Genomic DNA, 144,179 nt, shown 5'->3' with positions numbered 1-144,179 from the left:
ATTTTTCTAGCGAGAGGCTGAGTGCTTACATCCTCATGTGAAGCTGAACCACTAGCCATGAACATAGGCCAGGGCCTCAGCCGTTAATTGCCACTCCGTGTGGTAAATGGCATATTGGCAAGTTTACGCTTCTCCTCCGACAATTTTATTTTAGGTTTTGGAGTCCTTTTTTTACTGATATTTGGTGTTTTGGATTTGACATGCTCTGTACTATGACATTGGGCATCGGCCTTGGCAGACGACGTTGCTGGCATTTATAGTCTCGGCCATGACTAGTGGCAGCAGCTTCAGCACGAGGTGGAAGTGGATCTTGATCTTTCCCTAATTTTGGAACCTCAACATTTTTGTTCTCCATATTTTAATAGGCACAACTAAAAGGCACCTCAGGTAAACAATGGAGATGGATGGATACTAGTATACAATTATGGACGGACTGCCGAGTGCCGACACAGAGGTAGCTACAGCCGTGGACTACCGTACTGTACTGTGTCTGCTGCTAATATAGACTGGATGATAATGAGATGTAGTATGTATAAAGAAGAAAGAAAAAAAAAAACACGGGTAGGTGGTATACAATTATGGACGGACTGCCGAGTGCCGACACAGAGGTAGCTACAGCCGTGGACTACCGTACTGTACTGTGTCTGCTGCCAATATAGACTGGTTGATAATGAGATGTAGTATGTATAAAGAAGAAAGAAAAAAAAACCACGGGTAGGTGGTATACAATTATGGATGGACTGCCGAGTGCCGACACAGAGGTAGCTACAGCCGTGGACTACCGTACTGTACTGTGTCTGCTGCTAATATAGACTGGATGATAATGAGATGTAGTATGTATAAAGAAGAAAAAAAAAACCACGGGTAGGTGGTATACAATTATGGACGGACTGCCGAGTGCCGACACAGAGGTAGCTACAGCCGTGGACTACCGTACTGTACTGTGTCTGCTGCTAATATAGACTGGATGATAATGAGATGTAGTATGTATAAAGAAGAAAAAAAAAACCACGGGTAGGTGGTATACAATTATGGATGGACTGCCGAGTGCCGACACAGAGGTAGCTACAGCCGTGGACTACCGTACTGTACTGTGTCTGCTGCTAATATAGACTGGATGATAATGAGATGTAGTATGTATAAAGAAGAAAAAAAAAACACGGGTAGGTGGTATACAATTATGGACGGACTGCCGAGTGCCGACACAGAGGTAGCTACAGCCGTGGACTACCGTACTGTACTGTGTCTGCTGCTAATATAGACTGGATGATAATGAGATGTAGTATGTATAAAGAAGAAAGAAGAAAAAACCACGGGTAGGTGGTATACAATTATGGATGGACTGCCGAGTGCCGACACAGAGGTAGCTACAGCCGTGGACTACCGTACTGTACTGTGTCTGCTGCTAATATAGACTGGATGATAATGAGATGTAGTATGTATAAAGAAGAAAAAAAAAACCACGGGTAGGTGGTATACAATTATGGATGGACTGCCGAGTGCCGACACAGAGGTAGCTACAGCCGTGGACTACCGTACTGTACTGTGTCTGCTGCTAATATAGACTGGATGATAATGAGATGTAGTATGTATAAAGAAGAAAGAAAAAAAAACCACGGGTAGGTGGTATACAATTATGGATGGACTGCCGAGTGCCGACACAGAGGTAGCTACAGCCGTGAACTACCGTACTGTGTCTGCTGCGACTGGATGATAAATAATGATATAAAAAAAATATATATATCACTACTGCAGCCGGACAGGTATATATTATATAATGACGGACCTGCTGGACACTGTCAGCAGAATGAGTTTTTTATAGAATAAAAAAACACCACACAAGTCACACGACGAGTGTTTAACTTTTTCAGGCAATCACAATATAGTATACTATACTGGTGGTCAGTGTGGTCAGGTCACTGGTCAGTCACACTGGCAGTGGCACTCCTGCAGCAAAAGTGTGCACTGTTTAATTTTAATAATATGTACTCCTGGCTCCTGCTATAACCTATAACTGCTCCCCAGTCTCCCCCACAATTAAGCTGTGTGAGCACAGTCAGATATTATACATAGATGATGCAGCACACTGGGCAGAGCACAGATATGGTATGTGACTGAGTCACTGTGTATCGTTTTTTTCAGGCAGAGAACGGATTATATTAAATAAAACTGCACTGGTGGTCACTGGTCAGTGGTCAGTCACTAGTAAACTCTGCACTCTCTAGTACTCCTAAGCTCCAGTAAATCAAGTGTCTCTGTCTCAATCTCACTCTCTCTCTTCTAATCTAAATGGAGAGGACGCCAGCCACGTCCTCTCCCTATCAATCTCAATGCACGTGTGAAAATGGCGGCGACGCGCGGCTCCTTATATAGAATCCGAGTCTCGCGATAGAATCCGAGCCTCGCGAGAATCCGACAGCGTCATGATGACGTTCGGGCGCGCTCGGGTTAACCGAGCAAAGCGGGAAGATCCGAGTCGCTCGGATCCGTGTAAAAAAAGCTGAAGTTCGGGCGGGTTCGGATTCCGAGGAACCGAACCCGCTCATCTCTACTTTTAATCAGCCACAGAACCTGTGTAATCCATGAGCGTGCCGGTATTAAGGGATAGTATGGTAAACCTATATATATATATATATATACACAACACCATAATCACCCCTACATGTGCATCTCCTGGGCCTCCAGCTGGAGCTGTGGGAAGCACTTCAGTAATGTTACCCCGTTTCCACAGCCACTGCTGCAGCCAGCGGATTGCGCCTGGGTGACATGGAAATGGGGTGACGTCACTGGAGTGTGTCCCGTAGCGTCAGCTGAAGGCCTGTGATAATGGAGTTGTCCTGTTATAAAAGTGAGGTAAGTTAAAGTATACATGTTGTTTGTGTCGCATTTACTATGCAGAGATACATTCTGAAAACGGTGCATGCTTGCACCGAAATGTTGATATGATGTCCTGTTATTTGACTACTTGAATGCATCAGTTTTTGCAAAATTCCTCTGAGTGCCATCCCATCTATCGCCTATATTGGTGGGTTCACCGTGTTGGACGTGGACACCGGGGTATATTAACAGATTAACTCACTTTCATTTTGGCATTAAGAACCAAGTAAATCTGAACCCACAAATCTCTAAGATATATATATATATATATATACATATACATATATATATATATATATATATATAGAGAGAGAGAGAGAGAAAGAGAGAGAGATAGAGTTGTGCTCATAAGTTTACATACCCTAGCAGAATTTGTGATTTTCTGGCCATTTGTCAGAGAATATGAATAAAAACTCACAAACTTTTCTTTCACTCATGGTTAGTGGTTGGGTGAAGCCATTTATTGTCAAACAATTGTGTTTACTCTTTTTAACTCATAATGACAACAGAAACTACCCAAATGACCCTGATCAAAAGTTTACATACCCTGGAGATTTTGGCCTGATAACATGCACACAAGTTGACACAAATGGGTTTGAATGGCTACTAAAGGTAACCATCCTCACCTGTGATCTGTTTGCTTGTAATCAGTGTGTGTGTATAAAAGGTCAGTGCATTTCTGGACACCTAAAAGACCCTTGCATCTTTCATCCAGTGCTGCACTGATGTGTCTGAATTCTGAGTCATGGGGAAAGCAAAAGAATTGTCAAAGGATCTACGGGAAAAGGTAATTGAAATATCCAAGCAACTGAGAATGCCAATCAGCAGTGTTCAAACTCTAATCAAGGCATATTGCCTTGAAAAAAGCGTCCTGCGTGGCGCTGGAACGTTGGCCATGATATGCCTTTTGTTTGACTCACTTGTTTAATACATCAGCCTGTTCACGAGTCCTCGGAGTGCCGCCTGTTCTTTCACCATTGGGAGTGGGTTAAGGAACACCCCTCTCTAGAAGGACACTGTGTATATAGACCTTTTGAAGGAAGGCACCGGGGCAGCTGTACTAGTATTTTGAAAGTGCCGACCACACCAGCTTTGTATATATATATATATATATATATATACTGTAAGTATAGCCCGGCATTCCTATGTATGATACCCCACCCCGGTGCTCTCAGTAAGATAGATGGAGATAATTGAAAGAAGACTGCGGCACTCAGACACTTTCAGCAATGGTGATTGCATTCAAAAGATCATGACAGGATAACCAGCACTTCAGGTTTATCAACCCCGAAACATTGGTTATCCTGTCATGATCTTTTGAATACAATCACAGATGCTGAAAGTCTCCAAGTGCCGCAGTCTTCTTTCAATTATATATATATATATATATATATATATATATATATACAGATGGGGGAAAAGCTTATCGGCGCTTAACCGCGATACCAAATTAAACTAGAATGTAGTCCAGGATATTTATAACTGAACAAAAAAGTCTCCTTTTTCTAGACACTCCCTTTATATTAATCGGGCGTCAGCTCCACCTTAAAGAAAGAAGCATTGGTAAGGTGCTTCATGTACAGTGTAAACAGAAAGAAAGGATAAGGTGGTTTTTAAAGTGACCAGTGGTGTCTAATATCAAGAGGAGACTCACTATTTAAAAAAATATTTTTTAATAAATCTAATATGCACCAATAAAAACAAATAAAATGGTAGCCCTATTACAAGGAGCCAGAGACGTTACTAAAACTGTATATAAGATATAAGTTAGTGTAAAATTAATAATACAAACTTAAATAAGACAAGGCGAAAAAACGTCCTAAAAATGCAAAATTGGACATAAGATCAGCATAAAAGGTATATAAATAAGGTTCTTAGCTTTTTTAGAGAGGGTATGTATCACAGCACCCTGTATCTTATATACAGTTTTAGTAACGTCTCTGGCTCCTTGTAATAGGGCTACCATTTTATTTGTTTTTATTGGTGCATATTAGATTTATTAAAAAATATTTTTTTAAATAGTGAGTCTCCTCTTGATATTAGACACCACTGGTCACTTTAAAAACCACCTTATCCTTTCTTTCTATATATATATACATACATACATACTTCCTGATTGCAGGGTGAGGAGACCCTGAAATATTGAAGTAAAATTACTTTCATGTGAGAAATCTTCAGTGCTATGCATCGTATTCCTGCTGTTGCAACATACAGTACATATGGGATTTATACCATTCTAGCAAGGCATGCAAGCTCCTGATCTTTAATTTGTGGAATACCAAAACAATTGTCTGTGTATCTACTGGACTCCTTGCCAGGAGTTCTAAGGGTTAAGGCACCTATTATTAATATATATGGGAACTCACCATTTCAGGATTCTCTATCCTTAACAAGGATTTGTTTTTTTTAACTGCAACTTTTTGATATAGAGCCTGAGGTACCGGGCACCTCTCTCAGCACCTTTTTAAATTTTGGCAGGCTTAATTTGCCCAAGGGAGAAATCCTTAGCGTCACTGATGCACAATCTACTAACATTTTTTTTTACTGATGATCCTGCCCAGGAGGAAACTGGAAGAGAGTTAAAAGTGTTCCAGACTACAATTGATACCACTAAGGTTGCCTATTCGGCCAAACATTTGGTTTCCAATTAGGATAAATGGTGGTCTACACCCATGGGTAATGAACCTATGAGTAGATCTCACCTCTTTGCCGGCCGACCCAATTTGCATAATAATAGGAGACAAAAGATCTAGACGTGGTGGCCAAAATGAAAGACAGTTTAAAAGCCATTGCCAAAAATAAAAATGAGTGTTTCATTAATCTTCACACCCATTATCTAACAAAGAGGAACAAGATTTAAATAAAGCACTTTTATTCATAACCACTCTGAATGGCAAATTGACCTACAGTACATGAAATGTATTATTCATAAATTCTGTGACAAAGGTTATACAACCAAGGAGGTATATAACTAAGAAGAAAGAATGTTGCTAGAAAGTGCTAGTTAAATTATAAGTAGAATCTGATTTGTTGCTATGGGCAACATATCCACTTCTAAAAACACATACCTTAGTAAACATATCCCAAGGAGTTACTTGCCACAAAGCATATGGTTTTGTCAGTGGATTGAGATCTTCTAAAGCCCGAATCACAGGGAATGGACAATTTTCCTGGATTACTACATATGACAACTACAGTGCCGTGATTCCTAGGGCAAGTAAGGAAATTTTGCCCATAGTCTCTGATGATATAGATTTACCTATCTTTCATAACCTAAGACCCATGGCTTGCTACAAAACAGGTCGTAATCTAAGGGAGTACTTAGTTGATATTGATAAAATGGATTATATTTTAACCTGGCTACTGACAAAGAAAGTGGGTTGCTATACATGTCCCTCCTATGTCACTTGTAGTTATTTATTCACTGGCTATTTGTTTCACCATCCTCATTCCAGAAAGTAGTATACCATATGACATGTACTTCTGTGCAATGTATAGGTTGTTAAATACTTTATTATATGTCTTTGCAGCCTCTACTACATAGGGATGACATCAAGGGTATTCAAAGAACGCATGGCTCTCCATTGTTCCGCTATTAAAGCGGAAAATGATGGTAAGTCTATAGCTCATTTCATGGAAAAGTGTAATCAATAGGTGTCCCTCAATATAAAATAATTGACTACATCCTGCACCCAGGTAGTGCCCATTTGGCATTCCTTATCAGACTTGAAGCATCATGTATATTTAAGCTAAAATTCTTTAATTCCCCTAACTACAGTGTGTTTAGTATGGCACTGATCCATCTATATTTAACTGCTACTGTCTCTCTGCTGCCTATATCTAAATAGCTACAGTATTTATAGTCTAAATATTTATGCATCATATATACAGGTTGAGTATCCCTTATCCAAAATGCTTGGGACCATAGGTATTTTGGATATTGGATTTTTCCGTATTTTGGAATAATTAGATACCATAATGAGATATCATGGTGATGGGACCTAAATCTAAGCACAGAATGCATTTATGTTTCATATACACCTTATACACACAGCCTGAAGGTTATTTTAGCCAATATTTTTTATAACTTTGTACATTAAACAAAGTGTGCCTACATTCACACAATTCATTTATGTTTCACATACACCTTATACACACAGCCTGAAGGTCATTTAATACAATATTTTTAATAACTTTGTGTGTTAAACAAAGTTTGTGTACATTGAGTCATCAAAAAACAAAGTTTTCACTATCTCACTCAAAAAAGTCCGTATTTCTGAATATTTGGATATGGGATACTCAACCTGTAGTACTTTATTAACTGTATATTACTGGCAACTTTGCTGTCAGTATTCCTAATATTTGTTGCTTCATACCGATCGTATTATTTTTTTAAGTATAAGCCATCTCTTATGGCTTAGTTATCTCATTCATTGTTTCTGAATTTTTATTTTTTTTGTGTTGTGATACTGTACATTTGCCCCTCACCATAGCTCTGTTACACCGCTATGTTCATTTCACTTTGTTTTTATTTTGTTTATACTTATGACCAGGGCTGCCATTAAAAATTGTGGGATCTGGGACAGACAAAATAGCCCCCCATCCCACTCCCCACCTCCCTAACACACACACACACACACAAAAAAAAAAAAAAAAAACAATGGGGGTCATTCTGAGTTGATCGTAGCCCTGCAAAATTTTGCAGGGCTACGATCATGACAATAGACATGCGGGAGGATGTCCAGCACAGGGTTAAACTGCCCCGCATGTCAGTGCCGCCCCCCCCACAGAAGTGCAAAAGCATCACACAGTGGCGATGCTTTTGCACTTTAGGAGTAGCTCCGGCCAGCGCAGCTTTAGCGTACTGGCCAGGAGCTACTTGTCGCTCCCCGGCCTGCAGCGGCTGTGTGTGACGTCATGCAGCCGCTGTGGCCTGCCCCTGCATGGTCCGGCCATGCCTAAGTTGGCCGAACCGTGCCTACGAAACGGCGGCCAAACGCCGCTGTTCCGCCCCCCCACCCAGTAATCGCCTCTGAATGTCAATCAGGCAGAGGCGATCGTAGCTCAGCGACGGCCTTCGGCCATCTGGCATGCGCCGGCACACTGCAGCGCCGGCGCATGTGCAGTTCTGACCCGATCGCTGCGCTGTGATAAACTGCAGCGTGCGATCGGGTCAGAATGACCCCCAATATGCGTGCACCAATTTCTGGGGTAGGAAAAACTTACATGAGTCTTTGCTGTTTGGACTTGACAAACAGTGCTGCCAGGTGTTTTAACACTACCATTCTCGGCGACAGCTACAATGCTTAATTCAAGTTAAAATAGAAAAAAGCAGTTGGGAGCAGTAACGTTAATTAACCAATCAGAAAAATAAAGTTGATAAATGGGGCCCATATTCTGACACTGCGCTGATAGAGCCTGAATGGTGCTTATGAATGTTAATTATGGGTTTTATTTATACATACTGTATGAGGATTAAAAGGTCACTTCAGGATAGCTCTCTTTAGACTCAATGGAAGAGAGGGGGCTGTTTGAGCTTCTTACTCTGTGATAATCTGCATCGGCTCTGGTAAAATTCCATACCTGCTCACAGTTCTACATACTACAGTAGCTGATTAATCTAATCCTTTCAAGGTGCCACTGACCAGCCGGTCAACCACAGCCTCTTTATGTTCAGCTGGTGCTGGTTTTTAGAAAGGAGCCGTAACTACCTACCACTGAAGAGTTGCTGCTCCCAGTGGTCTTTTACTGGGCTGGTAGGGGCTCCAATGCCTCTCCCCTCCATGCTGGCTCTACTGGTCATGGCCATGCTATGATCAGAAGTCTGGTCATGGCCACGCTATGATCAGAAGTCATTTCCCCTGATAAACTGGCTGTCAGCAATGCCCTGTATCAGACTGGAGCATGAAGGGCCCACTGGGGAAATGCAGTGGTAGGGGCCCATACTTAGAGGCTCCTTGATAAATATATGTATAGTAAATACTGCTAGTGTATGCATGATAATGTACTAGACTAATAATGTAAGAGGGTGGTGGTGCGGTGCAGTGCCTGCTGCCATGCAGGTGTAGATTCACTACTTACCAGGCGCCACACTCTCTCACCTTCAGGTCACAGAATCTTCAATGGACCTGGAACCTTCAGTTGTACCCGGACACGACGATCCCCTTCCAGAAGCAGATGACAGCCGAATTGGGGAGGAAAGGAGATAAATGAAGGAGTATCAAATCTTTTCCCAAGGGAAAGAGGATACTCCAAGGGTGGCAGCGACTTTCACCGGTTAGGTGAAAATCATCATCGGCACAAAGCCTCAGCCACCCAATTCTCACACACTCGCACTCTTGTGCGTAGTGTGATATAGGCTGTTCTCACGTCCGTGAGCAAACCCCTAATCTGGAGCTCAGGGGGATAGACAGACACAGATGTTACTCACCGTTGCCAATCTTGCACTGCGATCTTCCTCTCCACTTACAGGTCCCTGTAAAGAGGCAACCAAACAACAGCTATGCAGGGCCTACTCTATCCTGATGTAACACCACTACACTAACTACAACAGCAGAGCCCTCAAACTAACTCTGTGTGTGTGGTGCAACAAAACTAAACAAACTATAAGCAAACTTGGTCCTGCACGGGAACAACAACTCGATAACACAGTACAGTAAAAGTATCTACAACGCTGCTGTCCCTTTCGGTTCCTATCTCCCTTAGATTACTGGGAGGGGTGGGCGCTGTACGGCCTACCCACCTACCATAAACTTACTTGGGCCTACTGCCCCCTCCCCTAAATGCACACAGGTCAGAGGCCTGACTTTATCCTCGGGCCTAGTGCCCGCCTCACATGGGGCCCATTGGGTGACCTGGGCCTAATGCCCAGGGTCACCTTATATCCCTAGCGGCCGCAACTGAACTCTAATGTGATGCAGAAGTAAATTGCTTTCCCACCATTTGGTCTAAGGTTTTAACATATTTTGGAGGTGAATATTAGTCACGCTGAATTGCTGTTATTAATAGCAGTGAGAAAGCACATAATATTGATGACACAAGCATTGAGATGCTAATAAATAATGACTATTCATACAACCACTGCCTGACCAGATCACCTGCTGATGTCATCAATATATCACTAAACACAAAGGGGGTTATTCAGAGGGGTGTAGTATGAGTGGCCAGTGGCCGGGATCCCGGGGGCCAGCATACCGGCGCCGAGATCCCAACTGCCGGCATACTGACAGCTGGACGATCGCTAATGAGCCCCTTGCGGGCTCGCTACACTCACCACACTGCAGGCACGGTTGCTATTTATTCTCCCTCCAGGGGGGTCGTGGACCTCCAAGATGGAGAATATGTGTCAGCATGCCAGCAGTCGGATTCCCGGTGCCGGTATGGTGGTCGCTGGGATCCCGGCCGGCGGCATACTGAAGACCACCCATTTAGAGTTGTTAGCAAACCAAAAAACGAAGCAATTGGGCAAAACCATGTTGCACTGCAGGTGGTGCAGATGTAACGTGCATAGAGATATAGATTTGGATGAGTTATATTGTTTCTGTGCAGAGTAAATACTGGCCGCTTTATTTTTACACTTCAATTTAGATTTCAGTTTGGACACACCCCACCCAAATCTAACTCTATGTGCACATGTTAGATTTTCCCCAGCTGCAGTGCAACATGGTTTTGCCCATTAGTGTGCTTTTTTGGCTTGCTAACGGTCCTGAAGAACCCTCTAAGTGACTAGCAAAAAGGCAGACAAATCAGGCAGATGTTTAAGTTCTATGTTGTATATAGTATCAAAGAAAGTACAGAATATATAGAGCATCACACAGTGGCGTAACTAGAAATTTTTCTCCCCCAAGCCAAAAAATCCTTTGGCGCCCCCCTCCCCCCATACCCCCCATAATTGGCACTAGGTAAAGGGACAAATATGCGTGCGCCGCCAAAAAAGGGGGTGTGGTTTTGTTGAAATGGGTGTGGCTTTGCGTAAAGGGGCGTGGTATTGCAGGAAAAGACTACCTTATACCCCAGTTTTGCAACCTGCACGCCCAGACATTGGCCACCACAGGAAAGAAAAATAATCCTGATTCATGCCCCTTACATTATTTCTAATTTTTCCTCCTTATAGTAATGCCCAGTATACATTATGCCACATACTGCAATGGCCTTAGCCATTATGCCACACACAATAATGCACATGACACAATATGCACACACTGTAATGCCCCCAACACATTATGCCACACACCGTAATGTCTGTGACACATTATGCCACACACCGTAATGCCTGTGACACATTATGACAGGAATCGCAATGCCCGTTATACATTATGCTACACACTGCAATGCCCCTGATACATTATAGCACATACAATGTCTGTGACACAGTATGACACACACCACAATGATCCTGAGACATTATACCACATACCACAATGCCCGTGATATAGTATACAACACACCGTAATGCCTGACACATTATGACACACACCGCAATGTCCGTGATACATTATGCCAAACACTGCAGTGACCCTGAGACATTATACCACATACCACACAATGCCCGTGATATAGTATACCACACACCGTAATGCCCATTACACATTAAGTTCTACAGTAAGGCTTCCAATTACTTTTAAATTACCTGCTCATTGCCAGGGGTTTCATGCTCTTGGTTCCATGCACGGTGCTAGGGGTTTTCATGCTCAGGGTGTCATGCTCGTTGCCAGGGGTTTCATGCACTGGGTGTCATGCTCGTTGCTAGGGGGTAGTGCTTGTTGCTAGGGCCGTGCTCCCAGTGCCACATATGCCCCCAGTGCCAGATATTCCCCCTCAGTGCCAGGTATATGCACCCAGTGCCAGATATTCCCCCACAGTGCCACATATGCCCCCTCAGTGCCTGCTCCCCCCAGTGCCAAATATTCCCCCACAGTGCCAGGTATATGCCCCCAGTGCCAGATATTCCCCCACAGTGCCAGGTATATGCCCCCAGTGCCAGATATTCCCCCCCAGTGCCAGATCTTCCCCCACAGTGCCAGATATTCCCCCCAGTGCCAGGTACATGCTCCCAGTGCCAGATATTACCCCCCAGTGCCAGGTATATGCCTCCAGTGCCAGATCTTCCCCAACAGTGCCAGGTATATGCCCCCAGTGCCAGGTATATGCCCCCAGTGCCAGATCTTCCCCCACAGTGCCAGGTATATGCCCCCAGTGCCAGGTATATCCCCCCCCCCCAGTGCCAGATATTCCCCCATAGTGCCTGCTTTCCCCCCCCCCAGTGCCAGGTATATGCCCCCAGTGCCAGGTATATGCCCCCCAGTGCAAGGTATATGCCCCCTCAGTGCCAGGTATATATCCCCCCAGTGCCTGCTTTCCCCCCTCCCTTGTGTTGGAGGGACACGGAGCGCACATCACGCGCGCCCCTGTGTCCGTCCTGGCTCTCCCCCGGCCGGTCTAATAAAGGAAGTGCCGGTTCGTGAGCCAATCAGAGCTCACGAACGGCACTTCCTTTATTAGACCGGCCGGGGGAGAGCCAGGACGGACACAGGGGGGCGCGTGATGTGCGCTCCGTGTCCCTCCTTACAGGGCAGCTCAGCGGCGGAGGGAAGAGACCACAGATTGACATGCGGACGCTCGTCCGCATGTCAATCTGTGCAAAGTCAGTGGCGCCGCCGCAGCCCCTCGCCCCCAAGCCACCGCGAGGACTGCGGGGGCAGTAGTTACGCCACTGGTCACAGTGCAGTACAGAATGTTACTTCTTATAGCCATAGCAGAACATGGTTTGGCCCTAAATGCACCTTTCCTTTTGTTCCAAGTACCTCATGCGTTGCATCACTGTTTGCCTTCCTTCACAAGCATTCCCAGCATACAATAGAATATATTTTAATAGATGTGCGCACAAATAGTTGATTTTTGCATTGTTGCTCTAGGATCTGATGATTTATCTTTTAATTCCTAATAATTATCAACTACACAGTAATTGCATTCTTAAAGCAATAATCCATCACTTTCATATTTTTCTACTATACTAACAAGTAGGAATATATTCTTCAGTGTTTATGTTTGAGATACTTTGACATGAAGCTACATTATTTGTGAAGATTTGTAATATTACAATTTTATTAATGGGATTAGAAGTTAATATTAAAGTGCTTACATCAAACAGTGATGAAAATAAAGACATAAAAAAAGCATAAAAGAGCGCTTTTGTTTTAACAGTCTGTCTTAGAGCAATGTTTGTGCGTTAGAACGATATGAAACAATGAAAAGAACACACAAAGTTTCTTGCTTGGAGCCAAAGAATTTATGTGCCGTGATCTCTGTGACATTTAGAATTTAGAGCACAACACAGCAAAGAAAACCTTGCCATGAAATAATTAGTCTCATTGATTCAGTACAGTATGATCATATATACTTCAAGGATAAAGCAAAGCTTGCAATAGTGTTATTTTTCCCATTAACAGAAATCGAGATGTAACAGAAGGACAGATATATTTTTCATGTGTAATTGTAAGAAATAGTAAGATTAATCATTTAAACTGTAACCAGCTCCATTAGTGGTAACATAGCAAAGGAAAACAAATGTATTCAGAAGAATTATGTGCATACACTGTATATGGGGAACAGATATGAACAACAGAGAAAATAGTCATATTTATGGACGCTGCTTGCCAGACAGAATAATAGTATTCTGAACATTTCTGACCTGTCTAGGTCAAAAGGTGAAATGTTGGTTAAACATAGGTTGGGGCAGAGATAATGGGTGATGGTGTCAGCAATCTTCTGTCAGTCATCATCCATATTAAGGATTGAGCAAGTTATCTTATTTTGTGCTAGCTAGATGTCAACTTAGCAAATATAAAAGGGAAAGAATAGATAGGGCAAAGGAAGGTCACAAATGTTTGTAATCTGCAATTTGAAAAATATACGAAAGCCAGGGCAGACAACTGCGGTTGAATCACTTATCTATTTTCTCTAAAGGCATCAACAATTTATATACCAGCAAAATATGTGTGAATTCTGAAATCATGTTTTATCACAGTGGGATTTTGGAACAAGACTCTAGGGGTTTATTTACTAAGAGTTGTGTTGTTAAACCTGACACTTCTGAGTGTGTTTATGCTGGAATTTTAATAGGGCAATGCAGCGGTAGTAAAAGCATCCTCCTTTTAAATATCAGGCATAAGCACACTCAGAAGTGTCAGGTTTAACAACCCAACCTTGTTGTAAATAAGTCCCGAATAATCAAAGAGGCTAAAGTCTGGGCCACTTGCTCATTTACTGTATTATCTTATTATATTGTAACTTGTTTCTTTCTAACATGCCACCAATTGCACACTGCTGTATGGAATATACTTGTCATTCACATTAGACCCTCAACCATAGGGACCTACTGATTAAAGGGGTCTATTTAATAAGCCTTGGATGGACATAAAGTGGGCGGAGATAAAGTACCAGCCAATCAGCTCCTTACTGTCATTTTTCAAACCCAGCCTGTGGTATGTCAGTTAGGAGCCGAGTGCCTGGTACTTTATCTCCGTCGACTTTATCTCCATCCAAGGCTTAATAAATACACCCCTGAATTGACAAACATGTAAGCACTCACACATACTAGAGTACAGTTAATGCTGCAGCAAAATAACCTACCTGCATGTGTTTGACGTGTGGGAGGAAACAGAGGTACCTGAAGGAATCCCACACAAGCTAGAAGGGAACATAGCAAATTCCACACATTTAATGCTTTGGTTGGGAATCAAACTCATAGCCTCAATGCTGTGAGATAGCAATGCTAACCACTGCGCAACTGAGCTGCCCAATTATTTCATTTTATCGGTAAACTAAACACTCTGTTGACATTACTAATTTCCTTTATAGGGATACTAAAGGCTCTTTTGACTTCTACTAAAACCCTTTATTGAAAAGAGGAGGAGTAATGGTTGGAGAAGAATACTCTTATTACCGTCACACTTCCTGCATTCAGGATAATTCACAGTCTCTAGAATTGGTGGATCTCCAAATTGACATGTGCTTAGGGGAGCCATTTGCTGAGGGAAGAGGGGGGAGGGGGGGCAGCAGGCTCTCCTGCATTAGAGCCCTGCCAGATGACACCAGGTGATTCTTTTTTTTATAGTTACAAGTTTTCTATTTTATTTGGCTACTGGCAGGGAACTGGTGGCTGTGGGTAGTAAAATGTGGTTCAGAAGGTGGGTGCAGGGTGATTGAGCTGCTTGGGAGGTCTACTGGCCCCTACAAGAAGTGGACAGTGATTGGGGGACCAATAATGTTGTGCTTAGGGGCGTTCTGACCCCTAAATTCACCCCTGGTTTCTAGCATATAGTATCGAACTCACCCAGATATCAGATAAAAGTAGGAAACATTTGGGACAAAATACAGATGTGTCCTTCTTTGCTGTGGTTTCAGTCGCACCAGAGAACCCCTGTTGATGCACAATGTCTAGTGCAACTTGACCAAACAGATCATCATTATTTGCATAAACAAATCAACTGGAATTGACAAAGCTGCATTGAAGTGTGCATTAATGTAAATAATAGACAGGGGCATAGGAACCGTGGGGGTGGGGGGGGGGGGCACAGTGATGATTTCTGTTGGGTGGGCAAAAAACTGTGTTTTGTCCCCCAATCAACCTCTACACAACTGCAAATAGGGATGAATAAAAGCTTTATTAGAACTTGCCAACTGTTGTCATTTCTGTTTACCAAATATTAAGTTATCTTCATGTTTGTTCTGCATACATTTTCTTCTTGCATTAACTTTTTTTTGTTGCTGTTTCGTAGATGGATGCAGATCTTGCTGCAGGTGCAACAAGCTGCGTCCATCTCTGAATGTGGTCCAAAATACTTTAATTAGAGTTGCACAATTGCATTTGCCTGCAATTGATTATATTGCACTGTGCAAAATTAATGCACTGTGCAAATGCCCGATTTGCATTTGTATTTAGTGTTGCATGTGTCTTGCATATGCATCCCTTCGCTCCTTAAAGGCAGATGAGGGGCAGTAAATATAAATTACAATATAGTATGGGCATGCAGTTGTAAGGTAAATGTACCCCTTTGAAATATATGTTATCTTGAGTTACAGTGATCTGAATATAAGTTAGCTAGGAGATGTAAATTTTGCACCTACATCAATAAAATACTCTATACTGTAAATAAATGTGCAAGTTCATTTACAAGGTGGACCACCTTAAACCAAGCAATAATACATTTATGTATTATTACTAACTTGTGGGACAACTACCAATAATATTGTTAAAATTACATATTAGGAATATTATTTAAAAATATAATTTGTCACTCAGCATGCATTTGATTCTGCTGATATCACAGTCCCAGAGGATTAGTATGGAGATATGGAAAATGTGCATGCTACAGCATCCCTCACCCCACACACAGGTGTAGATCATTAGAGGTCTACAGTCAATTGGTCGACCCCAAATGGTTGACATGCAAAAGGTCAATAGGGTCAAAAGATCAAAATGAAATAGGTAGACAGAAGAAAAGGTTGACAGGGTCAAAAGATCAACATGGAAATGGTCGGCACAAAAAAAGGTTGCCCCAATTTTTTAGTTTTTTGGGTGTTTTGTCACTTTTGTGCCACAAAAAAAGCCCAAGTAGTGTACCACATCCCCTTGCCTGGCTTGCTTCACTAGCCCTGTTTCGGACAAGGTGTCACGCACCACTATTGCTGTGCATGGCACAGCTTACTATTCCCAATTGTTGTCCATGTGGATGGTAAATTGAAAAAGTTGAAAAAAAATTGAAACAAACTTGTGTTGAGCATATGTGTCAGGTTTTACATGTCGTCCTTTTGACCATGTTGACCTTTGGACCGTGTCAACCGGGATTGGTATGTTTTACCGTCAAATGGGATGCAGGCTGTCAGTATACCGACAGCGGCATCCCATCTGTCAGAATTCTGGCAGCAAGGCAGCGAGTCCACTCACCATGCTTTGGGCACGGAGTTACATTCCCACTCGGTTAGTGGCGTGGACCCACCAACCAAGTGGAAATAACCAGCAGTGGTTGGGATTACATACGGCGGTATTTCACGGGCTGATGTTTGTCTTCTATAACGTGTATCCTGTTATATTTGGTAAAACCCTTGTTGGAATCAACATGTGGACCCACCTCTTTGCTCACATACACTACGCCCCTAACAAGTCCTATGCATCTGCCTATAATATAGGGCTGAGAAAGTAAAAACAGGGACATGTGAGGAAATGGAGGAGAGAGAGACACACACGGGGGAAGGGGGAGAGGGAGGAGGAACACGCAGAGAGAAGGAGGCAGACAGAAAGATGAGGGCAAGAAAGGGGAGAAAGGGCAGAGAGAGGGAGAGAAAGAGATGGGATTAGACAGTGATAGAGACAGGGAAAAAGGGGGAAAAGATGGAAAGGTGAGGGAAAAAATAAGAAAATAAAAGTCTGCAATGCTGGGCACAACAACTACCACTAGACTGACTGGCAAAAAATACCATATAAACACATATAAAAACAAGTTAGCATGGCACTTTCTGCATTTATACATAAATGTGTTTTCTATTCAATCAAAAGTGTATATATATATATTTACATATACACAGTATAATTAAGTCTGATTACATTAGGTCTGCTCTTTAAAAAAAAATCTGTGGTGCTTTGGGTGTTATTCAGAGATGGACGCAGATTGCTGCATACACAGCAAGATCTGCATCCATCTCCGCACAGGCCGGCTGCTGCCCAGGAAAAGGCCGCCCAGCATGTGTAGTGCTGCCTCACAATGCATCTGCAATTTATTTGCAGATGCATTAAACAAAGGTTGACCCCTAGCAGCGCAGCCTGGCAGCGCTGTCATGGGGTCCGCCACTATTTTTTTAATCAGAGCGGCTGCATGTGATATCACACAGCCACCACAAAAACGCTCTCGGCAGGCCCTCGTTTGGCCCACCACACACCCCCAACACCGCATCACCGACCCGCGAATGCCTGCCACCCTGTGAACACCTGTCAATGTCAATCACAATGCAGCCGCAATGTTTGAGGCCACGCAGCCGCAATGTGGCCATTGCGTGAGCACAGTTTGCCAATATAGGCAAACAGGGCTGCAGGACACAACAGCAGCTGCCTCTGAATGAGACTCTATACCCCTAAAACTTTGAAACAGTACGGGCAGTAACAGGGGACAATTTTAATTGTATATAGAGATAACTGAGGGGTGGAATGGCCTTTTACAATATGTTAATCCCACACATCCAGTACTGTAGGCAGAAATTTTCATGAAAATTACAAAGAAAAAAATGCATTTTTATAGACAATAATGTTACCCATTCCATTATGAGCCATACTGTAAATTCATAAAATGATTGTGTAGTGATTGGGCAAACTGTCAGTGAGTCCACCAAGCAGCTAGTATATGCCAATGTAATCTCCAGTATACAATCATTTGAGGAGATTTTCTTTTGGGACATCCGATTATATTTAGTACACTCTATAAGTAGCTATCTAGACTCACACTGCCTTATGATGCACACTAGTGGTGGAGGCTGAAGAGTGAGATACACTGGAATGCAGATTTGCACAAGGAGAATTATGAAGCAGTAGAAAGGACCAGTACCTACCTTCTACAGCAAGAGCACAAATGCCATTGATGTGAGAGGTGAACGTCGGCTATGAGGGTGTATGAGGGCCGACCGACATGCTACGGAGCAGCTCACCATCAAAATTAACCTGGGGGCTACTAGATGTGTGTCTAAAATGACAGTTCAGCTAACCCTGCTGCGTATGGGGCTCCAAAGCAAATAGATGGTCACTGTGGCTATAAAACAACCTGAATTAGTTAAACAGTTAAATCTCAATAATATGGCAATAGTTATAAGAATGGCATCACAAAGAATGGCCTTGTACAGAACAGTGTACAAATCACCAATCTTTTGCTATTTGAAATTGATCTGCTCCTATTTCATAGTTATGCCCTATTCAACTATTTAAAATGAGCTGATTTAATCATTCTTCCTTAAATTGCCTTTTTCTAAATAAAACTTATCAAACACAGTTTTAAGGTTATGTGTCTATATTTTACTTATTTTAGGTGACAAGTTCATATACATTGACTCACTTAGGTATAATATAAAATGGTAATTTCAAAAGTCTTTCTTTGAGACATGGAAGCAGATGGGAAAGGGTGATCAGATCCAGGCTTGGACTGGCCCACAGGGGAAACCGCCGGTAGGCCCCATTGCCTGTGGGCCCACCTCCTCTTGGGATTAGGGGGGTCATTCCGAGTTGATCGCTCGCTAGCAGTTTTTAGCAGCCGTGCAAACGCTAAGCCGCCGCCCTCTGGGAGTATATTTTAGCTTAGCAGAAGTACGAATGATTGCATCACAGAACGGCTACAAAAAAATATTGTGCAGTTTGTGAGTAGCTTCAGATCTACTCAGCGCTTGCGATCACTTCAGACCTTTCAGTTCCGGATTTGACGTCACAAACACGCCCTGCGTTCGCCCAGCCATGCCTGTGTTTTTCCTGGCACGCCTGCGTTTATTCGAGCACTCCCTGAAAACGGTCAGTTGACACCCAGAAACTCCCACTTCATGTCAATCACTCTGCGGCGGCCATTGCGACTGAAAAGCTTTGCTAGACCTTGTGTGAAAATACATCGGCCATTGTGAAAGTACGTCGCGCGTGCGCACTGCGCCGCATACGCATAAGTGCCATTTTTTTACTTAATCGCAGCGCAGCGAACATTTTTAGCTAACGATCAACTCGGAATGACCCCCTAGGTTCCTAGTTTTTAAAACTGCCCTCCTGTCTGCCACTGCAGTGCCACTCCTAGATGGGTCAGGTGTTTGTGCCGCACACTTGTGTCGCTTCGCTTAGTCATCCAGTTACCTCGGTGCAACCTTTTGGTCTAAAAACAATATTGTGAGGAGTGAGCTGTTCAGAATAGACTGGAAATGAGTGGAAATTAATGTTATTGAGGTTAATAATACTGTAGGATAAAAAATAATAATAATTCTGTGATTTTAGCTGTTTTTATGTTTTAAAAAGAAAAAATCCAGATCCAAAACCAAACCCCAAAAGGGTGGTTTTGGCAAAACCAATCCAGATCCAAAACATGAGCGGAGATCCAGATCCAAAACCAAAACACAAAACCCGAAAAGTGTCCGGTGCACATCTCTACTTTAAACGTATACAAAGTCACAGAGGATGCACAAAGGAAACTGGCATCATAAAAAGCACCAGCCGCTGAACTGTAGCACTTTGTATACAGATTTAGACTCATTTTCACAGAAATGTTGCACATCAAATTGATCAGTGTAATCTAGCAAAGTATTTTTGTCCCTTCCAGTTGTTTTACTTTGCAAATAAGACACATAATTTGAGTGAGACAGATGCTCAGTTTGGTTGAGTTTTCCGGGACCTGGCATGCTGAGAGAGGCAGGTTTTGGCTCAACTGAAGCCACAGTGTATGAGGACACATTTGTAGGTGATTCAAAGACAAATTATTTGCTGAAAAGGCAACTGTGAGCCTCAGATTCAATTACTTCTGCACCACACTATATAGTGGCAGAACTTTTTGTACACTTGCAGACTGTTTGAAAAGTCCCAGAGGGCACAACCATGTCTGAAGTATGGGTGTGTGCAAGATACTATAATCTCATCATCAAGGTTCTGTTCCCTGATGCTAAAAGCCCCAACTCACTGCATTTTACAGCATCAAATTCAGTACAAATCAGGTCATCCCACCTCCTGGCCATTCACTACTCAATTATAAGAACCAACACGCCTTTCACTAATTTACAAGCTAATCAGTAAATTAGTGAAAGGAGGGTTGGCTCTTACCATGCCAGAATAATGGACCTTACACCCTCCAAATGCCCTTACCAATGCAGAGCAATGGTGAATGGGACTTACCTCCCATCTACCTTCACAGTCATAGCAGCGAGACAGAGCCTTCAAATCACGACTACTTATTAAAAGCATGGTGATTGGGAGGTACGATAAAAGAATAGTCACAGCTCCTTTGTGATGTTTAGCTGTCAAACCTCTTGTAATGCATAGTTCACAATTGTACATATAACAGAGTAATTGTATGTACACCAGGGGGCAGTTTTATAGAGGACCTGGAATAGAAAAATGGACCCACCCTGTTTCAACCATCCCCCTTTTCGCTATACTTACTGGTCCTCTCTTTGTGATCTGTCTGATCTTCGTTGCTGTAGTTGGAGCCATTCGTTGACAAATGCCCCTCTCTAATTGTGTATGATGTAGATGGGACAGACCACCAATAATTATATACATCAGATTTTCTTCCTCTTATAGCACATCAAATAAATATTATACACTCAAAATACAATTTTAACACGTCAGTCCTCTAATCAGTATGTTTTATTGATTGTTAAGTACAGCATAATAATCACTGTGAGTTTTTGCCCTAACTTTAGAACAATAATAAATAATCTGTTATCTTTCTGCAACTCCCTCGTTTTGTCTCCTCCATTGGAGACATGAATGACAGCTGGAGAAAAGCCTTACCCCAGAATCAACAATAACAGTGTTTGTGCAGTGGGAATCATTTCAGTATTTGTCACAAATGTCTTGTATGAGAATAAGTCATATTTAATGTATGATGATAACTAACCTAGTTCCTTACCTCATATGTCTTCTGTGGAACCTCACCAGGTTTAACACTCACTTTGCTCTAGTATTAGCTTTTCTTTTAATTATTTTTAAAGCCATACAGAATGGAAGTTGCCCAAACAATTCACAAATTCTTAGCAGCGAGGGATAATCTAAAAGGGAAATACACATATACACAAACCCGTAAAAAGCCCGCTATTTTATTTGTTAATATAATAGGTCCTGTGTTTTGATTTTGGATCTGTTTCCTTTCGTGTTTTGGATCTGTATTGCTTTTTGATCTGTATTTTTTATTTTTTTTAGAAAATCATAAAAACAGCTAAAATCACATAATTTAGACCCGTTTTTGTTCCTACTGTGTTATTAACCTCAATAACATTAATGTCCACTAATTTCCAGTCAATTCACAGCTCACAATATTATTTTCATTCACTTTAGGCCTAAGCTAAGCGACAACAGTGGGCAGCACAAACATGTGACGCTTAAACTTTCAACAGGGCATATCTAGTAGTGGCACTGCAGTGACAGACAGGATGGCAGTTTAATAAACTATGCAACAAAAAAAAACAGCCAGCAGTGCTCCAAACAGCGCAGAATTCAAACAGAGGTACAGGATGGAATTGTCCTTGTGCCCTCCCACATACTAGGAATAGCTGTTTAAATTCACCAACACTGCTGTTTAATTTCACCAATAGCATTGCACAATACATGTATGAGTCAGAAATGGTAGGCAAACACAGCGGATGACCTTCACTAACAGCGTTGCACAATATGTATATGAGTACGAAATAATAATATACTGCGGTCTGACCAGCAGTGTCACAATACTTAAAACTACTTAAATAAAAATTTTATAGTACGCTAGGGTACACCACAAACAAAAATATATATATACTTTTATAATTATATTTTTCTGCTTTTTGTTTTTAGTGTTTATTATTTTCATTTTACACTGGGACAAGCCCTTGGATGGACAGAGAGAGCATCCCCTAGACTAGGGGTGGGCAACATACTGATCCTGATCCTGCCTGGCCAGCTGTCCCCCACCAGTGCGCAATGACAAGTGGCCCAACTGGCTGAGCCGCTTGTTATTGCGCTACAGCAGCTCCGAGAGACGCGGCGCTGCTGAGGAAATCCCAGTCACTTCACAGGGGCTGCTGACTGTGATTTCCTTTCCGACGTCTCAGGCGCTGGGCGGTGCGGGGGGTGGAGCCACATCAAGAAGAGTGTGGATCTGTGCAGCGGCCAGCGGATCTCTCATCTAGGCAGTGGGCAGCGTGCAGTGGGATCTGATCTCTCCAGCGGGCAGCGGATCATCTGTGCAGCGGCAGCTGCTCTGTCCTTGTTAAAATAAAGAAAACATCCAAGGTTAGTAAAGGGAAAGCTGGCGCTGCCTGTTGAGGGGGGCTGGGGTGCCAAGTAGGGGGAGGAAGCAGCAACCTGTGTCCAGGGAGGGAGGGAGTCTGGTGTTTAAAAGTACTATATGGGTCCAGGGGAGGGGGGGTAGAGACTGCTATATGAGTTCAGGGGAGGGGGGAATAGCGAATGCCCAATCCCACCCTCTCTGCCGCCAGGGCCCAGACACCACCCCCTCAAGTTACACTGAGCATCCCAACAACAGGCGCGCAGTTTACAGTGCACCACCCCCTCCCCCTGATGGAGCATGAGCGCAGGCAATACTGCCCGATCCCCCTGCTGCCGCAGCTGCCGGAGTTTATGGTGAACCGCGGGCTGTAATGCCCAACCCCCCTTCCCATCTCCATGCCGCTTCTGCAGTTTAACGCCGTCATCCCAATCTTGAGCTTGTGACCCGCAGGCTGTAACGCCCGATCCCCCCGCAGCCGCAGGAGTTTACTGTGAGGCTGAGCTGTAATGCCCAGGACCACTCCCCCTCTCACTGCCAGCGCAGCATCTTAAAGTCCAGCCCACCCAAATCTTATAATGACCAGCGGGCTGTAATGCCCGCCCCCTGCCCCCACTACTCCCTGCCACTGCCATAACTTAAATTCCACCCCCACCAAAGCTGACAGAGAGCCGTGTCTGTAACGCCTGATTCCCCCCTCCCTCAAAATTGGGTGTAAAAGGGAGACTCTGCCTGCCGTAATGTGTAAAAGGGGGCTTTGTCTGCCGTCATGTGTAAAAGCGGGACTCTGCCGTAATGTGAAAAAGGGGACTCTGTTTGCCATAATGTGTAAAAGGGGGACTCTGCCTGCCGTAGTGTGTAAAAGAGGGCTCTACCTACCGTACTGTGTAAAAGAGGGCTCAACCTGGTTAAATGTGTGACAGGGCTCCACCTGGAGTAATGTGTGTAATTGGCGCTACTGTGCGGCATAATTTGAATAATAGAGACTATTGTGCAGCCTAATATGAATCTGTATTATTTTGTCACCACGCCCCTTTCCCATGAAGCCACACCCCTATGTTTTTGGTGCGTGCCTATGGCGGCCCTCGCATACTCATTGGAACGTGTTAAATGGCCCATCAGCTGAAATAATTGTCCACCCTTGCCCTAGAAAGAGCACCCCTGGACTAATACAGCAGAGCTCATGGAGCACCACTGGACTGATAAAGCAGAGCTAAAATAGCACCCCTGGACTGATACAGCAGAGTTGAAAGAGCTCTGCTTTATCAGCAGAGCTCGCAGATCACCCCTGGACTGATACAGCAGAGCTCACAGATCACCCCTGGACTGATACAACAGAGCTCGCAGATCACCCCTGGACTGATACAGCAGAGCTCACAGATCACCCCTGGACTGATAAAGCAAAGCTCACAGAGCACCCTTGGACTGAAACAGCAGAGCTGAAAGAGCACCCTTGGACTGATACAGCAGAGCCCACAGAGCACACCTGGACTGATACAGCAGAGCTGAAAGAGCACCCCTGGACTGATACAGCAGAGCTGACAGGATGTAGTCAATATCCCGGGATTCAGGATGCTGACGCCGGGATCCCGACCGCCGAGAATGCCAGCAGCGGCACCAGGGCTTTTACCACTCGTGGGTGTCCACGCCACGCATAAAGTGGGAATAGAACTTGTGGCAAGCACAGCAAGCCACTGAGCAAATAAGGGGCTTTCTAGCGATCAACCCTCTGCTGGCATTCTGGTGGCTGGGATACTGGTGTTGGTATTCCATCCCCAACCCAAGATGACAGAGCACCCCTGGACTGAAACATGTCAGACAGTGTATCACTCTGGGATCTGTCTCCATTCCCAGCACTAGAGGCAGCTTCCCTGCTCTAGTGTTTTCCCTCCTAGTGTCAGCTCAGTGCAGGAGGAGGTGCTTAGTGCACAGTCTGAGAGCGTTCTTCCTGGGAGAGACAACTGCACTAACGTGCAGCTTCTGTCCTCCTCAGTGTGTGACCTTGTCTACCCCGCAGCCGCACCCTGTGTGTATACAGCCGCATCCTGTGTGTACTTGGACTCTTTGTTACCGCTGTACTGCTTCACATGTATACTGGGAGTTCCTGCTGCTGCAGAACATCTTCTATATGCTACAAGCTGTTATCGCTGTTATCTGAATAAACCAATCATCCTGGTTAAGTGCCGTTTTGTGGACTAACATCCCTATCCGACATCGCAACACTCTGACAACAAAACACCCCATGCCAAACATACACAGTACTAACAGACACTTCCGTCCAGTGCAATCTCCACAGCCAGAGTGAAGATGGCATCGATCATCACGGGGACCATTATGGAATCCCAAACTCGTGAGAATACGATAGCGGGAAGATGATGTTCGGCCTCTCTTTGGGATCCAAGTCTGGCGGGAAAACCCGAGCCGGATTTGGATCCCGCCTCGGGCATCAATGTTCGAGTGGGTCTGGTTCTCGGAGAACATCTCTAGTCCTTACTTACAAATTTCTCTTTCTCCTAATAGGATAGCCCATAGCATCCAATCATTTCTATCATTTCAAACTTAGTATATAATAGAGAGATGATAGCTAGAATCAACTTGGCTGCTATGGGCAACACCACCAGTTACACATTTGCCAGTATATGATAAGCCACCTGACATTGCAAGGTGGCAATAGAGTGGCACTAAACAATGAGAGATCATGTTTTGATTTTCATGTTTTGATGCCCTATATATAGGGCATCAAATATAATTAGATGAAAAATTGCTTCCATAAGGGAGTGAAAAGCTGGGTTCACATTTATTCAATCAGGCAACTGCTGTGTATTCAGCTGTGACCTCCTGTGAGGTGGGGGCAACAGTGGGCAAGGAGGTGCTCCTCTATGAGGATTGGAAGGTTGGCTGTGCAGCACATGTGATGCAACATCCCAGTCACGACCATTGCTGGAGTGTTATAAGCCATTTATTGGATAAAGCTCCTGCATTGGCACTGCTCACAAACCTGTACAATCAACGGCTGTTCACCCGATATTGGGAGAACAGGCCAATGATTGTGTAGGTGTGTACCCAGCTTAAGTCACCATTCCTCTAGAGCACTAAAGTCTCATGCAATCTGCCTCCCTCAGTATTGCTGCAATAATACTGAAACATTGATGCTATAATACTGAACAAGTTGGACAAGTTTCTCGTGTAAATAATATGTGGAAAAAATCATAAATTATGGCAGTATTATTATAGAAACATTGGGTGAGACACATCTAGAGATGAGTGGGATCAGATCCGAGACCGGCTCAGGACTACCCGCTTTTCTCAGATCACAAATCGAGGCCAAACATCATCATCCCGCTGTCGGATTCTTACGGATTTTGGATTCTATAAAGGTTCCCTGTGATCAGCCCTGGCTGTGGAGAGTGTACTGGACAGACATGTCCGTCTCAGTACTTTGTTGTCTGGTGTGGGGCAGGAGCTCTATCTGCTGTATCTGAAAGGGGTGCTCTGTCTGCTGTATCTGAAAGAGTGCTCTGCTGTATCAGTCCAGGTGGGGTGCTCTGTCTGCTGTATCAGAAAAAGGGGTGCTATGTCTGCTGTATCTGAAAAAGGGGTGCTCTGTCTGCTGTATTTGAAAAATAGATGCTCTGTCTGCTCTAACTAAAAGGGGTGCTCTGTTGTATCAGTCCAGGCAGAGTGCTCTGTCTGCTGCATCTGAAAAAGGGGTGCTCTGTCTGCTGTATTTGAAAAAGAGTTCTCTGTCTACTGTATCTGAAAAAGGGGTGTTCTGTCTGCTGTATCTAAAAGGGGTGCTCTGATGTATCAGTCCAGGCGGGGGTGCTCTGTCTGCTGTATCTGAAAGAGGTGCTCTGTCTGCTGTATCTGAAAGGGGTGATCTGTGCGTCCATCCAGGTGCTCCGCCCCAGTGTAAAATTAAAATAATAAAAGCTAAAGACAAAAAGCCTAAAAATATAATTATTAAAAAAAGTTTTTTTTTATGTTTGTGCTGCACCCCAGTGTACTATACAATTTTTATTTTATTTTCATGAGTACTGTGACAATGCCAGTCAGACCGCATTATATTATTTCCTACTCATACACGTATTGTGCGTCACTGTTGGTGAAATTAAACCACAGTGTTTGATTACTATTTCTGACTCATACTTGTATTGTGCGACATTGAAGGTGGTAAATTTTGGGTAGAAATTGTGGTGTGTGCTGTACCCCACTTCATTCATGTTTGTGGATAGATATGGAGGACAAACAATTGAGAGGATAGCAGTAAGCACATACTACTAGTGGTGCAGGTGCTGCCACCAGTCATGACAGTACAAGTCCGTCAGCGTCACCTACTAAGGCAAACGCCCAGGGTCATAGAGGGCTTAAGGCAGGGCATGTAAAATCATTGAATTTAATTTTACAGTGGTAAAGAAAAAAAATCAAAAGGAAAGTTAGCTGCAGAGGCAGTAAGAAAAACTGTGCATTCAGAATCAGAACCATAAAACATTCTTGAAGAACGTTTAGTGGTGTCCACATTAGCTGTGTGTGAGTCTGACATTTCTCACACTGTCCTCATTTCACCTCCTTCCACCATTTCTGAACCATTTGCACATGTGGGGAGCAATACAAGTAAAGATGGTGATGATGAGGAGGACATAATACAAATTGAGGATTCATGTGTGGAAGTGAAACAGGATGAAGGGGATATGTGTGTACTAATACTATCTGACATTGAGGATGTTATTGATGATGTTGTTTGTGTAAGTCAGCCACCGGTGGCTGCAGTTGTTGACCGTGATAGAAAAAAAAAGCCATTGAGATGCCTGGGCATAAAACCAAAAAATCCACCTCTTAGGTGTGGGATTATTTTTACCCCAATCCTGACAATGTTTATGAAAGCATCTGCTTCATTTGTGAAGCCAAAGTTAGTAGAGGTAGGAACGTTAGACATCTAAGCACCTCCTCCATGTTATGTAATTTGCGGCGAAGACATGAAATATATTGTACAAGATTATAATGTAATTAACACCTCATCATCAGCATCCTCAGAGTCTTTACTTATCGGAGGTAGTCCTTCTAAAAAAATTGTTCTGTGGGGGCCCAAACAAACTAATCATTTCAGCTACAAGTGACAGTCCCTGTTGTTTAAATAATTGGTTTGTTTAACTGTGCGTGTCCTGTTTAATATATACAAAATAATGGTGGGTGGGAGGGCCCAAGGACAATTCCATCTTGCACCTCAGTGGGGTGGAGAGAATGGAAGCCAGACTGAAATGGTCAAGCAAGAAGTAGGAAGAGAGAAAGGCGGTAAGGCGGTTGTAGACAATATACTCAAGGAGTTTGGAGGCAAAAGGGAGGATAGAAATGGGTCAGTAGTTGGAGAGTGTTCGGATCAAGGGTAGGTGTTTAAAGAAATGGAAGATAAGGGCATGCTTGAAGGCAGAGGGCAAGGTCCTGATGAGAGGGAGAGATTGAGTAGGTGTGCAAGATTGGAACAGGCAGAAGGAGAGAGGTAGTTGAAGAGGCGGAAAAGGATAGGGTCTAGTTGGGAGGTGAAGGGGAAGTCAAGGGCAGAGAGTGAAGAAGGGGGTCAAGGTCGGAGTGGGCAGAGAAGGGAGTTGACAGTCGCAAAGAGTACCCGTGGTTTGACGATTGGGAGGAGATGAGGTTCTTGAAGTATGATTGTTTAGAGACAGTAAGGACCGTATTATAGGATGAGAACTTAAATTTAAAATGGATGAAGTCTGCTTTAGAGCATGATTTTCTTCAGTGATTTTCTCAACTGATTTTACAAAGGAAAGGGGGGATGGGAAAACTACTGCACTAGTACCGTATTCTAAATTGAACAATGCAGAAACCCCAACTTACAATTCATAACAATTCCTTGTCTTATGTATCAATTGGGGGTGCTGACACACATATATTGTTGCCAATATATATAGATAGGTTTTGGAACAAGGAAGAAAAGATTGGTCTTAGGTGGCGCACTTTCTCAACTGATGCTGAGCAGTAAGTGACCATTTTTGCAGATATGTGGTGATTTTGAAATGCCAAGGTTGAAGTGTTGATCTGACCATGTGTACAGTGGTTGCTGGAGCAACAGAGTCAAGAACAGAAGTAAGGGAGACATTGCATATTGAAGTGGCTTGAAGGGAAGGAAAGGAGAAAAAGAATAGGAGAGAGAAGTGAGTCAAGCAGGGAGGATAAGGAAACAGTGTTAATGGCCTCAATGTTACGCTAAGTGATGGTAGCCTTAGGAGGTAGAGATTGAGAAGCAGAGATGGATAAGTTAAAAGAGAGCAGGTGATGGTCAGAGAAGGGGAATGGGGAGTTGGAGAAGTCAGAAATGTCTCAATGATGAGTGAAGACCATAACAACTGAATTCACACATTCATAATGTCGACATTATCATTTTGAAAGTTATGATGTAGACATTATTGAAATGTCAATACTGAACTTGTTGGAAGGTTCTGAATCTCAGCCATTCACATTTGAAATGTTGACATTCTGCATGGACTGGTAGCAGAGGGTCACGGGAGGGTTACGGTTAGGCTATGGGAGGGGAGGTTAGGTTAGGCACTAGGGGGAAAGTTATGGTCAGAGTTAGGGTTAAAATTAGTCATCAAAGCCACGCAGAATACACCATAAGTCATGCTGTCATCACCGCCGGACATAATAGTTTACGCTGGAGCCACTGGACCCGCAATACTAGGTAAGTCACCACTAGACAAGGGGACATATTGTCAACATTCTAATCATGTTGATACTTCATCATTGTCAGCATGATGAATGTTGATGTGGCTAAGCAAGTTGACATCACAACCATTATGAATGTCAACAAAATATAGCACGCAAGTTGAAACGATGCATTATAGGTAATGCCAAGGCATGAAAAACAAGCTTTAGTAATTACAGATACAGTAGAAGGTATTAGCTCCAACATATTTTGTGATATCCAGCAGATCTACAACCTCTTTTTACGGTATGAGGCAGAAAATAGTGAAAAGAATGAAACTAGGGAACTACTGTACATAGGGATTTTTACAATGTGTGTGGTGAGTGTAGGTTGCATGCTGAAGAGTGGTGAAAGGCTAGTACTGCTGCAGCAACAAAGTGGCCACTGAGTACAGGTAATATATTATTATTGATAGTTACAATTTCAATATCATATATATTTTTGAACGGAAAGAGTTTCTATTAATATTACCAAAAATGTATTTTATGACACAGAGAAACTTGATGGGGCAGTTGGAGACAAAATAGTGTTCAGAAAAGGCTGGGTTTCGTTTCCTGAAATAGTTTATTTTTCTGAACAATTTCTGAACAATAGTTTTCTGAACAATTTCCTTGTCATGCGTACTGTGTATTAGTTTGCTGCCTTTCAGATCTCATGTTATTAGAGCTGCCTTACTGTATGTCTGATGTAAACTAACAAACACTTTCAAGCTTTTCAGCAAGCAATTTTGGTACCCTATTTGACATTTCAGCAATTTGACATTTTGTTGATGGTGCAAACTTGACTACAATAGACTAGTTTAGAATGAGCCATTCTGTTAAATTCAACTTTTTAACTTTTGCTTTTAAAATATTGTTTGCATTTAGCCCCATTTATAGCTTAGTCATGAAAGAAAGAAAACTGTCTTTATTATATTAAGCTTGTGTGTGAAGGATATTAATACAAACGTGCACTGCTGGCGCGGCTAGGCGATCCAGCACCTAGCCACACTGGGTCAGCAGCACACAAATACGCTCCCATTTATGTAAATAGTGCGTCTGCTACTGCTTACCATTAGAAGTATAGTCAAGACACAAAAACCACCTGCTTTGAGTTGGTGCAAAATTCAAGACCTTTTATACAAATGTTCATAGGCTCCTCCATTCACTAAGTAATGCCCCCCAAAATGCACCTGCTCATCTATATTTTGTTTCAGTAATCTTGTTCCAAAATGTAATTTGTTTATCTGTACAGTTCCACAAAAGAATGCGTATCACACCTGCACTGTACTTCAGAAGGCATGGCCTCACTCCATTCTCCTTCCTTCTCCCATAGGGAGATATGTTTTAAAGCTTGGAAAGAGTTAAAGTGGAAAGAGATAAAGTACCAACCAATCAGCGCCTGACATCATTTAGCTCCTAGCATTAATCTCACAGGCGCTAGTATGTTGCCAGTTCAACTTCTCTCCTTAGAGGTCTTAGCACTACAGTAAGTTCTATTGTATGGCATTGGTCATCCTGATATTCTGCTGGACAATCATGATAAACCTGCCCTGTGCAAACCTGATATTCTGATGGGCAATCCTGTTAAACCCACATCATAAAATCCTGATAACCTGCTTTTCTGAATTGTGCAATTTTCCTACCTTCATAATGTAATCCTGCAACCCTGCATAGTGCAAAACAGTAATCCTGCTACAAGTATCCTGTACTCTGTATTGTGCATCCTTCATCCCTGCACCTTGCATATCAGCAAACTTTTGCTATGTACACCTGCGCAACAAAACACTGCTTCTGCCATATCCAGTCATCCGTGATATCCTAGCTCCTGATACTGGTCTGCATGAAGAAGAGTGCTATTATTCCATCTAGCTTCACCATCGTTCCAGTCATCACAGCTAGCCCAAGGAGTCCTGACCCAAATCCCAATCTACCTAGTGCCGTGATATGGTGGAGATAAAGGTATACTTCTGCAAAATAATGTACCGGCTCCTCAAAATGAACTTTTGCATATCATCTTGTTTTGTGCTTCGTATATAGGCCCTCATTCCGAGTTGATTACTCGCTAGCTACTATTAGCAGCCGTGCAAGCGCATTGTCGCTGGCCACGGGGGTGTGTATTTTTGCTTTGCAAATGTGCAAACGCTTTTGCAGCCGAGCTGTGCAAAAACATTTTGTGCAGTTTCAGAGTAGGTCTGGACTTACTCAGCCCTTGCAATCACTTCAGCCTGTTCGTGCCCGGAATTGACGTCAGACACCCGCCCTGCAAACGCTTGTACACGCCTCCGTTTTTCCAAACACTCCCAGAAAATGGTCAGTTGACACCCATAAACGCCTTCTTTCTGTCAATCTCCTTGCTATCGGCTGTGCGAATGGATTCTTTGTTAAATCCATCACTCAGCAATGATCCACTTTGTACCCGTAAGATGCGCCTGCGATTGAGGTGCATACGCATGCGCAGTTTTGCCTTTTTTTTACCTGATCGCTGTGCTGCGAAAATCGGCAGCGAGCGATCAACTCGGAATGACCCCCATAATTCCCACTGAAAGGAAAAATTGTTAAGACGGTGTACAGAAACACAGAAATAATTTTTTAATGCCATTTTAATATATTTTAGACATGGTACTCCTGAATTATAGACAAGATCCTTATTCAGAAAATAAAGTTCAATTGTTGGACACACATATATTGTAATTTCAAAATGCTAAAATGTTTCACTGTAATAATGACTTCTTAAGACCTAAGCCTGCACGTCATGTGTATAGTATATTATTAAGCTTACTGTGGAGTCAGGAAAAGCCGATCTTGAAATGCATAGCAGGAGATCAAATATGCCCTTTAAATTATAGATAAAAACAGAAAAGGTTTTACATTCCTCCATGGATCCATCTGTATGAAGCTTTTATTTCCATGCTCCTACAGTATTTACATTTCACATGAATGGCAAGGCACAGCTTGCACAAATGACAAGGAATAGAAGTTGCAGGAGACTGTTACCAGCTTCCTCCTATTACAATTTCTTTTTACACAAGAGTTAAAGACAGAACAGGAAGAATGGACATATTTACTGAACAGCTTTGCAAATATGGACTAAGCTGAATAAAAATGGTGAAAAAGTAGTGAACGTATGTGACCACTATAGGCTCTGAGATCCCGTCACATAAACAGGGACTTTAAAGAGATCTACTGTATATATTTTAATTCATATGCTCATCATTTTCTTATTTCTTATTCCCATAGCAGACTGTATAAATTGTTTTTGTGAGTCCTCTTTTTGAATTATGGATCAGATTTTCCCTCTGAGATGCATAATTCAGTTCTGGTGCCTTTGCTAGCAGTACATAAAGTGCTCCACATGGTAATTCTGCCTCACTATGCAAAAAAATATGCTTTAGAAGTTAGTAAGTCAATCTAAAGTGCATATTCCCTTTTTTAAAGCTTATATATGCATTCAAAAACTTGTACAGTATCAATGTTCTCACTTAAAGCAAGGTCCCTATATCACATGGATTTGGAGAAAAAATATATATTTGTATCTGCAAAAAACAAAAACAAAACATCTATATGTAAAATCTTACATTAGATATAATCAGCCTATGGCAACATTGCCGGAAATGTATTCTATTTATTTTCCGATTAAACTTATTATATTGTAATGCTTATTTTTGGATGAAAAATTATGTACATTTTTATAAACTATGAGTTCATCACAGACAGGAATACACAAACTGCGTCTAGATCTCTTCTTTCCATTTGTCTCAGTCTACTTACTTGCTTAAAATTGAAATAGAAATTACATGCTCTACTGTCTGCTTTTATGTGTGTGCATAGTTTGTGTAATGCATAACTAGCTCTATGAACAGGGAGCTACGCACGAAAAGGATTACTGTGTCTTCTGACAAACAAGATTCTATACCAAAAAAAAAACTCATAAAGCATGAACTACCTGCCACTTGTATTGCTTATTTTATTAAAGACAGAAAGAATATCACCAGATATAAATTCTAACTGTGCCATGGTGAACTGATTATTCTGCTGTTCTATCCTTTCCCCATGCAACGAAAATTAATAAAATAGAAAGACTAAAAGCAGAATATTTCTGTGTACATGTATTCAGTAGCAGTTGCTACTCAGATGCGATTGCATCTACCTGCTCAACCCCGCAGTGCGCACGCACAGAATCACCTCTGTGCTTGCGCGGGGAGGGAAATGCGATCGCATCTCAGTTATGAGTGACAGGCAGAGGCATTCATGTGTGGGGTGGTATGGGGCGGTAGAGCAGCATTAGATGGGCATGGCGACGGAAATGGGTGTGGGTTTGGGGCTGCAGCGACCTGGAAAATGCCCACCCTGCGCCTGCCTTCCCAAATCAGTGATGTGATCGCAACTGAATTGTGATGGCATCACTGCAAGGTATTTGCATGCTGGGTGGCCTTACCCTGTGCTGGGCAACCTCCAGCATGCGATCGCAAAACTAAAAAATAGCAAAACTGCAACTGACGCTGAATGGGGGCTATTGTTACATTCAGGACTGCTATCAGAAATTCTGGGGCCCAGGACTCACAAAATAGGCAGCTCCTCCCCCCCTCCCCCCCAAAAAAAAAATGAATAAAAAAAAATCTTAAAAGAATAATATATATATATATATATATATATATATATATATATATATATATGGTCAAAAAGAAGAGGCGGCACTCGGAGGCTTAAAGGTGTTGAATTGTATTGTCACAAACGAGTTCTCGTTTGTGACAATACAATTCAACACCTTTAAGCCTCCGAGTGCCGCCTCTTCTTTTTGACTTTGAACTTTTCCTGGAGGGCACCGGAGCATTTATGCAAGCATCAGTAGGAGTGCCGGTCCTTTTTGGAATGTATATATATATATATCTGTCTCCCCTGCAGTGCACATGGTTTTGCCCAACTGCTAACAAAATTCCTGCTGCGATCAACTCAGAATTATCCCCTAAATGCAGACTGGACAAGTGTGTACCCATCTTTATGGTGTGTACCCATCTGAGGGTGTGGAGAAAGGTGAATGTGGTAGGGTTGCATTTCATTTCCCAGCATGGAAGCCAGATGATGGGCCAAATGTAATAGACTGAGCGTTTCAAAAAGTGAGAGATTTGGTAAGGTTTTGCAGTTTTTTTTAGTGCCAATCATTTACACAGCAAGATCAACCTGGTTTTGCAGTGTAAATGATTGCCACTTTAAAAAAAAACCTGAAAAAACAAATCTCTCACTTTCTGAAACTCTCACTCTATTACATTTGGCCCAATGGGGGTAATTCTGAGTTGATCGCAGCAGCAAGTTTGTTAGCAGTTGGGCAAAACCATGTGCACTGCAGAGGGGGGCAGGTATAACATTTGCAGAGAGAGTTAGATTTGGGTGGGTTATTTTGTTTCTGTGCAGGGTAAATACTGGCTGCTTTATTTTTACACTGCAATTTAGATTTCAGTTTGAACACACCCCACCCAAATCTAACTCTCTCTGCACATGTTACATCTGCCCCACCTGCAGTGAAAATGGTTTTGCCTAACTGCTATCAAATTTGCTGCTGCGATCAACTCGGAATTACCCCCAATGTCGCTTCATTATGATGAGTAGTGGTTTTATAGACCTGATGGGGTTCAGGAAAGGGTTTGATTTTGTTCATTCGGCAACTGTTTTCATGTCAGTGATTGTCAGTGTTGAGTTCACTTTAGGGTATCAGACTATAGTTCTGTGGTACTGGCTCATGATGAAAAAGCAGTGTTGTTCAGCAGCCACAAAGGACACAATCCTGGGCACCTTGATTAGGCATGTTTTGTCACTACCTTAAGGGTGCGTTGGGTCATCTTCTTCTAGAGGTAACCAGTGCTATGCCAATTAAATGTGTGTAGGAGGGAGTTGGATTTCCTTAATCCAGGTTGCACCATGGGATAGGGTTCTGTATCCATTATTTAACTGGCTGCTGCTGAAGGGAAGCACTGCTGGTCACACATCAGATATTTTCAATGAATAAAGGTTTGACCTCCATAGCATCAATCACTGTACATACCTTATTGAGCCTAAAGAGAAAGTGTGTGTGAGAGAGAGAGAGAGAGAGAGAGAGAGAGAGAGAGAGATCAGGTGTCTGCAGGGGTGTTTAATTTGCAGAACCATAAACCAATAGGTAACTTAAGAAGTCATCTATCTTTTAAAACTCAGTGACAAAGTACTTAAAAAATGTGGATTTAAAGAACAAATAAAACCAGTATTTTACAATTTTTTTAGGATGTGTATTACTGAGCTAAATGAAATGCATTTAAGTAATACTGTAGGAGTGTTTATATTCAATTAAATGTGTCTATTGTGCTCTTATATCTACTGTAGATACCAAATGTGTGGGAGAAGATTCTGTTGTTTATATTTGATTTTAACACTTAACAATGTATTTTGTGATTCAAAGCTACATTTTGCAGTTTTGAAGCTTAGTTGGGTTCTATGCCCTTCCTGGCAATATTGAGCATTAATAAAGACACAAATATTATCTATGGTAGCATCTAACAGCTTTGTCAATGTGTGTTGCATACATTTTATTATTATAATATTTTTAGAGGGATTTCCAGTTCTCCAAAATTTCTAAAAGGAACAGTACATTCAGTCACAGTTACATAGAGTAGTAACAGTTGTGAATTAGTTGATATACAATGGTAATACCCAGGCTTCTAGAATGGGGCTGTATATCAATATCATGTCAACACTCTTTGCCAGGATTTATGGCCAGTGTGTGCTTAAAAAAGACATCACTCTTAAAAATACCTAAGGGAACAGTGTACTCTACAAAAACTAGAACAATTCTGGATTCTGGTATGAACCTGGACATTTCTATTCCTCTGGCCCTCATAGAACATTCAAATTAGACATGGAAACCATTGGTAACTATGGCAGCTTATACATGCCGAGATCTGAAAATACCAGATTCTCCTCTAGAATTAATAATTACATTGCCAGTCTTCTTTAGTTACTTTGGAGTTTTTAATTATAGACTGGCAACTGTTTCACCAAGACTGTCAGCTTTCTGTGTAAGTTTGGCAACAACTCTGTGAAACCTGCAACCCTAAATGTGGGAATTGCTGATCTAAAGGATACATAGCTATTCTCATCTCCTACAGTCTCTCTATGCTGTGCGTGCCATGTGTCTTTGTTGTGATCTGCGGCACTTGCCCACACTGTGTTGATTTCATGTGCAGCCCCAGTGTTTTTGTTGGTACCATGTCCTGTCTCCAATCAACTCTTCCACCTGGGCCATGGTCTCACACCTCCTCTATGGCCACACTCTCACACTTCTACTACTTCTATATTCTCATTTAAACAAAGCTCTTCATATTGGGCAGACTCAGAATCTGGGAGATGTACAGCAGTTCCAGTACCAGATAACAACATAATAGATATAACACAATGATGTGTGTAGCAGATTTTAGATTTTTGTATAATATCAACCATCAATCTCACTGATGTTCTGGTTGTATCCAGGAATCATATGAACATGGTCCTGCATTGATAGCTCTGAAGCCTTCTGTATAAACTGCACTGTACCGCTAATATCGACTGTAGAGAATGTTGTATTTGCAGCTCAGTTTAATAGTTATAAGCATGTTTCTAGAATGAATAGATATAGGTCCATGCTAATAGCATTATTTTTCCATCCCAAAAATTATTTATTTATATACTTAGTAATTTATCAGCCAGTGTCAGGTGACTAGTGTACCTTTAAAAGCCATAAGATGTTTGGCAGGTACACATTAAACCTAGTGGGCATATTTGCAGTTATATTATGTGTGATACAGTTGCCAGGTTTTAATTTTTGAGACTCTGTGATAGTGTAGGACCTGCAAGAAGGTGGGGTACCTTGGCGAGCGGTTTGCAGGCTTCCGTGCATTGGCCAATTCACTAACTAAACCCCCATCATTTATTTATTGATGTTGTGAGGATAAGTGAGCTTGCTACGGTGACTGCTGAACTTTCTGTTTGTTTGTTTGTATATATATATATATATATATATATATATATATACTAGCTGTTCTACCCGTTCTTTGCATGGGAGTTTCTTATTTTCATGGATCGTAAATATAAATGTGTGTTAACAATTTGGTAAATCTATAGAGATGTAAATTAGAGATGTCTTAATGTAATTAAATATTAATTACTTCTGTATGACCCTCCATACTAAGATAAGCTATTTTTATCTAAATATTTTAATTAAATTTTACTCTTTCTATATTTCTAAAATACAGTGTTCTAGACACTTTTTTACATATATATATTTTTTGAATGGTCCTTTATTTCTGGTATATAGCATCATATATGTCACTCCACCCCACATCTTTTATGATATATGTGTTGATGTTTTTTCTTAAAAAAAGGTACTTTTATATGTCTCTTGAAAATAAAATTGTGAAAAAATGTTTTTTACAAAAAAAGTCTTACTCCATCCCTATTTATAATTATATCTAGTCTTCCAAATACACTTTTCAACACCGTTGATCGCCAGAACCCCTATTCTCCCATAACTTATCTTAATTTGAAACAGCATCTTACCAATGCTGAAACTTTAGGGGATGGCTAACGCCCTATAACATATAAGGGAGTGTTTTATGGTCAAATTTAGACTGTTAATTTGGGTTTCTCACCCTCACAAGTGGCGCTATACTTTTATTACACACACACGTATATATATATCATACCTACAAAGGGTTGCTATCCATGTTCAAGGTGTATTTGCTGCAAATTTATGGAACGAAATCCATTAATGTTAAAATGGAAACAGGAAAATGGTATAAATTGGGACACCTTGTAAATTGTAACACAGATTATGTCATCTACAGGATCACCTGCAGCTGTGGCCTATCATACATAGGCAAGACTAAGAGAATGATAAAAATCAGAGTACAGGAACATATGAGGAACGTGAAAAACAAACTGACTTCTCATAGTCTCCCCAGACATTTTATTGATAAACACAATTCAGCTGTGACCAAGGAGAATTTCTCTTTTACCAATCTCGAACATATTCCACTAGACCCTAGAGGAAAGAGTATAGATCTAACCTTATCCAAGCAGGAGACCTTTTGGATCTATACTTTGGACACCCTTACCCCTAGTGGCCTTAATGAAGATATTGATATCGTGTCATTTCTGTAGTGGTTTAAGTTCTATTGAAGCTCGAAAATAATATAGATAGGACCCCATCATCATTATCTCTTTTGCAAGATCAATTCTTGTAAGTAATTTTACTATATTAAGTCAGTAAAAGAAATATATAGGGCCCTATCATCACCATTATTATTCTTGCAAGATCAGGGATCCAACTTTTGTAGTAGTTTTGCTATATTTAGTTAGTAAAAGAAATATATATATTTTTGGGATGATCTAATCACTATGCAGTGTGTAACGTTAGAAGAGTCCCATATCATTGATCTGTTTTAATCACTATGGAGTGTATAAGGTTGTTTATATATTCATGTAGGATAATATATGGCCATCATGAAGTGTAATATGGGGTGATTATATTGACTGATTTGTAAATGGGAAACCATGTCGATGTTATTTTAAATACACAAATTTGTGGTTTGTAGTCGTTGATTTTTATATGACTTTTGAGAATACAATTTGGAGGTTTTTAACGACACCCATTTGATTATTATTCAGTTATTTAAATGACGCCGTAATTTATGCCTTACATTTTGTTAGCTAATTACATGATTTCTAATAGGATGCTCGTTGAGTTAGTACGACCTTAATAAAACTTAAAAATATGTGACACTAAATAAATATAGTCACTTTAAGTTGAAAACAATATGTATGAGATTTTTTCCATTAAAAATCCAATATAAATATATAATTAATAAATGGCAACACTAATACGACTTTAATAAAACTTTAAAATATGTCACTTAATAAAAATAGTCACTCTATGTTGAAAATGATATGTATGAGAGTTTTTCCACTAACGTATATAAAAAATCCAATATAAACACTTAATTAATAAATAGTAACACTAATATCAGTTTATTTAATGATCATTGATTAATTAAATAATTGATAGCACTTATTTTATTTTATTTTATTCTCTAAATATAAACTAACTGTTTTAACAACGATTAACTTTAATTCTAGTATGTATTTTTAAATACATTTTTTGGGATCTAAGATTAATGTTAGACCCACTGAGTAATTGGTATCAGATCCAGTGTTTGCGTTTTTGTATTATCACATAATGCACAATTACAGGGTAAAGGAGCGGTTCGCGGCAAAAAGCACCCGCTGACACACTTCCGCCGGAACCGGAAGTGCGGGGCCGTGACACGCACGCTGACACACTTCCGCCGGAACCGGAAGTGCGGGGCCGTGACACGCACGCGATGCCGGCAATGGAACGCACAGTGCGTTCCACTTGTTTCTTTTTACCTATAAAGGAGATAGTTAATAGAGCCAAAGTAATAATCGATGGGGTAGAACTAGATATAAGGTTTTCTATGTAAGGTTGGATGTTTAAATCCATGATTAATAGTATTTAATCAATAATCATTTCTAATTTACTAACAGGAAGTGATGTAAGGTTAGGGGAGGTATATAAGGATGCCCAGCATTGCCCCTCATTTGTAGTTGTGATCCTGTGAGATTGTACCTGTCCCTATGAAAAAGTAAGTCTAAAACTTGATTTTTTACCATTCTAAATATAGATATGGAAGACCTCCTGATCTTCCTGACTAATGAATGAATTTTTTTATGGGGAGTAACAGCTTAATTGTTTATACAAATATAATTAATATAATTACTATATGAACATTTTAAATTAAATATATCAATATCATAGAATGCAATCTTGAATCACTGATTCCTTAATTATATGGAGTTGTGCTGCTCACGATTTGAAATTTCTTAAGACCCAATTTTGGTGATACTTATTGAAGCAGATGTGGATTGTAGGATTCTACTATCCTTGAAGAGATTAGGTAAGAACCAGACCAATTAAGCTCTATTTTAGACCTATATATAAAGTGTCACATGATGTTAATATTATGGTCTTAAATTCTGATTGATAAGGGTTGTTGTAATAGAGATGAACCACAGCTATATAAGTAAAAGGGTCACGTGGACCTATGTTTAAATTCGGCCCTATAATGATAGATCGTCAATTACTCCCATTTTTTGCAGTATTAAGGTCAGTAATGATCAATTAGCAATTTCCTTCTGATAATTAGTATGTAGTAAAACGTCTAGTGTAAAGAGTCCCTTACAGAAGTAATATTAACAAGGAGATTTATGAACTGTGTATAAAAACTGACATCAGCATGGTCTCCTATATTTAAGTGAGTAAGATGTATTTATTGACCCTTAATTTCATCTGTAAATTATGTTGTCGGTGTCTCTTTTGTTATATAAGTGGCATATAGATGGCCACGACAGCATTTCTTATATACAATTTTTGATATACCGTACTGGAGTGATAAAAAATTGTTTTATCCTTATCCCTTTTAGGGAATATTACACCATCTAACTTCAACTTAATTGTTATTTTTTGTTACGATGAAGCCTATTTAGGTATGTATTGCCTAATGAATTATATTGTATTTATATGTTTGGCTATGGCAAATTAGTATTTATTCCCTAAATTATGTGGACCTTAAATGGGTGCTACTATTGTAGGATATTTTATATATTTTTTGGTTGCTTTTTTACCTCTAGATCCCCTGTATGTATTATCCCCATCAATTGATTAGAAGTAAGGATGAAGATGATTTATTTATTTATTTATCTATATATTGTATATCTTACATATTATTGATAGGAATATAAATGTTGACGAATTTGGTGAATTCTGTTATAATGTCTATATCACTCGACCCTCCCCCCTCTTCCTTGAATTATGTATATAGGCATAATGTTTTGATTAATGTAACGGTAATGTTTCAGATACCATATCAATTGAACCGAATGTGTGATTGGATGTAACATTGAGAATTTTAACCAGTGGTAATCCATTCTGTTATAAAAACTGGTACAGGTTGAGTATGTATGTCCATCCATACTTGGTTTCAACAAAGAACTCATTATGACAATTTAGTGTTAATTTTAAATTCGTTATGAAGATTATGCAATTCACATATCTCCCTTTGTAACTATTCAGATTACAAACCCCTGATGAAGTCCTTTAGGACGAAACGCGTTGGGTTTCGCGATATTGGGTTAATTAAGCCTTTGCCACAAGCATCTGGTAGGAGATACATCTCTTTCAAGTTCTAACTGTGATCACCTGACTGTAAATTCCTCACATCAACTGAAAAATGTTTATGTATGAGATTGTTATATTGTTTTATTGAACTTTTATAAACTTGTGTCAATGACGAATGTTTAGGTTACAAATATCGTTCATTTCTGTATGAATAAAAACTTTTAAATATTGTCATACTAAAGGCGTATTGGCTCCCGCGAGAATCTTTTACTATTCTATATCTACTCCTAATACCTCATCTGACAGAGGGTATTTCTTAGTGGTTAGAGACTAGTTGTATAGCGCAAAAAAGGGTTATCTTTTGTTTTGCATATATATATATATATATATATATATATATATATATACATATAAATTTGATTGGCTGATTGAATATTGGTCCTTTCAACTGATAACTACATCATTAGCACCAATATTATTTAACATCACACTCTTTTGTTTTGCATTGCTTATTTAGCATTTCCATATGGACTAGTGCTGGCAATGCATTTTTTATTGGAAATGTGTTGTTTGTATACAACAACTGCTTTACATTAGGTTTTGTTGTTGTGTTTTAAAACTAGAGACAAGCGGGTTCAGTTCCCTGAGAACCGAACCCTACCGAAATTCACTACCTGAGTACGGCTCGGGTTTTCCTGCCTGACTGACGGGGTTTGGATTCCATATAAGGAGCCGTGCATCGCCGCCATTTCCCCTCTGGCATTGAAGAGTGTAGAGAGAGAACGTGTCTCCATCCTCAGTGTCCTGCATCAGTTCAGTGGTAGTGTCTTGTGATGCATCAGTCCAGTCACAGTGGTGGTGACCTCTGCTGCCATATGTCCAGTGCTGCTGTATAAGTCCAGTCCAGTGGTGCTGTGTTGTGCTGCATCAGTCCAGTCACAGTGGTGGTGTCCTCTGCTGCCATATGTCCAGTGCTGCTGTATAAGACTACACTGATCATACAGAATGAGAGAAGTGATACTGTGCAGGTGTCACATATAGATAGTAGGAACATGTATCTGCAGTGTAATTACACTGACCATACAGAATAAGAGAAGTGATACTGTACAAGGTCACATGCATATAGGAACATATATATGCAGCATAATTACATTGATCATACATAATAATAGAAGTGATACTGTGCATGTGTCACATACAGATAGTAGGAACATGTAGCTGCAGTATAATTACACTGATCATACAGAATGAGAGAAGTGATACTGTGCAGCTGTCACATATAGATAGTAGGAATGTGTATCTGCAGTATAATTACACTGCTCATACAGAATGAGAGAAGCAATACTGTGCAGTGTCACATACAGATATTAGGAACATGTATCTGCAGTATAATTACACTGATCATACAGAATGAGAGAACTGATACTGTGAAGGTGTCACGTACAGTTAGTAGGAATGTGTATCTGCAATATAATTACACTGATCATACAGAATGAGATAAGTGATACTGTGCAGGTGTCACATACAGACAGTAGTAACATGTAGCTGCAGTATAATTACACTGATCATACAGAATGAGAGAAGTGATACTGTGCAGGTGTCACATACAGATAGTAGGAACATGTATCTGCAGTATAATTACACTGATCGTTCAGAATGAGAGAAGTGATACTGTGCAGGTGTCACATACAGATAGTAGGAACATGTATCTGCAGTATAATTACATTGATCATACAGAATGAGAGAAGTGATACTGTGCAGTTGTCACAGACAGATAGTAGGAACGCGTATCTGCAGTACCTCATTGCACCTCTTTTTCTTCTTTGCATGATGTGCTGTTTGGGTACTAGTTTTTTTTCAGAGCCATCCTGTCTGCTATTGCAGTGCCACTCCTAGATGGGTCAGGTGTTTGTGCTGCACACTTGTGTCACTTAGCTTAGTCATCCAGCTACCTCATTGCACCTCTTTTTCTTCTTTGCATCATGTGCTGTTTAGGGCCTAGTTTTTAAATCTGCCATCCTGTCTGCCACTGCAGTGCCGCTCCTAGATGGGCCAGGTGTTTGTGCCGCCCACTTGTGTCGCTTGGCTTAGTCATACAGCCACCTCGGTGCAACCTTTTGACCTAAAAACAATATTGTGAGGTATGAGCTGTTCATAATAGACTGGAAATGAGTGTAAATGAATGTTATTGACGATAATAATACCATAGGATCGAAATTACCCCCAAATTCTGTAATTTTAGCTGTTTTTATGTTTTTTTCAAAAATCATCCAGATCCAAAACCAAAACCCGAAAGGGTGGTTTTGGCAAAACCAATCCAGATCCAAAACACGAGCATGGAACCAGAACCAAAACCAAAACACAAAACACAAAAAAGTGCCTGCTACACATCTCTATTTAAAACGTAAAGTATTCTAGCTACTTCCCTATTTCCATTAATCTCATAAATGACATGAGCTTGCAAGTTATTATGATAAGTTGATAGTCACTTGACATGGTTTCAAAGATGCGATCTTTGGAAAACTGATTTCAATAAAATACAAAGTAGTTATGTCTGCCCTACAGTGTGCAATGTCGCTATCTTTTCTATTCTTCAGTGCATCCATTAGCTTATTGTAATGCACCACAGAATAAAAGGCAGGGGTCATGTCAGCTGATCTACAAAAGTGATAGAATGACTGCTCTGGGTACTGTATAATCACAGCTGCTCTGCTTTACATTCATATTTTCAAAAGAGGAAAGTAATTTATTCTGAAAGGTACTGTATGCGCGCTTTTATTTACTTGATTGTAAGTTCCCTGCAGGAATCCGTTGTTCATTGGAGAGTTGTATTTCCTTCACTGCTGTGCACAGATTTTACCATACTGTCATGAACTTTTACTGGCTCAAAGGAAAGAAATACACAACACATTAATGCGGATATATTGTAGCTCTAGCATACATCATTGGTTTGAAATGAGAGTTTGGTTGTTTCTATTTATTAGCATTTAAGAGGAGAGATAATGTATTACTTTGAAGCACAGCACCAAATCACACACAGCATCAAAGCTTTTGCTTTTCAAATATGATGCAACATTTATATACAGGTGTGGCCATGAGTGATCATCCTGTCTAAAGTCATAGGACCATGCATAACAGTGCTTCTCCTTGGTGCGCTTGTTTGAGATCTTATGTGTCGATGCTGCTTATGGCATGCTTTGTAATCATAGGGTATGTATTAAACTATGTACATTATGGGTGGTATTCAAATGATATATCACACCCATTGCCAGATTAAGGTCCACTTGGGCCTGGAGCTGAAATTTAAGAAGGGCCTGTTATATGCCATTGCAGGAAGTGTGATCAGCGTCATAGAGAAGTTCTTCCAAGAGAGTATGGGGGTGTGGTGACTTACTATATCACTGCACTACCTCCCCACACTACATTTCCGAACTATATCCTTGCACTACCTCCCCACACTACACCACTACATTACTTCCCCACATGGCATTTCCACACTACATCTATCTCCCCAAACTACTTCCCCACAGTACATCACTATGCTACTTACTCACACTACATGACATAGCTATACCGGGATATGACATAGCTATACCGGAATATACTTTATTTATGAAGGACAGAATGGGAAAAATCAGAGCAGGGGTAGCAATGTATGTTAAAAAAAGCATAAATACTACCTTAATACAATGTATTGAAGAAAAACTGAGGCCCTTTGGGTGACCATAGAAACAGAGGAGAAGCCGATTATTTGTATTGGCGTGATATACAGGCCACCAGGACAGGAAGAACTGGACAAGAACCTATTGCAGGACATAACTAAAATGGCATTAAAAGGAGAGGTAATAATCATGGGAGACTTTAATGTTCCTGATGTAAACTGGGAGGTGTCTGACGCTAGTTCCACTAGAAGTAGAGACATTTTAAATTCCCTTCAGGGAGCATCCCTCCACCAATTGGTGAGGGAGTCCACTCAGAAAGATGCAATATTAGACTTAATACTTACAAATGGAGACAGAATGTCGGACGTAAAAGTGGGTGAAAACCTGGGATCCAGTGGTCATCAAGCAGTATGGTTCAGCATAAAGACAGAGACTGACTCATCCCATACAAAAACAAAGGTATTGGATTTTAGGAAGGCTGATTTTGTAGGGATGGGAAAATGTGTAAGCAATTCTTTGGCAGAGTGGAGAAAGTTGGAAGCAGTGCAGGAGAGATGGGAAACATTAAAAAGTGCAATATTAAAGGTAACAGACCTTTGTATCAAAAGTGTTAAGAAAAACACAAGGAAAAGGAAGACAGTGTGGTTTGCGAAAGAAGTAGCAAATATTGTGAAAGAAAAAAAGATAGCTTTTAGGAAATATAAGCAGACACAAAATAATGAAGAGAAAGAGATATATCTTGTTAGACAGAAGGAGACTAAGAAGGTAATCAGATGTGCAAAGGCACAAGCTGAGGAGAAAATGGTCCAGTCAGTGGGTAAAGGAGGCAAGACTTTTTTTTAGGTATATAAGCAAAAGGAGAAAAACAAAAGGCGGAATTATAAAACTAAAGACAGAGACTGAGAGTCTTGTTGAGGGAGACAATGTAATAGCAGATCATCTTAATAATTATTTTTGCTCAGTATTCACTACTGAAAGAGAGGGGAAGGGGCCACAGTTAAGTTGCAGGGATATTAAGGAAAATGAAACAAGTACCTTTACAGAGGAGAAGTTCCTAAAAGAACTCTCAAAGCTGAAAGTGGACAAATCTATGGGGCCAGATGGGATACATCCAAGGATACTAAAAAGAACTTAAAGAGGTGCTGGTAGCACCATTGACAGCATTATTCAACCAGTCATTAGCTACAGGAGTAATTCCAGAGGACTGGAAAAGAGTGAACGTAGTCCTACTGCACAAAAGTGGAAGCAAGGAAGAGGCAAATAACTACAGACCAGTGAGTCTTACATCAGTAGTAGGGAAATTGATGGAAACACTCTTAAAAGAAGGCTGTAGATTATCTCAAATCCAGCAATTTACAGGATCCCAAACAGCATGGATTCACTGAGGGAGATCATGTCAAACAAATCTTATTGACTTTTTTGACTGTGTGACTAAAGTGATGGATAAAGGTGAAGCCGTGGATATAGCTTAGCTAGACTTTAGTAAGGCTTTTGACACTGTTCCACATTGCAGACTGCTAAATAAACTTGGAGGCTTGGGATTGGATACTAGGATCATTGAATGGATAAGATCTTGGTTGCAGGATAGAAAACAGAGTTGTGGTAAATGGAGTGCATTCACAGGAGGGAAATGTTACCAGTGGAATACCCCAGGGATCTGTACCTAGACAAGTGCTTTTTAATATCTTTATTGGTGACTTTACAAATGGCATTAAAGGGAAGGTCTGCCTTTTTGCAGATGACACAAAGGTATGCAACAGGGTAGACACACCAGATGGGGTAAAACAAATGACTGAGGATCTAGGTAGACTATAGGAATGGTCAAGAGAGTGGCAATTACAGTTTAATGCCAAAAAAGCAAGATCATGCACTTGGGTCCAAAGGCTAAATATAGAATTAATGGCACTATACTGGAAACTACTGAGGAGGAAAGGGATCTAGGAGTCACTATTTCAGGTGACTTAAAGACAGGTAAGCAATGTAACAAAGCAATGAGGAAGGCTAGTCAGATGCTTGGCTGCATTGGGAGAGTTATCAGCAGCAGAAAGAAAGAAGTAATATTGCCATTGTATAGGTCATTGGTACAGCCTCATCTAGAACACTGTGTTCAATTCTGGAGGCCATATCTTCAAAAGGATATTAATACATTAGAGACTGTAAAAAGAAGGGCAACTAAAATAGTGCATGGCCTAGATCACAAAACATACCCAGAAAGACTAGAAAATCTCAATATGTATAGTTTGGAGCAGAGAAGGGAAAGGGGAGACATGATAGAAACATTCAAATATATCAAGGGTTTTAACAAAGTCCAAGAGGGAAACATTCTCCAAATGAAGAGAAGCAATAGGACACGAGGACATGCACAGAGACTGGAGGGGGGGGGGGAGGTTCAGGGGAAATTTGAGGAAAAATTACTTCACAGAAAGGGTAGTGGACAAGTGGAATAGCCTCCTATCAGAGGTGGTAGAGGCTAAGACAGTAGAGCAATTTAAACATGCATGGGATAGATGTTAGGCTATCCTTATAAAGACATAAGGATCATATAAGTTTTGAGATAAAAATATGGTTAAAAAAATGGGCCAAGTGGTTTTTATCTGCCGTCAAATTCTGTGTTTCTATGTTACATCTCCACACTATACCTCCCACACTACATGACTACGCTACTTCCCCACACTACATCAGTGCAGTATATCACTAAGCTACCCACACTATTTCACTGCACTACCTCCTCTGTGGGGACCTTATCAATGTAAGAAGAGGGGGAGGATGCGAGGATGCAATGCTTGTCTCCAGTGCAGGGTTAGCCGGGATCAAGGTGGAGTGCCAGCATCATCGTTCTGGCAGGGGACGGCTCCAACAGGGTGTGTCAGGGTCGAGGGAGCAACTGATATCCTCCTTCTGATGGGGGCGGCCCAGACCATTAAGCTGCACTGTAAAGTGGTCACTGCTAACTATAGTTTCGCAGAAGTCAATGCTGGGAGCAGTCAGTGGGGAGTAAGCCAGGTATCTCAGGACTCTGCGGGAGCGTCGCTGCCACAATGTAGTTGGTCATTGGTCACTACTGGGAGCCGCCTGAGTTCACGGCACCGGTGCCAGTGACCTTCTCTGAGTTAAGGTAATTTCACTGCAGCAGCGAGCACAACATCTGGCTAGATGTCATTATTTCATGAGAGCAGGGCAGTGATCAACCCTGATTACAGTGATCTAATCCAACTCTGGCTACCTTCTCACATTCTCGCACTACCGCCCCACACCATATTACTGTGTTGTCTCTCCACACCACATTACTGCGCTACCTCCCTACACATTATTGAACTATGTGCCTAATTCAGCATGAGATGCATCTGCGATGTTGAAGCCCCCGTGCAGGAGCCGCGCTGCTCGTGCACACAAAGTGGCCCAGACAACCGGGATGAGCGGGGGAGAGTGGTCTGGGCAATGGAGGTGTGCCCGGACAGTTTGCGGGTAGGGCTGCGGAGGCTGTGTTATGTCACACGCAGCTGTTGCAAACCAAAACATGGCGGCCTGGTGACTGCCTTCACAGCTAGACTGCGGAGGCAGGGGGCTACCCTTATCATGCGAAGCACTCGCATGCTGAATTAGGCCGAATGTCTCCACACAATATCACTACACTACCTCCACATACTTCTCTGCACTACCTCTGCACACTACACAACAGCACTATACTACCTTTACACTTTGCACCACTATACTACCTCCACACACTACAACACTGCACTACCTACCAATATTACATCACTACACTGACACCCCACACACATCACTGCACTACCTACCCAAACTACATCACTGCACTACCTACCATACTACAAAACGGCACTATACTACCTCCACACTCTGCACCACTACACTACCTCACTACACTACACAACTGCACTACCTCCCCATACTACATCACTGCCTGACTCCCAATGTTTCATCACTGCACTACCCACCTAAGTTGCACTCCTTCAGAACCTAGAAACACTTAATTTAATTTACGTAAATATATGTGTAATTTATATGATGATTTGTTACTCCTGTATCAGTTTCCCTGCTGGAACTGTGATCTGTAGCCTTGGTGCTGCAGCAGTGACATGGTTAATGGTCACTTTGCAGCTGCAGGCACTACTCATGGTATTAACTGAAATTATACTACATTGGTGACAGCGGGGTGCAAAGCTGGCGCATGGACGCTGTGCCGGCTGAGGAGCAGCACACGACCCCAGAGGAGGCTATAAAAAGGGAAACTCACCGACCGTGGCATTGAGGAGTCCTGAGAGAAGATCTGTGCTGCCCTGGGCTCCTGTCAGCATGGTGAACGCCGAGGCAGACTTGTAAGGAGAGGTTGGGCCAGCAGAGGACAGCCCACCCTGGAGGTGGCGCCCAAGAAGTGGCACAGTGCGGGTTCCTGCCAGAGAGTGCGGCAGTCGGCACCCCTGACCTGGCCTGTTGAAGAGGATGGAGCAGGAAGTGCCGGGCTGCGGCGGGGACATACGGAAGAGGCGGCGCGGCAGTGAGATGCATCAGGCTGCAGTAGAAGGAATATTTTTTCCTATCTACTGCACACAGAGATCTGTAAGATGCTGTAGGCCTATTTTAGAGAGTGGGCCTGGAGCTGCAGCTCCATCAGCCCCATTGTTAATCTGGCCCTGATCACGCCTAATCTCCTTTCTAAAGTGATCCACGTTATTATGCAGATCACGCATAAGCAGGTTTAGTTGCGTAAAGGGTTGGGCGCCCTCGCTACCCTGGGGTTAGTGAGCTGAAATGATTATACAACGCCCGTCATCAAAAACAGAACTGGTGTGGAAGGGGGAGAAAATAATTGAATACAGCCCAATGTATTTTGGTTTTTGTCTGTAAATTCACTGTGCAATTTAATTTATATGTGTTAATATACCATGAAATATTATTTTTGGCTCACAGAGATCATGGGCCCAATTCTGAGTCAGACGCAGCAGTGATCATGTGTGTGGGCTAGATGCGTCATCACTTGGAGAGTGATAAAATGGAGTGAGAAAAAGTACCAGCCAACCAGCTCCTAACTGTCATTTTCTAAACCCAGTCTGTGACATGGCAGTTAGGAGCTGATTGGCTGGTACTTTTTCTCTCACCATTGTATCAATCTTCAAGCGATCACGCATGTAGCCCTTTATCTTTTGCCACAGTTGCATCTGTGATTTTATTCTAATACCACTACAAGCCCTTTTCTGGTGTAGATTTGTGAGCCAAATGTGCAAGGACTAAGGGCCTAACTCAGGTCTGATCGCAGCAGCAAATGTGTTAGCTAATGGGCAAAACCATGGGGGTCATTCTGAGTTGATCGTAGCTGTGCTAAATTTAGCACAGCTATGATCAGGCACTCAGACATGCAGCGGTATGCCCACCACATGGATAGTCCGCCCCGCATGTCAGTGCTGCCCCCCCCCCCCCCCCCCGCAGAAATGCAAAAGCATGTTTTTGCATTTGAGGAGTAACTCCCGGACAGCGCAGCTCCTGCGGCTGGCCGGTGGAACCTCTTCACTGCCCGGGTCGCAGCAGCTGTGTGTGACGTCACGCAGCCGCCGCTGCCTGCCCCCCCCAACGGTCCAGCTACGCCTGCATTGGCCGGACCGTGCACCCTAAACGGCAGCTTAACGCCGCCGTCCAGCCCCCTCCCACCCAGCGACCGCCTCTGCCTGACCATTATGTGCATTGTGGGGGGGCAGATATAACATTTGCAGAGAGAGTTAGATGTGGGTGGGTTATTTTGTTTCTGTGCAGGGTAAATACTGGCTGCTTTATTTCTACACTGCAATTTACATTTCAGTTTGAACACACCCCACCCAAATCTAACTCTCTCTGCACATGTTACATCTGATGTTGCCCATGGTGTGCTGTATTGGTTTGCTAACATATCTGTATAACCCCCACAGTGTACTAGAGACACTGAGCTGTGACTTTAACTGTGCATAAATTAATGTAATTTAAATATAAACAAGTACAAAAATCGTAGATTCAGTAAAATGGAACATGACATTAGAGAAAGTTACAGTACAGCTGCTGCAATCACAGCACTTCGTACACAGGCCCTCATTCCGAGTTGTTCGCTCGCTAGCTGCTTTTAGCAGCAATGCACACGCTAGGCCGCCGCCCTCTGGGAGTGTATCTTAGCTCAGCAGAATAGCGAACGAAAGATTAGCAGAACTGTAATAAATATTTTCAAGCAGTTTCTGAGTAGCTCCAGACCTACTCCTAGATTGCGATCAGCTCAGTCCGTTTAGTTCCTGGTTTGACGTCAGAAACACGCCCTGCGTTCGGCCAGCCACTTCCCCGTTTCTCCATACACTCCCGCGTTTTTCCCTGACACGCCTGCGTTTTTTAGCACACTCCCGAAAACGCTCAGTTACCACCCAGAAACGCCCCTTTCCTGTCAATCACTCACCGATCAGCAGTGCGACTGAAAAGCGCCGCAGGATCCACAGCAAATCTACTAAGTTTTTAGTTAAATAACTAAGTGCATGCGCCCTGCGTGCCTTGCGCATGCGCATTTAGCAACAAATCGCAGCATAGCGAAAATCGGCAACGAGCGAACAACTCGGAATGACCACCACAAGGCAGATTCATGTTTGTAAGTAAAGCAATAATGCATGTAACTTTGTTTGTGTCTGGAACAAACTATGGGGGTAATTCTGAGTTGATCGCAGCAGCAAGTTTGTTAGCAATTGGGCAAAACCATGTGCACTGCAGGGGAGGCAGATATAACATTTGCAGAGAGAGTTAGATTTGTGTGGGTTATTTTGTTTCTGTGCAGGGTAATTATTGGCTGCTTTATTTTTACACTGCAATTTAGATTTCAGTTTGAATACACCCCACCTAAATCTAACTCTCTGCACATGTTATATCTGCCACACCTGCAGTGCACATTGGAAGTAATTCTGAGTTGATCGCAGCAGGAACTTTGTTAGCAGTTGGGCAAAACCATGTGCACTGCAGGGGAGGCAGATATAACATGTGCAGAGAGAGTTAGATTTGGGTGTGGTGTGTTCAATCTGCAATCTAAATTGCAGTGTAAAAATAAAGCAGCCAGTATTTACCCTGCACAGAAACAAAATAACCCTCCCAAATCTATCTCTCTCTGCACATGTTATATCTGTCCCCCTGCAGTGCACATGGTTTTGCCCAACTGCTAACAAAGTTCCTGCTGCGATCAACTCAGAATTACCCCCATGGTCTTGCCCAAATGCTAACAAATTTGCTGCTGCGATCAACTCAGAATTAGGCCCAATGTTGCCATGCAAGAGGAGCAAATGCTTTTATATTTTTTCTGTGCAGGGTAAATACTGGCTGCTTTGCATGTAACCCACAGATGTTAGACAGCTTTGTTTTCACACTGCAGTTTAGATTTCAGTTTGAACACATCCCACCCAAATTCTAAAGGTAACGGGGCCTAATTCTGAGTTGATCGCAGCAGCAAGTATGTTAGCAGTTGGGCTAAACCACTGCAGGGGAAACAGATATAACATGTGCAGAGAGAGTTAGATTTGGGTTGGGTGTGTTCAAACTGAAATCTAACTTGCAGTGTAAAAATAAAGCAGCCAGTATTTACCCTGCACAGAAACAAAATAACCCACCCAAATCTAACTCTCTCTGCAAATGTTATATCTGCTCCCCCTGCAGTGCACATGGTTTTGCCCAATTGCAAACAAACTTGCTGCTGCGATCAACTCAGAATTACTCCCACAGTGCGATATTACATTGCAATTTTGACTATATAGTCAAAATCGCAAGGAAAGTTAGTGCAAATTGCAAGGTGTTAGCCACCTTTCGATCCTGATGCGATCCAAATGCGCGGCCCCGCGGTATCAATATTCCAAGGCTAGATAGACTGTGCAAGCAAGTCAATTTTGACTATCTGGTACTAAAGTATAGTCAAAATTGGGATTTAGTCAAAATCACACATAGCCAATATCGCAAGCACACATATAATAGTCAATATCGCATAGTCCATATCACATAGTCAAAATTGAAGATAGCCAAAATCTCACCGTGTGTATGCACAAGAACTCTCTCTCTGCACATGTGACACCTGGTTTTGCTTGCAATTTTGTCCTACTTACAAACATGAATCAAGCCTACAGAATCAGACTCAGTCGCACATATAGTATACCAGTGTCGCACATCAAATTGATTAATGCGATCTAGCAAAGTAGTTTTGTTGCTCCCAGTTTTATTTTTCTGAATTACAGTAGATGCACATTTTCAGCGAGAAGGACGTTCAGTGCGGCTGAGTAGCCCATGAGGAGGGGTCATTTGGCGTGATTGAAACCACATTATAGGAGGACATATCTGTATATAAACCGCAGCAGGGCAAAACCAAGATGACTTTGGGATTGCAGTACCCTAGCTAGAAACTAAATGAACTAAGGAAATTCCTTCAAACTAATAAATCTCCAAAATGCTTTACATTTTTCAACCAAAATCTTCATGAATTGAATGTTAATCAATTTACTCATCTATAGTTCCACGCAAGGGCGTAGCTACCATAGGTGCAAGGAGTGTGGCTGCAATAGGGCCCAGAGCTGAGAGGGACCACTTTCCGTGTCAAAGTTACATGTCTGTGTTATATATATTTTTCACCATTGGGTGGTACATAGGGGCCCTTACAAACTGTTGCCTTGGGGCCTACAAATACATAGTTATGTCACCTGTTCATTGTAATGTGGAATAAAATAAACTAAAGTACATTATAATTTTACATAATATAAATTAGGGCACTGTAATGTAGCACAGTATGAAGTGTAGGCACTATAGTGTGGTATAATATAAACTGGGGACACTATGTCATAAAGTGAATGAGGGGTACTGTGTGGCAATATGACATATAATATAAACTAGGTCACTACTATGGTACAAAAAATAAACTAGCGCAGTGGTTCCCAAACTGTGTGCCGTGGCTTCCTGGGGTGCCTCGAGACGCTTGCAGGGGTGCCTTGGATTGGTGGTCCAGGACCAATTCAAATTATTTATGGTCAATATAATAGGCAAAACTAGTGCTGCTGGCTGTCAGTCATAGAATATGGGAACAAACAGAAGCAAATCTTGTCCCTCACCACACAATTGAGCCTAAGGATGACATATAAATACAATTTACTTAATTTAATATTTCTTTCTAAATTTCTCAGTTAGAAATTTTTGGCCTAGGGGTGCCGTGAAAAAAATTGTGATACTCTAGGGCGCTGTGATTCAAAAAAGTTTGGAAACCACTGAACTAGCGCACTATGGCGCATAACATTTAAGGCACTACAATGGTTCAGAAAATGATGGGCCTACAATTAACAACTGCTGCAGAGAGGTGTCTCTCTAGAAGCATTTGGACAGGGGCCCCTTCGAAATGTTGCTATGGGGCCCACAAAGTTCTGGCTATGCCCCTGGTTCCAGGATCAAGACATGCTCCTGCTCTGATTGGCTGGTATTGGCTACAGCTCATCATTGCACTTTAGAAAATAAGAAAATGTTGCCAGATATCATACTACAGAGGAGGAGGATGGGAAATCAGCATAGGACTTTCACCATAATATTTTTTTTTATTATTAATCTCTTCTCTGACAGAATTTCTAAGCACAACTTTTTTAATTTAGATTTTAAAAAATTAAGGAATTCTATTTCCATCAGAAATGCTATAGGTCAGTATAAAACAAAAACAAAGTTGTAATTTAACACTAACATTGAGTACTATACCAGTTAGCGTAGTGTACTTTATCTTGCACAAAATCCCTCTGTATGGCTATACAATGGGCACATGCATAGGTAGATCTGCATGATACTGGCACTGATGCCAACTTGTGCCAGAGACGTGGGACAGGGCAGGGGAGGGATGTTCTACCATTACTTTAAAACAGTAAGGTTATGTTTGCACAAGTGAGATTACACAAAGTGTTGTATACTGTACACCTGAGAAAGTCATATTATTTGTGTGTGGTCGAGAGCAGGTGCAAATACTGTAGATGCTCCTGTGGTTGATGATGATGATGATGATGAGGATGATGAGGATGATGATGATGATGGTTTAAAGAACTAGTATACCACTTGTGAATGTTTTTTGCAACTCCAGTAATGACACTGATTTATATTTTTTCTCACATTTGCAAAATGTGGAAATGCTTTAATGAATTAGAGAATGTAATGCCTACTAGAGAATGAGTAATTTGCAAACAAAACCAATGATTTAAAACATGAGAGTTTAATGTGCATGCTACTGGTGCCAACCTGCATGTACTGTATCACCACTATGACAGCTTTCTTAGTGAACAGAAATTACACCTTCATTTTGGGGTGTAAATTCATGCAACTCTGCATCAACTGCTAAGATTACAAATTAGGCATTTACTAGCTTGCACAAAACAGCCTCCACACAAGTGAGGTTGTCATCTATATAATAACTTAGAATTTCATGTCCTCAGACAGACAGATGCCACCACCCCCTCTCCATCAATGGCTTTCATTGCCACAACCGAGAAGTTTAATGCATGGTGGGATGGGGGCTGACTGAGGTGACCGATGTCTGGTCCATTTTAATAATAATCTATAATAGCGGATTCACGGTAGGACCAGGGCTGCATACTTGAGGTACCAACCTCCTTGCCCCTTGCTAACAGCTCCTACTATGGGGGAAAGAGAGATGAGAGTCATAACTGGAGCAAGAAGCAAAGGGGAGGGAGTGACACCTCAATCTGGCAATTGCTGGGTCCAAGAACTAGTGTAATCATTACGTTTGATATGGATTTGCATGCTGGATGCAGTTGGTGTTGCATGACACTGACTATGTCACTTATTCTATTTTATCACAGATATGAATATAACATAACTTCAGGTAACAAAAAGACACAACAAGACTGTGCATTCCAAGTTGTGTCCAGTTCTGCATCAGCAGTCCATGTGCCTCATCATCATCAACATGTATTTGCATCTGTAGTCCAACAGGTGCAAAACTTCCACTTACTAACATGCATATATTAGCCTCATCTGCATAAACATGACCTTACTTTAGTTGCTTATGTCAGACCACTCTTTCCCTCCCTGTTCCGCCTCTCTAGACATAAAGAGTGGCAAGTTCCACGGGTCTATAATGGCATATATGCACGTGTTTGTTTTGTGAGCATGTGCAGATCAATTACGATATTCAGACTGGTGTAGACATTACACTGTACCAGCCCTTATGTGAGCTGGATCCATTGTATATGCAGTACATATTGCTGAAATATTGTTAATGGAATAGAGAAAAGTTTACTTTTTAACTGTTTTAATCATTCACATTAAAGGGATCATTCTTTTGCCACTAAAGAGAATAATTCTAATATTTGGGACAGATTTCAAATTCCTGGTTTGGAACTCATATGTAATACTAATTAATGAGGGAATACGTCATCAGGGCATTAAATACAAGGATAAAAGGATTAACGATCCATCCTGGTTCAGTCAAACTATTTAATATCCTTGTGTGAACACCGAATGGCCAGAGAAGTATACAGAAGACAGACTTGAAAAATGTGAGAACTTAAAACTGAAATGGCAGTTCAAAAGGGCTTCTTTGCCGTCTGACACTTTATTGGCAGCCTTTCTTCCCATGCCCACAGTACCCGCTGTTACTTGTGTAACAGCCTTTCATATAGCTTTTTTTTTTAACTGTCACTCTCGCTGCTGACAATTTATTGTACTAAGTCGCCCTCTTCTCACTTACTTTTGCCCCACAAATGCATGAAAAAAAAATTGATTTTCTCTCTCTCTCTCTCTCTCTCTCTCTCTCTCTCTCTCTCTCTCTCTCTCTCTCTCTCTCTCTGTTCTTGCAAAAGATCAACATTGTACTTTCAGTTTTTATAGGTTAACATCAACATAATAGATACTTTTCAAGTAGTTGAAATATGTCCATATGTTGAACCATGAGATGTAATCATTACTCAAGCATGTGTGGCTATAAATCGATTTTTATTAAGTCTATCCTTTTCCAGCAAGAGATTGATTGTCTCTATATCTGCTTTTGCATGGAATTTAGCCATCTGCCGCTGAAAATATTGTAAACCTTTCATACTTGAATACTGTTTTATTTTAAACTCTCTATGTAACCATTTAAATGGAAATTAGAACATCTTTGTCATTAACAAGCTTTCTTTTAGGCTGAAAAAACTTCATATTCATATACTTAAATGTGTATAGAGTGCGCTACATTACACATCCCAAAAGCAAAGTGGGCTGCAGTCATATTCTAGGCAGATGGTGCCAATTCATTTTGATAGCTAGGTACAGAGATAGATTGATGGACTGAGGATACTGAGATCCAGAAATCAAAAATGACTATGATAAGAATTTCAACCATAAAAATAAGAGATGGGCAAATGCTTTAGCTAATTTCCATTTCAATCCTCTAGCTATTAGCGTACGCTTATCAGTTTCAGATTCTGTTCCAAAATAGCTGTAGGGTGTTTATCTCACACAGAGACACACTTTCTGTTGTACTATAGTAAAATCTACATATGCAGATGCATGAAAAATTTCAGTGTTTGTTACACAATATATGGTATTCATACCAGCAAGTAAATAAGAATGTTCCACTGAACTTCCCAGATGTTTTTCTCTAACGATTGAAAGGGTTAAACTTCAATGCTTTGCTTTATATCATACAAAAGTTTCTTCCTGATGTGCTGTACTTTCAAAAACTATTCTATCATTCCATTCAGAGTACATTATATGACTACCGTTTAATTACACATGAAATATGGTTTGAGAAGCAAAATAATAAATAAGTGTTTTAGTAATGGAATTTATTGTACTGTACAGAATCAAACAGGGATATACAGTAAAAAATCAATGCTGCAGATGCAATTACAAGTCAGGTGATATTTCTAATATTTTATTAAACATATTTTGCTTAAATGTCCATGTGTCATGGGGCCTGATTCTTAGATGAAGGAAGCAAGGTGAAAATAGTTAATATTGCAGGAGGTGCTTGAGGGAGAATGACACACTGGGATATTCAATTAAAATTATCGCCAGGCGGGCTATTAAATTAGCCCTGATAAACCGCTGCATGCCGCAGCTTTACAAGGATTTGTTTCACCTGCCTCCAGTAGGCGAAGCAAAATCCCCGAAAACAGACCCATTTTCACCCGAAAACTGGGCTGTTTCTTCCAGAAAAACACACAGGTGTCTGGGAACCTGCGTGTTTTCAGGTGAACAGATTGAAAGATCCTACTTGCGCTTATACTTAGGTGGCAGCCCTTAGTTACACAGAAAAACCTTCACCGTGGTTTTAATAAAGAACCATACATCCACAATTAGTGAAACCAAGTGGCGCCGCCTTATCACACCAGAATCCGAGAGGTAAAAAGAAATGGCTTACACAGCAAATTTAAAGGAAAGATTCCTGCTCCACATCAGTTAGCAATGGGCTAAGGAAAATAACAGAAAAATACAGCACATAGTGTATCCCATTTGAACAAAAGTGTGGTTTTATTATTCAATGGTTCCACTCACAGATTTTAGCTGGTAAATTTGCATGTAGTAAATGGGTGTAAAGGATGTTTTTTGCGGTTGAGAAAACATTGATGAACATCGGAAAATTTCACCCAAAGCGTCATCGTCTGGAATTGAATATCCCTGATAGAATCATATCATCTGCAAGATCATCAGCCATCTGAGTAACCCTGAGATTGCTCAGACTGGCCCTCACAGCTCTGTAGCTGAGGCCAGGACGTCTGCCTTAGCCATAGAATAGGGTGTCCGTAAGTGTGGAAACACCCTTCTAAAAGGAAATGAGTAAGGAAATATTAATCGAGTGTCTACGAATATTATATGGGAGCGGTGGAAAACTTTTTAGAGCATGTTACCACTATGGTGGCATCATCAGTATCTTGAAGTCAGCCATCTTGGATGCAACTCTTATTTTTCAATTGTGAAGGTATTCATTTGACATATCAATCAGATGCATAATACATAAGAAAAACAATGGTGTTCTTTGTTTTAATGTATCTTTAATCATTCTCAAGTGTTATTAAAAAGTTTATAGGGTATGATTCAAGTGCTGTCCACCACGTTGCAGAGTTAAGGCAATTATCTTTTTCCATACCTGATGAATCTTGACCACAAGCATCAACAATTCACTGAAAATGATCTTGTATCTTCACAACATGAACACGTTCCTTCAGGTAACCCCACAGAGAAAAATCCAGCAGAGTTAAATTTGGAGATCTTGGTGGCCACTGGACTGGACCTCTACAGCCAATCCACCTTTTGGGATTTGTGGATTGTTTGTGTTAGTGTCTTTGTCATTAATGTCACTTCCTGCAAAAGAAAAGTTAAAACTCAAGAATGAGTTGCATCCATGGTAAAAAAAAAAAAAAAAAAAAAGGAAATATACCTGTATGGTAGCTGCTCTCATATATATTGTGAGATTCTAGACAAGTAGTTAATTATATGCACAGCCACATATGATATCTCTGTTGCATATTAAATGCAGGTTCCTTACACAACCCTAGTTATGAGTCCTGTTTGCTTTCATGTACTACTGTACTTTCCCTATATAGATAGCCAATGTCAAAATATAATGTTATTAGTTTGTGGGTAAAATGTTTCTCAGGTGTAAAGTGCCAATATAATGTGTCTGCAGCATGTACCTATTCCAGTCCCATACCAGCACCAATCTTCTTTAGCAGCTGGCAGGGTGATCTTAACATGTAGGCACACTGGGCAGCTGCCCAGGGCCCCACAATTCTAGGTGCCTTCAGGTAGGGGTGGGTGGTGGTCACACAATCAGAGTGGCGACGCAGCATTCTCTACCTTCCTCCAATGCCTGCAGCCAGATGGCTGGAGCTTTCCACCAGAGTGATGACAGCCATTCACTGTATGGTAGCATGTGGAGAGACCCCACAGGACCGCAGGAGGGGCATGTTATGATTTGTTTTCATTGGTTCCCATGAACCGGTAGGTAGGGCCCCAGTGCATTACTTGCACAGGGCATATAGTGTTATTAATACAACCCTGGCAACTGGCACTGTTACAAGGAATTATAGTCAGACGTAATGCTAAGGGCATCCCCCTAGATATGCAGTCTTACCAGTAATACCCATTTTTCCATGATCTTAACTACATCTTTCCATATGTTTGGTTTTTTACTAATCATTATCATTGTTTATCAGTCTACACTTGTTGCGAAACATGTGCGTGGAAACAGGCATATGTACGCTTACAACAAACTCTTTGGCTGTTCCATCAACATGCCTATTCGGGCATTAGTGGAGATGCACTTGAAATGTATGACAGTTGTACTTGTATATGCTTGGTTCATGCCCATTTTTCAGTTGTCGTGTGCTTGTAGAACGCCAGGGCCAATTGCTTGCATTTGCCCCCCTGGCTAAAAGTTGTCAGCCAGCCCCTGGTCAATGCCAGATTAACAACAAGATGAAAAGGGGCGGTCACCCAAAGACCACTACACATAAAGGGGCCACCGCATATAGCTACATCTTCAGCATGTGGAGCACTGTGGCATATTAAACTGGGAGTAGTTCTGTGAGTATTTACACTTTATGTATACTTTACACTTTTCAATACATCACCTGCATATCATGTTGACAATTTTATTGGTAGGGGCAAAGGTGTGTTACAAGTGTGAGTGCCTGAACATACTGTAAGTAAAGTATTCTGTCACTGCATTTATGCTTGTCCACTGAAAGGAAGCTATAGTAACGGATACCAGTTAGGTATCCAGAAACTAGGTAGCCACAACTAAATTACTGTGTAATGGTGAATTATTTGCATTTTATTTTGCAATGGGATCGATTCTCCCTATTCTAACAATATTTCTGTTGTCTCAGTGTACTATTTGTTTGTAGGTTCAAGCCTGAAAATTTCCTAATGACGATATTGTTCAAATGCCATTTGTTTGTCATTCTGCCGTCCTCACACCTAATTTTCCTTCTGCTCTTCTGTTAAAGGTGATGACGTTTTACTGGCTGCCACACTGTAATACTAACACTGTTTTAACCACTGAAATACCATTGTGCATAACCAACCATCAAGTACAAAAACAATAGATATATACAGTATATATTGAATTTTTCTATTTTTAAACCTGCAGCTCAGTTCCAACGGGTTACTATTGTTAGGTCGACACAAACTTGGTCGACACTCATTAGGTCGACCACTGAAGGTCAACAATGCCATTAGGTCAACATGTATTAGGTCGACATGAACGTTAGGTCGACATGTACTAGGTCGACAGGTCAAAAGGTCAACATGCATTTTTCAAATAAAATTTCCTTTTTGGGATTTTTCATACTTAACGATCCACGTGGACTATGATGGAACGGTAATCTATGCCGAGCAAACCGCTAGCGTAGCGAGGCACCTTGACCGAAGCATGGCAAGCGAAGCCAGCCATGTGAGGTGCACTAATATGGGTTCCTCGTCATTTTCCTTATGGGTGCACTAATATGGGTTCCTCGTCACTTTACGGAGAAAACAATACCAAAAACAGTAAAAAACCTCATGTCGAACTGTTGACCATGTCGACCCAATGCATGTCGACCTAATGGATATGTCGACCTTCAGTGGTTGACCTAATGAGTGTTGACCTAAGTTGGGTCGACCCAACGACCCATACCCGTTCCAACTGCATAGATCATAGGGCTTATAAGCACATCAACCAACCAATGCAAAAAAAAATCTATATATACACTATCTATATATATATATATATATATATATATATATATATATATATATATAGGGTAACAGGTAAACTCGGCACTCCTGCTGTCACAATAAAGGCATCTTGCCCGGTGCCCTCCTTCTGTGTGTAATACAAATGCGGATTGCAGGCGGCACTCACGGTCTTATGTCAAACAAATGACCCGGACACTCCTGGGTTCAAAACAACGTTTCGGTTTTTATAAACCTTCGTCAGGTATGAAAGATATACAAAGAATGAGCTTACCTTTATACAGTAAATGAGACACCAGGTGAGAAAACACGTGCAGCACCACTACCCATACTTCCGCTGACGTCATCACTAACAGACGGCGCCAATGCGGTGACTGGGACAAAACCAAAGTGAAACCATCACCATGGATACATCAACAGGATTACCACATCATACATATAACACCGTTAATGTAGCACAGTCTCTGCGATCATGAAAATTTGACATATTAAAGGAAGCAATTAAAGGAAATCATTTCATTTAATCCATGCGGAGAAACAGTATTTAGGAGGTGAATCCATTTGATCTCAAGTTGCAAAAGGATTCTTCCTCTGTCACCCCCCCCTAATATCTTCCTTCACATGATCCACCATCATGTAACGGAGTGAGGATAGACTGTGTTTGCAGGCTTTGAAGTGTTTAGCAACGGGCTGATCCACATTCTTCCCCTCAAGTATCTGCTTAATGGCACTACGGTGTTGTGCCATCCGTTCTTTAAATTGGCATACCGTTTTGCCTATATAATATAAACTGCAGGGGCACCTGATGCAATAGATGACATACTTGCTAGTACATGTGAATACGTGTTTTAATTTAATCTGTTTTCCATTATGTGGGTGTCTAATGTAATTACCAGTATCTAGATACATACAAGTGGTACAGCCTAGGCATCTGTAGTTGCCAGGCTTTCTTTTCATGAAATGTTCAGGGTGTACTGATGAAAAGTTAGAAATATCAGTATGTACCACATGATCTCCGATGTTCTTTCCCCTTGTGTAACATGGGAGCAAAGCCCGATCGGACAATTCAAGAAGGTCTGGGTCAGATTGTACTACTGGCCAGACTCTTTTAGCAGTGCTAATAATTTTCTTAGTTGATACTGTATAATTATTAACCCAAATCATAGTGGAATCCATCTTATTAGGTTTATCAATAATGTTGTCCTTTACTTTAGGTGCTGCAATTGCCTTGGTTCTAGCCAGTTGCAGGTCCCTGTTGTTGTAACCCCTTTCCAGGAATTTTTTTGTCATTATGTCCATCTTACTCACTTCATCCGCGGGATCACTGCAAATGCGGTGAACACGCAGATATTGCGAGTAAGGAAGACCACGTTTAAGTGCGCTGGGATGATGACTGGAGGCATGAAGCAAATTGTTACAGTCAGTGGGTTTTTGATAAATAGACGTGATAAAATTTGTACCACTGATTTTCACTTCCACATCAAGAAAATGTAAACACTCTTTTTGGATATTCCAAGTAAACTTGATGTGCTGGTCCATAGTGTTAACCTGTAACATCATATCTTTAAACATCTCCTCCGTGCCCCTCCACAGGAGGAACACGTCATCTATATATCTCGTATAAAGGGGTATATGCTGAGCAAATTCCTGCCTGTCAAGGAACAATTGATTCTCAACTACAAACATGAAGGCTTTTGCATAGGTTGGAGCGACGCAAGCTCCCATCGCACAACCACGGGTCTGAAGGAAAAATTCATTATTGAATATGAAATAGTTCCTTTCAAGAACCAATCTTAATAGCTGCAAAAAAAATTCCACATCTGGACCATTATATAGATTATTGTCAGTAATCAACATTTGAACAGCCTCAAGTCCTCTATCATGAGGAATGTTAGTATACAGGCTGACGACATCAGCTGTGCACAGCCAGCAATCTTCTGGAATAGCACCAAAATTATTTACTTTATGTAAAAACATGGTCGTATCCTTAAGATAAGTAACTCTATCTTGCACCACCGGTTGAAGGTAGTGATCAAGATATTTGGAGACTTGATAGTATAAGGAGTCCCTGGCAGAAACTATAGGTCTGCCAGGTGGCTTCTCACTATTCTTGTGCAGCTTAGGGAGCAAATTAAAGATTGGTACCCGGGGATGTTCACAATACAGAGCTTTTTTCACAGACTCTGTTATGTGACCAGCCTCCACAGCAGACAACAGCACCCCCTCAAGCTCCCTTTGATAGGCAGCAGTGGGGTCATTCACTAATTTAATATACACATGTTCATCACATAATTGCCTGTATGCCTCTTCTCTGTAATCACTAATATCTTGCACCACAATACCCCCACCTTTATCGGCAGGGCGCAGGGCCGGACTGGCCATCTGGCACTTCTGGCAGATGCCAGAAGGGCCGATGGCCACGTGGGCCGGTCCAGCGGTCACTGAGACGCGCTGCCGCTCAGTCCGGCGGCAGCGCGTCTCAGCTGTCAGGCTTGGAGAGCTGTGAGGGACGGGGGTCAGAACGCCGGGCGCCCGCCAGCACGGCTGTGTCTGGCGCGGCAGCGTATAGCGTTCAAACCAGCCGCCGGTTCGTGAGCCAATCAGAGCTCGCGGACCGGTGGCTTCTGATTGGCTGCCGGTCCGCGAGCTCTGATTGGCTCACGAACCGGCGGCTGCTTTGAAGTCCGCTATACGCGCCGCGCCAGACACAGCCGTGCTGGCGGGCGCCCGGCGTTCTGACCCCCGTCCCTCACAGCTCTCCAAGCCTGACAGCTGAAACGCGCTGCCGCCGGACTGAGCGGCAGCGCGTCTCAGTGACCGCTGGACCGGCCCACGTGGCCATCGGCCCTTCTGGCATCTGCCAGAAGTGCCAGATGGCCAGTCCGGCCCTGCGCCCTGCCGATAAAGGTGGGGGTATTGTGGTGCAAGATATTAGTGATCTCACCCCCGTCCCTCACAGCCCGGAGGAGGAGGAGCAGCAGCAGCAGCAGCAGTGCAGCAGCGGTAAGCAGCTGCAGCACTGGCTGCTGTGGGGGCAATTGTATACCTGGCACTGTGGGGGCAATTGGCTGGCACTGTGGGGCAATTGTATACCTGGCACTGTGGGGGCAATTGGCTGGCACTGTGGGGCATTTGTATACCTGGCACTGTGGGGGGCATTTGTGGATCTGGCACTGTGGGGGCATTTGTGTACCTGGCACTGTGGGGGCAATTGGTTACCTGGCACTGTGGGGTCATTTGTATACCTGGCACTGTGGGGGCATCTGTATACCTGGCACTGTGGGGGCATCTGTATACCTGGCACTGTGGGGGCATTTGTATACCTGGCACTGTGGGGGCATTTGTGGATCTGGCACTGTGGGGGCATTTGTATACATGGCACTGTGGGGGCATTTGTATACCTGGCACTGTGGGGGGCATTTGTGGATCTGGCACTGTGGGGGCATTTGTGTACCTGGCACTGTGGGGGCAATTGTTTACCTGGCACTGTGGGGGCAATTGTTTACCTGGCACTGTGGGGGCAATTGTTTACCTGGCACTGTGGGGGCATCTGTATACCTGGCACTGTGGGGGCATTTGTATACCTGGCACTGTGGGGGCATTTGTATACCTGGCACTGCACTATCGGGGGCATATAATGTAAATTTCGACTCATACCGGGTGCTGTAATGTGAATTTTGTCTCATACTGTGTGGTATAATGTGAAAGGGGCAGCAGTACTAGATAGTATAAGGGGTCCTACTATTGTGGTGCATAATGCGTATAAGGGGTGTATGGTGTGGTAAATTACACTGAAGACCACACCCCCTTTTGAGTGAACACGCCCCCTTTGAGTGGCCACGCCCCCTTTTCCGGAGCGCGCTTAATTACAAGCCTCACATTTCCATACCCCCACTTAAAAATTTCCACTTCAACCACTGGTTGTGTATATTTTAATAGAGAATGATGTACGCCTGTATGTTGTTAGAATATTAATTATATTTGTAAGAACATAGACTAATAAGTGGGAGGAGTCAGGAATAGTAAGGGGAGGAGTCACAGAGGTGGGCCTGTGTGCTTCAAAAATGCCAGGGCCTATTTTTAGTCCCAGTCCGGCCCTGGCAGGGCGTATCGTTATATCTTTACAGGAAGAAAGATCACACAAAGCCTTCCATTCTGCTGGTGATAAATTACTTTTACAAGCAACATTTTCTCTATCACATGAATCAATACAATTAGTAATTGTTCTAGTGAAAGCTTTGATGGCAATGTTGGAAGAGTAAGGGTCAAAGTTAGATTTCAATCTGATAGGACAAGCTGGTTTATCAACCGTCACCACGGGCTTATCAGAGTCATTCTTGCTGAAAAATTCTTTCAGTCTCAATTGTCTGTTCAGACGACTTAAATCAATTTTACTGTTAAGACTATTGTGAGGGTTCGTTGGGACAAAATTGAGACCTCTACTCAAAACCGCAATTTCACAATCAGATAGAGGGCGTGTAGATAGATTATAAATCAAAGAACCCGAAGAGGCGGCCAATGCGAAAGGGAAACCAAAGCGAGCTGCAAGAACAAAAAAATGATTTATAATCTATCTACACGCCCTCTATCTGATTGTGAAATTGCGGTTTTGAGTAGAGGTCTCAATTTTGTCCCAACGAACCCTCACAATAGTCTTAACAGTAAAATTGATTTAAGTCGTCTGAACAGACAATTGAGACTGAAAGAATTTTTCAGCAAGAATGACTCTGATAAGCCCGTGGTGACGGTTGATAAACCAGCTTGTCCTATCAGATTGAAATCTAACTTTGACCCTTACTCTTCCAACATTGCCATCAAAGCTTTCACTAGAACAATTACTAATTGTATTGATTCATGTGATAGAGAAAATGTTGCTTGTAAAAGTAATTTATCACCAGCAGAATGGAAGGCTTTGTGTGATCTTTCTTCCTGTAAAGATATAACGATACGCCCTGCCGATAAAGGTGGGGCTATTGTGGTGCAAGATATTAGTGATTACAGAGAAGAGGCATATAGACAATTATGTGATGAACATGTGTATATTAAATTAGTGAATGACCCCACTGCTGCCTATCAAAGGGAGCTTGAGGGGGTGCTGTTGTCTGCTGTGGAGGCTGGTCACATAACAGAGTCTGTGAAAAAAGCTCTGTATTGTGAACATCCCCGGGTACCAATCTTTAATTTGCTCCCTAAGCTGCACAAGAATAGTGAGAAGCCACCTGGCAGACCTATAGTTTCTGCCAGGGACTCCTTATACTATCAAGTCTCCAAATATCTTGATCACTACCTTCAACCGGTGGTGCAAGATAGAGTTACTTATCTTAAGGATACGACCATGTTTTTACATAAAGTAAATAATTTTGGTGCTATTCCAGAAGATTGCTGGCTGTGCACAGCTGATGTCGTCAGCCTGTATACTAACATTCCTCATGATAGAGGACTTGAGGCTGTTCGAATGTTGATTACTGACAATAATCTATATAATGGTCCAGATGTGGAATTTTTTTTGCAGCTATTAAGATTAGTTCTTGAAAGGAACTATTTCATATTCAATAATGAATTTTTCCTTCAGACCCGTGGTTGTGCGATGGGAGCTTGCGTCGCACCAACCTATGCAAATGCCTTCATGTTTGTAGTTGAGAATCAATTGTTCCTTGACAGGCAGGAATTTGCTCAGCATATACCCCTTTATACGAGATATATAGATGACGTGTTCCTCCTGTGGAGGGGCACGGAGGAGATGTTTAAAGATATGATGTTACAGGTTAACACTATGGACCAGCACATCAAGTTTACTTGGAATATCCAAAAAGAGTGTTTACATTTTCTTGATGTGGAAGTGAAAATCAGTGGTACAAATTTTATCACGTCTATTTATCAAAAACCCACTGACTGTAACAATTTGCTTCATGCCTCCAGTCATCATCCCAGCGCACTTAAACGTGGTCTTCCTTACTCGCAATATCTGCATGTTCACCGCATTTGCAGTGATCCCGCGAATGAAGTGAGTAAGATGGACATAATGACAAAAAAATTCCTGGAAAGGGGTTACAACAACAGGGACCTGCAACTGGCTAGAACCAAGGCAATTGCAGCACCTAAAGTAAAGGACAACATTATTGATAAACCTAATAAGATGGATTCCACTATGATTTGGGTTAATAATTATACAGTATCAACTAAGAAAATTATTAGCACTGCTAAAAGAGTCTGGCCAGTAGTACAATCTGACCCAGACCTTCTTGAATTGTCCGATCGGGCTTTGCTCCCATGTTACACAAGGGGAAAGAACATCGGAGATCATGTGGTACATACTGATATTTCTAACTTTTCATCAGTACACCCTGAACATTTCATGAAAAGAAAGCCGGGCAACTACAGATGCCTAGGCTGTACCACTTGTATGTATCTAGATACTGGTAATTACATTAGACACCCACATAATGGAAAACAGATTAAATTAAAACACGTATTCACATGTACTAGCAAGTATGTCATCTATTGCATCAGGTGCCCCTGCAGTTTATATTATATAGGCAAAACGGTATGCCAATTTAAAGAACGGATGGCACAACACCGTAGTGCCATTAAGCAGATACTTGAGGGGAACAATGTGGATCAGCCCGTTGCTAAACACTTCAAAGCCTGCAAACACAGTCTATCCTCACTCCGTTACATGATGGTGGATCATGTGAAGGAAGATATTAGGGGGGGTGACAGAGGAAGAATCCTTTTGCAACTTGAGATCAAATGGATTCACCTCCTAAATACTGTTTCTCCACATGGATTAAATGAAATGATTTCCTTTAATTGCTTCCTTTAATATGTCAAATTTTCATGATCGCAGAGACTGTGCTACATTAACGGTGTTATATGTATGATGTGGTAATCCTGTTGATGTATCCATGGTGATGGTTTCACTTTGGTTTTGTCCCAGTCACCGCATTGGCGCCGTCTGTTAGTGATGACGTCAGCGGAAGTATGGGTAGTGGTGCTGCACGTGTTTTCTCACCTGGTGTCTCATTTACTGTATAAAGGTAAGCTCATTCTTTGTATATCTTTCATACCTGACGAAGGTTTATAAAAACCGAAACGTTGTTTTGAACCCAGGAGTGTCCGGGTCATTTGTTTGACATAAGACCGTGAGTGCCGCCTGCAATCCGCATTTATATATTTATATATAAATATAAAATGGGTGATGGGGGTACGGCGACCAGTGGTGTTCAATAAATCAATGTATATACTTATGGTACATTTTCTTTTGATAGTGCAAGATGCAAGAACCAATGGTTCTAAAAGTAGACAATTTAATTCATATGAGTACAGAAAATATAAAAAAAATCCAATAATATATGAAAAATATAATAAAAAATATCTAAAAACTATTTTTTTTAAAACAGAGTGGTAAGTGCAGGAGATCAGACTTATCTTAGTAGTTGTGGAAGTTAAGATAAGTCTGACCTCCTGCACTTATCACTGTTTTTTAAAAATTGTTTTTATTATATTTTTATATTAATATATTTATTATATTTTTTTGATATTTTTCATATTTTATTGAATTTTTTATAGAGATGTGCAGCGGGCATTTTTCGTGTTTTGTGTTTCGGTTTTGGATTCGGTTCCGCGGTCGTGTTTTGGATTCGGACGTGTTTTGGCAAAACCACCCTTTCGGATTTTTGTCGGATTCGGATGCATTTTGGATTCGGGTGGTTTTTTTTTTTTTTTAAACTCAAAACCAGCTTAAATCATAGAATCTGGGGGTCATTTTGATCCTATAGTATTATTAACCTCAATAACCATAATTTCCACTCATTTCCAGTCTATTCTGAACACCTCAAACCTCACAATATTATTTTTAGTCCTAAAATTTGCACCGAGGTCGCTGGATGACTAAGCTAAGCGACCCAAGTGGGCGGCACAAACACCTGGCCCATCTAGGAGTGGCACTGCAGTGTCAGACAGGATGGCACTTCAAAAAATAGTCCCCAAACAGCACATGATGCAAAGATAAATAAAAGAAGAGGTGCAAGATGGAATAGTACTTATGTTGTATAAACAGGACATGCACACTTTAACAAACCAATCATTTAAGTGACAGGGTCTGCAACACGACTGTGGCTGAAATGACTGGTTTGTTTGGGCCCCCACCAAAAAAGAAGCAATCAATCTCTCCTTGCACAAACTGGCTCTACAGAGGCAAGATGTCTACATCCTCCTCATCCTCCGACTCCTCACCCCTTTCACTGTGTACATCCTCCTCCTCACAGAGTATTAATTCGTCCCCACTGGAATCCACCATCACAGGTCCCTGTGTACTTTCTGGAGGCAATTGCTGGTAAATGTCTCCACGGAGGAATTTACAATTCATTTTGATGAACATCATCTTCTCCACATTTTCTGGAAGTAACCTCCTACGCCGATCGCTGACAAGGTGAGCGGCTGCACTAAACACTCTTTCAGAGTACACACTGTAGTGGGGGCAACTTAGGTAAAATAAAGCCAGTTTGTGCAAGGGCCTCCAAATTGCCTCTTTTTCCTGCCAGTATACGTACGGACTGTCTGACATGCCTACTTGGATGCTGTCACTCATATAATCCTCCACCATTCTTTCAATGGTGACAGAATCATATGTAGTGACAGTAGACGACATGACAGTAATCGTTGGCAGGTCCTTCAATCCATACCAGATGTTAGCACTCGCTCCTGACTGCCCTGCTTCACCGCCAGCGGGTGGTTTGAGAAATTTTATCCTTTTCCTGGCAGCTCCAGTGGTGGTAGAAAATGAAGGAGGAGCTGTTGGCGGTCACGTTCTGGTTGACTTGACAATTGTCTCATCAGCAGGTCTTTGAACATCTGACTTGTGTCTGCCGAAAAGAGAGATACAACGTAGGTTTTAAACCTAGGATAGAGCACGGTACCCAAAATGTAGTGCTCTGATTTCAACAGATTGACCACCCGTGAATCCTGGTTAAGTGAATGAAGGGCTCCATCCACAAGTCCCACATGCCTAGTGGAATCGCTCCATTTTAGCTCCTCCTTCAATCTCTCCAGCTGCTTCTGCAAAAGCCTGATGAGGTGAATGACCTGATTTAGGCTGGCAGTGTCTGAACCAACTTCTTGTGTGGCAAGTTCAAAGGGTTGGAGAACCTTGCACAACATGAAAATCACTCTCCACTGCGCTTGAGTCAGGTGCATTCCCCCTCCTTTGCCTATATCGTAGGCAGTTGTATAAGCTTTAATGGCCTTTTGCTGCTCCTCCATCCTCTGAAGCATATAGAGGGTTGAATTTCACCTCGTTACCACCTCTTGCTTCAGCTGATGGCAAGGCATGTTCAGGAGTGTCTGCTGGCGCTCCAGTCTTCGGCACGCGGTGGCTGAAAGCCGAAAGTGGCCCGCAATTTTTCGGCCCACCGACAGCATCTCCTGCACGCCCCTGTCATTTTTCAAAAAATTCTGCACCACCAAATTAATTGTATGTGCAAAACATGGGACGTGCTGGAATTTGCCCACATGTACTACACGTACAATATTGGTGGCGTTGTCCGATATCACAAATCTCCAGGAGAGTCCAGTCGGGGTAAGCCAATCTGCGATGATGTTCCTCAGTTTCTGTAAGAGGTTGTCAGCTGTTGTTGCTGCGGAAGGCAATACATCTACCCAGTGGGCTGTCACAGTTATATAGTGCTTAGTCTGCCCTGCTCCACTTGTCCACATGTTCATGGTAAAGTGGACAGTGGGTACAACTGCATTTTTTAGGACACTGGTGACTCTTTTTCTGATTTCTGTGTACATTCTCGGTATCGCCTGCCCAGAGAAGTGGAACCTAGATGGGATTATGTACCGGGGACACACTACCTCAAGCAATTCTCTAAGTCCCTGTGAACTAACGGTGGATACCGGATGCACTTCTAACACCAACATAGTTGTCAAGGCCTGAGTTATCCGCTTTGCAACAGGATGACTACTGTGATATTTCATCTTTCTCGCAAAGGACTGTTGGACAGTCAATTGCTTACTGGAAGTAGTACAAGTGGTCTTCCGACTTCCCCTCTGGGATGACGATCGACTCCCAGCAGCAAAAACAGCAGCGCCAGCAGCAACAGCAGCAGTAGGCGTTACACTCAAGGATCCATCGGAGGAATCCCAGTTAGGAGAGGACTCGTCAGACTTGCCAGTGACATTGCCTGCAGGACTATTGGCGTTCCTGTCTAAGGAAGAAATTGACATTGAGGGAGTTGGTGGTGTGGTTTGCAGGAGCTTGGGTACAAGAGGAAGGGATTTAGTTGTCAGTGGACTGCTTCCGCTGTCACCCAAAGTTTTTGAACTTGTCAATGACTTCTGATGAATGCGCTCCAGGTGACGTATAAGGGAGGATGTTCCTAGGTGGTTAACGTCCTCACCCCCACTTATTACAGCTTGACAAAGGCAACACACGGCTTGACACCTGTTGTCCGCATTTGTGTTGAAATAATTCCACACCGAAGAGGTGATTTTTTTTTGTATTTTGACCAAGCATATCAATGGCCATTTTCATCCCACGGACAACAGGTGTCTCCCCGGGTGCCTGACTTAAACAAACCACCTCACCATCAGAATCCTCCTTGTCAATTTCCTTGTTTGTTGGTGAGTCCTGAAGAAGAAGCTGCGGCTTCGAAACATGTTGATGTTTAACCACAATTAAATTATATAAGAAGAGTCCTTGGAGTGCCGCGTGATTGCTGGAGGAATACTTATATCTTTATGCGAGCACAAGGACCGGGTGTAATGAAGCGTGGAGTGCCGGCTGATTTGGATTGTTATATATATATATATATATATATATATATATATATATATATATAATTATTATTTTCCCCTATTTTTAAATCTGTAGCTCGGTTCCAACTGCATAGATCAAAGGGCTTATAAGCGCACCAACCAACTACCTGTAGTACAAAAAAAAATAAAAAAATAAAAATATATATATATATATATATATATATGACCAAAATAAGCCTGATATCGACTACAATAAAGTTATTGTGAAAAATTGAAGCTGCTGGAAATCGTGTGATTGGATGAGTGCACCTCCACATTGTTGGACTCTTTTCTATATCTACTCTTTTATTTAGATGTATATTAAAACATTAAGGTGAATGAAGCTGCTTAGGAGAGTGCTGGGCTTTCTGTTTGGTATATATATATATATATATATATTTATTTATTTTTATTTATTTATTTTTGAGTATCCCTTATCCAAAATTCAAAATCCCACATTTTTGGGTCCCCTACTGAGATAATGACATATATATTATATAGTATGTGTATGTATAGATATATTATATAGATATATAATATTATATACATGTATCTGTGTTACTATCTCAGTAGGGGAACCAAAAAATGTGTGATTTTGAATTTTGGATAAGGGATACTCAACCTGTATATGTATATATATTAGTGATGTGCACCGGAAATTTTTCGTTTTTTTTGGGGGGGTTTTGGATTCGGTTCCGCGGCCGTGTTTTGGCTTCGGACGCGTTTTGGCAAAACCTCCCTGATAATTTTTTGTCGGATTCGGGTGTGTTATGGATTCGGGTGTTTTTTTACAAAAAAACCCTCAAAAACAGCTTAAATCATAGAATCTGGGGGTCATTTTGATCCCATAGTATTATTAACCTCAATAACCATAATTTACACACATTTCCAGTCTATTCTGAACACCTCACACCTCACAATATTATTTTTAGTCCTAAAATTTGCACCGAGGACGCTGGATGACTAAGCTAAGCGACCCAAGTGGCCGACACAAACACCTGGCCCATCTAGGAGTGGCACTGCAGTGCCAGACAGGATGGCACTTCAAAAAAATAGTCCCCAAACAGCACATGATGCAAAGAAAAAAAGAGGCGCAATGAGGTAGCTGTGTGACTAAGCTAAGCGACCCAAGTGGCCGACACAAACACCTGGCCCATCTAGGAGTGGCACTGCAGTGCCAGACAGGATGGCACTTCAAAAAAATAGTCCCCAAACAGCACATGATGCAAAGAAAAAAAGAGGTGCAATGAGGTAGCTGTGTGACTAAGCTAAGCGACCCAAGTGGCCGACACAAACACCTGGCCCATCTAGGAGTGGCACTGCAGTGTCAGACAGGATGGCACTTCAAAAAATAGTCCCCAAACAGCACATGATGCAAAGAAAAATGAAAGAAAAAAGAGGTGCAAGATGGAATTGTCCTTGGGCCCTCCCACCCACCCTTATGTTGTATAAACAGGACATGCACACTTTAACAAACCCATCATTTCAGCGACAGAGTCTGCCACACAACTGTGACTGAAATGACTGGTTGGTTTGGGCCCCCACCAAAAAAGAAGCAATCAATCTCTCCTTGCACAAACTGGCTCTACAGAGGCAAGAGGTCCACCTCCTCCTCATCGTCCGATTCCTCACCCCTTTCACTGTGTACATCCCCCTCCTCACAGATTATTAATTAGTCCCCACTGGAATCGACCATCTCAGGTCCCTGTGTACTTTCTGGAGGCAATTGCTGGTAAATGTCTCCACGGAGGAATTGATTATAATTCATTTTGATGAACATCATCTCCACATTTTCTGGAAGTAACCTCATACGCCGATTGCTGACAAGGTGAGCGGCTGCACTAAACACTCTTTCGGAGTACACAATGGAGGGGGGGCAACTTAGGTAAAATAAAGCCAGTTTGTGCAAGGGCCTCCAAATTGCCTCTTTTTCCTGCCAGTATATGTATGGACTGTCTGACGTGCCTACTTGGATGCGGTCACTCATATAATCCTCCACCATTCTTTCAATGGTGACAGAATCATATGCAGTGACAGTAGACGACATGTCAGTAATCGTTGGCAGGTCCTTCAGTCCGGACCAGTTGTCAGCACTCGCTCCAGACTGCCCTGCATCACCGCCAGCGGGTGGGCTCGGAATTCTTTGCCTTTTCCTCGCAGCCCCAGTTGCGGGAGAATGTGAAGGAGGAGCTGTTGACGGGTCACGTTCCGCTTGACTTGACAATTTTCTCACCAGCAGGTCTTTGAACCTCTGCAGACTTGTGTCTGCCGGAAAGATAGATACAACGTAGGTTTTAAATCTAGGATCGAGCACGGTGGCCAAAATGTAGTGCTCTGATTTCAACAGATTGACCACCCGTGAATCCTGGTTAAGCGAATTAAGGGCTCCATCCACAAGTCCCACATGCCTAGCGGAATCGCTCTGTTTTAGCTCCTCCTTCAATGTCTCCAGCTTCTTCTGCAGAAGCCTGATGAGGGGAATGACCTGACTCAGGCTGGCAGTGTCTGAACTGACATCACGTGTGGCAAGTTCAAAGGGTTGCAGAACCTTGCACAACTTTGAAATCATTCTCCACTGCGCTTGAGTCAGGTGCATTCCCCCTCCTTTGCCTATATCGTAGGTAGCTGTATAGGCTTGAATGGCCTTTTGCTGCTCCTCCATCCTCTGAAGCATATAGAGGGTTGAATTCCACCTCGTTACCACCTCTTGCCTCAGATGATGGCAGGGCAGGTTCAGGAGTGTTTGCTGGTGCTCCAGTGTTTGGCATGCGGTGGCTGAATGCCGAAAGTGGCCCACAATTCTTCGGGCCACCGACAGCATCTCTTGCACGCCCCTGTCGTTTTTTAAATAATTCTGCACCACCAAATTCAATGTATGTGCAAAACATGGGACGTGCTGGAATTTGCCCAGATGTAATGCACGCACAATATTGGTGGCATTGTCCGATGTCTCAAATCCCCAGGACAGTCCAATTGGGGTAAGCCATTCTGCGATGATGTTCCTCAGTTTCCGTAAGAGGTTGTCAGCTGTGTGCCTTTTATAGAAAGCGGTGATACAAAGCGTAGCCTGCCTAGGAACGAGTTGGCGTTTGCGAGATGCTGCTACTGGTGCTGCTGCTGCTGTTCTTGCTGCGGGAGGCAATACATCTACCCAGTGGGCTGTCACAGTCATACAGTCCTGAGTCTGCCCTGGTCCACTTGTCCACATGTCCGTGGTTAAGTAGACATTGGGTACAACTGCATTTTTTAAGACACTGGTGACTCTTTTTCTGACGTCTGTGTACATTTTCGGTATCGCCTGCCTAGAGAAATGGAACCTAGATGGTATTTGGTACCGGGGACACAGTACCTCAATCAATTCTCTAGTTCCCTGTGAATTAACGGTGGATACTGGAAACACATTTCTCACCACCCAGGCTACCAAGGCCTGAGTTATACGCTTTGCAGCAGGATGACTGCTGTGATATTTCATCTTCCTCGCAAAGGACTGTTGGACAGTCAATTGCTTACTGGAAGTAGTACAAGTGGTCTTCCGACTTCCCGTCTGGGAGGACGATCGACTCCCAGCAGCAACAACAGCAGCGCCAGCAGCAGTAGGCGTTACACTCAAGGATGCATCGGAGGAATCCCAGGCAGGAGAGGACTCGTCAGACTTGACAGTGACATGGCCTGCAGGACTATTGGCTTTCCTGTCTAAGGAGGAAATTGACACTGAGGGAGTTGGTGGTGTAGTTTGCAGGAGCTTGGTTACAAGAGGAAGGGATTTAGTTGGCAGTGGACTGCTTCCACTGTCACCCAAAGTTTTTGAACTTGTCAATGACTTCTGATGAATGCACTCCAGGTGACGTATAAGGGAGGATGTTCCTAGGTGGTTAACGTCCTTACCCCTACTTATTACAGCTTGACAAAGGCAACACACGGCTTGACACCTGTTGTCCGCATTTGTGTTAAAATAATTCCACACCGAAGAGGTGATTTTTTTTGTATTTTGACCAGACATGTCAATGGCCCTATTCGTCCCACAGACAACAGGTGTCTCCCCGGGTGCCTGACTTAAACAAACCACCTCACCATCAGAATCCTCCTTGTCAATTTCCTCCTCAGCGCCAGCAACACCCATATCCTCATCCTGGTGTACTTCAACAGTGACATCTTCAATTTGACTATCAGGAACTGGACTGCGGGTGCTCCTTCCAGCACTTGCAGGGGGCGTGCAAATGGTGGAAGGCGCCACCTCTTCCCGTCCAGTGTTGGGAAGGTCAGGCATCGCAATCGACACAATTGGACTCTCCTTGGGGATTTGTGATTTAGAAGAACGCACAGATCTTTGCTGTGATTTTGCCATCTTAACTCTTTTAAGTTTTCTAGCAGGAGGATGAGTGCTTCCATCCTCATGTGAAGCTGAACCACTAGCCATGAACATAGGCCAGGCCCTCAGCCGTTCCTTGCCAGTCCGTGTCGTAAATGGCACATTGGCAAGTTTACGCTTCTCCTCAGGCAATTTTGATTTAGATGTTTGGGTCATTTTACTGAGCTTTATTTTTTGGGATTTTACATGCTCTCTACTATGACATTGGGCATCGGCCTTTGCAGACGACGTTGATGGCATTTCATCGTCTCGGCCATGACTAGTGCAGGCAGCTTCAGCACGAGGTGGAAGTGGATCTTGATCTTTCCCTATTTTACCCTCCACATTTTTGTTCTCCATTTTTTAATGTGTGGAATTATATGCCTGTAATATATCAATAGCAATGGCCTACTACTATATATATTGCGCACAACTGAAATGCACCACAGGTATGGATGGATAGTATACTTGATGACACAGAGGTAGGTAGAGCAGTGGCCTACTGTACCGTACTGCTATATATTATATACTGGTGGTCAGCAAAATTCTGCACTGTCCTCCTACTATATATACTGTGCACAACTAAAATGCACCACAGGTATGGATGGATAGTATACTTGATGACACAGAGGCAGGTAGAGCAGTGGACTACTGTACCGTACTGCTATATAATACTGGTGGTCACTGGTCAGCAAAATACTGCACTGTCCTCCTACTATATACTACAATGCAGCACAGATATGGAGCGTTTTTCAGGCAGAGAACGTAGATATTTTCAGCACACTGAGCACAGATATTTACAAGCACACTGAGCACAGATATTTGCAGCACACTAAGCACAGATATTTGCAGCACACTGAACACAGAAACTGAGAGAACGCTGCACGTCCTCTCCCTATCATCTCCAATGCACGAGTGAAAATGGTGGCGACGCGCAGCTCCTTATATAGAATATGAATCTCGCGAGAATCCGACAGCAGGATGATGACGTTTGGGCGCGCTCGGGTTAACCGAGCAAGGCGGGAGGATCCGAGTCTGCCTCGGAACCGTGTAAAATGGGTGAAGTTCGGGGGGGTTCGGATTCCGAGGAACCGAACCCGCTCATCACTAATATAGATTTATATTTTTAATCTTGCAGCTCAGTTCCAACTACACGGATTACAGGGTTTATAGATGCACATTTACAAATGGCACTTGAGTAAAGTGCACCAACCAACCAGCACAGAAACAATAAAACAATAGACAGATATTATATATATAGTTTATTTATCTATTTAGAAACTTGCAGCTTGGTTCTCAACTGCATGGATCACAGGGTTTATAGTTGCACGTGAACAAAGCAAATCGAACAATACAATTTGCAGCAGAGTGTAGCGCAGCACACAGCAGTGTGCCTCCTATACACAGTCACTATACAGCAAAGCCACTTGTGAGTCTGGATACAGCACAGCCAGTATAGCAGGGTATAGCACAGCACACAACAGCATGCAGCATGCCACCTATACACAGTCACTATACAGCACAGCCACTTGAGAGACTCTGGAGTCTGGACACAGCACAGCCAGTATAGCAGAGTATAGCACAGCATACAGCAACGTGCAGCATGCCACCTATACACTCTCACTCACTATATAGCTGAGCCACTTGTGAGTCTGGACACAGCACAGCTAGTATAGTAGAGTACAACACAGCTTGCATCAGCATGCAGAGTGCCCCCTATACACAGTCACTATCCAGTACAGCCATGGCCCACTATACAGTACAGTCACTACAGCAGAGTATAATGCAGCAAATGGCAGCGTGCGTTCCAGTAAAATGGCTCAGAGTCTCGGACGTGGAGCCTTTTATAGAATCCAAGTCCTGCAAGAATTGGCGCAGGGAAGATGATGCTCGGCCTCGAATGGGATTCCAAGTTTGGTGGGAACACCCTAGCCGCGGATCGGTGGGACTCAGATACCAATGTTCTGAGCGGTTTGGATTCTGTGGAATCCAAACGGCTCATCTCTAATTTTTACAGATGACTTAAAGTTGATTCTGCATTTGGATCATTGTTTAGAACCTGACAGGTATTGAAGATGGGATCAGTTTAGAAGGTCCAAATGACCGTTAGTAGAGATAGTGGTTTTAAACCTTAGCAAGCTCACCACAAGTAAATATAGCCCCAGATTTTACATTACACACTGGAAGTTGCCAATCTTGCAATATACACAAGGAACAATTAACATGGGTAAGTCATATTTTGCCAACATTCATCATACTGACATTTATAATGTTGACATGAGAATGTTGGCATGATTGTAATGTCAACACGCTTTTCATGCTGATAGTGATCACATTGACATTAATCACATCAACTGATGAGATGTCGACATGATGAATGTCTGCAAAAATTCCCTGGTGGTCTAGAGATGACTTACCTCTCACAATGCCTTCCACATTACCCAGGCCTGTCACACCCTGATCTCAAACAGAATATTGTTTGAGATAATCTTGCCAGTCACAACTGCTTCTATTGTATGAAGGGTTATTCTGCTTTTTGTCGGTTTTAAAAATCACATATCTAATGTTGTCTATTCTATGGGTTGGTATCATCCTGGCAGTCAGAATCCCGACCATAGGATGCCGGACACTGGAATGCAGGCAGCGAGGTGAGTGCAAAATAGGCCGTTGCAGGCACAGTGGCACACTCTATTTGTTCTTCCTCCAGGGGTATCGTGGACACCCCAAGTGGGAGAATAGGTATCGGTATCCCGGCAGTCGGGATCCCAGCACCGATATGCTGAGCACCGGGATCCCGACAGCCGGGATATTGAATTCATCCCCTATTCTATAATAATATGAAATTTGGAATATGGGCAATTAATAGTTCTGGTGGGGGGTTTTTTGAGGGGGGTTGCTTTAGTAAGTCAGGGGATTTTTCAAAATGCTGGAAAACCGTCAGTTTTAACAAACTGCCCATTAGTAAACCTGCCTGCGTTACGGTATGTGTTAGGTCATATCTGTATAACAGAGTGAGCCACTTTAGCACAATGTTGGAAACAGACCCTCCCTCCTCCTTTATTTTAGGTGTTTCACAAAGTCCATGTTCCCTTTGCAATGGAAACAACTTTTGTGCCATACTCCTCCTCAGCCTCCTTTCCACTTATGAAATGGATGACCTGGCACAAATATATGACTGATGGCAAGGGTGCTCAATTGAGAAGCACATTGTATTTATCAAAAAAGTATCCCAGTGGGATGGGGGTGGGAGGGATGGGGGTGGGAGGGGAGAGAGGGAGTGAAGCAGGAATAACAAGGGAAAGAGAAATCAAAATGAGCTGTTGGATTTGGTCAGCATATTTACTGCATTGAAGAAGTTTGCAGTAAAAGAATAGTGGGGGAACCGGCCCTGACGCCACCACCCATGTTCAGAGAGAACCATACAGTACATAACAAAATGAAACTCGTAAATTAATATCAGAGAACACAATAACAGAGAATTAGTAAAAAATACAAATGTACAGAAATATATAGCCATCACAGCAACTCACGCATCACAGGGGGATCTAATCACATGGACAAGGTCACACAATGTAGAGCATGCAAAGTCCAGTTCAACACTAAAAAGAAAATCCAAAAAATTGGAGACATGGGAACCACTCATGTTATGAACCATTCAAAGTGAGAAGGATTCTTCCATGCAACTTGGCAGGAATGTCCCAATCCGACAGGAGCATAACTGATGCTGGATCTCCTGTGAATGAAGGGCTGAAGTAATAGGGACCAGGACCCAGTGTTTAGAAACAGTCACGTTGAAGGCCACCTACTGTAGGATATCAGACTACCCAGCTGACCTTGTAGATTGAAGAATGTGTTCCTTAACTGGGAAGAAGTGAATGCAGAGGAGAGTATCTCGAGGTAGTGAACAAGAAACCGACCTAAGCCTAGGAAGAATATAGTCAATGAGGAGGTCTTTATCAGTGACATTGGGGAGCAAATTGCAAAAGAGTCAAAATGTAGTCCAAGAACTCTAAATTGAAGACAGAGTCAGATTTCTCAGATTTTAATATTATTTCTCTGGCCTTTCATGCCCACCATCTTGTCCTCAAGTGCCTCCAGCTCTGACTGTTATTAGTCATGAGCAGAATTTAGATCATTATATGAAGTGACTAATTCCTTCATCTTACGTTCCAGGTAATCATACGGCTCTCTACAGCAAAAAATTTAGATCTAAGCTCAGGAATGGCAGCAGTTAGGTCTTGAGCTAAATCTGGTTTGAAGGCCATGAGTACTTGACATAAGGTTTTGACAGTAAGCGGTACATTGGAGTCTGAGTCCACACCAGAATCTAGCAACAGTCCAGAAGCACCTCTTAAACAAGGACTGGTAGTAGAAGCCGGTAACAAGGCACAAGTGGAAGAGCTGAAGTTATCGGCCAACTTCTGGCTGGGAAAGATCATTGTTAGAGGGAAGGACACTTTGGATCTTTTGGTAGGCATAAAAGGGATAAGACCAGAGAACCAAGGAAAAAAGCACAGAATCTGTATCGCACATTCATCTCAGACCATCAGCTGTGTCAAGGTATGCATTGAGAACATGGGTGGTGAGAGCTGGAGAGACAGGATTACATTTGTGGTGGAGCAAATCAGAGGACCTTTCAGGTAGAGCTCAACTAGATTGGAAATCAAGACCAGGGAAGAATGTCAGGCCCAGTGGTGAAGGGTGTAACCACAATGAATCCAGTACTAGCCTTGTAGTTTCCTATCAGCAACATGCATGGGTTGCAGTACAGGGAACTAGGTCTGTGGTATGTGGCAGATAGAAGTGAGAGTTGCAGGTGTGCGGGTAGTAAGAGCAGTGTGGGTGTGGATCATTAGATCTACATTAACAAGATGTAAATTAAAAGGTCTACCCCAAATTGTCAAAATGCAAAGATCACCATGGACAAAAAGGTCAACATGGAATAGGTAGACAGTGGAAAAGTTTGATGGGGTCAAAAGGTCAACATGGCAATGGTTGACACAAAAAGTTGACACAATTCTTTTTGGGGGGTTTTGAGAGTTTTGTCACTTTTCTGCCAGAAAAAAAATCCCTATTTCCTTGTATGCTTGCTTAACTTACCATGCTTTGGGCAAGGCACAGATGGAGCCAAGCTCATTGAGCGTGGCTACATCGATCGCGGGGGTGAGCGGCATGCCTAGGTGTGCCTCAGCCCACTGCCGAGCATACACAGATGCTCCCATTCACTTAGAATGGGGCACATGCACATCTACAACGCATGTGCGCCGTGTTTGCTCCAGGCGATCTGCCTCGCCGGGTGCACTCAGCAGTAGCGGATCTTTCCACGGGCAAGCAGGACTTTTGCCCGGGGCGCCGCCTTCCGGAGGGCGCAGGGCACCATCCGGAGGGTGCCGCACCAGGGCAAGATCCGCTGCTGCTGTGTGCCCCCCGCTGCCCCCCTGCTGCCGCTGGCCGCTGCCCCCCGCTCTTGCTGGGAAGGGAAACTAGACGCTACGCGTCTAGTTTCCCTTCGTGGAGAGGACCTTTGCTGTGCGGTGCGCGATGATGTCATCGCGCACCGCACATTATTTCAGTCTGTACAAGGGGCGTAAATGACCACACCCTTTGTACGAAGCCACGCCCCCTAATGCCGCCCAGGGCGCCAGAAGCCCCGGAACCGGCCCTGGCACTCAGACACAGATGGAGTCATGATTAGCGTGGCTCCATCTGTACTTCACTTCACTACTGCTTTTTCTAATTGTAATGCACGTGGAAGTATGAAAAAGGTAAAAAAAAATTACAAACCCCCCCAAAAAACTGTGTCAACAATGGCATATCAACAATTTGAACCTGTCAAACTTTTGTACTTGCACTGTCTGCCTTTTATATATGTCGACCTTTTGACCATTTCGACCATTTGACCATGTTGACCCAATGTGTGGCACTCTGGAAAATGATACTCACAGGTCCGCAGCACAGGGGGATAGCTTAGCACATCTGGAGTTAAAGCCCAGACCCTGGTTCGATCACGTAGCCAAGATGCAGACTGCTGATTAGACAGTGGCAGCCTGGGAGAGGAGAGCATTGAGAGAAGAAGGTGGAGCTGGAGTGAGAGGATGTGAATGCTTGCCACACACAGAGCTGAGTGGGAACAGAGATACAGCCACGGGACTCTGGGTAGGCAAAAGCAGCACAGCAGAGTGTGAGCAGTGGGGTGCACTGGAGAGAAACGTGCCAAGTGAGTGGGTGTTTAAACGCTGCCACCAGGAACCGGACACTACCAGGCTGGGGACAGGTGCAGACACCGCAGCTATCTTGGGACTGAAAGGAGCCATTAAGGACTGACTGAACCAATGAACACCTTCACTTAAGAGGGTCTAAGTACAATACCACAATAGCCCCGGGCAAGCTTGATAACCAGCTCGAGAGACCCCTATCCATAACTGTGAAAGTACAGTGCACAGACAGCATAACGCCACATTGCTTAAGTTAGTTACTGCAACACCATAATTCTGCAAGCTGAGCATTGCAAGGAGTTTATTGAGGCAACCCATCCACCTAACACATTGAGACTCTGAGACTCAGTAAAACTGAGTTGTGGTATCAGTGCAAGTACAGACATTTAATTTGAGAGAATGAGTTTTTTAAAAATTGGTGGGAAACCCTGTAAGCAGGAAAAGAGACAAAGGGCCTAATTCAGATCTGATCGCAGCAGCAAACTCTTTTTCTAATGGGCAAAACCATGTGCACTGCTGGTGGCGCAGATATAACATGTGCAGAGCAAGTTAGATTTCAGTGGTTTATTTTGTTTTGTGCATGGCAAATACTGAGTGCTTTATTTTTACACTGCAATTTAGATTTCAGTTTGAACACACCCCACCTAAATCTAATTCTCTCTGCACATGTTATATCTGCCCCACCTGCATTGCACATGGTGTTGCCCATTAGAGAAAAATGCTGTTGCTGCGATCAGGTCTGAATTAGGCCCAGAGTTTGCTGCATTGGAAAAAAACACTTATTCCTAAGTAAATTGTATCTGTTGAGAGACACTACCATCCCTTTTCTAGTTACATCATCTTTGACTGTGAACAATTGACTTTGATAGAAATCAGGATTACCCCATTCATTTGTGTGCCAATTTCCCAGTGACATACTGTGGCACGGCAGACTTCTAACTGAGCTCCAATGTTAATCATTGGTGAAGATTAAATACCTTGGCTAGGGAAAGCTAGACATTAGTGTTGATTATTGTTAATGACTATTGAATGTTGACCTTTTGACTCCCAACCTATAGTCCAGATACTGAACAGAGCAGGCTGCACTAGGAAACCTAAAATATGGCATACTTGGGAGATACAACACAGTCAATAATTATATCTGGTAAAGATGAGACAGACTTGGGATATACTGAAAACAAAGTCAAAAATCTAATAATGGTAAAGTATAAGTTCAAGGCACCAGAGAATTAAAGACACCAGAGGGTAGATAAGCAAAGAACAAGCACTTACTTATGGGGAGTTTTAAACTCCTTAAAAGTATGGCCAATTCAGAGTTGCAAGCAATTCAGTCACAATTCAATCTACACTTACTACTTCTACGTAGTAAATCTATCCTCTTGTGTCCGCCCATATTCCCTCTAGAATGCAAGCTATCAGGAGCAGGGCTCTCTTGTATTCTGTCTATTCCTGTAATTATGTATCTGGTTTTTATTGTGTAATTATGTTATTTTGTCACTTAGTAAACTAGTCTGTAGCTATGTACTTAATGTAATGTACATCATTATTTTGTATACCACTGTATGAAACTACAGAAATTGTGTGTTGACATATAAATAAAAGAGAATAGTAATAATAATAATAATAATAATTTATATAGGGATGAGCCACCCTAACTTTGCAATACGAGTCTGGATCCGAGTCCAGCTCAAGATTTTCCGCCTTACTTAGATCCCAAAGCGAGGCTGAATGTATTCTTCCTGCAGTCTGACTCTCGCGGGTTTTGGATTCTTTAAAGGTCCCCGGTGATTGACACCATCTTCACTCCTGCTGTGGAGAGTTTACTGGACGGACGTGTCCATCAGTACTGTGTTATTTCGGCGTGGGGCAGGTGTAGCTGAAAGGAGTGCTCTATGTTTGCTCTGCTGTATCAGTTACCGACAGCGGCATCCCGATACGCAGGATCTTGACACCTGTGAGAAGAGTATCCTAACCCTCCTCTTTTACTCCCTTAACCCTCCATTCCCGCAGCCTGACCCTAACCACCCTCCTCTCCCTCGCATAAGGTTACCACCTTATCCCTTTAATTCTGGACACATATTAATTACACAGGTTCTGTGGCTGATTAAAAGTAGGTGAAATGGAGTCTTGAAGTCAGCCAGCCACAGAACCTGTGTAATTAATATGTGTCCAGAATTAAAAGGATGAGGTGGTAACCCTATCCACGCAGCCTAACTCTAACCCTACCTAGTGGTGCCTAAACCTAACCCCCCCTACCCACAGCATAAACCTAACACTCCCACCTGCGCAGCCTAATCCTAACCATCCCCGTTGGTGCCTCACCCTAACCTCCCCTCCTCGCAGCCTAAACCTAACCTTCGACCGTCCCCCTTACCCCCCTCGCAGCCTATCCCTAGCCCTCCCCCTGCAGCCTGAACCTACTCCCCCCCCTCCCCCCCCCAGCCCTGACATGAAGGAGTCCCGGCATACCTACACTCTGTATTGTGGCAGTTGGGATTCCAGCACCGACATTTTGATCCATGACGGCATTCCGACCAGTGCTGGGATTCCTGCCTCGGTATTCCGACTGCCGGCATCCCGAACGCCAGTATGCTGACCGGATCCCCTACTGACAATACTTGGACATTTGCCTAATGTTGTTTATCCATGAAAACTAGACTTTACAGTCATTAAGGTCATCACTATCTTAATGAATATAAATTAGAGCTGCCATTGTAACATCTCAAGACAACAACTGTGCAACAAATCAGAATTTAAAATAGATCTTTTATAAAATTTATTTATATAATATGGTGAAAAATAGTGTCTTGTATCTTTATGGATAAACAGAATGGTCTAATTAAAGGGTAAATATTCGAGTGATATATATATATATCTGTATTTTAATTCTCTAGGATATATTTATATTAAAGAATATTTTTTTTAAATTTAACTTCTGTGCTTTCAGTAATAGTAAAATTGCAAAATAATGAGTAAGTGGTAGGACTGCATTGATTCCACATTAATCAGACTGACATTGTGGGAAACTGTTGCTCCTATGGCAAAACCTCTGACAGAACAGAGTGCTTTGGGCAATAACAGACAATCATGTTACATCATTTTAAATCTATAACCATATATAAAAAAGAAGTAAATGTTTTCTGGTTTGGTCATACACTGTAAAATCTTTAAAAGGCATGTAAAGATTATTATTATGATAATTTAGCATCATTTTAATATGCATTAGTCAGAAAGTTATTGTAAACTCCTGCCCTTGGGCATTAGAGGGAATAACAGAACAGATCAGTGATATAGTTAGAGAGGGGAAAAATCATCTTTTGTGACATTTGTCCCAAACATTCAAGGCCAACTATGTGACAAGAATATATGAGCGTTATAATTTAATAAAATGCAGTATGCAGGTTTACTGCTGCGGTGTCACAAGCAATTATACTTTGAGTTAAGCTTTGTGCTACTGAAATGACAAAGATTCTTTACTCCATGAGGTAGCCCTCGAGAGGGCTAAGCAGGACATGCATTTTGGATTTTCTCAGCCCTCACTGGGAAGGTACGTCAACATGATGATAAGAATTTATATTTTATATCAAGGCAAGCTTTTCTAGCCTGGTGAAGATTCTTTACTCCATGAGGTAGCCCTCGAGGGGGCTAAGCAGGACATGCATTTTGGATTTTTTCAGCCCTCACTGGGAACGTCAACATGATGATAAGAATTTATATTTTATATCAAGACAAGCTTTGGTAGTCGGGTGAAGCTGCCTTATAAGCAATCACAAACACAGTCTATAGATTGTTATTTATACTGACAATGTGCCTGATGCTGAGTTGGGTGTGTAGGGGAGAGATGAGCCAGTGGGTAAGTTGACACACCCCTTGTATCTAGGCAACTGAACACTTTTGTTGTCATGAGAGCATAAATTCAGGAAGTACATATCAATTCTATATGGCTGTGATGAAGGGAAGCTCTTGGTAAAGTGGTATGTTTTTTTCACAAGGAACTGGTTTTGTGCTTGTCAAAGTAAATTTCTACATATCAGGTATAATGACCAGTATGTCAATGCAAATTTATCCAGGTCTAAAAATATATATTATATAGAGATGTGCGCCTGGACATTTTTCGGGTTTTGGTTTTGTTTTATCCCCTGTGTTTTGGTTTTGGATTGGTTTTGCCAAAACCGCCCTTGTGTGTTTGGTTTTTGGTTCTAATTTTTTTGGGGGAAAAATCATAAAAACAGCTAAAATCACAGAGTTTTTGTTCCTACAGTATTATTAATCTCAATATCATTCATTTCGACTAATTTCCAGGAGTGGCACTGCAGTGGCAGGCAGGATGGCAGTTTTATAAACTATGCTCAAAAAATGCTCCAAAGAGCACATAACACACAGAAATAAGGCGCAGGGTGGAATTGTCCTTGGAATTATGTTGTATATTAATTAAACAGGGCATGCAAATTTTAACAAACCAATCATTTCAGTGAGAGGGACTGTCATTTGTGGCAGAAACAATTGGTTTGTTTGGGCCCCCACAAAATAAGCTGGCAATTGGCAAGACTTGGGAGGACGGACCATGGACATAAATTGGAGACATGGAACAAGTTATTAAAAACAAGAATGTATTATTTTGATTGACCAAAAGAATAACACCCCTGGACCGAAAAAAAGAACACTCCTAGGCCTAGATGGATGCAACGGCAAGGACCATGGACATAAATTGGAGACATGGAACAAATTATTTAAAAAATAAACACAAACACCTGGCACATCTAGGAGTGGCACTGCAGTGGTAGACAGGATGGCAGTTTTTGTTTTATGCACTATTCCCAAAAAATGCCCCAAAGAGCACATAATGCAAAGAAATGAGGTGCAAGATGGAAATTGTCCTTGGGCCCTCCCACCCACCTTTATGTTGTATATTAAACAGGACATGCACAGTTTAACAAACCAATCATTTCAGCGACAGAACCACCAATCATAAACAAAGACCAAGGCCTTAGCTTTTCCTTTCCACTTCGTGTAGTGAATGGCATATTGCCAATTTTGCATTTCTCTTCAGCTAACTTTAATTTTTTTTTCTCACCTTAAAATATTGCTTCTTTGACTTTACATGTCCTGTACACCATTGGTCATCGGCCTTAGCTGATGACGTAGATGGAATTGCATTGTTGTCATGACTAGTGGTAGCAGCTTCAGCACTAGTAGTAGTAAGTAGTTCCTGATCTTTCACTTGTTTGACCTCCATTTCTGCAGTTTTCTGTGACGCACAAATCTCGGTCAGCAAAAAATAGAATCGGTCACACACCTGAGGATATAGTAGTGGTAGTATAGTTGTGTGACGCACGACTTAAGCTGGCCATACATCAGGACGATATCTTTCCAACCAGCCAACTAGTTGGCTGGTTGGAAAGATAATGTGGCAGTGTGTGGGAGCAAACGATTATCAGCCGTTTGCTCCCACACGCTGAAAAACGGACAGAAACGGTCTGTCCAACTAGTTGGGAAAATCAAACCTGTTTGATTTTCCCAACCAATCGTTCAGGTGTAGGGGAAACTTTCCCCCCAACTGAACGATAAGTAGGCGGACACTGCCTGCTAGTGTCCGCCTACTGTGCCGGCAGCATGAAAAGCCCCCCTCCCCCCCCCCAATCACCTGTGACAGCGGGCTGTGCAGTGCGGGGTCTGAAAAGGGGGCGGAGCTACGGCGGCACGAGGGGCGGAGCTACACGGAATAGAGGGGCGGAGCTACACGGGACCAGACAGCTTTGCAGTGACGGCCAGCCAGACTTGGTAAGTGGAGGGTGAGAGAGAAGTGAGTGTGTTTGTATATGTGTGTGTGTGTGTGTGTGTGTGTGTGTGTGTGTGTGTGTGTGTGTTTGTATATATGTGTGTGTGTGTGTGTGTGTGTGTGTGTGTGTGTGTGTTTGTATATATGTGAAGTGTGTGTGTGTGTGTGTGTGTGTGTGTGTGTGTGTGTATGGTGGAGATGTGTGTATGTGCAAGGTGGGGTGTGTGTGTGTCTGTATATATGTGTGAATTGTGTGTGTGTGAGGTATGTCTGTGTGTGCGCGCTTTATGGATGCCACTGCTAGGGGGGCCATTACATGCAAGGACGCTACTACTATAGGAGGGGCATTACGTATAAGGACGCTACTACTATAGGGGGGGCATTACGTATAAGGACGCTACTACTATGGGGGGGCATTACATATAAGGACGCTACTACTATAGGAGGGGCATTACGTATAAGGACGCTACTACTATAGGGGGGGCATTACGTATAAGGACGCTACTATTGCTGGGGGGGGCATTACATATAACGATACTACTGCTGGGGGGGCATTGTGTATAAGGACACTACTATTACTGGGGGGGCATTACCTATAACAATGCTACTACTACTGGGGGGGCATTATGTATAAGAACGCTACTACTACAGGGGGGCATTACATATAACGATGTTACTACTACTGGGGGGCATTATGTATAAGGAGGCTACTAATACTGGGGGGGCATTACATATAACGATGATACTACTACTGGGGGGCATTATGTATAAGAACGCTACTACTACAGGGGGGCATTACATATAACGATGTTACTACTACTGGGGGGCATTATGTATAAGAACGCTACTACTACAGGGGGGCATTACATAGAACGATGTTACTACTACTGGGGGGGGCATTATGTATAAGGAGGCTACTAATACTGGGGGGGCATTACATATAAGGACGCTACTACTGGGGGGGCATTATGTATAAGGACTCTTACTACTGGGGGGCATTATGTATAAGGACGGTGCTACTACTACTGGGAGGGCATTACATGTAAGGATGCTACTACTACTGGGGGGGCATTATGTATAAGGGCGGTACTACTACTGGGGGAACATTACGTATAAGGATGCTACTACTACAGGGGTGGCATTACGTATAAGGACGCTGGATCAGATGAGTATAATTATCTTTTATTTTCAGGTACCCGTGGATTCTACTTGGAGAAGAGGACCGACTGCTTCGTGTCAACATAGGTAAGTATGTGTGTGTCGACATGTGTGAAATAAAGTTTTACTGTCACGGTGTGTGTCTCCTGTTTTTATTTGGGTATTTTTTTTCCATTAGAACTGCAGGTACCAGCGGGCCCGTTTTTCTCCCGCATGCTGGTACTTGTGGTTCTCCAAGTACCAGCTTGCGGGGGAGGCTTGCTGGGACTTGTAGTACTACTGGAAAAAACAATATTCTTTAAATTTTCTCAAGGCTATCAGCCCCCCATCCGCAGCCTTTGGATGGGGGGGACAGCCTCGGGCTTCACCCCTGGCCCTTGGGTGGCTGGGGGGGGGGACCCCTTGATTGAAGTGGTCCCCACTCCCCCAGGGTACCCCGGCCAGGGGTGACTAGTTGGATATTTAATGCCATGGCCGCAGGGCACTGTATAAAAGTGACCCCCGGCTGTGGCATTATCTGTCCAGCTAGTGGAGCCTGATGCTGGTGTAAAAAATATGGGGGACCCCTACTCTTTTTGTCCCCCGTATTTTTTGCACCAGCACCAGGCGCAGAGCCCGGTGCTGGTTTTAAAAATACGGGGGATCCCCTGTCCGTTTTTCCCCCGGATTTTTAGAACCAGGACCGGCTCGAAGAGCCCGAGGCTGGTTATGCGTTGGAGGGGGGACCCCACGCAATTTTTTTTAGGGGTTTTCCCATTCCATTTAAAAAATATATATATATATATATATAATCTTTTTAAAAATATATAAATAATACTTGTGCCTCCAAAAAAGAGGGCACCAGGCAAGCTGTACATTTTACTACATTGGGAGTGCCGAATATCTACATCTTATATATATATATATATATATATATATATTTGCCTTGGCAGCCCAACCATGCTGGTATCCATAGTTCAGTATAAAAATAAGTAAATCTAATAAATGTATGGTGGTGAAAGAAAAGCCCAGTTTCACTGAAAAAAAGACACTTCTGCATGTTTTGAAATTAAAAAACAAAACAAAACTGAAGAACTGTAGGCAGGCACTGTCCGCCTACTTCGGTGACATCACAAGTTGGACAGAAGTTGGAAGGTTGGTTGGTCTGATGAAAAGTTGGTTAGATGTGTGGAGCACTGGTAAAAAGTTGGTGAGATGTGTGGGGCACTGTTTTAGTTGAACAGACAAGTTGGATGGTTGGAAGTTTGGAGTGTTGGAGAAAAGTTGGTCTGATGTATGGCTAGCATTAGCAATATCTTACTTTATCATTATCCCACACTTTGTGATTGATGCACAAATCTCTGTCAGCAAAAAAAGAATCAACCACACACTGAGGGTCTAATGAAGTGAAATTGGGTGCACACAAGAAGTCAGCCCAATCCTTAACACTAAATATTTGCCCAATCAGATAGAAATATAGATAAATATGAAAGAAAGTGAAGGATCAAAGGCGACAACAATCCCACTGGGATATACTATATACATAAAAGATTATACAACCCATACAGTTCTTATCTATATTGTGGCCAGAATTCTTCCTCAGAGTTGTTTAGGAAATCCGAGGAAACATGAAATGAAAAAGAAAGCGAAGAAAAACAATGTGTAGTATTGCTTTAAGTTCTCAGTCTTATAATTAAATCTCCAAGTGTTCAGAAATGAAAAGGTGATTGCGTCTCGTCAACCAGGTAAGTACAGAGTCTCGCCACCACTGGAATTATAACAGGGACGTACCAACACTCACTTAAGTGTATACGGAGGAAAACACATAAAGGTATCTTTTCACCAGGTGCTTTAGTACCGGAGACTAGCCATTACCCAGTTTGGTATATTTTGGAGTTTCAAATACAGGGTTGAGTCCGGACTTTCTTACCTGTTTATGGACTTGCAATATATATTTTGCCATTTTTCCATCACAGTTGGGAAATATAGCTCCGTGTGTGAATAATCTTGGAACATTAATTGTCTTATGCCATTTTAATGAAAAAAAAAATTACAGAGATTTTATTTGCTTTGGAATAAATGTTTTTTTGGTTTCCTGTTTCCATTGGTGTGGGATTCGTGTCTAAAGAAACCTTGATACATGGAACCCATTCCGATTATAAGTGAGTTGGGTACACTTATTTTAATTCTGTGGTGATACCTTGGTCTGGTTACTAAAGTACCTGGTGAAAAGATACCTTTATATGTTTTCATCCTTATACACTTAAGTGAGTGTTGGTACATCCCTGTTATAATTCCAGTGGTGGCGAGACTCTGTACTTACCTGGTTGACGAGACACAATCACCTTTCCATTTCTGAACATTTGGAGATTTAATTATAAGACTGAGTACTTAAAGCAATACTACACATTGTTTTTCTTCGCTTTCTTTTTCATTTCATGTTTCCTCGGATTTCCTAAACAACTGTGAGGAAGAATTCTGGCCACAATACAGATGATAAGAACCATATGAGTTGTATAATCTTTTATGTATATTGTATATCCTAGTGGGATTGTTGTCGCCTTTGTTTCTTCACTTTCTTTCATATTTACACTGAGGATATAGTAGTGGTAGTAGTTGTGTGATGCACGACTTAGCAATATTTTACTTTATCATTATCCCACACCTTGTGATTGAAGCACAAATCTCTGTCACCAAAAAATCGAATTGGTCACACACCTGAGTATATAGTAGTGGTAGTATAGCTGTGTGATGCATGACTTAGCAATATCTTGCTTTATTGTTATCACACACTTTGTGATTGACGCATACATTTCTGTCAGCAAAAAATAGAATCGGTCACACATTTAGGATATAGTAGTGGTAGTATAGTTGTGTGACGCATGACTTAGCAATATCTTACTTTATCATTATCCCACACTTTGTGATTGATGCACAAATCTCTGTCAGCAAAAAATAGAATCGGTCACACACTGATTATATAGTAGTGCACAGGAATCAAATAAAAAAATGTATTAAAATTTATACATATACTCTAAGAATAACCACCGGACGGTTTTGTTAACATATGGTACAAACAATAAAAATACATTTAGAAAAGGACAAATTTATCTGAGAACTTGTTACACCTTAGTAATATAATCTACAAAGCAAAAACCTCTCTCAGTTTTGTTACTTAGTAACAAGATTTGTGCTAACTTTGTAAGGTGTCAATCACAAGTGTAGCCAATTGTTTCAAATAAGTTAGCTGAACTCCACATGAATAAATTATATATTGAGTCCATTAGCAGAATCAGCACTGTATTTTGACTCCAATAGGAACAATTAGGAATAATAGGTACCAGTTTCCACATGCGCACAGCATTTATTCACCGCTGCTCTAGCTGCTAAGCAGTGAGTGACAGGAGCCACCCAACTACCCCCCACTGCAGGACACTGCAGCCCGCGGGTGGGACAGCGGGACAGTCCCAAAGAAATGGAACTGTCCCGCAAAAATTGGGATAGTTGGGAGGTATGCCTTATGGACAGAGAACACCTATACACAGCCACAGTATGCAGAGCACACCAATATTACACAGCCCCTAACAGAGCACACCTACACACAGCCACAGTATATTTATAAGCATCCCTATACAGTACACAGCCCCTATACAGTACACAGCCCCAATGCAGTACACAGCCCAACGTGGCAGCCCCTTGATGTATGTGAAATAAATCAAATCAGTCACAGAGCAGCCTAAAAAGGTTACACAAGCACCAGCCCTCCGCTCCAAGTCTCCTACCCCATTCCCTAACCCTAGCTTGTCTGCCAGCTTCTAGTTTCTTCAATGTCCGCGGTGTGCACTCTCCAATGAAGATGGTGCACAGACGCGGGGCTTATATAGAATCCAAAACCCGTGAGAACCTGACAGTGGGATGATGATGTTTTGCCTCAATGACGTAGTCGAGGCAGGTGGGAAAACCCGAGCAGGGCTCGGATCCTGACTCAGATCGGCAAATTACTGTAGGATGGGTTGAAACTGAACCCACTCATCTCTAATATTATACATGTTGGTGATTTGCCAATGTATAAAACCAAGTGTGTCATTTAGCTAAAGATTTGCCTGAATTACTAAACCAGAAAGTTGTTTTTTTAAATTGTGGCTGTCGGGGGTATTGATCCAGTATGAAAATGAGGGTTAGGAAGTGAACGCAAGATTTCTCAGATGACTCCGTGGGAGCACTGGCAAAGAGAGACCCACTTTTGCAAAGTGATGTGACATATTTCCCCAAAGGAGTAGATGTATCAAAACTTGGAAAGACATAAAGTACCAACCAAACAGCTCCTGTCATTTTTCATATACTTCCTGTAAAAGTACAGATAGAAGGTGATTGGTACTTTATTTCTTTCCAAGTTTTGATAAATCTCAATCAAAGTTATTTGCTGAAGAAGCTACATCAACCTCAAATGGCTGGTGGAGTGGCAACAAGGAGGGAGCAACACTTCATATTTCCCTGCACAGTTGATGGGTGGAATGTTGAATGGCCATTGAAATACAGAATGGATGTTGTATGAAAATTGTTGCATTTTTTAACAATAAACTTTATTTGATTGGTTTTCTATTCTTTAAAGTTACCTTGAAAGAAATATGAATATTTGGAAAAGAAAGAAGCATTAGTAATTTTTTTTTTTTTTTAAGTTGCTCTCATGTGTAAACTTGAAAAAGTCAATTGGTCAGAGAGCGGCAGACCCAGGCCCTTCCATTAGGCCCAGGCCTGTGTAATTAGTACCCACCCCCAGGGCTGGCAACAGAAATCTTGATATCTTTGGGGCCCCCCACCTTCAACACATCCCTCCCCTGGGAGCGAAAGAGAAAGGGTGTCCGGGTGAGAGTGACAGGGGGGTAATTCTGAGTTGATCGCAGCAGCAAGTTTGTTAGCAATTGGGCAAAACCATGTGCACTGCAGGGGGGGCAGATATAACATTTGCAGAGAAAGTTAGATTTGGGTGGGTTATTTTGTTTCTGTGCAGGGTAAATACTGGCTGCTTTATTTTTACACTGCAATTTAGATTTCAGTTTGAACACAACACACCCAAATCTAACTCTCTCTGCACACGTTATATCTGCCCCCCCCCCCCCCCCTGCACTGCACATGGTTTTGTCCAACTGCTAACAAAGTTTCTGCTGCGATCAACTCAGAATTACCCACACAAGTGAGAAAGAGAAGGAGAAAGATAGGGGTGGGTCAGGGAGAGAAAGTAGAAAGAGAGAGAGAGAGAGAGAGAGAGAGGAGAGTGAGTAGGAGTGAAAGAGTGTCAGAGAGAAAGAGAGAGAGGGGAGCAAGAGAGAGTGAGAGTGTCACTGCTGCTTAGCTCTGCTGCCGGGAGCCAAGCCTGGTAATCGGGAAGGGGGTGGTGGTGTCAGGGGGCCCTGATAACTAATTTGTTTTTATTTTGTCCACTTGTAGCTGGTATTACATTGTAGAATTGCGCCACTCGGTTTTCTGCCTGTAAGCTGCGGGGCCCCTCAGGACCTCTGGGCCTGAGACAGGGTACAATATCCCCCTGACACTGAGCCTGCCCACCCCCTTTCGGCGCTACTGCATATGTGCCAAGTTTACTGCAAGTATACTAACAAAAGTAGCTTAAACCCAACCAGGCATTTTCATAGTGAATAACTAGTTTGCTATAAGATTTGATTTCAATTAAAACTCTTTAAAATATAGCAGGAATAATCTGTTTTATTGTGTATGAATGAAAGTGGTAAAATGTGAATTCTAGAAATGCCCACAAATTCATATTATATAGGCATGATCAAAGAAGAAAGCAATACTAGCTTCATATGTAAATTCTCAATCAGCTAGCTAATGCTGGTAAGATCTAATCTGCATGATTCAGATAATGCCCAGACACATACCCAAGTCATTATCTCCCAAATGAAAAATATTAGCACGTAGCAAGTATCTTGCTATCCAAAGCTGCAGAGTGCGGGCAGCAGGGTGCTGCTGGAGAGACAAGTGCCGGGTGAGTGGGTATTGAGACGCCGCAGCTGGAGAGCAGTCACTGCCAGGTCTGAGGAGAGGCGCGGATGCCGTGGACATCATGGGACTGAAAGGAGCCATTAAGGACTGATTAGCAAGTGAACACCTCCGCTTAAGAGGGTCTGAGCGAGTACAAAAGTATACAAACAACAAGAGCCCCGGGCAAGTTTGATAACCAGGTTAAGGGATCCCTATCCATATCTGTGAAAGTAAAGGGCATAGACAGCATAACACCACAATTCAGCCAGCTAAGCACTGTAAGGAGTTTATTGAGGCAACCCTTTCCTCTACCACATTGAGATTATGAGAAAATTGGTATCCACGCAAGTACTGACATTTGTTTGAGAGACTAAGGGGGTCATTCCAAGTTGATCGCTCGCTAACGATTTTTACAGCGCAGTGATCAGTTAAAAAACAGCGAAACTGAGCATGCGTATGCTCCACAATGCGCACGTGCATCGTATGGGTACAAACAGCATCGTTGCTGTGCAATGCTTCTAGCGAAGAATCCATTCGCACAGCCGATCGCAAGAAAATTTACAGGAAGAGGGCGTTTATAGGTGTCCGTTTTCTGGGAGTGGTAGGGAAAATGCAGGCATGTCCAGGCGTTTGCAGGGCGGGTGTCTGACGTCAATTCCGGGACCAGACAGGCTGAAGTGATCGCAAGGGCTGAGTAAGTTCAGACCTACTCAGAAACTGCAAAAAACTTTTTTGTACCGCTCGGCTGCACACTTGCGTTTCGTACCGCTCGGTGGCACACTAGCAAAGCGAAAATACACTCCCCCGTGGGTGGCGACTATGGGTTTGCACAAGTGCAAAAAGTAGCTAGCGAGCGATCAACTCGGAATGAGGGACTAAGTTTGTGTGCCAAGTTTGTGTACAGTAGATCATAATGCTGCGTTATTCACAATGCTTGGTGGCCCCCAGCATGTGAGTAGAGGGACGTAGATCTTGCCGCAGGAAATAAGATCTGCTTCCATCACTGAATAACCCTCTATGTCACAAAATGTGTACATAAGCAGATGCTAATGAGAACAAAAGTAGATGCATATTTTTGCATTACATCATAGTTGCCTAACCTCCCACATACTGCAAAAGACTCCTGGCTCACTACAGAGTCTCCCGCTGACCTGCAAACAAATCCACAAGAATCCAGTATTCCCCACTGCCCAATACCATGCTTGAAGGGTGGGGCCAGCACACAAGGAGTGATCTAAAGAGATGTCAGCCAATACAGAGGCAGCCCCACACTACACAACCTCTGATCAGCCTCAGCTAAGGCAGAAAGTATTTACGTTCACTTCTTGCCTGAGGCTGAGCTGACAGAAAGCTGACAGACGCAGACCACCCGCAGAGAAGGACTTGCCCCAGCCACCACACACTGACAGTAACAAAGTATGTGGTGGATGAGGGGATGGGGCAGAGAGATAGCAAGAGTGGGGACTCTGAGGGCTGATAACACTGCTATGGGAGGGAGGAGGCAGAGACATGGAAAGTGGGTGCACAAATGGAGATGACACTGCTGTGGGAGAAGGGAGAGGCAAAGACCGAGAGAGTGGAGGTTCAGGGGCTGATGACACTGCTGTGGTTGAAGGTGGAGATGGCACTGCTATGGTGTGACACATTGCTATGAGGGAAGGAGGAGATGACAATGCTATGGGGGAGGCAGAGACATGGAGAGTAGGGGCTCAGGAGGAGATGACATAGCTATGAGGAGAGGGGGATATGCTATGGGGAGAGGAAGGCTGACATGGAGAGTGGGTAATCAGGGTGCTGGTAACACTGCTATGCGATAGGAGGTAGGCAGAGACATGGAGAGGGGAGGCTTAGGGGGGTGATGACACTTATGGGTGGAAGGCAGAAACATGGAGAGTGGGGGTTCAAGAGGAAATCACACTGTAGGACACACCTAGAGATGAAGCTAGACATGTCCTTTGGGCAGAGCATGACACACTGCCTCAAAGAGCAGCCCATTATGCTAACTGCGATAAGCTCCCTGAAATTAGTTTTTCAAAGTAGACAAGTATGCATTGCACTAACCTTAGGAACAGTACTGTATATGCAGGGGCGTTTTTTTTAAGAGAGGATGGGACCTGCTTGCAGCCTACGTTGCAGGCCCCCTCTTCTCCGGCAGTAGTAGACTCTGGCATAATGCCAGAACCTAATGCGCCTGCGCCTTGTTCCTGGGGATATCTCCAGTGCAAATGTGCAAATCACTCGGAAATGGCCGCGGCAGCCATTTTTCAAGTGATTTGTGTCTACACTATAGGGCCGCCGCCGTGGGACTCCGGAGGGTTAAGTATAATAAATGGGTGCAGGGTGTGCGGTGTGGGCCCCCCTGGACCCAGGGGCCCATGTGCACTGCACACACTGCTCCCAATATATGAGTATATGCTTATCAGAGAAGCCACTGAATAACATTTTCATCTTTATTAATGTCATGATATCTTGTCCCATTAGAGTCAGTCAACAAATATAAATATGTTTCCTAGTAAAAACAAATGACTTGAACAAATTCAATGTCACAATAACTCCTCTGACCCTTTTAGTCACAGCCGGAGAACTTACCAAGCACAGTTATGGTAGATACAGATGTAGCCATGCTCATCATTGCTGCGATGCAGCATGCGGCAACACGGATTGCTGCATGGCCCGCCAGGCTGCGGTTATTTGCAGCCGGAAAATGGTCCATTAATTCCTAATACCACATCTCAGTAAGACGAGCGTGGCTACATCTGTAATTTGGACATATTAAAACTAAAAATATAACATACGCTATAAAAACAAACCAAAGCTCCAATGTAGGAAGCACAAACCATCAAGAAAACATTTAGAAATGGCTACAGATCCTTATGTTATTTCCCTCCTAACAACCCCGGGCTATTTATGAGAAAACATTTAAATATTACTCCCCTTTCCCTTATTGAAAGTTTCTAATCCTCAACTTGATGTCCTCTCAAGTTCACAAATCAAGAGTATTGTAATTTAGGAAACAAATTTAATCCCATATTTTATTGACCATGTTGAATCATTCTCTGAAGGAACTCCAGGTTTAAATATATTTCCTACCTGGTTATCCAAAGATTTCCCTCACTTATAATAGTTCATGGTTTTTAGTTCAAGGGGAAGCTTTGAAGCTTTAAAAGCACAATATGATATTCCTGAGATTCAGCGTTTCTGTTTTGTTTATTTAAAACAATTTTTAATCTCCTTACAATTTAAATCTCCTTTTGAAAGATGGCATTTGATCTCGTGCCTACTAAAAGATGTTATATCTAATATATACTGTATAGTATAAGAATTCAATGAATGCCTAGACATCAAAGAATGGGAAAGGAATTGGGATATACTGTAGCAAGGGACATTTTAATAGGAATAACCATCAAGCAAAAAACCCTATGAACAATGATAACAATAATATTTTACCACACAAGGGCCCTCATTCTGAGTTGATTGCTCGCTAGCTGCTTTTAGCAGCAGTGCAAACGCTAAGCCGCTGCCCTCTGGGAGTGTATCTTAGCTTAGCAGAAGTGCGAACGAAAGGATCGCAGCGCGGCTACAAAAAAAGATTGTGCAGTTTCTGAGTAGCTGCAGACCTACTCCTACCTTGCGATCACTTCAGACTATTTAGTTCCTGTTTTGACGTCACAAACACGCCCTGCGTTTGGCCAGCCCCGCCTACGTTTCCCCAGCCACTGCGTTTTTAACTGGCATGCCTGCATTTTTTCACACACTCCCCGAAAAAGGTCAGTTACCACCCAGAAATACCCACTTCCTGTCAATCACTCAGCGGCCAGCAGTGCGACTGAAAAGCGTCGCTTGAGCTTGTGTAAAAATGCATCGGCTTTTGTGAAAGTACTCGCGTGTGCGCAGTGCGCACCATACGTATGCGCAGAAATGCTGATTTTTTTACCTGATCACTGCGCTGCGAACAAAAGCAGCTAGCAATCAACTCGGAATGAGGGCCAAGGTCTTTAGAAGATTTATCCCAACTACAGTACTATCCTTTGTGTTGGAAGCAGAGCCAAAGATAGCCAGGTCTGGCCCAGGGACTGTAGGGGACATGACCTAATCGTGGAGTACATAGACATACTCCCTGCAAGAAAACCTATAGATAATACAGTAGGTGCTGCATTGGGGTGCACCGTGTTTCGCTCAGCCGGAAGATCAGGGTGAAATGATAAGTGCAAAACCTTCACCAGCCCTATGGTAGTTGTAGATTTTTCATCTGAGTCTGGCCACCATTGTAAACAATTGAGCGCCTGAGTATGCAACCACTTCAGGGACACGCCTGCAGGGATGTGCAGTCAGGGGAGGCAGTGCCTCCCCTGTCATTCGTGGTTGAAACAATACAAAGAAGATACTTATGACATATACTGCACATGAAAGCACGCCCCTGTCAATCAAGCAGATGTGATTGGACAGCGGATCTGTCACTGGATACAGCTGTCCAGTGATGGATCCGCTGACATTACTTGTTGGGCAGCGGGATGTGCGGCATTAGCGGTGGCGGCGGGACCCAGTTGGCAAGATGGCAGGCCTGGATCCAAGAGGATCCAGTTCCTGCCTGTCATTTTTGCAGAGTTCGGCAGCTGAGTGAAACTTACCGGTCCCAATTTAAAAAATGGTGCTGTTAGCATCATTTTTTAAATCTAAGATGGCCACCGGGAGCCAATCACGGCTTGCTGCATCATCAATATGCCCTTCGAGGCTGGCTTATAAAAGCCAGCGCGAGGCAGCAGCTGTCAATGTGCCAGCGGAGATGGAGCATGCAAGAGCTCCTGAAGACAGAAGACACCTGGAAGTCCTGGGAGGTGGCAGCCATGCCAAAGAGCTTCCCAAAGGCCGCTGCCCCCCAGATAAAGATAGAAGATGCTGGGAAGCCCTGGGAAGCGGCAGCCATGCAAAAAAGCTGCCCAAAGGCTGCCGCTCACTCAGGTGAAGATAAGGCACAATAAACTTTTTTTTAATTAAATTGTGTTGTGTATTTATTTTAATATTTTCTTTACAGGCAGACTACAGGTCCCAGTGGGCCCTTAATGTCCGGGCATGCTGGCACTTGTGGTTCTCCAGGTGCCAGCATGCTTGGGCAGGCATGCTGGGAACTGTAGGCCGCCTGTAAAGAACAATATTACTATGTCATGTACGGGTCATAGCATAGCTGGTTGTTGCTCAGGAGGGGGGACCCCACTTTCATTTCTGGGGTCCCCACTTTCCGATGAATTACAGCTCTGGGCTGACTGGTTTGGGGAAGTTTAATGCGATGGCAGGGGGGCCCCCACACCAAGTGTCCCGTCTGCTATGGCATGACTCCCCACGGCTGGTTCAGCCTGGTGCTGGTTGTTGTTTATGTATGGGGAACCCCAACCTTTTTTTTTCTCCATGGGGGGTGTGACTCATCCAGTGCCTCACCAGGCACTGACCCCACCACACATCACTGTACGTCTGCAACACTCCCATAATAATTACCATTATCTGTGCATCTGAAGAGCCACCGGCCAGTAACACCCAGCACATTTCCAATACATTTATGATACCATGGGTCTCAGTCACAACTGGGCCTAAAGTATAATGCATGGGCCCTAACAGTTTAGGAGGTTTTCATGTACACACAGTAACAGGAATTTACTCCACTCTGTGAGAATCTGCATTGCGTGTGACTCATAGGGGTAAATTTACTAAGATGGGAGTTCTATTTAAGATGGGATGTTGCCCAGAGCAACCAATCAGATTCCAGGTATTATCTTCTAAAAGGTGCTAGATAAATGAGAAGCAGAATCTGATTGGTTGCTATGGGCAACATCCCATCTTAAATAGAACTCCCGTCTTAGTAAATTTACCCCATAGCGTGAACTGTGGTTATGAGAATATCCCTTTAATGAGGGACATGTATGAATTACACAAGTTCTGTGGCTGCCTGACTTCAAGTTTGAATTTCACCTGTTTTAAACAGCCTCAGAACCGGTGTAATTTATGTATTCATATTAAAGGGATGGGATACTACCCATATACTTCCCAATGTTCCAGCCCATATCAATAAATCAGCCGCATCCTCATGCAAATTGTGGTCAGATAGCAGCCAACTGGAAAAAAGTCCACCTGTCTCTCTCCATCATCACATACAAAGTGTGGCAGGTCCACAGTTTGGAATCAATTACTAATATAAACCGCAATTGTCCTTACAACTTAAAGGCATCTTGTCTCCCTGTATAACTCACCTTGCAACACTCTTGGAAGGTGCCTTTCATATGTTCTGCAAGTAGCCAAGCTTAGAATTCCACCCATTCCTTCCTTCCCCTCCCACACCAGTTCTTCTAACCATGCGTTATGATTATCACTATTGCACTACTACACATACCCCTTATATGCCATCGGACCTCTCCACACGTGCCTTTTAATCCATATATGCTAATCAGCACTGTCCTTCCTTTTCCACTGGGGTATATGCAGAAAGGCGGGGCATACTTTCTTTGTCCAACTCTCACTGAAGCTCAGACTCTGAATTCACCATATTGTGCAGAAAATGAGGTTGGGTGATGCACCCACAAGTCCTTACCAGGGCCTGATCAACCAATAGGCTGATCAGGCTGCAGCCTGGTGCGCTGGGTCCTGGGGGGCACAGTGGATGCGGATGTCACATATGCCATGATGTCACGCGCCGTACCTGCCAGTGCTCCCTGAGCCAGAGCAACCTGCATCCGTTGAGTACAGCAGCCCTGCCCACACATGCAGCAGCAGCTGCGCCTACCTCTGTAACCCTTTATTTGTATCACTCTTGCGGTGCCCTGGGGTTGTCTGGCTGGGTGGCTCTGGGGTGTCCTGACCCCCGGACCTGAACCCCTATAGTTAATGTTAGGGACTTACCCAATGAGAGGCTACCTTGGCGCGGTGGGTAAGCTCATAGCCCTGGCCAGGAATATGCTAAATGCCTTTGGTTATTACAGGATGAGCTGGTGTGAGATAGTGCACCTGCAACTTTTTTCCCTTGTATACTGTATCAAGTCTCAAGCAGAGTAGCACCTCATTACTTAATTATGGTGTGCAAACTAGGGCCCCCCTCCTTTTGTAACTGATTCTATGTATTTATACATATGTCTGAAGGCATGAGACACCTTCAGCCTAGTTTAGCACCATGCCCCACCTACCCTTTTCTGATTTTAAATAGATAGCCCAGTACTCTGACTTACGTATGTGGAGTGAGCACACTGAGGTAAAACTCCTACATTTATTTACTATGATAGTCTATATTGTGGGGATTTTCTGGGGTGCGGGGTTCCCTGTACCAGCCTGGCTGGACGTCCCCAGGGCATCGCAATCTAACACTCTTTCAATACACTATGGCACTTATAGTTTGTTTTATATATACAGTATGTAACCCTTTCACATAATTTTCTTTCACTCCTCACATCACTCACACATGCAGCAGCAGCTGTTCCTACCTCTTTAACCCTTTATTTGTATCACTCTTGCAGTGCCCTGGGGTTGTCTGGCTGGGTGGCTCTGGGGTTTCCTGACCCCCGGCCCTGAACCCCTATAGTTAGTGTTAGGGACTTAACCAATGAGAGGCTACCTTGGCGCAGTGGGTAAGCTCATAGCCCTGGCCAGGAATATGCTAAATGCCTTTGGTTATTACAGGTTGAGCTGGTGTGAGATAGTGCACCTGCAACTTTTTTCCTCTTGTATACTGTATCAAGTCTCAATCAGAATAGCACCTCATTACTTAATTATGGTGAGCAAACTATGGCCCCCCTCCTTTCAGGAGTGGATCAGCCAAGGCGACTCCCCAGCCAGCGCCATGGACCGACTGTCGGTGTCACTGACTATGGAAGGAAGGCCATTTGTTGTTAGGCTATTGGCGAAAGCTACAGTCAGGACATGTCACATCCATATCTTCTGTATTAGCCTAGGGCGGTTGTAGCCCTTAATCAGGCCCTTGTCCTCACCCCAGTCACCATCATAACAGCATGGCTCTGTGGCCCTGCTTCTGCTCTCAGCCAGGAGCTCAATCAGATGCAATGCTGCTTAAGAAGTTTTCAGCGTGCCATGTCTGGCATTCATGCTGGGGTGGCTGGCCCTTGTTCTTTCATGTTATCGTATTATTGCCTTACTTGTTTTATCTTAATGTTTACAGCTTGGATATACACACACATACACACACTCACACACACAAACAATGGGCAACTGTGTCTTCCCTCTGGTAACTGACTGCTGCTATGAATCTATCCATAGATAACAGGAAAGACAACATGGAAGTTGTCAAATATCATTTTACTAAACACTAAATTTACCACTATGTAAATCACAGAACAGTCAGTGTGTGTACTGTTTATAGGGTGTTAATTGTTCTCTGACACTAGGCTGCATCCTAGTCCTAGCTTCTCTCTAATTTGTCCTTCTATTATTCCCTAGATTATGCCTTAATTTGCATTTTTTAAGCTTTTTCACTATGAAGGTTTGCACTCTTTTTGCTCCCCTTTGTTTCTGCCTACACTTAGTTCTGTATTTAGGGGGTCATTCAGACCCGATCGCACGCTGCAGTTTTTTGCAGCCGTGCGATTGGGTCTGAACAGCGCATGCATGTGGGCCACAATGCGCAGGCGCGTCGCTGGCTGGCAATGGGCAGCGATGAAAGGAACGAAGAAAGCGATCACACCGGTGATCGCAAGAAGATTGATAGACAGGCGGCATTCGTGGGCGGCAACTCACCATTTTCTGGGAGTGCTCGGAAAAACGCAGGCGTGCCCGGCCGATTCCAAGGATGGATCCTGACGTCAGCTTCTTCCTGGATCATCGCAGTGGCTGAGTAAGTCCTGGGCTGTGCAGAAACTGCACAAACTTTTTTTTGTGCAGCTCACTGCACAGCCGAACGCATCCCTGCAAAGCCCTAACCCCCTCCCCTGTAGGCGGCGATTACCTGATTGCAGCAGTGCAAAAAATAGCCTGCGTGCAACCAAGTCTGAATTAGACCCTTAATTCTATCAAATGTGCAATTTGTGCTTACCAACTTCCATCTTTGTACCTGATTTTATCACATTTCTGTGATAGTTAGCTGTATATCTTCACTAGGTAACTAGAATAGAGCACCAGTACATTCTGAGATCTGTGACTGATTTTCTCTCGGTGCTAAGGTAAGGCGTCTCTTCACTCTAAAGGCCCGTACACACTGGTCGATATATCGGCCGTTCTCTTGAACGGCCGATATATCGCGGGAGCGTCGGCCAGTGTGTACGGGCGATACGTCTGTGAACTCCGTCGTTCACAGACGTATCGCGTCGGCTGCGCAGCACAGCCGACGGCCAATATATCTAACGATATATTGGTGCGTCGCTGTGTGTGTACGGGGCGGTCGTCCGACCGCCCGTACACATGCTGCGGCGGCCGGTGGTGATTGACAGGTGAACTGGGCGGGCGCCCGCCCAGTTCATGACGTCAGTCCCCCGACGGATCGGGCAGTGTGTATGCTGAACACACTGCCCGATCCGTACATAGATATATCTGCAGATCAATTGATCTGTAGATATATCTACTGGTGTGTACCCACCTTAAGACAAGTTTCAGCCATCTGCCACTGGTTTAAAGTAGAGATGAGCGCCTGAAATTTTTCGGGTTTTGTGTTTTGGTTTTGGGTTCGGTTCCGCGGCCGTGTTTTGGGTTCGACCGCGTTTTGGCAAAACCTCACCGAATTTTTTTTGTCGGATTCGGGTGTGTTTTGGATTCGGGTGTTTTTTTCAAAAAACCCTAAAAAACAGCTTAAATCATAGAATTTGGGGGTAATTTTGATCCCAAAGTATTATTAACCTCAAAAAACATAATTTACACTCATTTTCAGCCTATTCTGAACACATCACACCTCACAATATTATTTTTAGTCCTAAAATTTGCACCGAGGTCGCTGTGTGAGTAAGATAAGCGACCGTAGTGGCCGACACAAACACCGGGCCCATCTAGGAGTGGCACTGCAGTGTCACGCAGGATGTCCCTTCCAAAAAACCCTCCCCAAACAGCACATGACGCAAAGAAAAAAAGAGGCGCAATGAGGTAGCTGACTGTGTGAGAAAGATAAGCGACCCTAGTGGCCGACACAAACACCGGGCCCATCTAGGAGTGGCACTGCAGTGTCACGCAGGATGTCCCTTCCAAAAAACCCTCCCCAATCAGCACATGATGCAAAGAAAAAGAAAAGAAAAAAGAGGTGCAAGATGGAATTATCCTTGGGCCCTCCCACCCACCCTTATGTTGTATAAACAAAACAGGACATGCACACTTTAACCAACCCATCATTTCAGTGACAGGGTCTGCCACACGACTGTGACTGATATGACGGGTTGGTTTGGACCCCCCCCAAAAAAGAAGCAATTAATCTCTCCTTGCACAAACTGGCTCTACAGAGGCAAGATGTCCACCTCATCTTCACCCTCCGATATATCACCGTGTACATCCCCCTCCTCACAGATTATCAATTCGTCCCCACTGGAATCCACCATCTCAGCTCCCTGTGTACTTTGTGGAGGCAATTGCTGCTGGTCAATGTCTCCGCGGAGGAATTGATTATAATTCATTTTAATGAACATCATCTTCTCCACATTTTCTGGATGTAACCTCGTACGCCGATTGCTGACAAGGTGAGCGGCGGCACTAAACACTCTTTCGGAGTACACACTTGTGGGAGGGCAACTTAGGTAGAATAAAGCCAGTTTGTGCAAGGGCCTCCAAATTGCCTCTTTTTCCTGCCAGTATAAGTACGGACTGTGTGACGTGCCTACTTGGATGCGGTCACTCATATAATCCTCCACCATTCTATCAATGTTGAGAGAATCATATGCAGTGACAGTAGACGACATGTCCGTAATCGTTGTCAGGTCCTTCAGTCCGGACCAGATGTCAGCATCAGCAGTCGCTCCAGACTGCCCTGCATCACCGCCAGCGGGTGGGCTCGGAATTCTGAGCCTTTTCCTCGCACCCCCAGTTGCGGGAGAATGTGAAGGAGGAGATGTTGACAGGTCGCGTTCCGCTTGACTTGACAATTTTGTCACCAGCAGGTCTTTCAACCCCAGCAGACCTGTGTCTGCCGGAAAGAGAGATCCAAGGTAGGCTTTAAATCTAGGATCGAGCACGGTGGCCAAAATGTAGTGCTCTGATTTCAACAGATTGATCACCCGTGAATCCTTGTTAAGCGAATTAAGGGCTGCATCCACAAGTCCCACATGCCTAGCGGAATCGCTCCGTGTTAGCTCCTTCTTCAATGCCTCCAGCTTCTTCTGCAAAAGCCTGATGAGGGGAATGACCTGACTCAGGCTGGCAGTGTCTGAACTGACTTCACGTGTGGCAAGTTCAAAGGGCATCAGAACCTTGCACAACGTTGAAATCATTCTCCACTGCACTTGAGACAGGTGCATTCCATCTCCTATATCGTGCTCAATTGTATAGGCTTGAATGGCCTTTTGCTGCTCCTCCAACCTCTGAAGCATATAGAGGGTTGAATTCCACCTCGTTACCACTTCTTGCTTCAGATGATGGCAGGGCAGGTTCAGTAGTTTTTGGTGGTGCTCCAGTCTTCTGTACGTGGTGCCTGTACGCCGAAAGTGTCCCGCAATTTTTCTGGCCACCGACAGCATCTCTTGCACGCCCCTGTCGTTTTTTAAAAAATTCTGCACCACCAAATTCAAGGTATGTGCAAAACATGGGACGTGCTGGAATTTGCCCATATTTAATGCACACACAATATTGCTGGCGTTGTCCGATGCCACAAATCCACAGGAGAGTCCAATTGGGGTAAGCCATTCCGCGATGATCTTCCTCAGTTGCCGTAAGAGGTTTTCAGCTGTGTGCGTATTCTGGAAAGCGGTGATACAAAGCGTAGCCTGCCTAGGAAAGAGTTGGCGTTTGCGAGATGCTGCTACTGGTGCCGCCGCTGCTGTTCTTGCGGCGGGAGTCCATACATCTACCCAGTGGGCTGTCACAGTCATATAGTCCTGACCCTGCCCTGCTCCACTTGTCCACATGTCCGTGGTTAAGTGGACATTGGGTACAACTGCATTTTTTAGGACACTGGTGAGTCTTTTTCTGACGTCCGTGTACATTCTCGGTATCGCCTGCCTAGAGAAGTGGAACCTAGATGGTATTTGGTAACGGGGGCACACTGCCTCAATAAATTGTCTAGTTCCCTGTGAACTAACGGCGGATACCGGACGCACGTCTAACACCAACATAGTTGTCAAGGACTCAGTTATCCGCTTTGCAGTAGGATGACTGCTGTGATATTTCATCTTCCTCGCAAAGGACTGTTGAACAGTCAATTGCTTACTGGAAGTAGTACAAGTGGGCTTACGACTTCCCCTCTGGGATGACCATCGACTCCCAGCGGCAACAACAGCAGCGCCAGCAGCAGTAGGCGTTACACGCAAGGATGCATCGGAGGAATCACAGGCAGGAGAGGACTCGTCAGACTTGCCAGTGACATGGCCTGCAGGACTATTGGCATTCCTGGGGAAGGAGGAAATTGACACTGAGGGAGTTGGTGGGGTGGTTTGCGTGAGCTTGGTTACAAGAGGAAGGGATTTACTGGTCAGTGGACTGCTTCCGCTGTCACCCAAAGTTTTTGAACTTGTCACTGACTTATTATGAATGCGCTGCAGGTGACGTATAAGGGAGGATGTTCCGAGGTGGTTAACGTCCTTACCCCTACTTATTACAGCTTGACAAAGGGAACACACGGCTTGACACCTGTTGTCCGCATTTCTGGTGAAATACCTCCACACCGAAGAGCTGATTTTTTGGGTATTTTCACCTGGCATGTCAACGGCCATATTCCTCCCACGGACAACAGGTGTCTCCCCGGGTGCCTGACTTAAACAAACCACCTCACCATCAGAATCCTCCTGGTCAATTTCCTCCCCAGCGCCAGCAACACCCATATCCTCCTCATCCTGGTGTACTTCAACACTGACATCTTCAATCTGACTATCAGGAACTGGACTGCGGGTGCTCCTTCCAGCACTTGCAGGGGGCATGCAAATAGTGGAAGGCGCATGCTCTTCACGTCCAGTGTTGGGAAGGTCAGGCATCGCAAACGACACAATTGGACTCTCCTTGTGGATTTGGGATTTCAAAGAACGCACAGTTCTTTGCGGTGCTTTTGCCAGCTTGAGTCTTTTCAGTTTTCTAGCGAGAGGCTGAGTGCTTCCATCCTCATGTGAAGCTGAACCACTAGCCATGAACATAGGCCAGGGCCTCAGCCGTTCCTTGCCACTCCGTGTGGTAAATGGCATATTGGCAAGTTTACGCTTCTCCTCCGACAATTTTATTTTAGGTTTTGGAGTCCTTTTTTTTCTGATATTTGGTGTTTTGGATTTGACATGCTCTGTACTATGACATTGGGCATCGGCCTTGGCAGACGACGTTGCTGGCATTTCATCGTCTCGGCCATGACTAGTGGCAGCAGCTTCAGCACGAGGTGGAAGTGGATCTTGATCTTTCCCTAATTTTGGAACCTCAACTTTTTTGTTCTCCATATTTTATAGGCAGAACTAAAAGGCACCTCAGGTAAACAATGGAGATGGATGGATTGGATACTAGTATACAATTATGGACGGACTGCCACGGTTAGGTGGTATAAAAAAACCACGGTTAGGTGGTATATATTATAATAATAATACAATTATGGATGGACGGACTGCCTGCCGACTGCCGACACAGAGGTAGCCACAGCCGTGAACTACCGCACTGTACACTGGTTGATAAAGAGATAGTAGTATACTCGTAACAACTAGTATGACACTATGACGACGGTATAAAGAAAGAAAAAAAAATACCACAGTTAGGTGGTATATATTATAATAATAATACAATTATGGATGGACGGACTGCCTGCCGACTGCCGACACAGAGGTAGCCACAGCCGTGAACTACCGCACTGTACACTGGTTGATAAAGAGATAGTAGTATACTCGTAACAACTAGTATGACACTATGACGACGGTATAAAGAATGAAAAAAAAACCACGGTTAGGTGGTATATATTATAATAATAATACAATTATGGATGGACGGACTGCCTGCCGAGTGCCGACACAGAGGTAGCCACAGCCGTGAACTACCGCACTGTACACTGGTTGATAAAGAGATAGTAGTATACTCGTAACAACTAGTATGACACTATGACGACGGTATAAAGAAAGAAAAAAAAATACCACGGTTAGGTGGTATATATTATAATAATAATACAATTATGGATGGACGGACTGCCTGCCGACTGCCGACACAGAGGTAGCCACAGCCGTGAACTACCGCACTGTACACTGGTTGATAAAGAGATAGTAGTATACTCGTAACAACTAGTATGACACTATGACGACGGTATAAAGAAAGAAAAAAAAATACCACAGTTAGGTGGTATATATTATAATAATAATACAATTATGGATGGACGGACTGCCTGCCGACTGCCGACACAGAGGTAGCCACAGCCGTGAACTACCGCACTGTACACTGGTTGATAAAGAGATAGTAGTATACTCGTAACAACTAGTATGACACTATGACGACGGTATAAAGAATGAAAAAAAAACCACGGTTAGGTGGTATATATTATAATAATAATACAATTATGGATGGACGGACTGCCTGCCGACTGCCGACACAGAGGTAGCCACAGCCGTGAACTACCGCACTGTACACTGGTTGATAAAGAGATAGTAGTATACTCGTAACAACTAGTATGACACTATGACGGTATAAAGAATGAAAAAAAAACCACGGTTAGGTGGTATATATTATAATAATAATACAATTATGGATGGACGGACTGCCTGCCGACTGCCGACACAGAGGTAGCCACAGCCGTGAACTACCGCACTGTACACTGGTTGATAAAGAGATAGTAGTATACTCGTAACAACTAGTATGACACTATGACGACGGTATAAAGAAAAAAAAAAAAATACCACGGTTAGGTGGTATATATTGTAATACAATTATGGATGGACGGACTGCCTGCCGAGTTCCGACTGCCGACACAGAGGTAGCCACAGCCGTGAACTACCGCACTGTACTGTGTCTGCTGCTAATATAGACTGGTTGATAAAGAGATAGTATACAATACATACAACAATATACTACTATACTGGTGGTCAGGCACTGGTCACCACTAGTCACACTGGCAGTGGCACTCCTGCAGCAAAAGTGTGCACTGTTTAATTTTAAATTAATATAATATTATGTACTCCTGGGGGCTCCTGCTATAACAACCTGCAGTGCTCCCCAGTCTCCCCCACAATTATTATAAGCTTTGCCTTTTATACATTGATGTGCAGCACACTGGGCTGAGCTGAGTGCACACAGACTGAGTCACACTGTGTGACTGGCTGCTGCTGTGTATCGTTTTTTTTCAGGCAGAGAACGGATATAGCAGAGAACGGATATATTATATTAAAATAAATAAAAGTTAACTAACAACAACTGCACTGGTCACTGTGGTAAACTCTGTCTGACTCTGCACAATCTCTCTCTCTCTTCTAATCTAATTTCTAATGGAGAGGATGCCAGCCACGTCCTCTCCCTATCAATCTCAATGCACGTGTGAAAATGGCGGCGACGCGCGGCTCCTTATATAGAATCCGAGTCTCGCGAGAATCCGACAGCGTCATGATGACGTTCGGGCGCGCTCGGGTTAACCGAGCAAGGCGGGAGGATCCGAGTCTGCTCGGACCCGTAAAAAAAACATGAAGTTCGTGCGGGTTCGGTTTCAGAGAAACCGAACCCGCTCATCTCTAGTTTAAAGTAAACAAAAAAAACATCCACCTGTTTGGCTAGCAAGGCTACTGTCCAGATGAAGAGATGTCTGATGTAGAATGCTATCCAGGTTCCGATGCTGATTATGAGCAAATGCAGGATTGATAGAGGGGCAGGGATCCAACTGTTGGAACCCAACAAAACAAAAAACTTCTGTTTTCAGAAAATATACACTTTATTTTAGTCCTTGAGGTATATTTACGAAAAGATAGATTTGCTTGGATATAATAAGGGTATTAGTAATGCATGCAAAATAAGCTCTTCAACCCGCTGAGCACTGGAAGCTTTAAAATATGGGTCTTTAGTAAATATACCCACTTGGCTATGTATTAGGTACTGGTGTAAAGGCATTGTGAAATGCCTGTATACCTGCAAAATACATAATAAAGGGGCTGATTTATCAATGAGTTTTATATACACAATGAGTTTTAAAACTCGTTGTGTATGATAAATGGTGCTCCAGCCAATCAGCGAAAAACATGCCCTAAAATGCCCCTCTCCCCATCAGCATTTAATTTGCAAGCATCTCTGGCCACACCTCTGCACACAAGCATTTCCATTACATTACCCTCTGTACACTAGTCTTTGCATGACATGCCATTTTGTCCACCAGAATATCTCTCATATGCCCACCAGCTATTCCATCACATACCCCCTGATGCCTTCCAGATTTTTATTTACATGCCCCACTGCCCACCTGTTTTATTATTACTTGACCCCTGCTGCCCACCATTTCTCATAGGTGGTGTCTGGTCCCCACCAGTTTTTATCCTACATGTCTCCTGCTTTCCAATAGCTTTTTTCACTCTTACCCCAATGTCCACCAACTTTTCTCTGATATGCCTCCTCTGCTATCCCTACCCAACTGCTTTTGTCTCTCATGGCCCTCTGCCTAACGTAGAAACCAAAATTGCTCCTTTTTTTTACCTGACTCTCCTCTACAGGATCATTTCCAGATTTTGCAGCAGCTACCTGCACTGTGTAGTCACATGAGTAGGGGTAATTGACATCTGAAAGAACTGCAGACTTTATTCTTCTAAACCTGCAGACTGAATTTATTCCGCAGATACAGACTGGCAAGATATTTGTGCTGGCCCAGCTGGTGGTGCTGGTCCCCATTTTATGTAGAGGATATTGCTGGAAAAGCCCATTTTTTTCAGTAACTTCAGTAACATGACTGAGAAACACACAGCTCTCCAGATATTCTCCCCACTCTCTGTACACAATGTTAAGACTCCTGAATACAGTATATCCTAAACTTGGCTGTTGAAATCAGGAAACAATATGCTGGGCATCAGCTCCGTGTTGATGCATATGTGCTGAGATTCCAGATCCACTCTTCCCAACATCTTATTCAAATTAAAACTCAGCACTTAAAATTGCTTACACGTCCAATCTGCCCAGGCCTCCATGCCTCCTCCATAGTCTGCTCTAACATGAAATAAAGAGCCATTTTTTATTTTAATGCAAAACTTTAGTGGTAGTCCAAGATCACAACACCTTAAGTGACAGCTAAATGGTAGCACCAGAGCTGTCTCCAACACTACCCAAACTCATTGCCCCACTTCCTGCAGGACTAATCTCCAGGCCTCACTGTCTCAACTTCATGTATACTACCCATATCTCAGCCACTGTGCCACCCAGACACTGCTGGCCAAAGCCTAGCCTATCTCTCATGAGTCTCTTAATATTTCAGGAGTCTCCCAAGCATTTTGGGTAGAAATTATAGATGTGGGGTGCAATTTATTCATAAGTATAGCTGATGTAGACCTAGCATAAATACTGTACTATTGTCTTTGAACTGTAGACATCTTAAGATGTGTCCAACTTAAAATATAGACTTTTGCGTACAACTTTTGTAACTTTGTGAAACTGCATTAAAATGAACCATTAATATTTTAGAGAAATAATTAACTGAATAATCGTGTCTCTGTTTTAGGCCTTTCATTCATTTATGCTAGGGAAAGCGTCAATACTGAAGATTGTAAAATGTCTGAATTCCCAAATTAATGAACAATTCTGACTTTATGACATTAAAAAAATAATAGAATGGTCAACTACAAATGCTATATCCGGGGCAAGTATGATATTAGTCTTTAATGTTATAACTTTTAATTAATCCACAGAGTCATTTTCTCCAGTGATGACATTTTGAATAAATAGTTCATAGTTAAATAAAATATGACTCATGCAGTTCTCTCAGTTAACATTGTGCATACAAGTCTATTTTGAAGTACTCGATTAAAAGGAATCCTATCACATGTATCATCATAACAATGTAGAAAACATAAATACAAGCATATAATTTTTATGAAGTACTGAAGTGCAGGATGGAAGTTTTTTAGAAAAATTATAACCATGCTTGTTTTAAGCCAACAGTTGGACGTTATATTGTCAAATTGACACTAGTACAGTACGTGTAGGGGGCGGCAGAATTGTATACTAGTTAAAATATATATATATATATATATATATATATATATATATTGGCATACCTCAAATTTGGATCCATTGTACATTTGGAGTCATTGTACTGTACATTTGAAATCATGGTACATTTTCATTACTCTCAAGGCAATTTGATAAAGTGATATTAGTGAGGCTCTTGAAAGGAACTATTAGACTTAGAAATGCCAGTATCTGAAACACAACACCCCTTAAGTTATGTGAAAGCAAGAATGGACATATACAGCCATGCTATATACAAGACAAGAACTGCTTATCTCTATAAAGTAGAGATGAGCGGGTTCGGTTTCTCTGAATCCGAACCCGCCCGAACTTCATGTTTTTTTTCACGGGTCCGAGCGACTCGGATCTTCCCGCCTTGCTCGGTTAACCCGAGCGCGCCCGAACGTCATCATGACGCTGTCGGATTCTCGCGAGGCTCGGATTCTATCGCGAGACTCGGATTCTATATAAGGAGCCGCGCGTCGCCGCCATTTTCACACGTGCATTGAGATTGATAGGGAGAGGACGTGGCTGGCGTCCTCTCCATTTAGATTAGGGTTGAGAGAGAGAGAGATTGACCTGAGGCTGTGATACTGTAGAAGAGAGTGCAGAGTTTAGTGACTGACGACCACAGTGACCACCAGACAGTGCAGTTGTTTGTTTTATTTAATATATCCGTTCTCTGCCTGAAAAAAACGATACACACAGTGACTCAGTCACATACCATATCTGTGTGCACTGCTCAGCCCAGTGTGCTGCATCAATGTATATATATATCTGACTGTGCTCAGCTCACACAGCTTATAATTGTGGGGGAGACTGGGGAGCACTGCAGTGCCAGTTATAGGTTATAGCAGGAGCCAGGAGTACATAATATTATATTAAAATTAAACAGTGCACACTTTTGCTGCAGGAGTGCCACTGCCAGTGTGACTAGTGACCAGTGACCTGACCACCAGTATATATAATATTAGTAGTATACTATCTCTTTATCAACCAGTCTATATTAGCAGCAGACACAGTACAGTGCGGTAGTTCACGGCTGTGGCTACCTCTGTGTCGGCACTCGGCAGCCCGTCCATAATTGTATATACCACCTAACCGTGGTTTTTTTTTCTTTCTTTATACATACATACTAGTTACGAGTATACTATCTCTTTATCAACCAGTCTATATTAGCAGCAGACACAGTACAGTGCGGTAGTTCACGGCTGTGGCTACCTCTGTGTCGGCACTCGGCAGCCCGTCCATAATTGTATATACCACCTAACCGTGGTTTTTTTTTCTTCTTTATACATACATACTAGTTACGAGTATACTATCTCTTTATCAACCAGTCTATATTAGCAGCAGACACAGTACAGTGCGGTAGTTCACGGCTGTGGCTACCTCTGTGTCGGCACTCGGCAGCCCGTCCATAATTGTATATACCACCTAACCGTGTTTTTTTTTTCTTTCTTTATACATACATACTAGTTACGAGTATACTATCTCTTTATCAACCAGTCTATATATTAGCAGCAGACACAGTACAGTGCGGTAGTTCACGGCTGTGGCTACCTCTGTGTCGGCACTCGGCAGCCCGTCCATAATTGTATATACCACCTAACCGTGGTTTTTTTTTCTTTCTTTATACATACATACTAGTTACGAGTATACTATCTCTTTATCAACCAGTCTATATATTAGCAGCAGACACAGTACAGTGCGGTAGTTCACGGCTGTGGCTACCTCTGTGTCGGCACTCGGCAGCCCGTCCATAATTGTATATACCACCTAACCGTGGTTTTTTTTTCTTTCTTTATACATACATACATACTAGTTACGAGTATACTATCTCTTTATCAACCAGTCTATATTAGCAGCAGACACAGTACAGTGCGGTAGTTCACGGCTGTGGCTACCTCTGTGTCGGCACTCGGCAACCCGTCCATAATTGTATATACCACCTAACCGTGGTTTTTTTTTCTTTCTTTATACATACATACTAGTTACGAGTATACTATCTCTTTATCAACCAGTCTATATATTAGCAGCAGACACAGTACAGTGCGGTAGTTCACGGCTGTGGCTACCTCTGTGTCGGCACTCGGCAGCCCGTCCATAATTGTATATACCACCTAACCGTGGTTTTTTTTTCTTTCTTTATACATACATACTAGTTACGAGTATACTATCTCTTTATCAACCAGTCTATATATTAGCAGCAGACACAGTACAGTGCGGTAGTTCACGGCTGTGGCTACCTCTGTGTCGGCACTCGGCAGCCCGTCCATAATTGTATATACCACCTAACCGTGGTTTTTTTTTCTTTCTTTATACATACATACTAGTTACGAGTATACTATCTCTTTATCAACCAGTCTATATATTAGCAGCAGACACAGTACAGTGCGGTAGTTCACGGCTGTGGCTACCTCTGTGTCGGCACTCGGCAGCCCGTCCATAATTGTATACTAGTATCCAATCCATCCATCTCCATTGTTTACCTGAGGTGCCTTTTAGTTGTGCCTATTAAAATATGGAGAACAAAAATGTTGAGGTTCCAAAATTAGGGAAAGATCAAGATCCACTTCCACCTCGTGCTGAAGCTACTGCCACTAGTCATGGCCGAGACGATGAAATGCCAGCAACGTCGTCTGCCAAGGCCGATGCCCAATGTCATAGTACAGAGCATGTCAAATCCAAAACACCAAATATCAGTAAAAAAAGGACTCCAAAACCTAAAATAAAATTGTCGGAGGAGAAGCGTAAACTTGCCAATATGCCATTTACCACACGGAGTGGCAAGGAACGGCTGAGGCCCTGGCCTATGTTCATGGCTAGTGGTTCAGCTTCACATGAGGATGGAAGCACTCAGCCTCTCGCTAGAAAAATGAAAAGACTAAAGCTGGCAAAAGCAGTAGCACCGCAAAGAACTGTGCGTTCTTCGAAATCCCAAATCCACAAGGAGAGTCCGACTCCAATTGTGTCGGTTGCGATGCCTGACCTTCCCAACACTGGACGTGAAGAGCATGCGCCTTCCACCATTTGCACGCCCCCTGCAAGTGATGGAAGGAGCACCCGCAGTCCAGTTCCTGATAGTCAGATTGAAGATGTCAGTGTTGAAGTACACCAGGATGAGGAGGATATGGGTGTTGCTGGCGCTGGGGAGGAAATTGACCAGGAGGATTCTGATGGTGAGGTGGTTTGTTTAAGTCAGGCACCCGGGGAGACACCTGTTGTCCGTGGTAGGAATATGGCCGTTGACATGCCTGGTGAAAATACCAAAAAAATCTGCTCTTCGGTGTGGAAGTATTTCACCAGAAATGCGGACAACAGGTGTCAAGCCGTGTGTTCCCTTTGTCAAGCTGTAATAAGTAGGGGTAAGGACGTTAACCACCTCGGAACATCCTCCCTTATACGTCACCTGCAGCGCATTCATAATAAGTCAGTGACAAGTTCAAAAACTTTGGGTGACAGCGGAAGCAGTCCACTGACAACTAAATCCCTTCCTCTTGTAACCAAGCTCACGCAAACCACCCCACCAACTCCCTCAGTGTCAATTTCCTCCTTCCCCAGGAATGCCAATAGTCCTGCAGGCAATGTCACTGGCAATTCTGACGAGTCCTCTCCTGCCTGGGATTCCTCCGATGCATCCTTGCGTGTAACGCCTACTGCTGCTGGCGCTGCTGTTGTTGCTGCTGGGAGTCGATGGTCATCCCAGAGGGGAAGTCGTAAGCCCACTTGTACTACTTCCAGTAAGCAATTGACTGTTCAACAGTCCTTTGCGAGGAAGATGAAATATCACAGCAGTCATCCTGCTGCAAAGCGGATAACTGAGGCCTTGACAACTATGTTGGTGTTAGACGTGCGTCCGGTATCCGCCGTTAGTTCACAGGGAACTAGACAATTTATTGAGGCAGTGTGCCCCCGTTACCAAATACCATCTAGGTTCCACTTCTCTAGGCAGGCGATACCGAGAATGTACACGGACGTCAGAAAAAGACTCACCAGTGTCCTAAAAAATGCAGTTGTACCCAATGTCCACTTAACCACGGACATGTGGACAAGTGGAGCAGGGCAGGGTCAGGACTATATGACTGTGACAGCCCACTGGGTAGATGTATGGACTCCCGCCGCAAGAACAGCAGCGGCGGCACCAGTAGCAGCATCTCGCAAACGCCAACTCTTTCCTAGGCAGGCTACGCTTTGTATCACCGCTTTCCAGAATACGCACACAGCTGAAAACCTCTTACGGCAACTGAGGAAGATCATCGCGGAATGGCTTACCCCAATTGGACTCTCCTGTGGATTTGTGGCATCGGACAACGCCAGCAATATTGTGTGTGCATTAAATATGGGCAAATTCCAGCACGTCCCATGTTTTGCACATACCTTGAATTTGGTGGTGCAGAATTTTTTAAAAAACGACAGGGGCGTGCAAGAGATGCTGTCGGTGGCCAGAAGAATTGCGGGACACTTTCAGCGTACAGGCACCACGTACAGAAGACTGGAGCACCACCAAAAACTACTGAACCTGCCCTGCCATCATCTGAAGCAAGAAGTGGTAACGAGGTGGAATTCAACCCTCTATATGCTTCAGAGGTTGGAGGAGCAGCAAAAGGCCATTCAAGCCTATACAATTGAGCACGATATAGTAGGTGGAATGCACCTGTCTCAAGCGCAGTGGAGAATGATTTCAACGTTGTGCAAGGTTCTGATGCCCTTTGAACTTGCCACACGTGAAGTCAGTTCAGACACTGCCAGCCTGAGTCAGGTCATTCCCCTCATCAGGCTTTTGCAGAAGAAGCTGGAGACATTGAAGGAGGAGCTAACATGGAGCGATTCCGCTAGGCATGTGGGACTTGTGGATGGAGCCCTTAATTCGCTTAACAAGGATTCACGGGTGGTCAATCTGTTGAAATCAGAGCACTACATTTTGGCCACCGTGCTCGATCCTAGATTTAAAGCCTACCTTGGATCTCTCTTTCCGGCAGACACAAGTCTGCTGGGGTTGAAAGACCTGCTGGTGACAAAATTGTCAAGTCAAGCGGAACGCGACCTGTCAACATCTCCTCCTTCACATTCTCCCGCAACTGGGGGTGCGAGGAAAAGGCTCAGAATTCTGAGCCCACCCGCTGGCGGTGATGCAGGGCAGTCTGGAGCGACTGCTGATGCTGACATCTGGTCCGGACTGAAGGACCTGACAACGATTACGGACATGTCGTCTACTGTCACTGCATATGATTCTCTCAACATTGATAGAATGGTGGAGGATTATATGAGTGACCGCATCCAAGTAGGCACGTCACACAGTCCGTACTTATACTGGCAGGAAAAAGAGGCAATTTGGAGGCCCTTGCACAAACTGGCTTTATTCTACCTAAGTTGCCCTCCCACAAGTGTGTACTCCGAAAGAGTGTTTAGTGCCGCCGCTCACCTTGTCAGCAATCGGCGTACGAGGTTACATCCAGAAAATGTGGAGAAGATGATGTTCATTAAAATGAATTATAATCAATTCCTCCGCGGAGACATTGACCAGCAGCAATTGCCTCCACAAAGTACACAGGGAGCTGAGATGGTGGATTCCAGTGGGGACGAATTGATAATCTGTGAGGAGGGGGATGTACACGGTGATATATCGGAGGGTGATGATGAGGTGGACATCTTGCCTCTGTAGAGCCAGTTTGTGCAAGGAGAGATTAATTGCTTCTTTTTTGGGGGGGGTCCAAACCAACCCGTCATATCAGTCACAGTCGTGTGGCAGACCCTGTCACTGAAATGATGGGTTGGTTAAAGTGTGCATGTCCTGTTTTGTTTATACAACATAAGGGTGGGTGGGAGGGCCCAAGGACAATTCCATCTTGCACCTCTTTTTTCTTTTCTTTTTCTTTGCGTCATGTGCTGTTTGGGGAGGGTTTTTTGGAAGGGACATCCTGCGTGACACTGCAGTGCCACTCCTAGATGGGCCCGGTGTTTGTGTCGGCCACTAGGGTCGCTTATCTTACTCACACAGCTACCTCATTGCGCCTCTTTTTTTCTTTGCGTCATGTGCTGTTTGGGGAGGGTTTTTTGGAAGGGACATCCTGCGTGACACTGCAGTGACACTCCTAGATGGGCCCGGTGTTTGTGTCGGCCACTAGGGTCGCTTATCTTACTCACACAGCTACCTCATTGCGCCTCTTTTTTTCTTTGCGTCATGTGCTGTTTGGGGAGGGTTTTTTGGAAGGGACATCCTGCGTGACACTGCAGTGCCACTCCTAGATGGGCCCGGTGTTTGTGTCGGCCACTAGGGTCGCTTATCTTACTCACACAGCGACCTCGGTGCAAATTTTAGGACTAAAAATAATATTGTGAGGTGTGAGGTATTCAGAATAGACTGAAAATGAGTGGAAATTATGGTTTTTGAGGTTAATAATACTTTGGGATCAAAATGACCGCCAAATTCTATGATTTAAGCTGTTTTTTAGGTTTTTTGGAAAAAAACACCCGAATCCAAAACACACCCGAATCCGACAAAAAAAATTCGGTGAGGTTTTGCCAAAACGCGGTCGAACCCAAAACACGGCCGCGGAACCGAACCCAAAACCAAAACACAAAACCCGAAAAATTTCCGGCGCTCATCTCTACTATAAAGCAGGGCTGAATTCATAGCCAGATTAAGGGAGGGGTAAAGGGCATACTGTAACCCGGGTCTCCCTCTGTCAGGGGGCCTGCAGGCAAAGCACACTGACATCACTAGCTGTCGCTCTTGTGGACCAGCAGAACCAGGCAGCAAGAATGTGAGCAGGAAAGTGTGCAGTAGTGGCAGAGACAGGAGTATCAGGTTTCATGAGATACTGACAGAGCTCCCCGGCCAGAGGAGAGATAGGAGGGGAAAGAGAGCTGTAAGTGACCCAGGGATCCCAGCTTTAGCGAGAGCGTTCGGGTCTGGAGATAGAGACACACAGAGAGTCCTCCTCATTCCTGTCCCATTGTGTAAGTAGCACAGAGGCTGCTGCTATTGCATTCTTGCAAGATAAATTATAGATTTTATTTTTCTCTTTGCATTTTAAGGTTGTTTAAATTGTCTTTGTTCCACTACAGGAAAACTTTATAAAATAGTTGTATATCTCAATTAGGTGGAGCTATAAACAGTACCCAAGTATTTGAAACTATTAGTTTATATCTAATATACATAATTAGTTTTAATTTAATTAAAAAAAAACCATACCTCCCAACATTACTCATGCCAGGTGGGATAAAATTCTCTCTACCTGGATTTCCCTCCTAATTTATGATTGCAATCACCTATATTTAAATTCCTTTCTTATCAATTAAATAGTTCAATTCAAGTGACGCAAATCATATATAAAAGAGGGAAGTCCAGGTAGAGAGCATTTTGTCTCTCCTGGAATGGGTCATGTTGGGAGGTATGAATAATCTAATCTACACCCCCTCTCCCCTTCCCCCGGGCCCCCCTGTTTTAAGTGCACTAGGCCCCCCAAGGCTTAATCTAGCCCTGACTGGACAGAACATGACCCAAAAAATGCCAGCTGTGAATTGTTGTACAATATAATTACTTTTGCAAAGTAGAAAAGGCTGTGCACCTATACACAGGAAACAAACCCCCTCTAAAGATGTGATCTATGTATCTAATTTTAATAAAATAGTTTAGTCATTCTAATGCACTTACTCCTTACAAAAAGTATTTGCTCTATAAACCTCTCCTCTCTTGCTTGTGTAAATGTTTAGCACACTACAAGTGCTGTCATCTTTCTTCACAAACCGGTGCACCTTGGCAGAAATCTTTATGCTGACTTAGCATTACGCAGTGGATGCATTATACTGTACAAAAGTCATCTCAATTAATTTCCTGGATTTTAACCAGGTATAAGTGCAAGAAATGGGGGCGTAGATGTTAATTTCTTTTTAATATCCGATTGAAAGAAATTAGTGATGATTTATTTATATGTATTAATTCAAATGTTTACAATATTGCCATATTTTTGTCGAAGATGTTCCAATTATAAATTGACAATTTTATAAAGGTTTATAAATTCTGTAGCGAGAACAGATGTTGTTGTATTATTAATTATTTGTGTTCCGGCACATCTCCAGTGAGAGCAATATTTAGTATAAAACTGCAGAAAAACAGAACTTGCTATTTTTGCCATATAAATTCTTTAAGAAAAAGAAGAAAACAGTAAACCTACAAAGTTTCGTAAGACCTTGTGAAATATTTATAGCAATGTAGGTTGGCAACCCAAAGTTTAACCAAAGGGACTTGAACCAGTGACTTTTCAGGAAAAGAGAAGTGCTGGAGTGAAATTTTAATGTTCTCAGTCTGAGTAATTGAGCAGCTTCAGTTGAATTGCTAAGTTCTGCCTCTTGAAAATGGCAGGTGTTTCACCTTATAATCTGCATTGAAAAAATGATGATTGCATGCAAGTAAGGGGGTTGAATGCAGTCCTGCTAACAGAGCATCATTTGCATGAAGTCGCACTGCACATGCTGTGAAAACGGTTGCTTGCAAGTACAGACGATATGAGTCAAATTAATTTCAACTTTATTTACAGTTAAAGACCAAAGAGGGAGAAATGGGTTGTGATGGGGCATTCTTAATTTTTGTAGGCAAAGTTCAGTGAGGGTGTGTTCCAGCGGTGGCTTGTTATCTGTCTAGCTGGAGAGTATCCAGCCCGCTCTTCCAGTGATTGATGGCTGATGTCACCAGGAGGCAGGGCTTAGGTTCGGCAGTACTAAGAACGAAGTTTAGGTCCAGGGGCAGGGATTAACTCTGGCTCTGATAACAGGCTGGCTTCTAGGGACTCCATCAGCTGCAGCCCATTGAAGCCAGATAGGGCTGATGTTATAGTAGGGGACTGGCTTCCCATTGTAAGCACTCTCTCTGCCATCACAGGCAGACTGGAAGTCCCAGGGAAGAAAACACATCCCTCTGGGTCTGCCTGTCTGCTGTGATATGAAGGGAGCGCTTCCTAAGGGTGGTCACTGCCACTTCTAGGCAGTCCCTGCGGGTGGCAAATTTTACTGGGGGGGCTGAATGCCCTAGCTTAACTCTGCCATTGATGTGCTCATGCAAATATGTTCTATGCAAAGCCTACCAACCTTTCTCGCAGTTCTAACTCCTCTCCTCTGTCCTACAGTGTCTACATGTACTGTATATTCCCAGTTCTCCCAGTTTCCTCTCTACTTGCTTAGACTGAAAGGAACGACGGGGGTAATTCTGAGTTGATCGCAGCAGGATCTTTGTTAGCAGTTGGGCAAAACCATGTGCACAGCAAGGGAGGCAGATATAACATGTGCAGAGAGAGTTAGATTTGGGTGTGGTGTGTTCAATCTGCAATCTAAACTGCAGTGTAAAAATAAAGCAGCCAGTATTTACCCTGCACAGAAACAATATAACCCACCCAAATCTAACTCTCTCTGCAAATGTTATATCTGCCCCCCCTGCAGTGCACATGGTTTTGCCCAACTGCTAAAAAATTTCCTGCTGCGATCAACTTGGAATTACCCCCGACGTCCACCCTCTTGTTCTCACCCAGTACTTTCCAAGCCTCCAGTCAGTCAGCTACTCTGATTTTTTCGGCTCTTCCAGGGCACTGAGCTACTGACTGCTCTTATTTCTACATGATATTTAATGGTTGTTGTTTTTCCCTTTATATTATATTATATATTGAATTATTTGTGTGTAATTCATCTATATAATCCTAGGGACACTTTGCAGCATAAATAAACAATAATACAATAATATGCAGATGTGGACATTAGCGAAAATCCATGTGCAAGTAATAATTTATTAGTAGCAAATATATACATTGTTTCTATGGAGCCTTTTGAACAGTGTACATTTTATTTTCTTCCAACATTGAATCAGTCCCTAAATTCTCAATGGTATCAAAACATTGGTGGTTCCCAGTGCTGTTTAAAAGATGCCAGTACTCACCTGTTCTGCTGAAGGTCATATTCATTTATCCCTGGCCTATTAGGTTACTGAAATGGACTAATCTGGTTTTACAAGCTCCCAGAAGGAATGTTAAACTGCATTAGCAATGATAGATCAACAACTTCCTTTTTCTAGGAAAAAAAAATAAGGTGATAATACTCAGGGTCCTCCATGGCCAGATTACGGCTGGTGGGGGCCAAGGGAAACGAAGGTGTGGAGCCACTACTACTAAAATTATTACTGCCTAAGACCCCCCCCTTCCCCCGCTCCCACAGCACAAACACACACAAAGACACACAAACTACCTGGATGTTAATCACGGAGCAGCAGCCTGGCCAGGGACAGCATCCCGAAGCAGCAGACGCCAGTGGATCACAGTCAGTCTCTTGCAGGATTTCTCTTCACTATCCCGCGAGACTTACTGTACATAGAAGAGCTGCTTGTGGCCACTGTTAATGAACCAATGAAAAGGTAGACTCCGCCGATTGAAAACGCAGTGTGTGGGGGCCTTGGGACAGCTGCCCCTATTGCCCCTCCCTTAATCAGGCTCTGGCACCCTTGTGTAACATTAGAAAAACTAATCTTATTTCTACTAAAGGACACATATATTTAGACTGACAGACATTTTATCTGACTGCCTGACACCCATCAGATATCACGGGCATACACTGTGAGATCTCTCACAGTGTATGACCACATGATATCTGGGTTCCTCTCCTGTGGAGGAGATAATTCTATTTTACTCTGATGTGAAGGAACAGGCAAAATGTCTGTCATAGACTACCCACTACTGACTCGTAATTTCAAAATATTGCATCAGACAGACATGCTGGATGATCAAGCATGTCCGACTGAGCGATATTTTCGGATTGGTCGCAGGCATACACTGTACAATTGTCTGAATGATCTGCCGATACTGAGTGGACTAGCCAGATAATTGTATAGTTTATCCCCAGAAGAAGTAGACTGTATTGGGCTCCCTCTGAATTGTAATTTTTCAGTATACTTCTATAGGCAAAAGCAGTATCCAGTTGCCCTTAAACCCCCCTCTACTTGTCCAGGTGCTCCAGTTATGACCACAATAGTAACAGTATATATTATCATTTCTAGAGCTGCCGCCACAACATGCATTTTATGGGACAGAGTGGGAATGCTGCACATGCCTGGTGGTAGTATCTTCTACCAGGTTAGCTGTGTGTGTGGAGCTCCTATGTATTTTATATTAGTTAAATATGTTTTATACAACCTATATTATAAAACATCTATAGTGTTAATTATTAATACTGTATTTCATATGCTGTATAAAAAGACTAGTGTGTGTGTGTGTATATATATATATATATATATATATATATATATAGCTGTGAACAAACGAGGCAGCACTCGGAGACTTGTAGACAACCAAAACGTGTCTTGCTGTGTTAATGTTTTGGGGACTTGCTCCCCTTCTTCAGAACTGAACAGAACTGAAGTTCTGAAGAAGGGGAGCACGTCCCCGAAATGTTAACACAGCAATACACGCTTTGGTTGTTTACAAGTCTCTGAGTGCAGTATTGTTTGTTCGCAGCAGTATATCAGGGACATTGTCCCCAGTGGAGGGCACAGGAGCAGGTAAGCCCTGCTTGGGCCACAGGAGTGCTGGAGTATCGGTGGGGATATATATATATATATATATATATATATTAGTGATGAGCGGGTTCGGTTCCTCGGAATCCGAACCCGCCCGAACTTCACCTTTTTTTTACACGGGTCCGAGCGACTCGGATCCTCCCGCCTTGCTCGGTTAACCCGAGCGCGCCCGAACGTCATCATCCCGCTGTCGGATTCTCGCGAGACTCGGATTCTATATAAGGAGCCGCGCGTCGCCGCCATTTTCACACGTGCATTGAGATTGATAGGGAGAGGATGTGGCTGGCGTCCTCTCCGAGTCCGTTGTATTATATTAGAACTTAGTTAGTTATAATTGTGGGGAGGATTGGGGACGGGGGGCAGCTGTTAGGGAGTACAGTGCAGGGTTTTGAGTTTAATACGTTGTTTCTCTGCCTGAAAAAAAACGCTCCACCACATCTGTGCTCACTCAGTGTGCTGCACTGCTGCATGATATATCTGTGCTGAGTGCACTGCTCACACTGCCTAATTGTGGGGACTGGGGAGCAGTTATAGCAGGAGTACAGTGCACAGTTTTGCTGACAGTGACCACCAGTCCAGTATACGTTTGTCTGCCTGAAAAACATTGTGGTGTTTTTTTTTTCTTTCTTCATGCTAGTTTGTTTAGCAGTCTGCTGACACTGCAGTGTCCACCAGGTCCGTTATACAGTATATTATATATATAATTAAGCACTAAGCAGCAGTACGGTAGGCCACGGCTGTACCTACCTCTGTGTCGACTCGTCACTCGTCGTCCATAAGTATAAGTAATACTATCCATCCATCTACATTGTATACCTGTGGTGTTTTTTTTTTCTTTCTTCATACTAGTTTAGCAGTCTGCTGCTGACACTGTCCACCAGGTCCGTTATACAGTATATTATATTTATATATAAGCACTAAGCAGCAGTATGGTAGGCCACGGCTGTACCTACCTCTGTGTCATCACTCGTCGTCCATAAGTATAAGTAATACTATACTATCCATCCATCTACATTGTATACCTGTGGTGGTTTTTTTTTTTTCTTCATACTAGTTTAGCAGTCTGCTGACACTGTCCACCAGGTCCGTTATACAGTATATTATATTTATATATAAGCACTAAGCAGCAGTACGGTAGGCCACGGCTGTACCTACCTCTGTGTCGTCACTCGTCGTCCATAAGTATAAGTAATACTATACTATCCATCCATCTACATTGTATACCTGTGGTGGTTTTTTTTTTTTTTCTTCATACTAGTTTAGCAGTCTGCTGACACTGTCCACCAGGTCCGTTATACAGTATATTATATTTATATATAAGCACTAAGCAGCAGTACGGTAGGCCACGGCTGTACCTACCTCTGTGTCGTCACTCGTCGTCCATAAGTATAAGTAATACTATACTATCCATCCATCTACATTGTATACCTGTGGTGGCTTTTAGTTGTGCGCAAAATATGGAGAACAAAAATGTGGGGGTTAAAAAAATAGGGAAAGATCAAGATCCACTTCCACCTCATGCTGAAGCTGCTGCCACTAGTCATGGCCGAGACGATGAAATGCCATCAACGTCGTCTGCCAAGGCCGATGCCCAATGTCATAGTACAGAGCATGTAAAATCCAAAACACAAAAGTTCAGTAAAAAAATGACCCAAAAATCAAAATTAAAAGCGTCTGAGGAGAAGCGTAAACTTGCCAATATGCCATTTACGACACGGAGTGGCAAGGAACGGCTGAGGCCCTGGCCTATGTTCATGGCTAGTGGTTCAGCTTCACATGAGGATGGAAGGACTCATCCTCTCGCTAGAAAAAAGAAAAGACTTGCGGCAAAAGCACAGCAAAGAACTGTGCGTTCTTCGAAATCACAAATCCCAAAGGAGAGTCCAATTGTGTCGGTTGCGATGCCTGACCTTCCCAACACTGGACGGGAAGAGCTTGCGCCTTCCACCATTTGCACGCCCCCTGCAAGTGTTGAAAGGAGCACCTGCAGTCCAGTTCCTGATAGTGAAATTGAAGATGTCAGTGTTGAAGTACACCAGGATGAGGATATGGGTGTTGCTGGCGCTGGGGAGGAAATTGACAAGGAGGATTCTGATGGTGAGGTGGTTTGTTTAAGTCAGGCACCCGGGGAGACACCTGTTGTCCGTGGGAGGAATATGGCCATTGACATGCCTGGTGAAAATACCAAAAAAATCAGCTCTTCAGTGTGGAAGTATTTCAACAGAAATGCGGACAACAGGTGTCAAGCCGTGTGTTGCCTTTGTCAAGCTGTAATAAGTAGGGGTAAGGACGTTAACCACCTCGGAACATCCTTCCTTATACGTCACCTGCAGCGCATTCATAATAAGTCAGTGACAAGTTCAAAAACTTTGGGCGACAGCGGAAGCAGTCCACTGACCAGTAAATCCCTTCCTCTTGTAACCAAGCTCGCACAAACCACACCACCAACTCCCTCAGTGTCAATTTCCTCCTTACCCAGGAAAGCCAATAGTCCTGCAGGCCATGTCACTGGCAAGTCTGACGAGTCCTGTCCTGCCTGGGATTCCTCCGATGCATCCTTGAGTGTAACGCCTACTGCTGCTGGCGCTGCTGTTGTTGCTGCTGGGAGTCGATGGTCATCCCAGAGGGGAAGTCGGAAGACCACTTGTACTACTTCCAGTAAGCAATTGACTGTCCAACAGTCCTTTGCGAGGAAGATGAAATATCACAGCAGTCATCCTGTTGCAAAGCGGATAACTGAGGCCTTGACAACTATGTTGGTGTTAGATGTGCGTCCGGTATCCGCCGTTAGTTCACAGGGAACTAGACAATTTCTTGAGGTAGTGTGCCCCCGTTACCAAATACCATCTAGGTTCCACTTCTCTAGGCAGGCGATACCGAGAATGTACACGGACGTCAGAAAAAGACTCCACAGTGTCCTAAAAAATGCAGTTGTACCCAATGTCCACTTAACCACGGACATGTGGACAAGTGGAGCAGGGCAGACTCAGGACTACATGATTGTGACAGCCCACTGGGTAGATGTATTGCCTCCCGCTGCAAGAACAGCAGCGGCGGCACCAGTAGCAGCATCTCGCAAACGCCAACTCGTTCCGAGGCAGGCTACGCTTTGTATCACCGCTTTCCAGAATACGCACGTAGCTGAAAACCTCTTACGGCAACTGAGGAAGATCATCGCAGAATGGCTTACCCCAATTGGACTCTCCTGGGGATTTGTGGCATCAGACAACGGCAGCAATATTGTGCGTGCATTACATCTGGGCAAATTCCAGCACGTCCCATGTTTTGCACATACATTGAATTTGGTGGTGCAGAATTATTTAAAAAACTAAAGGGGCGTGCAAGAGATGCTGTTGGTGGCCAGAAGAATTGCGGGCCACTTTCGGCGTGCAGGCACCGCGTACAGAAGACTGGAGCACCACCAAAAAAACCTGAACCTGCCCTGCCATCATCTGAAGCAAGAGGTGGTAACGAGGTGGAATTCAACCCTCTATATGCTTCAGAGGATGGAGGAGCAGCAAAAGGCCATTCAAGCCTATACATCTGCCCACGATATAGGCAAAGGAGGTGGAATGCACCTGTCTCAAGCGCAGTGGAGAATGATTTCAACGTTGTGCAAGGTTCTGCTGCCCTTTGAACTTGCCACACGTGAAGTCAGTTCAGACACTGCCAGCCTAGGCATGTGGGACTTGTGGATGGAGCCCTTCATTCGCTTAACAAGGATTCACGTGTGGTCAATCTGTTGAAATCAGAGCACTACATTTTGGCCACCGTGCTCGATCCTAGATTTAAAACCTACGTTGGATCTCTCTTTCCGGCAGACACAAGTCTGCAGGGGTTCAAAGAACTGCTGGTGAGAAAATTGTCAAGTCAAGCGGAACGCGACCTGTCAACATCTCCTCCTTCACATTCTCCCGCAACTGGGGGTGCGAGGAAAAGGCTCAGAATTCCGAGCCCACCCGCTGGCGGTGATGCAGGGCAGTCTGGAGCAACTGCTGATGCTGACATCTGGTCCGGACTGAAGGACCTGCCAACGATTACTGACATGTCGTCTACTGTCACTGCATATGATTCTCTCACCATTGAAAGAATGGTGGAGGATTATATGAGTGACCGCATCCAAGTAGGCACGTCAGACAGTCCGTACGTATACTGGCAGGAAAAAGAGGCAATTTGGAGGCCCTTGCACAAACTGGCTTTATTCTACCTAAGTTGCCCTCCCTCCAGTGTGTACTCCGAAAGAGTGTTTAGTGCCGCCGCTCACCTTGTCAGCAATCGGCGTACGAGGTTACTTCCAGAAAATATGGGGAAGATGATGTTCATTAAAATGAATTATAATCAATTACTCCATGGAGACATTCACCAGCAGCAATTGCCTCCAGAAAGTACACGGGATCTGAGATGGTGGATTCCAGTGGGGACGAATTAATAATCTGTGAGAAGGGGGATGTACACAGTGAAAGGGGTGATGAATTGGATGATGATGATGAGGTGGACATCTTGCCTCTGTAGAGCCAGTTTGTGCAAGGAGAGATTGATTGCTTCTTTTTTGGTGGGGGCCCAAACACACGTCATTTCAGTCACAGTCGTGTGGCAGACCCTGTCGCTGAAATGATGGGTTGGTTAAAGTGTGCATGTCCTGTTTATACAACATAAGGGTGGGTGGGAGGGCCCAAGGACAATTCCATCTTGCACCTCTTTTTTCTTTTTTTCTTCTTTGCGTCATGTGCTGTTTGGGGAGTATTTTTTGGAAGGGCCATCCTGCGTGACACTGCAGTGCCACTCCTAGATGGGCCAGGTGTTTGTGTCGGCCACTAGGGTCGCTTAGCTTACTCACACAGCTACCTCATTGCGCCTCTTTTTTTTCTTCTATGCGTCATGTGCTGTTTGGGGAGTATTTTTTGGAAGGGCCATCCTGCGTGACACTGCAGTGCCACTCCTAGATGGGCCAGGTGTTTGTGTCGGCCACTAGGGTCGCTTAGCTTACTCACACAGCTACCTCATTGCGCCTCTTTTTTTTCTTCTTTGCGTCATGTGCGGTTTGGGGAGTATTTTTTGGAAGGGCCATCCTGCGTGACACTGCAGTGCCACTCCTAGATGGGCCAGGTGTTTGTGTCGGCCACTAGGGTCGCTTAGCTTACTCACACAGCTACCTCATTGCGCCTCTTTTTTTTCTTCTTTGCGTCATGTGCTGTTTGGGGAGTATTTTTTGGAAGGGCCATCCTGCCTGACACTGCAGTGGCACTCCTAGATGGGCCAGGTGTTTGTGTCGGCCACTTGGGTCGCTTAGCTTAGTCATCCAGCGACCTTGGTGCAAATTTTAGGACTAAAAATAATATTGTGAGGTGTTCAGAATAGACTGAAAATGAGTGGAAATTATGGTTATTGAGGTTAATAATACTATGGGATCAAAATGACCCCCAAATTCTATAATTTAAGCTGTTTTTTAGGGGTTTTTTTAAAAAAAACACCCGAATCCAAAACACACCCGAATCCGACAAAAAAAATTCGGTGAGGTTTTGCCAAAATGCGTTCGAACCCAAAACACAACCACGGAACCGAACCCAAAACCCGAAAAATTTCAGGTGCACATCCCTAATATATATATATATATATATATATATAATAGAAAAAAAGTCTGCGGCACTCAAGGTCTTATCAATAAAGCTGGTTGTTATTGAGACATCAAAACAGGTACATCTGTACCTGTTTTGATGTCTCAATAACAACCAGCTTTATTGATAAGACCTTGAGTGCCGCAGACTTTTTTTCTATTATTGATTCTGATACTGGAGGCACCGGGGCTAAATTTGAAACAAACAAACAAACAGAGTGCCGGGCTGTTTTTCAACATATATATATATATATATATATATATATATATATATATATATATATATACACATATATATATATATATATATATATATATATATATATATATATATATATATATATAAAAACACAACACTTCAGGCGGCACATCACTCAGACATTAATGCAAAAATGCCGGTGCCCTCCTGGTGAGACAAGGAAAATCCCCATCCACTGTGGAAAACAGACTTCGGGTAGGCGGAACTCACGGCAGCAAAAGAATGACAGGAGCCTTGTAGTACTGTCAACATTTCAATGTAAAAATGATGTCCTGATAAAAATGTAATTTTTTACATTGAAACGTTGACAGTACTACAGGGCTGCTGTCATTCTTTTGCTGCCGTAAGTGCCGCCTACCCGAAGTCTATATATATATATATATATATATATATATCCAGATAAGTCCACACTCACTGCTACAGTCCACAACATAGGCGGTGCTCCATAAAGGGCTCCTGAGAAGTCCAAAATATATCCAAAAAGAGTACAGGCACTCACCACTTTTCCTTGAGAATAGAAAAATTTATTGCCACTCACAGATGTGTCTCACATGGAGACAGTCAGCATAACAGCATATAGTGTCGACGTTTCGGCTCCCATCGAGCCTTCTTCAAGACAGACAGAAAAACAACACCTGTTGTTTTTCTGTCTGTCTTGAAGAAGGCTCGATGGGAGCCGAAACGTCGACACTATATGCTGTTATGCTGACTGTCTCCATGTGAGACACATCTGTGAGTGGCAATAAATTTTTCTATTCTCAAGGAAAAGTGGTGAGTGCCTGTACTCTTTTTGGATATATATATATATATATATATTTATTTATTTATTTATTTATTTATATGTTCAGGGTCTGCACTAGGTTCTTTTACTGCTACACCAGATCCTACACGCTTGCTCCAATGTTCCACGGAGCAGCATATTGTGGATTGCATTTGGAAACACCCCTTTAGAAATCCTGCATTTGCCCCTGACTTCAAAGCAGGCATCGCACTAAAAAAGGGGTGTGTCCTTGTGGGAAGGGGCATGGTCTTGTGGGAAGTCGCCCGCTTACATCACTTCAGGGGCACTGGAGATGCTGGGCTGCCCCTGGAGTTTCTCTCTGCACTGCCAGCTCCTCAGTGACAGGAGTCGTGTGCTGCAGGAAAATGTCACACTGCAGCACCTGGCTCCCGGTCACTGTGGAGGTGCCAACATTTTAGTGTCACCCACTGTAAGGATGACACCCAGATGCATTCCACACCCCCAGCACCCACTTTGTGACACCTTGGCTTCAAAGACTTTAAAATGTAAACTTGCTTTTTCATGCAGTCACTTGCTAACTTGCTATTCATGATTGTAGTACATATAGCCCTCAATATACAGTAGGTATACAACTTTATATATCTTATATCTGGCCTGTAAGTATTAGGAATTGACTTGCACAATATTCACAGCCATACCTAGGGCCATCTTTGGTGTCACAATTTTAGTGGTATAAGGTAGTACATACAGTAACTAGAAAGGTCACCTCCATCCACTGAAACACCATATGCTTTTCTCTGGATGGAGGTGACCTGTCTATTTACTGTATGTAGGGTCATAACTAGGTGTGTGCGGAGGGGGCACTACACATAGCGCTGCAGGGCAGGGGGCGCTGTTGGTGGCACTTGTCAATTACCTGTTTTAATTACTTTCACTTGCAGCTTCCTCCCTTTTTAAAGCACAGCATCTCCTGACCACCGCTGTCTCATAGCCTGACCTCTTCTGTCGCTAATACCTATACAGCATTCATGAAGTCAACTTGAGATTTCTTTTTTATTCAGTCACACTGTTCTTCATTACATTTCAAGATGCTGACTTACTCAGGATTCAAACCTGTTGCCTGTGGCATTGCAGTCAGACGATCTATTCATTGAGCTATTTCACCTTGGGTAGAAAGGTAGATAATTATAAGCTATAGAATTCTAACTATTTGATGCTTACCTTGTACCTTGTGAAAAAATGATTAGCATTGCGGCTGATCAGATCTATGTAGTGTATGGCTGCAAGAGATTGATGTGTGGCTGCACACTACTACTATCTGCTTAATTGCACTGCTGATAATTTTCTTAAAAAGTACCAGGGACATCATAGCATGGGCTTTCTCTGGGATCAATCTTGTCATGCCCCTTCCCCACAAAGCATGTGCCTTATGTCCCCACTGGAAAAATGGGGGGGAGCCAATTCTATCTCTGGCACAGGGCACCAAAAAGTCTTGTTACGGCTCTGACTGTATGTATCTGCTGATTGTCCTTACTAATAATAATCTGTCAGGATCGAATCATTGAAATACTACACACAGGTCTTGGCAAATGACGTACTAGCAAATATTTAACTTTGCTACTAATCTGAAGAGTGCTTTCTCTATGTTTACACATAAAGAGACATAGATAGATTTATAGATATCTTTAAATATATGCAATACAAATGAGTTACAGAACAGTGAGACTTGCCAAATATTTGGGGAACTGTCTTGCATAGTTAGGTTTGTGATAAACAGAATAGCCGTTGCCTTTATCAATTTAGTGGCTTGTTACTGGTGTATGTAAGGGAGGGCCTAGTCTAGTGTAATGGTAGGGGAGCAAATTACATTCATATTAACATTTTGGATTACATTGTACTTTTCATGTGTTGCTTTTTCTGACACTTACACAGACATGGTTGCAAAGTCTGTGGTTAACCTGAACTTCATCTTGTTGGTACTCTGACATTTTGCACCTGCTTTAGATAATAAACAGAAACTGCTAACCTTGCTTTACCAATGACACACAAATATCATGTTTATACCTTATTTGGAGTGATGTTTCCAGGCTTTGTCCTCTGTGATATAAAAACTGAAAGACTGCAACACAAGTTGCCGAATGAAGTTGGGGTGATTTGAAGCACGCCAACCTGTCCTGGACCCGTGCATGGCCAGGATTTTCCTGATTGGTATTCCGCCTGGAAGTGAGGATGCGGCCCTGGATACTACAACCACTTGAACATATCTTTGTTAAGTACTGCTTATTATTATTAGTAGTAGTAGTAGTATTATAAGTCTTTAATTCCATGTATCCAAAGAATCCAGTTCCACTGTGAACAGCTAGACAAGACAAAATAAAACTAGTTACCCCAGCACACTGCAAAGGACCAGCAAATGAGCTTTACATCCTACATGATAATAGTAATACAGACATCTCAGATACATACAGTTGCAAACATATTGTAATCCACCAGCCACAGCAAGGCATCTCTTCTCTGGTGTGCCTGCACGGCATTGGCCCCATAAGGATCCGTTCCCACAAGTGCGGGCAGCGGTGCCTACATGTGATGTACAACCTGAGTGTGCTGGCCGAGCATCCGAGATCGGTCAACTAGTCAAAAAATTCTGAAACAGATCAGGGTAACTATATTTCAGTGGAAAGATGATTTACTAATGGTCACAGATGATGATGTCATTGTACACTATTACTGAACAACTAGCTGGTACTAAAGCTATGACTATGTGTTTGGAAACATGTTATATACAGTAAATAGAAAGTTACAGGAATTTTTGGTGGAAGGTGTCTAGTTGTTGAAAGAGGATTTTTATTTGGTTGTAACAGCAATGGGCATCAGGTTCACTCTGAGTTATGGCAATATTTAATTGGGCAATGGGAAAAATATGGGTCCGGTATGTAATACCAGCAGTCAAGAGACCAATGTTGGAATCCTGGCATGGAACGCAGCGAGTCCCCTCTCGGGCTCACTGCACTCGCCATGCTTTGGGCTGGTGGTGAGCTTTGATTTGCTCGCAACTCTTTTATATTTGGGTGGTGGCATGTAGCACCACCCGAGTGGGAACTCAGGGGTTTGGTCAGGATTCCGTCCGGCGGCTTTTCACAGGCTGTTGGGATTCCGGCATCGGTCTCCTGACCACCGGGATCCCGGCAGCCGGTAAATTAACTGCATCCCAAATATATTTGGAACCATAATCCTTTTGGAGTGAAAATGATGAATGAAAATTATGTTCTGTTCAAGATTTAGAGTACCATTAACATCAATATCATTAATTTCCAGTCATTAATAGCGAGAAATGGCACTTGAAATCACAAGGGAAGGTATTAAATGCAATCCAAAACACACAAGATTAGGTTTTTAGATCTGACATCTTGGTGGGATAACCTGTATCTGGACTCGGTTCGACTCAGAACCCCAAATATCAGGTTTGTTTGGTTTTCGGCAAAACTGAACCTCTCATCTGTAACAAAGTTTGTGTAAACTTAATTGCAACAAAATAGGTGCATCATTTTGTGGAGAAGATGGTTCTACAGTATATTAGTTTTGTCTAATGCTATTCAGTTTGCATATTCACCTAATATAAATGTGGAGCTGTGTATACTGTATTTACATATGAACCAAATTTTAGAAACTGCCTGCATTTTATGTTCCGCGTTGGCCACAGATTTTAATATTTTTCATTGACAAATTTAGCATCAAGTGTTCCCAGTCTTTTTCCAACTCCAACACTCAATAGAATGAATTGACAGTAATCATCCCAATTCTTTTCATGGATGATTTATAATGTGAAATTAATATTAACTTTCATTTTAAGCTTTGGTTGTATTTCCTTTCTTCTCATAATGCTCATGAGAACAGGTCTCCACGTCAATCATTAAACTTGATTTTTATTTCTAATGCCCAAATTACCAGGATGTATGAACTATTTGGTGTTCTTTGTCATTGGCAACAAAGATGAGTAAAACGTTTGTGCTGAGGGAACATGCCGTCTGATGTTCTATACATGCAATGCATGGGAGTCAGATGACATTCATTAACTAAATTTTGAAACCCAATATTATACTGACGTCATTGTCAAGTAACAATGTATCTGGCTTATACCATAGATCAAGCAGAGGAATAAATAATATTCATTTAAATCTGATAATAGCAAACATTGATCAAGCACAAATCATGAACTTGGCAAAGCATAACAGTGCATTATGCATAGAATTTACCTAGAAAATAGCAATTCATGTTTCACAAATATCCTGATCTAATGCAAAAGTCAAGCTGCATTGAAATGTCTTTTTTGTATTATATATATATATATATATATATATATATATATATATATATATATATAAACCATTTTGATACATTTGAAATATTTGTGATGAAGTGATTCAGTTTAAGCATATTTATTTTTATTTTTCAGAAAGTAACCTGAACAACATTCAATATGAGAGTTAAAAGTAATATAATTGCTACTGTATGCACAGTGAATCATAAAAAAAGGAAACATTTAGGCTGGAATCTTAGAATGAAATGATGTCTGCACAGAACCTGACATTTATGTCAATGATTTGGGGCACACTGTACTGTAGATATATATGTAACTTTTTAAAGGTCTTAGGGTACATTCACATGTGGTTATCACTTATCAGGACAATGAGCCTGACCTGAAGTCATACAGAAATACACAATGCGCAGCAATCATAATTCAACATTATCTGTTAGTATGAAAAGATGCTGATGTACTGAAAATAAAAAAAATCACATTTGGATTAATTAGAAGAAGCTACACAAATGTAAATAAGAAGATATTCTACTGAATAATAAAACAACTTAAAATGTGTCATTATTTCTGTGTGAAAAGTAGATAAAATACATTTTTACAACTTGTCAAACACAGCTTATATACTGTTGTCATGTATAGCATGTTTCTGTATCTTTGCTTTCAGAATTATCTGACAAGACATGAGTAATTATATTTAGCTAAAATGATAAATTTATTACACTACTGCCCTCTAGCGCACACTCATTGTCATACAATAAGAACATCTAAATATAGTTACATGCTCACAACCACATCAAAGCTTACTTTATATATGCATAAACTCTGCATCATGGCTCCATTAAAGATATAAAATGCTATATATATATATATATATGTATATATATATATATATATATATATATATACATACACACACATATACACACATACATATATACAGAGAGAGAGAGAGAGTTAGAAAAAATTTGCTTGGCTTTTCAATCAGCAGGTGCAACCTATCCAGGTGCCATACCACATATTGCTGTGTAGATCAGTGAAATGGAAGCAAGGTACTCCTGGACCCCATACAACCAAAAAATGACAGACTATGTAATAAAGACAATGTTTCAGGGATTCTCACCCTTTTATCAAGGCTTTGGCATATATATATATATATATATATATATATATATATATATATACTGTACACACGCACTCGAACACTTGCTTCATTGACCACCACTCCACATAAATATCCAAATTTGTAGCTTGGCTTGGTGGACCATTAAGGATAACAGAGTTAGGCATTAAGTTATAGTGTTGATTCTTTTTTTTATTAAGTCTTTCCTCAAGGACAATAGAAAACTTACAAAACACAATTTATATAGACTAGAGATGAGCGGGTTCGGTTCCTCGGAATCCGAACCCCCCCGAACTTCAGCCTTTTTACACGGGTCCGAGGCAGGTTAGAACCTTCCCGCCTTGCTCGGCTAACCCGAGCGCGCCCGAACGTCATCATCCCGCTGTCGGATTCTCGCGAGGCTCGTATTCTATCGCGAGACTCGGATTCTATATAAGGAGCCGCGCGTCGCCGCCATTTTCACACGTGCATTGAGATTGATAGGGAGAGGACGTGGCTGGCGTCCTCTCCGTTAGAATAGATAGAGACACTTGAGTTGATTTACTACTAACTTAGTAATTTTGGGGAGCATTAGGAGTACTCAGAGTGCAGAGTTTTGCTGATAGTTACTAGTGACCACCACCAGTTTTATTTATTATTTAATATAATCCGTTCTCTGCCTGAAAAAAAACGATACACAGTCACATACCATATCTGTGCTCAGCCTCAGTGTGCTGCATGATAATATCATCTATGTATATCTGACTGTGCTGAGTGCTCACTGCTCACACAGCTGAATTGTGGGGGAGACTGGGGTGCAGTTATAGCAGGAGTACAGTGCACACTTTTGCTGCCAGTGTGACTGACCAGTGACCACCAGTATATTGTCTGCCTGAAAAAGTTAAACACTCCTGTGGTGTTTTTTTTTTTTTATTCTATAAACGCATTCTGCTGACAGTGTCCAGCAGGTCCGTCATTCATTATATTATATAAATATTTACCTGCAGTAGTGTTATATTTTTTTTGTTCATCTCTATCATCTTTATCATCTCTATATTAGCAGACGCAGTACGGTAGTCCACGGCTGTGGCTACCTCTGTGTAGTCAGTGCTCGTCCATAATTGTATACCTACCTGTGGTGGTTTTTTTTTTTCTATCTTCTTCATACTAGTAGTTTAGGAGTCTGCTGACAGTGTCCAGCAGGTCCGTCATTATATTATATATACCTGCAGTAGTGATATATATATATTTTTTATATCATTATCATCTCTATACTAGCAGATGCAGTACGGTAGTCCACGGCTGTAGCTACCTCTGTGTCGTCAGTGCTCGTCCATAATTGTATACCTACCTGTGGTGGGGTTTTTTTTTCTATCTTCTTCATACTAGTAGTTTAGGAGTCTACTGACAGTGTCCAGCAGGTCCGTCATTCATTATATTATATAAATATTTACCTGCAGTAGTGTTATATTTTTTTTGTTCATCTCTATCATCTTTATCATCTCTATATTAGCAGACGCAGTACGGTAGTCCACGGCTGTGGCTACCTCTGTGTAGTCAGTGCTCGTCCATAATTGTATACCTACCTGTGGTGGGTTTTTTTTTTCTATCTTCTTCATACTAGTAGTTTAGGAGTCTGCTGACAGTGTCCAGCAGGTCCGTCATTATATTATATATACCTGCAGTAGTGATATATATATATTTTTTATATCATTATCATCTCTATACTAGCAGATGCAGTACGGTAGTCCACGGCTGTAGCTACCTCTGTGTCGTCAGTGCTCGTCCATAATTGTATACCTACCTGTGGTGGGGTTTTTTTTTCTATCTTCTTCATACTAGTAGTTTAGGAGTCTACTGACAGTGTCCAGCAGGTCCGTCATTATATTATATATACCTGCAGTAGTGATATATATATATTTTTTATATCATTATCATCTCTATACTAGCAGACGCAGTACGGTAGTCCACGGCTGTAGCTACCTCTGTGTCGTCAGTGCTCGTCCATAATTGTATACCTACCTGTGGTGGGGGTTTTTTTTCTATCTTCTTCATACTAATAGTTTAGGAGTCTACTGACAGTGTCCAGCAGGTCCGTCATTATATTATATATACCTGCAGTAGTGATATATATATATTTTTTATATCATTATCATCTCTATACTAGCAGACGCAGTACGGTAGTCCACAGCTGTAGCTACCTCTGTGTCGTCAGTCACTCGTCATCCATAAGTATACTAGTATCCATCCATCTCCATTGTTTACCTGAGGTGCCTTTTAGTTGTGCCTATTGAAATATGGAGAACAAAAATGTTGAGGTTCCAAAAATAGGGAAAGATCAAGATCCACTTCCACCTCGTGCTGAAGCTGCTGCCACTAGTCATGGCCGAGACGATGAAATTCCATCAACGTCGTCTGCCAAGGCCGATGCCAAATGTCATAGTACAGAGCATGTAAAATCCAAAACACAAAATATCAGTAAAAAAAAGGACTCAAAAATCTAAAATAAAATTGTCAGAGGAGAAGCGTAAACTTGCCAATATGCCATTTACCACACGGAGTGGCAAGGAACGGCTGAGGCCCTGGCCTATGTTCATGGCTAGTGGTTCAGCTTCACATGAGGATGGAAGCACTCAGCCTCTCGCTAGAAAAATGAAAAGACTTAAGCTGGCAAAAGCACAGCAAAGAACTGTGCGTTCTTCGAAATCACAAATCCACAAGGAGAGTCCAATTGTGTCGGTTGCGATGCCTGACCTTCCCAACACTGGACGTGAAGAGCATGCACCTTCCACCATTTGCACGCCCCCTGCAAGTGCTGGAAGGAGCACCCGCAGTCCAGTTCCTGATAGTCAGATTGAAGATGTCAGTGTTGAAGTACACCAGGATCAGGAGGATATGGGTGTTGCTGGCGCTGGGGAGGAAATTGACAAGGAGGATTCTGATGGTGAGGTGGTTTGTTTAAGTCAGGCACCCGGGGAGACACCTGTTGTCCGTGGGAGGAATATGGCCATTGACATGCCTGGTGAAAATACCAAAAAAATCAGCTCTTCGGTGTGGAAGTATTTCAACAGAAATGCGGACAACAGGTGTCAAGCCGTGTGTTGCCTTTGTCAAGCTGTAATAAGTAGGGGTAAGGACGTTAACCACCTCGGAACATCCTCCCTTATACGTCACCTGCAGCGCATTCATCATAAGTCAGTGACAAGTTCAAAAACTTTGGGCGACAGCGGAAGCAGTCCACTGACCAGTAAATCCCTTCCTCTTGTAACCAAGCTCACGCAAACCACCCCACCAACTCCCTCAGTGTCAATTTCCTCCTTCCCCAGGAATGCCAATAGTCCTGCAGGCCATGTCACTGGCAATTCTGACGAGTCCTCTCCTGCCTGGGATTCCTCCGATGCATCCTTGAGTGTAACGCCTACTGCTGCTGTTGTTGCTGCTGGGAGTCGATGGTCATCCCAGAGGGGAAGTCGTAAGACCACTTTTACTACTTCCACCAAGCAATTGACTGTCCAACAGTCCTTTGCGAGAAAGATGAAATATCACAGCAGTCATCCTGCTGCAAAGCAGATAACTGAGGCCTTGGCATCCTGGGCGGTGAGAAACGTGGTTCCGGTATCCATCATTACTGCAGAGCCAACTATAGACTTGTTTGAGGTACTGTGTCCCCGGTACCAAATACCATCTAGGTTCCATTTCTCTAGGCAGGCGATACCGAAAATGTACACAGACCTCAGAAAAAGACTCACCAGTGTCCTAAAAAATGCAGTTGTACCCAATGTCCACTTAACCACGGACATGTGGACAAGTGGAGCAGGGCAGACTCAGGACTATATGACTGTGACAGCCCACTGGGTAGATGTATTGACTCCCGCCGCAAGAACAGCAGCGGCGGCACCAGTAGCAGCATCTCGCAAACGCCAACTCTTTCCTAGGCAGGCTACGCTTTGTATCACCGCTTTCCAGAATACGCACACAGCTGAAAACCTCTTACGGCAACTGAGGAAGATCATCGCAGAATGGCTTACCCCAATTGGACTCTCCTGTGGATTTGTGGCATCGGACAACGCCAGCAATATTGTGTGTGCATTAAATCTGGGCAAATTCCAGCACGTCCCATGTTTTGCACATACCTTGAATTTGGTGGTGCAGAATTATTTAAAAAACGAGAGGGGCGTGCAAGAGATGCTGTCGGTGGCCAGAAGAATTGCGGGACACTTTCGGCGTACAGGCACCACGTACAGAAGACTGGAGCAACACCAAAAACGCCTGAACCTGCCCTGCCATCATCTGAAGCAAGAAGTGGTAACGAGGTGGAATTCAACCCTCTATATGCTTCAGAGGTTGGAGGAGCAGCAAAAGGCCATTCAAGCCTATACAACTGACCACGATATAGGAGGTGGAATGCACCTGTCTCAAGCGCAGTGGAGAATGATTTAAACGTTGTGCAAGGTTCTGCAACCTTTTGAACTTGCCACACGTGAAGTCAGTTCAGACACTGCCAGCCTGAGTCAGGTCATTCCCCTCATCAGGCTTTTGCAGAAGAAGCTGGAGACATTGAAGGAGGAGCTAACACTGAGCGATTCCGCTAGGCATGTGGGACTTGTGGATGGAGCCCTTAATTCGCTTAACAAGGATTCACGGGTGGTCAATCTGTTGAAATCAGAGCACTACATTTTGGCCCCCGTGCTCGATCCTAGATTTAAAACCTACGTTGTATCTCTCTTTCCGGCAGACACAAGTCTGCAGGGGTTCAAAGAACTGCTGGTGAGAAAATTGTCAAGTCAAGCGGAACGCGACCTGTCAACATCTCCTCCTTCACATTCTCCCGCAACTGGGGTTGCGAGGAAAAGGCTCAGAATTCCGAGCCCACCCGCTGGCGGTGATGCAGGGCAGTCTGGAGCGACTGCTGATGCGGACATCTGGTCCGGACTGAAGGACCTGCCAACGATTACGGACATGTCGTCTACTGTCACTGCATATGATTCTCTCGCCATTGAAAGAATGGTGGAGGATTATATGAGTGACCGCATCCAAGTAGGCACGTCAGACAGTCCGTACGTATACTGGCAGGAAAAAGAGGCAATTTGGAGGCCCTTGCACAAACTGGCTTTATTCTACCTAAGTTGCCCTCCCACAAGTGTGTACTCCGAAAGAGTGTTTAGTGCCGCCGCTCACCTTGTCAGCAATCGGCGTACGAGGTTACATCCAGAAAATGTGGAGAAGATGATGTTCATCAAAATGAATTATAATCAATTCCTCCATGGAGACATTCACCAGCAGCAATTGCCTCCACAAAGTACACAGGGAGCTGTGATGGTGGATTCCAGTGGGGACGAATTGATAATCTGTGAGGAGGGGGATGTACATGGTGATGAATCGGAGGATGATGATGAGGTGGACATCTTGCCTCTGTAGAGCCAGTTTGTGCAAGGAGAGATTAATTGCTTCTTTTTTGGTGGGGGTCCAAACCAACCCGTCATTTCAGTCACAGTCGTGTGGCAGACCCTGTCACTGAAATGATGGGTTGGTTAAAGTGTGCATGTCCTGTTTATACAACATAAGGGTGGGTGGGAGGGCCCAAGGACAATTCCATCTTGCACCTCTTTTTTCTTTCATTTTTCTTTGCGTCATGTGCTGTTTGGGGAGTGTTTTTTGGAAGGGCCATCCTTCGTGACACTGCAGTGCCACTCCTAGATGGGCCAGGTGTTTGTGTCGGCCACTAGGGTCACTTATCTTAGTCACACAGCTACCTCATTGCGCCTCTTTTTTTTCTTCTTTGCGTCATGTGCTGTTTGGGGAGTATTTTTTGGAAGGGCCATCCGGCCTGACACTGCAGTGCCACTCCTAGATGGGCCAGGTGTTTGTGTCGGCCACTAGGGTCGCTTAGCTTACTCACACAGCTACCTCATTGCGCCTCTTTTTTTCTTTGCGTCATGTGCTGT

General features: G+C 43.0%; 1 long non-coding RNA gene across 1 annotated transcript; it reads right to left on the bottom strand.

The window, feature by feature from the left end:
* Positions 1–59,435: 59,435 nt before the first annotated feature.
* Positions 59,436–135,356, bottom strand: LOC135050855 (uncharacterized). The gene is made up of 3 exons (XR_010241876.1): positions 135,287–135,356; positions 134,885–135,179; positions 59,436–59,741 (listed from the first exon to the last, which is right to left on the bottom strand). It is a non-coding gene; the product is annotated as an uncharacterized LOC135050855 (long non-coding RNA).
* Positions 135,357–144,179: the final 8,823 nt, after the last annotated feature.

This window comes from Pseudophryne corroboree, chromosome 2, assembly GCF_028390025.1.
Source record: "Pseudophryne corroboree isolate aPseCor3 chromosome 2, aPseCor3.hap2, whole genome shotgun sequence".
In the NCBI taxonomy this organism is placed as follows: Eukaryota; Metazoa; Chordata; class Amphibia; order Anura; family Myobatrachidae; genus Pseudophryne; species Pseudophryne corroboree.
The sequence above is the reverse complement of the archived record's forward strand: the minus strand, read 5'-3'. Positions and strand labels throughout refer to the sequence as shown.